At 51.9% G+C, this 129,721-nt stretch overlaps 1 protein-coding gene and 1 long non-coding RNA gene across 2 annotated transcripts; one reads left to right on the top strand and one right to left on the bottom strand.

Annotated features, from left to right (window-relative positions):
* Window positions 1–18,719: 18,719 nt before the first annotated feature.
* Window positions 18,720–108,969, bottom strand: CHST8 (carbohydrate sulfotransferase 8). Its single transcript, XM_055238121.2, has 4 exons — window positions 108,425–108,969; window positions 104,253–104,468; window positions 20,771–20,808; window positions 18,720–20,272 (listed from the first exon to the last, which is right to left on the bottom strand). Exons 2-4 carry the CDS (start codon window positions 104,380–104,382, stop codon window positions 19,166–19,168), a joined length of 1,275 nt encoding a protein of 424 aa, XP_055094096.1. The 5' UTR covers window positions 104,383–104,468; window positions 108,425–108,969; the 3' UTR covers window positions 18,720–19,165.
* LOC129460374 (uncharacterized) lies at window positions 60,502–61,937 on the top strand. The gene is made up of 2 exons (XR_008650213.2): window positions 60,502–60,893; window positions 61,686–61,937. It is a non-coding gene; the product is annotated as an uncharacterized lncRNA (long non-coding RNA).
* Window positions 108,970–129,721: the final 20,752 nt, after the last annotated feature.

Raw genomic sequence — 129,721 nt, 5'->3', positions numbered from 1 at the left:
TCCCATTTGCAATGGGTGCATTTACCCAATGCCTGTACCCTCATCGTATCTAGGAAGTAACTAACTTGCTTTTGATTTTACAGGCTCATAGGTGGAAGGGACTTGCCTTGTCTCAGATGAGACTTTATATTTGGACTTTTGGGTTAATGCTGGAATGAGTTAAGACTTCGGGGGACTGTTGGAAAGGCAAGATTGTGTTTTGAAATGTGAGAACATGAGATTTGGGAGGGGGAAGGGGCAGAATGATATGGTTTGGCTGTATCCCCACCCAAACCTCAACTTGAATTGTAGTTCCCATAATCCCCATGTGTCACGGGAGGGGCCCGATGGGGGATGATTGAATCATGGGGGTGGTTACCCCCATGCTGTTCTCATGATCCTGAGTTCTCATAAGATCTGATGGTTTTATAAGGTGCATTTTCTTCTTTGCTCGGTACTTCTCTCTCATACCACCATGTGAAGAAAGACATGTTTGCCTCCCCTTCCGCCATGATTGTACATGTCCTAAGGCCTCCCCAGCCACGTGGAACTGTGAGTCACTTAAATCTCTTTCCTTTATAAATTACCCAGTCTCAGGTATTTCTTCATAGCAGTGTGAAAACAGGCAATAGACATAGGCAGAAACTCTGTCTATACCAGGGCCTGGAGCATGGCAGGAGCTGCTTTTCTAAAGGTTTATAATTCTCTGCATGGAATGGCTTTGTGCCAGAACATTAAGAGTCTGCATTGTAATTCTTCCTTTGAGGCTTGCCAAAATCTCTATGTGGTGTCTTTCCCCAATACTGACACCTCTACCACCATGAGGTCCTCTGGGTCGTGTGGTTCAGGAGTTAGTACCTCTTGCACTACAGTCCTGCTCTGGGCTGACTCCAATCTGGCAGCTTTTCTTGTAACCTCAGATGTGGTCTGGGGAGTGTTTCTACATGTGGACAATGCTTCCAAAACCCAAAAAGGCCTACAAGCATCACTCTTCCTTCTTTGAGCTGGGAGGTGCAAGATGTCATTATTTGTCTTTTACTTGGGATGTCTTAGCATGCTGCAGGCCACAAGGGCTCCAAATATTTGTACTGATGTGACAGGACCCTGAAACTTCGCTGGGCTTACCTCCCACCCTCTGGAGTACATGGGTCTCACTAAGGTCTACAATGTGCTAGCCACTTCTTGCTTATCCATTCTGATTAGCATGAGGTCATTGATATGGAAGGAAAATACGATGTTCTGCAGGATGTCCAGGTAATCCAGGTGCTTTTGAATTATAATGGGACAGAGGACTGAAGAGTTAACATATTTCTGGGCCAAGACTGTAAATGTGTACTGTTATCCATTCCAAGTGAATGCAAACTGTTCTCTGATAGGGATGGAAAGGAATGCATTTGCTAGATCAATAGCCAAATATCATGTACTGAGGTCCTGATAATTTGCACTAGCAAGGATACCCCGTGTGGCACAGCAGCTATACTTTTGACCACTTCACTGAATTTCCACTGTCTTCTCCAGGTTCTGTCTGGTTTTTGCAGGAGACAAATCAATTATTTCAATGGAGATAAAACAAAGACCCTACCCTTGTATCTTTTAGGTCCTAAAAGGCAGCACCAATATCTGCTATCTCCACCCCCAACCCGGGATGCAATGTTGTTTTTGTTTTTTATTTATTATCTTGGTAGGGGTCAGAAGGCAGTTTCAGAGGTTTCCTCTTTGCCTGTCCTACTACAAAGCTCTTACCCTATGGGTCAGGAAGTGAATATAAGAATAACGACAACCACTAATATGTCTATTTCAGTTATACATTTGGGAATGGGGAAATGGCCAGTGGGCGGAACCATGGATCTGGAAGCCAGACTTGGGCTAGCATATGCCTAACTCTAGTGGAACACCACTATGACACATGAGATCTCACAGTGTCTATATCAACTCAGACCCTCCCCAACAGTCCTAAATTTGCCTGGGTGTTCCCTGTTCCCAGTGTACCTACTGGAGAAGGACTGGAGGGTTGATTACTGTACATACTTGTTTTGGCATTGCAGAGTCATCCTGGTGACCCGACCTCTCCTTTGGTCACTGGGTTCCTGCTCTGAAAACTGGCTCAAGTCTGGAAACTGGGAAAGGGATCCTGACTTTTTTTTTTTTTTTAATCAAGGTAATTGCCGTTCTTGATTTCTTTTGATTGCACAGACCGAGTAGCCCAAGTGCTGGCTCCCCATCCATTTTGCTACCTGGGAATGGCTTGTTCCATTAGCCGTTTCCATAGCTCTCTGCAGCTCAAATTTCCCTGGCTCAAGTCTGGAAACTGAGCAAGAGATCATGACTTTTTTTTTTTTCTTTAAATCAAGGTGATTGCCATTCTTGATTTCTTTGGATTGCACAGACTGAGTACCCCAGGTACTGGCTCCTCATCCACTTTGCCACCTGGGAATGCCTTGTTCCATTAGCCATCTCCAAAGCTCCCTGCAGCTCAAGTCTCCCAGCTCAAAAACCTACCCCTCTGACCTTGCCACTTATTACAATAATTGTATCCCCCTCACTGCTGGTGGTTAAACAACATCCCTGGACCTCTGTTGTTTTGCGGTTCACTTGCCCTCACCTGCTGCCTATGATCCAAGTCCCACGAGAGCCTCTATTGCCAGCACCCTGGCCCACAGAAGCAAACCTTCAGTCGACCCCTCGGTGATGTCACTGCTCCCCTCACCAGCACGTTCCCTGTTGCCCTGGTCAGTGGCGTATCCTGTAGGCCCCTGGAGAACAGGCCCTTTGCTTTCTTCCTGGCCTTATAGCATGCCCACTTCTTTGAACCCTGTATCCCCCATTTCCACCACTAACGCCACAATCCTGACATTCCTACCTCACTCGGTATGGACCATTACATTTTCCGTGCTTCCTTGTGTGTGTGCGTGTGTGTGTGTGTGTGTGTGCGTGTGTGTGTGTGTGTGTGTGTGTGTGATGGAGTCTTGGTCTGTCACCCAGGCTGGAGTGCAGTGGCATGATCTTGGCTCACCACTACTTCCACATCCCAGATTCAAATGATTCTCCTGCCTCAGCCTCCTGAGTAGCTGGGATTACAGGCACACGCCACCAAGCCCTGCTAATTTTGTATTTTTAGGAGAGATGGGGTTTCTCCATGTTGGTCAGGCTGGTCTCAAACTCCCAACCTCAGGTGGTCCGCCCCCCTCGGCCTCCCAAAGTGCTGGGATTACAGGTGTGAGCCACTGTATCTGGCCTTATATTTTCTGTGCTTCTAAGGGCTAGCCTAGCAGTCTTGCACTAGGGTGGCCCATCTTCTATGGTCCTCACCAAATATTGAATCCTGTATACCAGGAAATTGTTCTCACATTGATAAACTCTACAGCCTATTGCAGCCCTATATGCCAATCCTCCTGAATCAAGCACCTTCCAAATGCAGTCCCCGTGTGCTTTCCTGGCTCTTGCTACGCATGTGGGCAAGGTAGGTCCTGGAGCTCCTTTGGGTATAGTTCTTCCTCCTTTATTGAGCCCAGCACCACCCCCCTAATTATTGGCCTAGTGGCCAGAAAGGGAAGTGGGGGCAGATCCTGAAGGGGGTGCACATTGTCTTGCAGGACAGAGACCTCTGCATTTCTTCAAGGAAAAAGGGAACATTAACCATCAAGAAACAAGAAGGGAGCTGGATGCAGTGGCTCACACCTGTAATCCTAGCACTTTGGGAGGCCGAAGTGGGTGGATCACAAGGTCAGGAGTTCGAGACCAGTCTGGCCAACATGGTGAAACACCATCTCTACTAAAAACAGAAAAATTAGCCAGGCATGGTGGCGGGCACCTGTAATCCCAGCTACTCAGGAGGCTGAGGCAGGAGAATCATTTGAAACCAGAAGGTGGAGTTTGCAGTGAGCCGAGATCATGCCACTGTGCTCCAGCCTGGGCGAAAGGGCAAAACTCCATCAAAAAAAAAGAAAGAAAGAAAGAGAGAGAGAGAAAGAAAGAGAAGAAAGAAAGAGAGAGAAGAAAGAGAAGAGAGAGAAGAAAGAGAAGAGAGAGAAGAAAGAGAAGAGAGAGAAGAAAGAGAATAAAGAAAGAGAGAGAGAGAGAGAGACAGGGAGGGAGGGAGAGAGGGAGGGAAAGGAAGAAGTCACTTCTCCAGGCTCAGAGAGCTCAAGGCAATTGAGACATTTAGGATTAGGGGACATATTGACTCTGATGTCCCATCTCAAATGTCAGGGTGCCATTCTTTCCCAACCAGCACCTGACCTTGGCATAGCAGGCCTGCTTAGGTTGAGAGTTTAATCTTTGGAACTTGTTCGTTGTGAGGTCCTCAGTTTTCTCTGCCCTTCAACTGCAGCAGATGAGAGCCTCCTTAGATGCTACCAAGGAGGCCTTCTGGCTTCACATTTAGCTTTTTTTTTTTTTTTTTTTTTTTTTTTAGAGACTGAGTCTGACTCTGTCACCCAGGCTGGACTGCAATGGCACAATCATGGCTCAATGCTGCTTTGAACTCCTGAGCTCAGGTGATCCTCCTGCTTCAGCCTCCTGAGTAGCTGAGACTACAGGCACGAGCCACTATGCCCAGCTAATTTTTAAAAATTTTTTTGTAGAGACAGGGTCTTGCTATGTTGCCCAGACTGGTCTTGAACTCCTGGGCTCAAGCAATCCTGCTGCCTCGGCCTCCCTAAGTGCTGAGATTACAGGCGTGAGCGACATTCCTGGCCCACACTCAGCTGTTAATTGCTCTCAGCCCTTTGCTATCTTTCTTCAAAGTGTCAGTCTAACTTAGCAGTAGCCACCTCATTCCACTGACTTTGCATTTCCTGGAAGGTTTTCAAACACCTGATACATTGCCCCCACATTGCACTGCCTTCCAGGGGTAAACCACCTCAACTCACCAGTGGTGAAAGTTTCATCGATTATACTTTCATCTAATGATGGGGCTGCCAGGGCTCCACCTACGGCTGTTGCCAGGCAGACAAGATAGTGACCAAGCTCCAGAATCTCAACGTAGCCTCTGCCTTCTCAGGCTGGTGCAGGTCAGGTTCCCTGGGAGTGCACCTTGATAGATATCGGCATGTGGGACATTATAAGGGAGGGCTCCCAGGATCAGCATCCGTGGGACGGAGCGGGTCTGGGCAGCAGGATTAGGCAGAGGGAGGGGCTGGGCTCTGAGGCTGGATTAGTTTCCTCTTGCTGCTGTGACAAATTAGCACAAATGTACTGGCTTAGAACAACACAGATGTATTATCACACAGTTCTAGAATCCAGGGGCCTAAAATAGGTCAGCAGGGCTGTGCTCCTTCTGGAGGCTCCAGGTGAGGCTCTGTTTCCTTGCCTTTTTCTTTCCTTCTTAAAGACAGGGTCTCACTCTGTTGCCCAGGCTGGAGTGCAGATGGCGAGATCTTGGCTCACTGCAACCTCTGCCTCCTCTGCCTCCTGGGCTCAAGCAATTCTCCTGCCTCAGCCTCCTGAGTAGTGCCCACCACCATGCTCAGCTAATTTTTCTATTTTTTGTAGAGACAGGGTTTCATATTGCCCAGGCTGGTTTTGGTTTGTTTTTTTTTTTGAGATGGAGTTTCGCTCTTGTTACCCAGGCTGGAGTGCAATGGCACGATCTCGGCTCACAGCAACCTCCGCTTCCTGAGTTCAAGCAATTCTCCTGCCTCAGCCTCCCGAGTAGCTGGAATTACAGGCATGCACCACCATGCCCGGCTAATTTTTTGTATTTTTAGTAGAGAAGGGGTTTCTCCATGTTGATCAGGCTGATCTCGAACTCCCGATCTCAGGTGATCTGCCTGCCTCGGCCTCTCAAAGTGCTGGGATTACAGGCATGAGCCACCGCGCCTGGCCACCAGGCTGGTCTTGAACTCCTGGCCTCAAGCAATCCACCCGCCTCAGTCTCCCAAATTGCTGGGATGACAGGCATGAGCCACCACACCCGGCCTCCTTGCCTTTTTCAACTAAGCTTCCCTCATTCCTTGGTTCCTGGCCCCTTCCTTCCAAAACTCTCTATCACTCAGAGCCCTGCTTCTGTTGCTCCACCTCATTCCCCAACTCTATCCCTCCTCCTACCCGGTAACAAGGACCCCCGTGATCCCATGGTGTCTGCCTGGATATGCCATGGCAGTGCCCTCATCCCAACGTCCTTAATCACCTCTGAAAAGTCCCTTTAGGCCAGGCTCAGGCCTGTAATCCCAGCACTTTGGGAGGCCGAGGGAGGCGGATCACTTGAGCTCAGGATTTCAAGACCAGCCTGGGCAACATGATGAAACCCCACCTCTACTAAAAATACAAAAATTAGCCAGGTGTGGGACTTGTAGTCCCAGCTACTCAGGAGGCTGAGGTGGGAAGATTGCTTGAGCCTGGGAGGTCAAGACTTCAGTGAGCCGGGCCACTGCATTCCAGCCTGGGTGACAAAGTGAGTCCCTGTCTCAAAAAATAAAAAATGAAAAAATGAAAAGTCCCTTTGCCCACATAAGGTAGCACATTCCCAGATTCTGGGGATTGGGATGTGAACATCTTTAGGGGGCCACAGGTCTGTCCACATAGATGCAGTCTCAGCAAAGGCTTCAGCTGATTGCACATGGAGCCTTGGAGCTGGGGCCCCCCTGTAGGGGTGAGAATACCTCCATGGCGATTAGTCAATGGGTGTGGGCGTCACCACAGGCGAGCAGTGGTCTTTAGTTCGGCAATCCACTAAAAGGGCTGACAGCGGCACTCCCGGGCCTCCTGGGGGAAGTGCTTCATTCCCGTAGAGGGTCTGGGAGGCACATCAGTGGCACCTACACAGCCCCTCTGCTCCAGCCCCACCACCTTCTCCGGTTCCTCGCCTGGCCCCACAGGCTTTCAACCCAGGGCATTTGCACATGCCCCTCCCTTTCCCACTTGTCCTTCTGATTTCTGCTCCATCACCACTTCCTCCAAGAAGCCTTCCCTGACTTCTCTGACAAGGTCGTCTCCATCACAGCCCTTGTGATGGCCGTGCTGCTACAGTTGCAGGTCTTACTATCCTTATTAATTAGAGTCAGGCTCCCCTGGTAGACTGAGTTCTGCAAGGCACAGATGGGGTTTGTTTTTGTTCAGTGGTTTTTTGTTTTGTGGTTTTTTTTTTTTTTTTTTGAGATGGAGTCTCCCTCTGTCACCCAGGCTGGAATGCAGTGACACAATCTTGGCTCATTGCAACATCCACCTCCAGGGTTCAGCTATTCTGGTGCCTCAGCCTCCTGAGTAGCTGGGATTACAGGCACCTGCCACCGTGCCCAGCCAATTTTTGTATTTTTAGTAGAGACGGAGTTTTGCCATTCTGACCAGGCTGGTGTTGAACTCCTGACCTCAAGTGGTCCACCCACCTGGGCATCCCAAAGTGCTGGGATTACCTTTGCTCTGTGTTTTATGCCCTTCACTGGGCACAGAGTCTCTCACACAATAGGTGCTCAGAAAGTCTTTGCTGAACAAAGGAATGAAAGACCCTGCTTTCTCTTTAAGAGGATACATGGTATTTGGTAGCACGGGTAGATCCTAATTTGTTCACCCATTTCCCTCTTGATGAATATTTAGGCTGTTTCCAGTCCTCTGATAGTTCACATACATGATGCTGCACTGAACATTTTCCACCCCTGTTCCTGTCCCCCTGCCTGGAGTTTCTGTAGGACAGATTTCTAGAGATGGAACTCCTGGACCCATGAGCCTCCGTAGGGCTGGGGCTGGGGCTGGGACAAGGGATGGCAGCAGGGCTTACAGCGTGTCCCCATCTATGTGTCTGCCATGGCGCAGAAAGGCCAGAGGAAATGGATCCTCAATGGGACAGAGGGGCATGAAACAGAAGGTGCAGAGGTGAGACCGGTAGAGAGAACCTTGGTGGCATGCGAGGTCCCAGGCCCTGGTTCCTGCCACCCCGCTGTGTATGTCCCCATCTTACTGGACCCCTCAGTAACTGCACTCCTCCTTCACCTGAAGTTGGTGCCAATGGGTTTTTTAAATACTTGCTACCAAAGGGCACCAGCTGTAACAAGTTTCAATTGTTATCATTGTTGATTAAAGACGTGGCTTTCAGATTCCCTTCTTGGGAATTCACTGAGGTGTGTGTGTGCATGTGATCTATATAAACCTGTTTTTTTTTTTTTGAGACAGAGTCTGGCTCACCATCCAGGCTGGAGTGCAGTGGCATGATCTCGGCTCACTGCAACCTCTACCTCCTGGGCTCAAATGATCCTCTTGCCTTGGCCTCCCAAGTAGCTGGGACCACAGATGCATGCCACCACACCTGGCTAATTTTTGTGTTTTTTGTAGAGACGGGGTTTCGCCATGTTGCCCAGGCTGGTCTTGAACTCCTGAGCTCAAGTGATCTGCCTGCCTTGACCTCCCAAAGTGCTGGGATTACAGGTGTGAGCCACCCTGCCCAGCCTATATAAACTTTTATATATATTCCAGAGGCCTCTTATAAATGATTGATATGGTTTGAATGTGTGTTCTCTCCAAATCTCATGTTGAAATATGATCCCCAGTGTTGGAGGTGGGGCCTGGTGGGACCTGTTTGGGTCATGGAGATGGATCCTTCATGAATGGCTTGGTGCCCCCATCGTGGTCATGAGTGAGTTCTCACTCTGTTAGTTCACTCAAGAGCTGGTTGTTTGAGAGTCTGGGACCTCCTCCCTGTCTTTCTTGTTCCTGCTCTTGCCAAGTGATCCACCTGCTCCCCCTTCGCCTTCCACCATGATTGGAAGCTTCCTGGGGCTTCACCAGAAGCAGATGCTGGCACCATGCTTGTACAACCTGCAGAACTTTACAGTCAATTTAACCTCTTTTCTTTATAAATTACCCAGTCTCAGGTATTCCTTTATAGCAATGCAAACAGACAAACACAATGATACATTCTCTACCGGCTGCAAAGCTCTATTTATGTGAAAATACACATATATCAGCTTGAGCCCATTTGTTGGCCTCGGCCCTGGAACAGGCTGGGTCTCTGTGCCTGGCTCTTATTCCGATCATGGTAGAGAGGGAGGAATGGGGAGCAGGGGAGGGGTTCACATGCACGATGGAGGTTGAAGTGGGTGAGTGCATCCAGAAGCTCAGTCCTGGGGCCAGACACTGTGGATGCAGCAGGCAGAGATGTGGCCCAGAGTGAGGGTGGGTGTTGCTGCACAAAGCGACCTGCTGTGAAGTTGAGGGGCGCACGGCTTCAGAGTCTGTGCAGCTTCCAGGGTTTGTGGCTGAGACTGGCAGCAGGCTGGCGTTCCTGCAGGGGCATGGAAACTCTAGTGACTATCTGGGTGGCAGAGGACCTTGTGGGGGACTCCTCCCACTTCTCTGTGGTCCCAGATGCTCGATGCTCAGCTCTGTTCCAAGCTGGGGGCACAAGGGTGCCATCACCCAGGCCTAGCACAAGGCCTGACACGTGTGACTGCTCTCAGTGTTGGATGGAGGTGTGCTGGTAGCCTCTTCTATGCCCTGAATGTCCCCCGACAATGTTGTGTCCTATGTTGAATTCCTCAACCCCAAAGTGATGGTGTGAGGAGGTGGGGCCTTTCGGTGGTGATTAGGTCCTAAGAGTGAAGCCCTCGTGAATGGGATTAGTACCTTGATAAACGAGGCCCTGGGGAGTTCCTCACCCCTTCCACCATGAGTTCACAGCAGGAAGAGGGCCCCCTCTGAACCAGGAAACCAGCCCTCCCCAGACACTGCATCTGCTGGCACCTTGATCTCAGCCTCCAGAACTGTGAGAAATTGTTTGTTGTCTGAGCCACCCAGTCTATGGGATTTTTGATGTAGCAGCCCAGACAGACTAAGATGGATGAAGACAGGCCCCCAGCCTCATTCTGGATCCCTCTGGGCATGGAACTTGACCATAGTACACCCCTCCTTCAATGGTTCCGCTGTTTCCAGCACAAAATTCAATCTCCTTATCCCTTATCCAAAATCCAAGGTTCTCCCTGACCTGGCGTCTCCCAGTTCCCCCGTTCCGTGATCCGCAGATGTCTATGTGGGGCTCACACAGTGTTTGTGCGTGCTCCCCTGGGCTCAAGCCCGCTCCTCCTTCTGGTCCCGATGCATGTCCTGACAGCCAGTGCTAGGAGGTCGCATGCTCCATCAGTCTTTGGGCACTCAGTGGGGGTCCAGGCCAGGGCCCCCCACCCTCAGCCGTGTTCCTTGGTCACTGTCCAGAGCCTTGGGTCACTCTCCGCTGACTGTTAGGCCAGCAACCCTGCCTGCAGTTCTACAGAGAGCAGAACCTTGAAAAATGATGACGAGCCCTTCTCCTCGTGTCATTAATCCTCTCATGACTGAGGCATTTCCCCCAGGGTGGGCACAGGCCCAGGGTGACTGATGGCACCTGCCCAGCCTCTTGAGGACTTTGGCCAGTGGGAGGTGTTGACAGCATTTCCCAAGTGAAATGCCACATGGAGATTAATGACCCCCGAGCTGCGGGCTCTTGGTGGGCAAGGCTGGAGCGTAGCGGAGTCCCCCAGCCTGCTGGGTCTGTGGACCGCCTCCTGCACCCCGATCCTCCCAGCCCCTTCCAGGAGCAGTGCTGTGGGTTCGCTACCTTTGCCCGGGTTCTCAGGATCTCTCAGAAATGGTTGCCTCAGCTTCACGCCTGAAACCTCAAACACAAATAATTTTCAATTTGCCTTGGAGTTTCAATCCCACAATCCGATGTTAAATAATAGATTAGCTGCCTCAGGGAGAGAAACAGGATTTAAGAAGAAATAACTAAAAGGAAAAGTAAAATTCAGCACATCGGTTTGGAGAGCAAGAATGCAGCCTTCCCTCCCGGCCCAGATTTGCCGGCCCCGTCCCATCCTCCCAGACGGGGCTCTCTTCTGGGTCTTTGGGGACTGTCATCCACAGAGCGTGGTCTCCCCAGGGCCAGGCTGGAGGCGTCAGCAGTCCTGGGTTCATCTCCAGCTGGTGCGGCCAGATTGGCAGACTCCATCTCCAACTCCGCTGGTCTCAGGCCCTGCACGCGGAGGAGGGGTCTGACTTGTAGCCCCGAAACCACCACCCACCAAGGCAGATAGAGACAGACGGATACAGGTGGTCACAGGCAAACTCAGGTAGTCACAGGCAGGTGGATACAGGCTGGAACAGGTGACAGCAGGCAGGTGAGCAGGCAGGTAGCAAGTGTGAACTGATGGAGCCAGATGCAGGCACAGGTACAGACGACCGTGTCACCAGACCCCAGAGGAGGCTGAAGAGGGTCCCTCTGTGGGGCGTGACTTGTTCACAAGCCCTGGAACTGAGGTCATCTCAATCCAGGAGATCATCATGGTAGGCAGAGGTGAAAGTCATCATCACGATCCTGGCCAATGCCACCCCTGGCCACAGTTTGCCTGTCACCACAGGAAACCACACCATCTCCAAGATCACAGGTCACCAACTCCCACCTCACTTCCTCCACAGACCCCAGCGCCTTCTCTCTTCCTGTCAGCCCTTCCTGTCTTGATGCCCTTCCTCATCCCACCTTGTCCTGATTGGGTGACTATTCTCTGTGCCCTTCACTCGTCTGTCACACGTGCCTAGGAGGAGCCCCACTGTGACCTTGCTCATGCTGCAGCAGGAAGGCACGTTGGTGCCCTGCACATCCACCATAAACTGCAAATGGGTGCACAGAAATGCCTGAGACACTCCCTCTCTTTCCCCAGAGAGCTTGTCTTTCACTTGCCCTAGTGACCGTTCAATTCCTTCTCTGCTGTCGCAAAACCTCCTACCCCATTGGAACACCAGAGAGCCAGTAAGAACTGTGCACTCATGGGCACACAGAGCCAGGGCCAAACCATCAGGCTCTGAATTCTGGAAGATCCCCATAATAGCTCTGTGGCCTTGGGCAGATTACTTAACCTCTCTGTGTCTCAATGTCTTCATCTGCAAAAAATGGGGAGGATGATAACCGTCTTACAGGGTTGTAGTGAGGATTAAATAAGCTCATATATATGAAATGCTAGCCAGGCGAGGTGGCTCAAGCCTGTAATCCCAGCACTCTGGGAGGCCGAGGCGAGTGGATCACTTGAGGTCGGGAGTTTGAGACCAGCCTGTCCAACATGGTGAAACTCCGTCTCTATTAAAAATACAAAAAGTAGCCCAGTGTGGTGGCAGGCCCCTGTAATCCCAGCTACTGGGGGAGCTGAGGCAGGAAAATTTCTTGAACCCAGGAGGCAGAGTTTGCAGTGAGCCAAGATCGCGAGGGGCAGGGTACAAAAAACATGAAATACTTAGAGCAGTACCTGGTAAACCGGTAAATTCCATAGTTACTTATTACTTTAGGTGCCAAGGCAGGAGGTGCTAGTGTGATAATGGCTTGGGTTAAATGACAGCCCTGGAGAGGGAGAATGGACATGGATTCGGTATGCCCCTGGGAGGCAGGGCGAAGGGGACAATCCAGGGCTTGTAGGGAAGGCTGAGCCAGGAAGCCAGGAGAGGAGGGGCTTGAGGTGTGAAAGGTGTGCGGCTCAGGTGAGAGGTTCAAGTGGAGGCACCCGTTGGACGTGCCAACAGCTGGGAGTGAGGCGGCTGGGCATGGGGGTCTACGGATCAGGGCTGCAGGGGCAAATCCGAGAGTCTAGCATAGGGGTGATGTGGAGCTCGCCCAGGGAGTGTGTAGGCAGAAGAGTGCCTGGAATTGCCCGCGTGCGGCAGTGGAAGGTGCCTTGTCAGCGGACTCTGCGGGTGGCAAGATTGGAAGGCAGGCCAGGGTGGGGTCCAGAGTGGAAAAGGAGGTGAAGCCATGGGGGCTGAGGGGTGGGTTCTGCCAGGAAGGAGAGGAGAGAAATGGGCAGGCGCTGCAGGGGCCACCTGGCTACGGCTTCCCCGTTTTTTAAGATGGGGCGTTGACAGCTTGTTTTCTGCTGATGGGAAAGCCTGCTGTGTGTGCAGAGAGGGCGCAGGTGCACGCGGGAGGTGCTTAAGGAGTAGGCTAAGGGACTGGGATCTGGTGTGTGTGTGTGTGTGTGTGTGTGTGTGTGTGTGTGTCGGGGGTGACCTCTGGCCAGTGCAGGAGGGGAAGTGGAGGGCAGGGCTCAGCGTGGGAAGTGCATGCACTTGGCTGAGACAGTGAGGGGCCTTCCGGTTCTTCCCATTTATTTCAATGCAGCAAGAGGCCCAGTCCTGAGCCGAGCATGTTTCTGTGTGTTTACGTGTGTGTCTGTGTGTCCGCGTGCATCTGGGTCTGTGTGCATGCGTGTGTCTGCATATCTGTCTGGGTGTGTGTTTGTGAGGATGGGTGTCTGTGTGTCTGTGTGTGTCTGTGCGTCTGTGCCTGTGTGTGTGCATGCATTTGTGTTTGCGCGTGTGCGTTCGTGTTGTGATTGAGGTTGGAGAAGGCCTGACATCACCCTGATGGAGTGTGCAGGACAAGCCCTCGGGGAGGTTGTGAATGTCACTACTTTAGGGGAGCTGCGGGTGTTTGGGGGCTTAGTGTTAGCACAGGCGGGTCCCCTGGAGCTGGTGGGTTTGAGAGTAACCTCTGGAGGCCGCCCGCAGACAGTGGAGGGGCGGGTGCCCCGTGACCCCATGGTTGGGAGGGCGAGGGGACAGAGGAGCCGACTGCGCGGTGGGGAGGCTGGGGACGCGGGGTGCCCCCGAGCTGGAGCCGCGCGGCCGGAGCGCTGCTGCCACCTGGCGGCCCCGCCGGGGATCCCCAGGCCGCTGCTCGGGAGCGGGGACTTAGCCCCACCTGGCGGCGGAGAACGGCTCTGCGCCTGTGGGCACAAAGGCGAGGGGGCCCAGCCGGCCGCTTGGGCGCAATCCCAGCTCCAACTCCAGCGCTGCACAGCTCTGGCCACGCCTTTCTGTGCCTCAGTCTTCTCACCTATACAGTAGAGCGAGGCATGAGTGGACGGGGCCGCTGGGAGAGGGTCACTGGGCAACGCACAGGAGGCCACAGCACAGCACCCAGCATGAGTGACCCCCGACACCTGCACCCCCGACACACTCGGGGTCCCAGTCCCGTGGTCTCCTCTTTAAACACCTCACGCACGCACCTGCACTTCTCCACGCTCAGCACTCTCTGTCCACTTGACTCAGGCTGGCATACCCAGGTGGCGCGGCAGGATCGCCCAGGCCCGTGACAGGAAGTGGCTCTCTCTGCCCTCTGCCCCTGCCCCCTGCCCCCCTTCCCTAGCTTCCAGAGCTCTTGGCACCTCCAGCTGCTTCCGTGCCCCTCCTTTCCTGAGGCCGGCCCAGGGTGAAGGAGAGGCAGGAGGATAGTCCCCTAGTAGCCCCGGCCCAGCCCAGACCCCAGGTCCCCCTCTGCTGCCATCTCCCAACAGAGCCTCTTGTGCGAAGCGTGCCCTGGGCAGTGAGAAGGACCAACGAGCAGCCAGGCCAGGGCGGTGGGAAGAACCCAGCTCAGGGCTCCCACGCCCCCTCCCCGAGCCTGGGCAGGGCATGGGGCTAACACACAGTCCTCTCCCCACACCCTGCTCCCCGGGGCACCTGCCTATTCCTCATCCAGGAGTCATGGTACCCATCAGCTGGGGGGCCCTGGATGTAGAGGCAGTTTTACTTGAGCCCAGACTACCCCACCCCCAACTTTCACCTTTGCCCATTTCTGGATCCCATGGTTCAACACAGCCTCTTGTGCCCAGCTCTGGGTCCCCTGGGCTTGTAGAGGGAGTGGAGGAGTGAGGGATGCCAGCAGGACGTTCGCTGGGTTGGCCACGGGTGCTCCCTGAAGAGGAAGGGGCCGAGAGGAGATAGCGGCAGTGAGGTGAGGCCACCTCCAGGCCTCAGAACCATGGATTCCACAGGCTCCTGTCCCCTGCCGAGCGGCTCAGCCCTGAGGATGAAACTGGCAAACCCTGCCTGAGAGTAGGGGGAGGTGATGGGGGACCCTCTGTCCACTGCCTGCCTGACTTGGTCCTGGGCTCCTTGGACAGGCCCTGTACGGGCCACCAAATCCCATGGAGACAGCAGGAAGGAGGGGGAGCTGGGGGAGGCCAGAACTGCCCGAGTTTCCCACCTGACCATCTGTGTGGACCTTGAATCGTATCTCCCCAGGAGACACAAGGCCTTTGGGGCTCCCAGGCCCCAGGACAGACCCTAGGCTTTGGGACGTCTGTTCTCGTCACCACTCAGAGAGTGGGGCTCCCATCCGGGAGGTCTCAGCCACTCAAGGGCAGAGGCCTGGCAGGGACTTCCCTGGGGCTGCCCCGAGGGGCATACAGGGGGACCAAGCTGGGGAGGGCCCTGGGGCTTGGGCTGTTTTTCTCCCAACTCGATGGGCCTCCTTAGCCCCTGGGAGCTGCCAGCGGCCCTCTCTAGGGTCTCCTATCAGAGGGCCCCTTCCAGGTAACATCCACAAAACGGCCAGCGGATGGGCAGGGAGAGACGAGGAACAGGTGCACAAGATGGTCCTGGAGACGGGCAGGACTCAGACTGCACACAGCCCACACCCGGCACGGACATGGGCCCACACACGATGCACACCTCTCACTCCAGAAACACACACACAGACACGCTCCCATCCACCCCATAGCACAGGCTGGAAACACACAGACACACACATGCTCACACCCACCCCACAGCACGGGCCAGACACCTCCCTCCCCTCCCCACACACCCACATACTCACACCAATTTACCCCACAGCACAGGCCAGACACCCACACAGACACACACCCACGCAGACACACAGACTCACATTACGTGTATGCTCACACCCATCCACATAGTACAGGCCAAACATACACACACTCACACAGTACAGGCCAGACACACACAGACACACACATACAGACATACACCCACCCACCCCACAGCACAGGCCAGACATACACACAGAGACACACACAGACACAAACACACATATGCTCACACCCACCCCACAGCACAGGCCAGAGACACACACACAGGTTCATACCCACCCACCCTACAGCACAGGGCAGAAATATACACACACACAGACATAGACACAGACACACACACACACACACACGCTCACCCTCATATCCACCCACCCCACAGCACAGGCCAGAGACACACACACACGTTCACACCCACCCATGCTACAGCACAGGGCAGAAACACACACACACACAGACATAGACACAGACACACACACACACGCTCATACCCACCCACCCCACAGCACAGGCCAGACACACACACCCACATGCTCACACCCGTTTATCCCACAGCACAGGCCAGACATTCACACAAACACACCCACCTACATGATCCATATGCTCACACCCACCCACAGTACAGGCCAAACACACACACTCACAAACACAGAGTATAGACCAGACACACACATAGACCATACGCGCTCACATCCACCCACCCCACAGCACAGGCCAGACACCCACACAGACGCCCAGACACACACACAGACACATGCACACACGCACATACACATACTTCCCTACCACTGCACTGAGTCCGCTCTTCCTGAGCCCTGTGAGGTTTGGAGCTGGGGTTGGGGGTTGGAGCTGGGGTGGTCTCCAGGCTGGGCCTCTGGCCTTCAGTTGGAGGTCACTCTCAGGGCCGTCAAGTGGTGATCATGGTCACTGCCTGCACCTGTCTTCTGTCACCACCACCTGCAACAAAAGCCCCCCACTGACGGATGTGTTGTGTGTCCACGTCTGTCCAGCTTGAGCCGGCGTGTCTCTGAGAGATGATACAAGTGCACACGCCTTTTCCCCCCACACACACATGCAGATGCACACACGCGCTCACCCAGGGGAGGGGCAGTGCCGTCCTCACTGTCTCCAAGCCGCTCCCAGATGCTGTCTCAGCAGAGAGTCCAGGCGTTCCCTGCTGAGCAGATGCCATAGGGGCACTGCCTCTGGCTTCACCAAATGCACCCATGACCAGGGACACTTTCATGCACACGAACGTGGTCTCACGTTTTAGCACTGGGACCCAGGGCACCTCTTTCTAGATCGTCCTCAGCCAGGCACTTCCCTGTCTCCTCTCACATGGACCCTGGTCCTGGCTAAGGTGCATGGCAGCTGCTCTGGCTTTCTGGGCCCCTCAGCATCTGCCGTCTCAGCTTCCATGGGTCCCAAGAGTTCCCCAGGCCCTGACCACAGCCTCTTCCCTGCCCCTCTGGGTCACTTCTGTCAGATGGTCCAAGCCGCTTCCAGCTGGAACCCGAGGGAGGTCTCCCTGCTTCTCAGATCTCCTGGATGGATGTTACCGCGAAGGGGCAGGAGGAAGGCTCAGTGCCTTGTTCCTCTTTGCAAGGTTCCAGGGTCCAAGGTGGAGGCAGAAAAGGAGATGGAGCAGCTCAGGTTGATGTGAGCCTGGGGAGATTCCAGAAGCACCTCCAACTAGTAACACAGGAGCGCCTCCAACTGAGGATCAGCAGCTCCTCCACCTGTGGATCCAGCAGTTCCTCCACCTGGCAATCAGTATTTCCTCCACCTGGGGATCAGCAGTTCCTCCACCTGTGGATCCAGCAGTTCCTCCACCTGGCAATCAGTATTTCCTCCACCTGGGGATCAGCAGTTCCTCCACCTGGCGATCAGTATTTCCTCCACCTGGGGATCAGCAGTTCCTCCACCTGGGGATCCAGTCGTTCCTCCATCTGGGGATCCAGTCGTTCCTCCATCTGGGGATCCAGGAGTTCCTCCATCTGGGGATCCAGTCGTTCCTCCACCTGGGGATCTAGTCGTTCCTCCACCTGGTGATCCAGGAGTTCCTCCACCTGGCAATCAGTATTTCCTCCACCTGGGGATCTAGGAGTTCCTCCACCTGTGGATCCAGCAGTCCCTCTACCTGTGGATCCAGTCATTCCTCCACCTGGGGATCCAGCAGTTCCTCCACCTGGGGATCTGGCAGTTCCTCCACCTGGGAATCAGCAGGGCCTCCACCTGGGGGTCCACCCAGGGATCCAGTGGCACCTCCACGTGGAGAATCAGCAGCATCTCCCCTAGCAAGTGGGGACAGATGGAGGGCAGCCTCCTGAGAGGGCCCACAGAGCAACCCACAGAACGACCCAGGAGGGCATGCAGAGGCTCCTGCAGACAGGCTGACAGAGGGCAGAGACTCGAGAGTCAGGCAGCCCTTCCCATCACAAACAAAACCCAAATGCAGCCGCACTCATGCCCACAGTCAACACTCCAACAAACATCTCCCAGACCTTCCCAGAACTACCATGGCTGCTGACACTTCTGGAGCCCTCTCTGGTGTGAACACGTATGCTTTTGGAGAAATTTCCTCTATGGCTTCTCCTCTCCTCCTCCAGAGCTTGTGCATCCTGATAGCCCTGAGGTGGTTTTGTCAGGTGAGTGGGGCCAGGGATCAGGGTGAGTGTCTGCAGATGACAGCCTCAGGCCAGAGTCCTGCTTGGCTCAGAGGTGCAGAAAGCCAGGGACAGCCTTGCTTCCTACTGGGAGCACCACACCTGCTGAGATGCATGCTCCGTGCCCCCTGGCCTCGGCCTCAGCCCTAATTGGCAGCTTGCCTGGAGAGCTGGCCACTGCTCTGGCAGTCCCCAGAGGCCCCTGCAAGGTGGACTGATAAGACACCGCAGGAGGCCCCCATAGGAACAGGCCTATCTTTTCCTTTCAGGATTAATGTGCCAGGACTGAGACGGAAGCACCCCAGTTGACTGGGACCTAGCCTCAGACACCTGTAGGCCCTAGCTGAGAGCCACTGGGTCCTCTGTGCTCTCCTCCCATGAGGCTGCTCCTGAACTGGACTTCTCTGCAGTGGGGCCTGCAGCACCTGGCTCAAGCTGCCTGGGGAAGGCAGAAGGAGTCCCAGAAAGCCCAGTCCAGGGTCCACGTGCTCCCACGCCACCACAGAGTACACACCGCTGCTCTGGAAACCATGTGCTTTATTTGGAACCTTAATCCAAGGGAACCTCCTCCCTGGCTTGTAGAAAAGCTGCAAACCACGTGGTTTGGTCCAAGGCAATGGCTAAGGGAGTGCGGGACATCCCTTACTGCTGGGGCCCCCGTCCTCTGGGCCTCAGACTTCCCTGCTCATCAAAACTGTTGGCTGAGCTCCCGGGGTGTCTGCCCAGTTCTCAGCCTCTCCCTCAGCCAAGGAATGAGGAAACAGGTACAGGCCAGGGGCTGGGGTCCCCATCCAAGGCTGGGCGCCTCTGCCCCCCACCTAGGGCCTGCTGCCTCCCACAGCGATGGCTCCTCACGTCCTCAGAGCCCTGTTGCTCCCGGGATGAGGAGCCAGGGACAGGAGGATGCCCGGGAGCACAGGTGAGTGACCGGGGCAGGGCGGCCCCAGCCAGCTGCAGCGCCCCTCAGTACAGATCTGCAAAGGGCTTGGAGTAGTTGAACATCAGGTAATCCATGTAGTAGAAGTCGTAGGTGCGCTGCCGTTGCAGGGCCGAGAGTTGGGCGAAGTACTGGTGGGCGATCCTCGCCGTGGTCCGTGCCTCCTGCGAGTGCCGGTCCTTGAACCGGGGGAAGGTCAGGTTCCGCGGCGCGCGGATGAGGCTCAGGAAGAAGTTGGCATCGTCCTCCATGCTCTCGAACTTGCCTACGAAATCGTAGTCAATGAGGCAGGGGCTGCAGAGCCGGCTGACATGGTCCCAGTGAATGTCCATCCCCACGGGCCGGTGCACGTCCAGCAGGTACTGGACGAACTCGGGAAAACGCACCCCAGAGCCCGTCCGCAGGGCCTCCCGAGAGGCATTGGCGCGGTACCGGGCCAGGATGGCCTTGCCGAAGACCGGGTGATAGTAGCTGTTGGGGTGCTCGAACTTGTCGCGGAAGGCGGACACTAGCCTCTCGAAGGGCTCGCGGACAAAGAGCATCTTGGTGTAGGTGCTGAGACGGTGCAAGATACCCTGGCGGTCGAAGGTGTCCAGGCGCTTGAGGGCGCTGCCATAGTGGACGGTGTTGTGCTGGATGTCGGCAGTGGACGAGGCCAGGCCGGCCAGCACCATGAGCACCCGCTTCCAGTTGGAGCAGCCGGCCTTGGGCACCTCGCAGTAGAGCACGCGGTGGCGGTCCTCCACGAAGATACGGGACACGTGGCGGGGCGTGACTGCCCGGCGGCTGCTGCTCGCCCGGTACTTGGCGCAGGCCTCCTGCATCATCCGCTTGCGCTCCTGCTGGCTCCGGTGCAGGCTGACCCAGCGGCCATCCAGCATCCCGGGTCCTGGCCGGATGAAGGGCGCGCCCGAGCTGTTGGCCGGGATGGTCGCAGCAGCTGGCATTTTCTTGATGAGCAGACGGCGACGACGCTGGCGGAGCCGCAGACGGGTCCCCCTCTGCAGCGGGGGTTGAGGCTGGTCAGGGGCTGGCTGGTTGCGGCCCCTCGGGGCCCCACTGGACAAGTCCCGAGTGACCCTCTCTGTGGGTGCCTTCAAGTCACCATCCTGAGAGCGGCCTGGTGGGAGGTCCTGGAGCAAGAAGAGAAGTGGTTATCTGAGTGGAAAGGACAGCTGGGCACTGAAGGCCACACAGGTCAGACTCTCACCACGGCTGGGGTTCCTGTCCCTCTCAGGTGATGGGGACACCTGTAGGTGAGAACTCTCCAGTCTGAGCCCTGGCCCAGCACCCAAAGGCCTCCCTTCCGCTGAGGTGCAAGTGTCATTTCGGCCACAAGATGGCGCGGTCCTCCCAGGAACCTGGGCTGGGCGAGGGTGGCGGGAATAGGTGGCCTGCAGGCGGGCTCAGATTTACGGCCTCTATTAGCACCGTGCAAAGAAGCCTTCTAACAAGAAAGGGAAATTCATGGGTCCAGAGCCCTAGGCTTTGTTCCCAAGGCTCCTGGGAAAGGCTGGACACATTTTTCTTTCCAAGAATGGATTCAACGTGAGCTCCTAATTTTCTTCCCAGCCCTCCCCAGTTTCCCAGGGGCTGTGTGCACTGAGATTTATCTGACTCTCGAAACTTACGTGGTGGGGCTGCCTTGGCCTGATGTTGAACTTTATTCCTGAAAAGCAAACAGAGGAGAGGACAGTATTAGCAGCGGATCTGCCACGTGGCTCCCAGGGAACTGCTTATGGGCTGCTGGCTGTGGACATCCAGGCTGGAGGGATCTTGGGGTAGGCTCTAGGCAAAGGCAGCTTAGGGCATGGCTCAGTGCTGGAGCCCCTCCATCCGCTACCCATGCAGAAAATGGGGACGCAGCAAACATGTGGTCCCACTGGCTCGCAGCTGAGGCTCTCTTCTCTGCATCACGCCTGCCTCCTGATGTGACCTACGAGGTCTGGAAAGGCACCCTGCCGAGGTGTACCCACACACCTGCCCTGTGGAGCAGCCAGGACTCTGGCTGGCCACCTCCTCCTGCACCCCACCGTGTCATTAAGTCACAGGGAAAGGACCCTTCAGAAAGCTCGATCCACCCTCTCTCCACACCCCATCAACCACGCCCCAGTTCTGGCCACTATGGATTCTCCATGCTTGGAATATGACATATTCACACCCACACCTTTGCACACACCAGGCCTAGGAATGGAACGTGCTTCTTCTCCTCTTGCTCCAGGAAGTTCCCTAACCTGGGCATTTGCTTTGTGACCTTGGCCTTCTCGGCTGGCTCTGGAGTTCTGGGGTGAGCTGAGCATATCTTGCTCACCCTGGTCTCCCCCAAAGCCCTAAGCAGTGCCCAGGTAGAGGGTAATTGTCCAGCGTTAACTTACTGATGACCTCAGGAAGACAGAGAGAGACCAGTGCATCACTGGCCATGCTCTGGAACATCCCCTCCGCCCACCAAGGAGCCCCATGCCTGGGCTGGACTCACTCAAGAAACAAGCTCTGGTGAGGTGAACCTTTGGCCAGAGCAGAAGATTCTGTGTCATACCTTGTTTGGTCTGGTTTGGGGGAAAGTCCCAGGAGGACAAGGATATTCCCTTTCGGGGGAATCTATTTAGAGCTGGAGCCTCCTTCCCCAGTCCCTACCTGGCCACCGAGGACTCAGGGGCTCTTTCTGTTCCGGTGCCATGTGGGTGGACATTTTTGTCCTGAGGCTCTGCCAAAAGCCATGGTCACCATCAGAGCCAGCTATCCCTTAAGCAGAGAGCTGGATCTTCTGGCTGGCATGCCGGGGCACCGTGCCCGACCACACCTGAGCAAATCCTGGCTGCTGCCTGCGGGAGGGGGGTTCCAGTGTCCCACCACTTTCCTGGCTGTCTCCACGTCCTGGGCAGAGGTCCAGTGGCAGGAGCCCAGCTGGTGAAGGGATATCCAGGTCTTCCCTGAGCCAGAGATTCTGTGGATTTCTCCATGGGGTCCAGTTTTACAGACTCAGCCACTGCCATGCCCCAGATAGTCTAAGGCTGAGGCTGTGCCTGCACATCTCCTTCAGTCATTAGCAGGCCAGGAAGGGGATGCAAGGTCAGCCCTGGGATGGACAGCCTGAATTCCCTGAGCTTGCCCGAAACTTCCTCAAGTCTCAAGAGAGGCAGAAATGCAGGCAGAACTGGGACACATTTCATCTTTCTTCCTCTTGTCCCTTTGGGCTGGGAACAAGGGTATGCTCTCCCCTGGGCAAAGGGCAGAGCGGCCCCATCTTCCTGGGCACTCCCAAGCTTATGTGCACATGTGTGCATGTGGGGGATCTTTGAAACAGGCCTTCTAGACTCTTCCTTGGAGACTGAGGGGAAGCTCCAAGTAGACCTGGCTGCACCACTCAGGGTATGGGGTATAAGCAGCAGGTGCCTGGCCTGCAAGAGGAGTCTTTAGAATCAAACTGCTCACTAACACCCCCCGCCATCCCCAGAGTCTATTTCCCTCCTTGACAGCCACCCCCTCCTCTTCCCCATCCCATCATTACTGCAGCTGTCCCAGCACGAGCCTCCAGAGCTCTTTTCTCTCCCGCAGCTGATGATGACAGCTCCCTTCACTAGAAGGGACCCACCGCACCACTTGGTTTTCCTCTACTCTGCCAGACTTCCTTAATTATTTTCTTCTGGTTATGGCAGCTGGCTCTGCTAAACCACCTCTCCTCCTCGAAATCTCAGATATGGGAAATCACTCTGCTTGTCACTCCTGTCATCTCGTCAAGGTGTGACGGTGCTTATATATTCCTTTTCTGGAGCAAATGAGTCATGCCAGATTTGGCCAAGAGTGGGGCTGAGAAGCCACTTCCAAAAGGGATCCTGCCAGTCGGGGGGAAGATGGAAAGCCACGTGCTTGTTCAGGTTGCAGCCCCTAAGGCCATGACCTCCCACTGGCACTGTCCCCACAGCCTCGGAGGGCAGTGGGCTGTGGTCCTGTTCCATTTTACCTGTGAGGACTGGACAGGGGGACACTGTCTCCTGGACCTCTGGACTCTGAGCCTAAGCTTCTGGGGCTGTCCCACTCTAATGCTCGCTGAGCTAGAGCCCTTGGCATGAACTAGAGGAAAAGTTCCTTCTAGACAAAGCCTGGAGCTGGGCGAGTCTCCTGATTTCCTGTTTACATGTGTCCATAAAGCCAACCTGCCTGCAACTTCCTCCTTTGAAAGGAAAAATTGCCTTGTGGAGAATGAGAGATCAGTAACATCTTAAGTAGAGCCTGGGTTTGCCATAAGCTATTCCCAACCCTTAGACTTATGGCAGCTTATCGGGCAAAGATTAGCCCTATCCCCACAAGCTCACCTTAACATTTTTTAAAATTTACTGCCGGGCACAGTGGCTCATGCCTGTCATCCCAGCACTTGGGAGGCTGAGATGGGCTGATCACTTGAGTCCAGGAGTTCGAGACTAGCCTGGCCAATATAGTGAAACCCCATCTCTACTAAAAATACAAAAAAAAATAGCTGGGTGTGGTGGTGCATGCCTGTTATCCCAGCTACTCAGTAGGCTGAGACATGAAAATTACTTGAACCCAGGAGGCAGAGATTGCAGTGAGCTGAGATCACACCACTGCACTACAGCCTGAGCAACAGAGTAAGACTTTGTCTCAAAAATAAAATAAAATAAAATAAAGAAAAAGAAAAAAATTACATTTATTTTAGAAATAGAGATGGGGTCTTCCTATGTTGCCCAGGCTGGTCTCAAACGCCTGGCCTCAAGCGATCCTCCTGCCTCGGCCTCCCAAAGGGCTGGAATTATAGGTGCGAGCCACCATACCTGGCCACAAGTTCACTTTTGAATAAAGAAGAAACATAATGAAGGAAATCTAAAGGGACCTCCCGTTTGCTATGAGCCTAGCGTCCCTACTAGGAAGAAAGCTGCTCTTCCACGCACCACTCAGATAAAGGCTGAAGCAAAGACCACTGCTGGCTCTGGGCAAGTGAAAATCAGGAGAAACCTTAGGTATCCTGGGGCAGGGGTCTGCACATCCCCAAGTGGGCTGCACGTCAGGACCCTGGACAGCTCAATGAGCGCTCAGGGAAGGGCAGCTAAGGGCTCACGAGGATGAGGAAGGTTTGCCACCAGGGGTCAGTGGTACCAGTGCCGTGGGGGGGACTTATAGGTGGGAAGGAGTTTTGGCCTCAGTATAACCACCTCCAGACCCTCTCAAGCCCCCAAATAAAACGTACAATCTAGATAACATCAGTGGCCTTGCAGAGCAACTCCAGCCACAACCCACCTCCTCTTCCATCCAACACCACCAATGCTGCCATGCACCTTCCCTGCCTCCCCACCTCCACCCCTGTGACAGAATCCACGACCAACCACGCACACCCCACTTTCGGTGTCTTGAGTTACCTCTCTTCTCCTCTCAATATAACGTTCACAGTCTGTAAGGGAGCTCCATCCCCCCTCACAGTAAGAAATAAACAAGCACTTTCTCTTTCTGGACAGATGACATGCGTGGAGTGGCTGGAACACATGCGCTATGATAAGAGCATCGATGAGAATAAACAAGGCGTGAGTTATGGGCACTGCCAAATGTGCTCCATGGTGTGAACTCTTCATTGGCTGAAGTTCTCAGCGTTCAGCTGAAAAGCCTCCTGATAGAGGAGAGGCAGAGGCTGATGAGTGTGTGAGGCCATTTTCTTAGTCATCAGGCCTGGGTTTGGGGCAGAGTCGGGGAGGGGGCTATACCAGCATGTCCAAGGAGAAGGGTCTCTTGCCTGCTCCTCTCTAGACTCACAGGAGGAAGACGTGCAGGGTGCCACACAAAAGCCCCAATCCCTACTGCCCAGGAGCCATGGAGGGTGGTAACTGGGGAGCAGCCTTTTCGTCAGGCCCTGTAGACAGGCAGCACTGACAGGTGAGGACAGGACCCAGGTGTCTCAAATGAGCCCTTGGCCTCCCCCAGCCCCAGGTGGCTCACTCCTGGGAGAGTGACAGCTGCATTGGCTGCTCATGTCCCAGCCCCGAGCCCTGATGGGTGATGATGGGAGGGTCCGCCACTCCCATCACTGCGACTGTCCTTAAGGAGTCAAATCTGCAGAGGGACGGGCATGGGAGAGAACTGGGGAAGGAGGGCAGGAGCGGCCGTGCCATTCCCAGGTCCCTGTCTGTTGTGGAGTTTGAGTCGTGCTTCTTGGTCTTTTGGGATTTCCTGATGCAGCCGTTTGTGTGGCCACGTTTCCATGTGCCCGGGGCTTCTGATGGCTGAGTCTGCTGGTAGGTTGCCCCACACCCATTGGCGCTGTCCACTCCACGTCCACTTCCATTGTCCAACAGGCCAGGGAGCCTCCAGGACTTTTGGCTCTCTTGGCTCAGGCTGGCCCAACTGGGGGCGGGGAGTTCCCTGAAGGCAAGGTCCCGACTGCATCTTGGTCCCCCGCACGTGCAGTACCCTGATTCTGAGCTTCGGCCCCACCTGGACTCCTTACAGCGGCATCTGGTGGGATGAACACTGTTGTCCCGGACAGCCCAGGCTGCCGGCCTCTGCCCTGCTGCTTCCACGCCCCCATTAGGAAGAAGCGGCTCCCAAACCTAGGGTGCACACGAGAAAGGCCTCCGAGCCCTGGGGCAGCCCCACGGCCGGTCACACACCTGACCTCACAGTGCAGTGCTGAGCTACAGATGGCCTGCCCCGAGTGCAGGGTGCTGGCAGGAGAGAAGAGGGGTGGGTTGGGGGAGAGAGGCCCGAGGGAAATGCCAGGCTCTGCTCCATGGGAAGTATGGAGGGCTCTGAATTGGGGGGGGGCGTGCTAGTTAGGGTTATCAGAGAGACAGAGAGCCCACAGGTGATATATATGGAGGCAGGAAAGAGACAGAGAGAAAGAGAGAGGGAAAGGAGAGGTAGAGGGTGAGGAGGGGAGAAGGAGGGAGGGAAGCGAGATAGGGAGAGGAGAGAAGGAGGAAAGGAGAGGAGAAGGAAGGGGAGAGAGAGAGAGGAGAGAGCGAGGGGGGTTGATTTTAAGAAATTGGCTCATGTGATTCTGGGGGCTGGCAATCTAAAATCTGCCAGCAGGCTGGAGACCCAGGGAAGACCTGGTGCCGCAGCTTGCACAGGAAGGCAGTCCGAGACTCCCTCCTACTTGGGGAACTTCACTCTTTTTTCTTCAGGCCTACAACTAATTGGATGAAGCCCACCCACGTTGTGGAAGGTCATTTCCTCTACTCAAAGGCTACACATTTTACAGCAAATCACATCTAAAAAATGCACTCGCGGCTGGGCACGGTGGCTTACACCTGTAATCCCAGCACTTTGGAGGCTAAGGCGGGTGGATCGCGAGACCACAAGAGATCAAGACCATCCTGGCCAACATTGTGAAACCCCATCTCTACGAAAAACACAAAAAGTAGCTGAGCATGGTGGCGCGTGCCTGTAGTCCCAGTTACTCAAAAGTCTGAGGCAGGAGAATCGCTTAAACCCAGGAGGTGGAGGTTGCAGTGAGCCGAGATCGCGCCACTGCACTCTAGCCTGGCAACAGAGTGAGACTCCGTCTCTCTCTCTCTCTCTCTCTCTCTCTCACACACACACACACACACACACACACAAAGACTGGTGTTTGTCTAAACCCTGCGGCACCACGGCTTAGGCACGGTGACGTATATAATTAACCATCACGGGAGGTGCCTTGGTTTGTTCCTGCAGCTGCTGTAACAAAGTATCCCAAACTGGGGGGCTTAAAATGACAAAAACGTGTTCTCTCACAGTTCTGAAGTGTAGATGTCTGAAATGAAGGTGCCGGCAGGGCCACTTTCCTTCCACTGCCTCTTGGGTGGGGGTTGATGCTTCCTCGACTCTTCCAGCTTTCAACAGCCCAGGTGTTCCTTGGCTTGCAACAACAGGAGATCAATCTCTGCTTCATCTTCACACGGCTGCTGCACACGTGTGTCTCTTCTCCTCTTCTTATAAGGACACCGGTCATATTAAAATAGGGCCCACTCAACCAACCCAAATGCCCATCAGTCAACGAGTGGATAAAGAAACATATATATATATATGATGGAATAGTACTCAGCCATAACAAGGAATGAATTAATGGCATTCGCAGCCACCTGGCTGAGACTGGAGACTATTATTCTAAGTGAAATAACTCAGGAATGGAAAACCAAACACTGTATGTTCTCATTCACAAGTGGAAGCTGAGCTATGAGGATGCGAAGGCATAAGAATGATACAGTAGATTTTGGGAACTTTAGGAAAGGGTGGTAAAGGGGTGAGGGATAAAAACTACAAATTGTGTGCAGTGTACACTGCTCCAGTTATGGGTGCATCAAAATCTCACCAATCACCACTAAAGAACTTACCCATGTAACCAAACACAACCTGTTCCCTAGAAACCTATGGAAATAAAATTTTTTTAAAAAGGGCCCACTCTAGTGGCCTCAACTTGATTACATCTGCAAAGACCCTACAAGGTCACAGTTTACAAGCACAGGGAGCTGGGATTGAGCATTTTTTGAGGGTGGGGCGGGCACCCAATTTGACCCAGTACAGACAGGGACTCATGTGATCTCATGGGGCTTTAAGAGTGTTTTTTTGTTTGTTGTTTGAAGAGACGAGGTCTTGCTCAGTCGCCCAGGCTGGAGTGCAGTGGCATAATCCTGGCTCACTGCAGTCTTGAACTCCTGGGCTCAAATGATCCTCCCGCTTTGGCCTCGCAAAGTGCTGGGATTACAGCCATGAGCCACCACGCCCAGCTGGATGTTCTGAAGACAGAGCAGGATAGCCTGAAGGAGGTGAAGAAACAGCTTGTCTGCTGGTTTAGGTTGCCTGCTGATCAGTAGTGAAGGGTTGTTGGTTCTCGGTGTGTTTGGGGCAGGCCTGCGTCGTGTCCATCTGTGTCATTCTGGCACAATGCCCATCAATGCCTGTGGAAAGGCTGGTGCTTTCTGGACTGACAGCTGGCCTTGGACATGAGGAAGGGTATGGGGCTTCCCAGAAGCTGGGCCCAGGGTTCAGGCTGGAGCCTCCCAGCTGGGAAGGGCCCGCGCATCTGGGCAGCAGGTGCCAGCCCCCTAGCTAGATGCAGATGGGGGCAATCCCACTGGGGGAGTCTGTCCACCCCCAGCCCTGCCTGGGCGGCCATGAAGCCTTGCTCTGCCAGCTCCTTTCGCCATCCACAGTACACCAGGCCGGGGCCATCCACAGTACGCCAGGCCAGGGCCTGCTTTGGGACCGGGCCACACCTTCTCTGGCTCCTCTCCCACCGGCTCAGGCTCTGCCCTTGTGAGGTCTCCGCTGGCCCAGGGCTGAGGGGCACATCGTCCCCATGGGCCTCTGACTGCCTCATTGTGAACTGCATCTTCCATCTGGGGCAGGGTGTTCATATGCAAATTAGATGCAAAACTGAAGTTTCAACACATGCAGCAATGAGCGGGCAGCCTGGACTCCTGGGCACAGAGTTTGCCCGGAAAAAAGCCTCACCCAAGGGCCTTCAATTCTCACCTGTGTTCATGGGAAAATCCAACCTCTTACAGTCTCTGCTGGGTCCCCAGGGCACAGCCTGGAGACCAGCCTTTGTCACAGTCACAGCCACCTGCTGCCCTAAGACATGGGACAGGTATGTGGGGCTCCAGGTTGCCGGGCTGCCCCAGCACAGGTGCCAGCTATCCCTGGGCCCTGATGACAACTCTGTGGTCCGAGTGTGGACCTCGAGGGGAGGCGGCACTCAGGCCAGACACGCCGCAGAGCTAAATCGGACTGGTCATGCATTGGCCTCTGTCCTCCGGCTTTGGCCTCTGGGTGGGGGGCTTCTTCCCCTAGGCTCTGAGATGATCAGACTCAGTCACAGTGACCTTTGGCTCAGACCAGAGCAAAGGCTTGCTCCCTCCCTCGGTGGACCATGTGGAGGACCACCCTGGAGGGTCCATGTGGAGTTGTAGTTTTTAGTGCAGGCTTAGCACATCAAAAATTAGAGGACAGGCCAGGTGCGGTGGCTCACACCTGTAATTCCAGCACTTTGGGAGACTGAGGCAGGCAGATCATCTGAGGTCAGGAACCTGGCCAACATAGTGAAACCCTGTCTCTACTAAAAATACAAAAATTAGCCAGGCATGGTGGTGGGCGCCTGTAATCTCAGCTACTCTGGAGGCTGAGGCAGGAGAATCGCTTGAACCTGGGAGGTGGAGGTTGGAGGTTGCAGTGAGCTGAGACTATGCCACTGCACTCCAGCCTGGGTGACAGAGCAAGGCTCCATCTCAAAAAAAAAAAAAAAGAAAACTAAGAGCGCACACACCCACTGCTGTGTGACCTTGGACAAGTGCCTTGACCTTGCTGAACCTGTTTCATTGGTAAAATGGGCTAAAAATTCATTGGCAAAATGTGCCAAACATATGCATCTTGCAAATCCACAAATGTGCACACGAAATGGGGCACGAAGCCGGGCAGAGCCAGAGCCAGAGCCCACTGATTAAAAGCCAGCTGCTCTTGGCATGCTGATCACCCGGTTCCCTTTGCAGGGGCTAAATCTCCTGCAGCCAGCTCCTGCCCCCAGCGCAGCGACGCTGGGGTGCATCTGCAGAGGAGCGGAGCCAGCATCTTCCTGTCTCGGGCCGATGAGCGCCTGACGGCTCTGACCGCACTTATTTTGTTTAGTGATTCTGTTCCCTTGCCTTCATGATTAGGATCCACGATTCAGCTGGGTGGTTCCTGTCAGCTCAGCCTTGGCCATGAATTCCCTTGGAGCTGTCAGAAAGTTGAGCATCAGAGCTGCCTGTCAGTCAGCCAGTCAGCCGGTTAGCCAGTCTACAAGCCCAACAGCTGTCCCGCCTGCGCCACATCTACCCACCTGCCCATCACTGAGTGGGTTGGGAAGGGGAGTCCTGAGCTGGTGCCCTGTCTGTCTACAGGGAGGGATCCTCAGCTCCTGCTTCTCAGCACTCCTCGGTCAGAGCCTGCAGTGACCTCTACAGCGTTCAGGGTGTGCGTGACCCCAGCACACCCGCGCCACCCACTGCATCACCCCTTACACGTGTGCATGTCTCATGGGATCAGGTGTGCATGTCCTATGGTCTGTCACACTAGGCATGCCGAGGAAAGGCACCACAGCACACGTTTGTGCTGCACAGGTGCCTGCTTCCTGTGTGTGTGATGTAGCGTGCCCTGGGTGGGGAGTGTGTGGTTGTGTGCACATCCCTGTGTGGTTTCTAGGAGTCCACGGCACATGGCTTACAGTAGATCATGCCTCTTCTTTCCTTTATGTATCCTTTCCCTCTCTCCCTCCCCCACTTCCTTCCTTCCTTTCTTTTTTGAGACAGTGTCTCACTCTATTGCCCATGCTGGAGTGCAGTAGCGTGATCATGGCTCATATAGTGAGCTCCTGGGCTCAAGCGATCCTCCCACTTGAGCCTCCCAAGTAGCTGGGACTACAGGTGTGCATCGCCAAGCCCAGCTAATTAAAAAATATATATATATATGTGTGTGTGTGTGTGTGTGTGTGTGTGTGTGTGTGTGTGTATTTTAGCCAGGCGTGCTGGCTCATGCCTGTAATCCCAGCACTTTGGGAGGCTGAGGCGGGTATATCACCTGAGGTCAGCAGTTCAAGACCAGCCTGACCAACATGACGAAATCCTGTCTCCACTAATAAATACAAAAATTAGCCAGTGTGGTGGTGGAGACCTGTAATCCCAGCTACTCAGGAGGCTGAGGCATGAGACTTGCTTGAACCTGGGAGGTGGAGGTTGCAGTGAGCTGAGATTTTGCCACTGCACTCCAGCCTGGACGACAGAGTGAGACGGTCTCAAAAAAAAAAAAAAAAATTCATAGAGGCAAGGTCTCACTATGTTGCCCAGCAACTACTGGCCTCAAGCAATCCTCCTGCATCAGCCTCCCAAAGTGGTGGGATTAAAGGCGTGAGCCACCGTGCCTGGCTGCATGTCTTCCTTCAACACATGTGGGCCTGGAAGAACAAGCCAGAGCTAGTGGATGCTACTGCAAATGAGAAAGAACAAACTGCGTGGCCCTATCCCACAACCCCGTGTCGCTCCCTGGCTTGCCCTGTCTCTGCTTCCCATGTGGGATGTTGACAGCAAGACCAACTGGCTGGCCTCCACTTTGCAGCACACCACGTGGAACAGTCCCGTCATCTGCCACCATGTATCCATTCACTTCACATTGATGGAGCACCTATACGGGCCAGTAGCATCTTAGGTACTGATGAGTGTCTTAACCAGGAATGGGACAGTGTGGCCCCTGCCCTCGTGGAGCTTCCAGTCTAGCAAGGAGGAGAGGCACTGGCCAGCAACTCCATGTGTGATGGCAGCCATGGAGGACATTGCAGGCAATGTGGGACAGTTGACATGTTAGCTAGCTCAGTGTTGCAGGCGACAGCTCCTGAAGATTGTGACAATAAATTGGCACCTGAGGGTAATGAGGACATTTCTGGCAGAGCTTCATGGACTTCCACCATGAAAGCAAGGCTCCTGGGATGAAGGAATGGGTCCAGAGACTGAAGGGTGTCAAGAAAAGGCAGGGCCGGGTAGTGGTTTACACCTTTAATCCCAGTGCTTGGGAGGCCAAGACGGATGGATTACTTGAGGCCAGAAGTTTGAGACCAGCCTGAACAACATAGTGAGACCCCATCTCTAAAAAAAAAATAAAAAAATTAGGCTGGGCACAGTGATGGGCACCTGTAGTCCCAGCTGCTCAGAAGGCTAAGGTGGGAGGATCAGTTGAGTCCAAGTGTTAGAGGCTGCAGTGAGTTATGAGTGCACCACTGCACTCCAGCCTGGGTGACAGAGTGACATCCTGTCTCAAAAGAAAAGAAAAGAGAAAGGAAGGAAGAAGGGAGGAAGGGAGGAAGGAAGGAAGGAAGGGAGGGAGGGAGAGAGGGAGGGAGGGGAGGAAAGGGAAAGAAAGAAAGAAAGAAAGAAAGAAAGAAAGAAAGAAAGAAAGAAAGAAAGAAAGAAAGAAAGAAAGAAAGAAAGAGAGTGGGAGGGAGGAAGGAAGGGCAACCATGATGGCTGGCCGGCAAGAAAGAGGCTTTACAGCCATGCAAAGGCACTAGACCTTACCTCCTAAGGCCCAGGAGAGTCTCAAAGAGCTTTAGGGTGTGGAGTTATTTTGAATTTAAGGACTGTTCCGGGATGGAGTCAAAGACACAGCAGAAAGGTTGGTCAGGGGATTGCTGTCACTATCCAGGCAGGAGACTCTTGAGGCCTGGACCCAGGGGATGATGAAACAGTGGAGGGAGAGTTGAAGGACATTTCGGGAGATGGGGGTGTGTTGGGAAATGTTGAACACCTGGCTCTCTGGGTGGGGTGGGAGTGGGGAGCAGCCTGGTTTGCAGTGTTTGCTGATTTCCGTGGTCTGAAATCCCATCATGGCAGATTTCAAACTACTGATGTCACATGGGGCTGGGCCCTTGGGGGCCAGGACAAGTTGGCCTGAACTCGCCACTACCTCAGCAGGACTTGGGACTGGCTGACTGCAGAGGGAGACGCTGGCTTCTGACTTTAGCAGTAGTGAATGCTCATGCTATTCCCTGCGCAGGAGGACAGATCCCTGTTGACTTTGAGGAGACCTGACTACAGGTCTCCCAAGTGCAGACATCCAGAGGGCAGTTGGAGGAGAGGGAATTAGTGAAACCTCTTTTCTTTATAAATTGCCCAGTCTCAGGTATTTATTTATAGCAGTGCAAGAATGCGCTAACACATGCCGGTTTATAGAAAAAGTGCCCCCTACCCAATGGCCCAGCCCTGAGACAGGCCCTCCAGGGGCAGACGTGGGCAGCACGTCCTTCTTCACCCTGGAATGGAGTCAGGCAGCCAGGAGGGCAGCCTCATTACCACGGTGGCCCAGCTGCAAGATAATGATCAGTCCAGCTCCAGCCGGCCTTGGGATGCATTGTTCTGGCTGCCATGTCAATTACTGAGCTGGCCTGGAGCTGTCAAGCCTGTCACAGCTGTTGCTGTGATACCCTAAAGAGCCACAAAAGTGAATCTGTCTTAAGTGATGCTTCTTGAAGTGCCCCCGCTGCAGGCCGCACTGGCCTGAGGGGGGCACTGCAGACACCCTGGGGAGAGTGGGGCTCCAGACTGAAAAGGGCTGCCTAGGGGCTCAGGGATGGGTGCTCTGATCCTTGGAAGAGCTCCCAGATGGCTGAGCACTGATGGTTACTGACTGTACCCACAGGGGTCCCGGAGTCTGGGTGACGGCCCCAACTCAAGCACAGTGAATGGGCAGCTACAGTTCCAGGCCCACCCCCACCCCTACACCGACGTCTCCAGTGTCTTCTCTCTGGCATCTCAGGGAACACTGAGGGGCAGCTGCAGCTGAGGGGTCATCCTGTGTGCCCCCCACCCCACCCCACCCCACCCCACCAGAACAGAACAGAGACTCTGGCAATTCATAGATTCCAAGGACAAGGCCAGGGACTGCCGGGAGCACTCAGGGGCTCTGGCCATCAGTCCGGCTCTTCCCTGCTGAGGGTCTGGATAGCTGCAGTCTACAGTTCAGAGCCGGGGTGAATCTCCCAGGGCAGGGCCTTGAACCTGGAGTCAGGTCCAGCCAAGGGCTGGGGCAAGAGCAGCTCTGGAAGGCTCTGGCCTGAGGATTATACCAGCTTCTTTGAGGGGTCAAACTTGAGCATAATACGGCGTGGTGGTGCACGCATGGAATCCCAGCTACTTGGGAGGCTGGGGCAGGAGGATTGCTTGAGCCCAGGAGTTTGAGCTCCCTTGTTGAGTCTGGGCCACATAGTGAGATCCTATCTCTTAAAAAAAGACACCAAACCTGAGTATGGATGCCAATCTTGGGCTTGTCAGTGGCTGGCTGTGGGGACATCACCTCCCCTGGATACCTGTCCAAGAGCCCCTTTCTGCTCCCTTCTGAATGGCCAGCTTTTTCTTTCTTTCTTTCTTTCTTTCTTTCTTTCTTTCTTTCTTTCTTTCTTTCTTTCTTTCTTTCTTCTTTCTTTCTTTTTCTTTCTTTCTTTCCTTCCTTCTCTCTTCCTCCCTTCCTTCCTTCCTTCCTCCTTCCTTTCCTTCCTTCCTTCCTCCTTTCCTTCCTTCCTTCCTTCCTTCCTTCCTTCCTTCCTTCCTTCCTTCCTTCCTTCCTTCCTTTCTCTCTCTCTCTTTCTTTCTTTTTTGAAACCGACTCTCACTCTGTTGCCCAGGCTGGAGTACAGTGGCATGGTTTTGGCTCGCTGCAACCTCCATCTCCTGGTTCAAGCGATTCTCATGCCTCAGCCTCCAGAGTAGCAGGCGCGTGCCATCACGCCTAGCTAATTTTTGTGTTTTCAGTAGAGACGGGGTTTCACCATGTTGCCCAGGCTGGTCTTGAACTCCTGGGCTCAAGCAATCCACCTGCCTGGGCCTCTCAAAGTGCTGGGATTACAGGCATGAGCCACTGCACCCATCCTGCATGGCCAGCTATTCTTCCGCCCAGCCCAGCACCCTGTAGCAGCAGGAGCCCCGACAGGGCCATGTGGGCTGACCGGGGGGGGGGCCCCAGGCCATCATGGGAGCACAGATAGCCTGTCTTCCACTGCCCCTTCACAGCCATGCCAGGCGGGGCTGGCTCCACACACCCATACCACACTCACACCTAAACCACGGGCCCTTTGCGTCTCAGTACCTGTACAGCCTCCAGAGCCCTGGGGTGCTGACTGCAGGGTTGGGGAAAGTGGGGAGGGTGGAGAGACCCTTGAGGGCTGCATGTTCAGAAGTCATTCTGGAGATGACAGGGGAACTTGGAGAAGAGTGAGGCCGAAAAGGAAGTGGGAAAATAAATTCAGGTTCTTACCTTATGATGGAGGTGAGGAGTGGGGACATCTGAACTTAGGCAGGTTGGGCGGGGGTAGGAAAAGGAAAGGTTGGATTTTGCAAAACAACAAAGCCAGAGGGCTAGAGGGCTTGGTGAGTCAGGGGTATGAGGGGTGAGGGTGAGGGAAATGTCTGGAGGACTCCCCCCATAGCATGCTGCCAGGACCCCCAGACAGGGAGATCTCAGGGAATGGAGGAGCCCTTCGGGGAGAAGACCCAACCTTGGCTTATGGTGAACCAGAGACAAACTCGAGTAGCACCTGCAGGTAGCAGCTGTCAGCTGGAAACAGGACAGAGCTTGGGTGAAACTGTCCATTAGCCAGATCTGGGCCACATACCTCGGTTTGGGAGGCAGCCCAGACGCACACCACGCAACCTAGCCCCGCGACTTCCAGCATCCTTCAAACAGGCCCACGTCACCGCCTAATGCCAGCCTCGTTAGCTCTGAGCACAAGAATATTAAGTAGATGTAAACACTGGAAATAGCTGGAATTTTCACGATCTTCATGTGTACTTGGAATTTGCCATCATCACAGTATTCACATTATTCAATAACATGAAGTCTTCTAAGGCAATCCGTCAGCCAAGACCCAACCTCCTTCCCGTTCTTCGCTCTCCAGCATTTTGCTCCAAGAGAGGCACGATTGCTCCATGAGAGGCACCATTTTCAGGGAACTGGAAGCCGGTGTTTGCCTGGGTGGGGGTGGAGGAGCTTACTGGGCTCCTGGAAGACAGTGCCCGAGGTCCCTGAATTCCCCTTTCAAGGCCTCAAAGTCTCTGCTTAGCCTCTGCCTGCACATCTCCAAAGGCCCTGCAATTAGACCCGCCGGCTTTGCAAACGGAATGTGCTCCCATGTAATGGCTGTTGGTAGGGCGGCTGGGGTCACCATGAAAGAAGAGCTAAAGAAGACATCTGAGCTGTTTTCCTGCTTCCTTTGAAGTCCAACCAGCGCAGCTGCTCTCGGGACCAAGAGAGCCCACCACAGACATGGAGGCAGCCCCTCCAGGTTGCGTGCATTTCCAGAGGAATTCAGGCTCCAGTCTGGAGCACCAGGCATGTGTTTTGGGCACCTCTTTGCGGTTGTGAAATGTGCTATTCCGGGAAACAAAGAAGCCTGGCTCGTGCCTTCCGTCTTTCATGACTGTGCGTGGCAGGGATGAGGAGTGGGCCAGGTAGGTGTGTGGAGGGCCATTCTTTCTAGAATGAATGATTCACTAGCAGGGTGAGAGGTGATTCACAGTGAGAGGTGATTCACTGCTGCTCAGCCCACCACAGCATCTTCTGCAGGATTAAACGTCATTCCTTCTAATGACTTGATTTATGTCCGGAGGATTACAGCTCCCAACAAAATATTGTGATGATGGCAATAAATCACATGGGGGATGCTTACAACGGCTGCTAGCATGTTTTCTGTTCGTCTGGGAGTTGATTACAGAACGAAGGGCTGCTGTGTAACAGGGAGTATGGGGCGGGGTGAGCACAGCACAGGTGTGTCAGGTGGTGGGAGCTTTGACAGGGGCATCAGAAAGTTTCCAGTGCCAGAGGCTTCTGTGAAAATCTGTGGTTGCAGACAGCAGGGATTTTGGAAATCCAGAAGTCGACAGGAAGGCACCATCCTGAGCCCCTGGGGGGTGCATGGGTGGTGGGCATCCTGAGAATGTCATTTTCAGCCTTTAGCCCTGCTGCATCAGCAAGTGAGATACCCAAAGATGGGCCAGGCTAGGATGGCTCTGCAGGGCTGAGCTGCTCGGAAGAAGGAGGATCAGGCTGCAGACAGGTGCCCCTGAGCCAGCATCTCTCACTCAGGTGCTCAGCAGAAAGGAATCCTTTTCCATCAAGACCTGGCCCTGCAGAGCAGGATCTCAGAGGTTCACATCCTCTGCAACCAACCTCAAGGTTCACATCCACAACAGATTTGCGTAGAACCCAGCCTGGGCTCAGGAGGAAACTGGTAGCCTTGCTCTCCCAGCTCTGTTCTTAGCTGGTCTATCTGAGAGGCTGTCACCCCTGCCTCTGACATCTGGGACAGTTGTCCCTGTGAGACGTGGCAGAGGCTGGAGCTGGCATGCAGGTGGGCAAACACCTGAGGGGCTGCCACACAGCACCCTGGACTGTTCCCACCAGTCCAGCTAAAGCTCCGTCCTGGTCAGAAGTCTGGGAGAGGATGAGCCTCCTCTTTGGTAAAGTCGATCCTGTCCTTGGATCAAACCAAAAACAGAGGGAAGATGAGAGCAGGCATAGGGTTAAGATGCACGGCAAGGTTCCCTGATCCCAGCAGAACAGTCCCTCATCCTGCCTGGTGTGCTTCCTCCAGAGAGAAACGTGTTCTCGGAAGAGCCCCACAGCCTAGAGTGCTGTAGCAAGGACGGTTTGCTCATAAGAGGTCATGGACCAGGGTGACTTGGGGATGCCAGGTGCGGGGATAAAGCAGTCCATTAGCAGGTATGAGGCCCCAGGCCCGGCTCATGGCACACTTGACCGCCAAGTGTGAGTGAGGAGGGGGTTTGTACCACACAAGGGTGTCTTCCATGTCAGATGTGATGCACTGATGATGGGGAGATGCACACGGGGGGCACACTGATGGCAGGTAGGATGGTACACAGAGGGTAGTGGGGTGATGGTGTGGGAATGGTACATGGATGGTGGGGGATGGTGTGGGGATGGTGGGAGGTTGTTGGGGGATGGTGGGGGGATGGAGGGAGGATGGTGAGGAGATGGGGGGATGGTGGGGGGATGATAGGAGGATGGTGGGTGGTTGGTGTGGGGATGGTGGGAGGTTGGTGGGGCATGGTGAGGGGATGGGGGATGGTGGGGGATGGAGGGGGGATGGTAGGAGGATAGTGGGTGGGTGGTGTGGGGATGGTAGGAGGATGGTGTGTGGGTGGTGTGGGGACCGTGTGGGGATGGTGGGAAGTTGGTGGGGGATGGTGGGGGATGGAGGGGGATGGTAAGAGGATGGTGGGTGGTGGGGGGGGTGGTGGGGGATGGTGGGAGGTTGGTGGGGGGATGGAAGAGGGATAGTGTGAGGTTGGTGGGGGATGGTTAGGGGATGGCAGGTAGATGGTGAGGAGATGGGGGATTGTGGGGGATGGAGGGGGGATGGTAGGAGGATGGTGGGCGGTGGGGGGATGGTGGGAGGTTGGTAGGGGGATGGATGGGTGATGGTGGGAGGTTGGTGGGGGATGGTTAGGGGATGGCAGGTGGATGGTGAGGAGATGGGGGATGGTGGAGGATGGAGGGGGGATGGTAGGAGGATGGTGGGTGGGTGGTGGGAGGAAGGTGGGTGGTTGGTAGGGGGAAGGTAGGAGGTTGGTGGGGAGATGGTAGGTAGATGATGGTAAGATGGTGGGAGGATAATAGGTAGATGGTGGACAGTTGGTGGTGTTAGAGGTCCTGAGGAAAAGATTGGAGATGGGTCCTAGAAAAGGCTGGGGCTGGAAAGGGGTGCTGGAGGGGAGACAGGAGTGGAGATGGAGAAGCTACATGCAGGCTACATAGGCAGGCTCCTGGCCACTCCCCCGGTGAAGGTGCAGCCTCTGGCTGTGCTGTCCCCACAGGCAAGAGTGACCTCCCTGACCTGTGTGGCCTCTGATGCCCAGGCAGTGGCACAGGTGACAGTGGTGGCTCCAATTCAAATGCGAGCGAGCCTTCCCCCAGCCCCCAGTGCGCCCCCCTGGCTGCAGGGAGGGCTGTGGCTTCTTTCTCCACTGAACGCTGAAAGCAGTCTCCAATGTCAGAAGACAAAGCCTTTGCCCACCTTTGTTGAACACAAGGGCAAAAAAAATGTTGTTTGTTTTATAAAGTCTGGCAAATTTTGATAATGAAACCATTGGAACACTAATTCTGAAACCTTTCTAATTCCAGGAAGATAAGGAATAATGGTAACGTATTTCAACTTCAGAAGAAAAAATAACCTTTTATCACCTAATTTAACAATGTTACTGGGGAAATATGTTAGGAGAATGTAAAATGCTATTTAAATGATAAAATATGCTGTCTTGGATGGCAAGGATTTTAATTGCCACAATCAGAGTCCAAACACACTTGCATACCAGCCCTGACAGACACCGCTAATGACAGGGTGTCCATAACATGGGGCGGCGGGAAGGGTCAGATGCGACTTCCGCGACTCCCCTGGGAACTGCCTAAAACCGACAGCTGTCTGGGCTCTGCCGCGCTCCTCAGTATCGTTGCCTGTGAAATACGAATCGGTTCAGATATGAATATTAATCGGCCAACACATTAATATTAATCAGTTAATATATACTTCCCATGACAATAAGAGATAAAGGAATCTTATTATGTGGCGGATCAGGGAACACAGAATATCTAAGTGGATTTCCTCAGGATTCACAGCATAAAGAAGACTAAGCTTCTTAGACGTGTCATCTCGGCAGAGAGCAAAGCCCAACTCACGCGCGTGGGTCGAGTAATGAGCAGGAGAATCCCTGTGGAGTGAATTCCTTTCCCCGGGCAGGGGGCAGTGCTTCCCCCTAGGCGGCGGGCAGGTTGGGGGGAATGCGGTCGGCATGGGCAGCCCCCACTTCATCCCAGGGCTCCTGGGCTCAGGCAGCTGGGGTGTCCGACACCCACTAGACGAAGCCTGCCCTTCGTCCTGGGGCTCAGGCAGCGGCGGCAGCAAATCTCACTCCAATCCTGGACGCAGGGTTGGTGGGCTCAGAATGGCTGGCCAAGCAGGGCCCCTCTGCTGCCCAGAAGGGGGAAATGCCACGATGCTACCCCGATCCCTGACCCCTCCTGGCACCGTTGGAGGGAAAACACTCATTCTGTCATCGTTCATTTGGGAGCTGGTGCTGCAGGCCCCATGCTGAGGGGTGGAAAAGGGTGGACAGAGAAATGATCCCGCTCCCGTGGGGGCTTCAGCAGGATAGGTTTTACTATCCCTATTTGGCATGAAGGTACTCACTGAGTCTCAGAGAGGTTAAGTGGGTCACCCTCGTTCACACTGCTGCCCAGGTAGGCTGGCAGAGCGGGGGGGTCCAGGCCTGAGCTGTCTGATTCCATGTCCTTGCTGTAACCACTCTCTGATGCTGCCTGCCAGTGCCCGGGGACGGTGGGCCAGTCAGGCAGGAGGCTGGGGGGTTCACAGAACATCTCACTATCATTAAGCCAGTGTCCACCATCAGAAAAGCTGCCAGGGTCTTGGCCTTGGGCTGCCCACACTGGGGTCCCTGGGGAGACCAGCCTGCCTGGTGGGGGCCGCTTGAGGGCAGAAGGTGACCTACCTATGCCTGCTCACTGGCAAGCTGCCGCCACAGCACAGGAATATCTGAGCACAATTAACATTTTAAGCACTAATTATTTCCCTTGGATGTCTATGTCTGAGGATCCTTCAATTTCAGTTTAATTGGAGAAAAATGGTCATCAGTTATCGAACAGCGGGAGGGCGGCTCTGTGCTTCCCAACACCAAGCCAAACCGTGAATCCTGCGAACATATGGGTCCCCTCCGCGGCAGCTGGGCAGCCGGGCCAGGCGAGGGTGCGGTGGGCAGGCTGTGGGCACCCTGCCCCGCCATCCCCGACATCTGCTGGGAAGGCTTTTTGGCCAAGTTAATGACTCGCCTTTTTATCTTTTCCATTTTGCTCCATTTTCTGCAACAGCATCTGTTGCAAGAAAACCAACTGCAAGAGGAAATGGGATTCATTATTAAAAGGAGAGCTTGTAACTTCACCATCACTCCCCCTTGTCCTTGATGATAATCTGAGCTCATAATGAAATCCTCAGGCCCTCCCTGGCTTGGCTGGGAGGGTTGCAGGGCTGGGTGGGGGTGGGGGTGCATCTGCCTACTGCTGAGGGGTACCAGTGGTGAGCCTGGACCGAACCTGGAGAGGCTGGGTCTGAAGGGGTATCAGATGCCCCAGCTAAGAGGCTTGGCCCAGGGCCCACCACTGCCTCTTCCCTCCTTTGGGGGTGGGCGGCTGGTGCCTGGGGCCTTGTAGGAGAACCATGAGGCTTTGCCGATCACACTTCTGGAAAACGAAAAAGAATGCTTTATTTTGCTTTGCCTGCTTTTATTCTTTGGTTCCCTATGGGCAACCAATTAAGAGAATCAATACTTCTGGACCCTGATGGGAAAGTGAGCCGCTGGTGGACGCTGGGGAGTGGCTGTCGCCTCTGGCAGCCTTCAGGGATTGCTTAGCCCGAGGCTTAGGGGTGGGGGATGCAGGGGCAGAGTGGCCCAGGACACAGGGATATGCTAACTCTGGTGGCTTCTCCTCCCGGATGGATGGCTCTCAGATCCAGGCCCTGGGGTCCTGGGGGTAGCCCCAGAGGGGACTGAGCAGGAAACCCTGAGGTCTGTCCCAGCATGTGCCTATGCTGGTGACCACAGCCCCTATAGCAGACAGCTAGTTAGGAGAGGCTGGAGCAGTTGAACTCAGCCAGGACCCTACTCAAGTAACAGGACCCTGCCCAAAAGTGCATCCTCCCAACCCTGCTGACCCTGCTTAACTAGCACTTGATGACCCCTGTGACCTCACACTGTCATCACCCCCCTTAGGTCACCCTCCTCTCTTGGGTTCCAGACCCCCTTGTTGCACCCCCTTGGTGAGGGGCCCTGCCTTCTCAGGGTCCTTCCAGGCCTGAGCCTCTGGCCTGTCTCTGGGCATTTTGATCTCCCAGCCATGCCAGCTTCCTGGACCACACCTAGCTGGGGCGCCAGGCCTCAGAGAGGACTCAGACAGTGCAGCCTGTGGACAGGAGAAAGGCAGGAAGCAAGGCACAACGCACCTGCCAATGGCTGCTGCACGATGAGGGCCACGACCCTTTCATGAGCTGGGTGCTCGGTGTGCCAGCTGGACAGCGCCCAGCACGTGGCATACAACCCACCCATAGCTGACGGCACATGTCCTTCCTCCCTTTGGAGCCTGACCCTGGGTCTCCTGGCTCAGGAGCCTGGGGCCTTGGGGAGGTGCACCCACTCACCTCTAGCACCCACAGTGCCTGGGAGGGAGGTGGGTGAGTAGCAGGAAGACAGAGGACTGTAGGACCTGCCCAAGTTACCGGCCCTAGTGACCACTCAGGGACTGAGAGGCACAGCCTGACCCTGCCCTGTGCCCCATTACCACTGTCTTCATCAGTGATGGGGTTCATTGAGCACCCACTGATTCCAGCCACCTACGCGTTGTGAAGAGCTCATAGCATCGGCCCCTACAGAAGGCCATGAGGTTGGTGGTTGGTTAGTGGGGGGATGGTGGGGAGATGGGGGGATGATGGGGAGGATGGAGGGGGGATGATAGGAGGTTGGTGGGTGGGTGGTAGGAGAAAGGTTATTATTTTGCCTCAGCTTGACACTGATGAAGCTGTGATATACACATGTTTAGCCACTAAGGTCATACAGCTGGCAAGTGGCTGAGCCAGGGATTGAACTCAGGGATCAGACTTAGTTGTCCCTGGCTACGAGTGTGCTGTCCTAGCCACCTGCTGCCTTCCCTCGGAGCTTTGTTCATGGCTGCAAGGCGGGACCTGTGGTGAGCTGGGGGAGCCCCGGACACAGCTGCTCTTGCTGCTGTCCCTGGGGCATGCACACTCCTTCTGCCCGCCAGGGCCTCTTCTGCTAGGGGCCCCCCTTGCTGCTGTCCCTCCGGCACCACCCAGGCCTCATCGCACATGGCGTCCTGAATTCCTCTAATGCCCTCAGGGGTGTGCGCCTGTGGGGTGGGAGCTTCCCAGCCTCACTCCTTGAAGCTCTCCTCCGAGTGAGCCTTCGGTCCTGATGCCTGCACCTCCCTTCTCCTCCAAGGACTGTCACATCCTTATCCATGGTGTGGCCTCTCCTTCCTCACTGCACTGGCTTCTGGATGAAGCAAAGTAGCCTAGACACTGAGGATCTGAGCTGTGAGAGCCTCCAAGGGGCCCAGGACCGGCAGCAATTTACCTGCCTGCAGCCTCAGTTTCACTATCTGTATAATGGGAAATCAGGGCTTACTGTCCAAGGCTGTGTGCGTCTCCTGCAATAGAGGACAAGGTGAACAGCCGGGCCTGTGGGCTTACTGAAGGAACCTGCAGGAGCCACCCCCAACACCATGTTGAGACAGTAAGAGACCCTGGGTCCCAGGTCTGGGCCAGACCTTTCTTCTCGCCCTCCCCAGCTGGGATCTTGGCAGAAGCTGTGAGCAGAAGTGGAACCTCAGGCCAGGAAGGCTCAGGGGAAAGGAACCTGGGGCGACACGGCCATGAGCCTGCCCAGCGGCACTGGCACCAACGAGCGGGTAGCCCTGTGTGATGGCCAGGGCATGGGCTGCAGGCCCCATCTGTCCTGGCAGAAGCTGTGTCTCCACTTCTCACCAGGTGTGGGGCCTTGGTCAGGTTCAGACCCATTAGGTCCTGCACTTCTGCCCTTGGAAAGTGGAGATGATAATGGGGGATGTGGAGGGTCCCTGAGCTCACCACCATCCAGTGGAAGCAGAGTGCCTGGGCCTGGCAAGTGCCTGGGGCATAGCTACATGACTACTGATTAAGGCCCCAGATGCCGTGGATCAGACAGTGGGAACGGCCTGGCTTTGGGCGAGTGGCGGGCGGCATTCTCCTGGGTCCTTAGCAGGAGGCAGCGCTGGACGGGACAGCTCTGTGGACAGCCCCTCATCCACTTCCTCTTCCTGCCTGTCCTGAAGGAAAGGAAAATCTCCTTCCCCAGGCCATGTTCCTCCTCCACCAGAACTCATTAGAAGTGTGGACTTTGTTGTCATACCCAGCGGGCAAGTGCAGGGGAGCCAGGAGACCTGCTGAGCCGCCTCCTTGGCCTCCACAAAGAGCTATGAACCCCCCTTGTGGGTCAGTTAAAAAAAAATCTCAAAGCTTAAAAGGCTTCCTTAGACTTGTTTTTTGTCATGAAACGTTTCATTCATGCAAAAGAAAATATATAACACTGTAAAGACGAAGAAAACAAACAGCCAGGTATTCACCACCCAGTTTCAGAAACAGAATTCTATCAATATCATTGACGCTCCCTCTTTGCCCCTCTTGGACAGCCCTCTCCTGCTCCTGCAGAGGTAACCACTTCACAGAATTCTGTGTTTATCATTCCTTTCTCTTCTTAGTAGTGTGTGTGTGTGTGTGTGTGTGTGTGTGGCATATGTCTATATCCCCTAAGCAATGTATTGTTTATTTTTACATGGTAGCTTAGAGCTGGATGCAGTGGGAGTATTTACACCATAGATATTGGCAAGTGCTACAAATCACGGCTCTATTCTCTTCCTTCCTAGAGAAGGGGTTTACCGCATGTGAATGGGTTGCAGGCCAACTCCAGGGGGAAGGTGTCGCCTTCCAGAGGAGGAGTCTCCTATCAGCTGAGGTCAGATCTCTAAGGACAGGTGCAGCTGTGAGCCATTAGCTGTCCCCACTCACCGCAGCAGGGGAAGGGCACACCTGCCTGCTGAAGTGTGTCTGAGTGGGGCACCTGTGGCTTCTACTACAACAAGTTATAGCAAGGTCCAGATCAGAAGTGACCCCACAAATCTGCCCCCTCGTTTTTTATTCCCTTGCACATCGTATTTACAGGCCATTCCCTGGAGTCAAACATATGCTTACCAGAGCTCTCCCCAACCTGAAATTATTTATGACTTGGCATTCAGGGAGGAAAAGCAATTTTCTCAAAATGTCTGATGTCATGATATATAGTCCGTTTGACATGCATGTGCCGAAACCGATTGCTCTGCAGGTCTGCCCCTCAATTACCATTGCCCTGATTTAAAAAGGAGAATTCATATTGCTCGGCAGGATGCTAACTCAAGTAGCATCCAAAGAAAATGACCAGAGCATCTTAGGGAAAAATAAACGCCTTGAAAAAAAAAAAAAGAAAAAAATGTACCAGTTATGTGGCCAGATCCTTGTTTTCTAGGGTCTTTTGTTAGGTGATGCTGGAATGGAGTGAAGTCAGGCCCCCTGCTTCGCAGGACTCACCTCCCACTAACTCCTGGCTGCGTGGCTGTGACTAGGTCACTCCTCCTGCCTGCATGTCACTAAAGACAACATGGCCTGTGTCCAGGTATGCTGTGTCAGGAAACTCAAAGAACATGCCCATCAACAGGCACACTGATAAATGAATATGGTACATCAATTCTACAGAATACTGCTTGTCTGTAAGAAAAAACCAACTACTCATATACATGACGATCATGGATGAATTTCACAAACATTACGCTGTGCAAAATCAGCCAGGCATAAAGGAACACACACCGTAGGATCTCACTTATATAAAATTCTAGAACAGGTAAAATGAATCTCTAGAGATGGAATAAGATCAGTGGCTGCCGGGGGCGGTGCGGGGAATGAGTGAGCAGGAACACGAGGGAATGTTCTGGGGTGGGGGAAATGTTTCACGTCTCCAATTGGGGTGATGGAATACATTTGATAAACAATGCATGTGTTTTCTTGTTTATAAATTACACCTCAATTAAATTGATAAAAAAACGAAGTGAACATATTTTAGAACTCTAAAGTGCCATGTTTTTAAAAAAATGCTATTTTAGTTTTGCAGAGATCTTGCTTGTATCTCAGTAACACCAAATGGCAACACTTGGAAGGAAAAAGCTTTTATAAAACTGAAAACTGCTGTGAGTTCAATAACACCAACTACAATTAATTTTCAATGATCCTCAAATAAGCAAAGGAATTTGGAAAAACTGTCTCCGCCCCAGTCAAGTAAACCTCAGTCACTCCTTGTCCCATATGGAATGGAGGAGCCAGGAAAGCAGGGGCTGGGAGCCAGAGGTGAAGGGTGCAGGGAGGCTAGGGTCAGGTGAGATTGTGAAATCAGAGCCCTGCAGCTCGGCTGGGTCTCTCTCTAGAGAGTGGTCTCAGCTGGACAAAGTCCCCTCATCCAAGGTTGCACCTTCTCCCCTGGGGCTGTCTGCATCCAGACACTAGATGATGTGTGGTATAAAGGCACAGCCCCCTTGCATCAATTCAGGTCAATTCTGTGGGAATATCCCAGCTCCAGAGCTCCCTGTGGGACTGGCAGACTAAATCCCCACCCGATGCACTCACTCCTGCTTCCTTCGTTCCCTTACAGGTGTTGATCAGAGGGCACCTCCCTCCCAGCCCTGTGCAATTCACCTCCTGCACTTCTTCAGAGTCTCTTTCCCAGGAACCCGATAGTCAGTGCCAGTGGGGCAGAGAGAGCAGATGCTAAGATGAAATGTTAGGGTTGAATCACCTGCCAACCAGCCAGCAAGGAGGTCCCCAGCATTGGTGGTAGGTTCAGCACAGGCAGCTGTGGCACAAGGCCAGAGGCAGTAATGCCTCTGCTAGAATGTTTATTGATGATAAACTAGGATGGCGCACCTGCGGAAGAAAATGCCCTGGCATGTAAAAAAATGTATCTGGAGGCTAAGAAATCTGGGGCAAATAGTAATTTGGGAACAATGGCATTGACTGGCAATTAACTCTGTGGCAGCCTATACAGAGACTCTTACCTCTAGCAAGAGGATGGGTCTCAAGACTTAAGAGTAGCATAGGCCAGGCACGGTGGCTCACACCTGTAATCCCAACACTTTAGGAGTCCAGGGCAGGAAGGTCTTTAAGGCTGGAGCTCAAGATCAGCCTGGGCAACATAGCCACAGCCCATCTCTACACAAAATAAAAATAAATTAGGCTGGGCATGGTGGCTTATGCCTGTAATCCCAGCACTTTGGGAGGCTGAGGCGGGTGGATCACGAGGTCAGGAGTTCGAGACCACCCTGGCCAACATGGTGAAACCCCATATCTACTAAAAATACAAAAATTAGCTGAGTGTGGTGGCGGGCGCCTGTAATCCCAGCTACTCGGGAGGCTGAGGCAGGAGAATTGCTTGAACCCGGAAGGTGCAGGTTGCAGTGGGCTGAGATCACGCCACTGTACTCTAGCCTGGGTGACAGAGCAAGACTCCGTTTCAAAATAAATAAATAATAAATCAATTAATTAATTAGGTGGGCGTGGTGGTGCACACCTGTGGTTGCAGCTACCCAGGAGGCTGAGGTGGAAGGATTGCTTGAGCCCAAGAGTTCATTCGAGGCTGCAGTGAGCTATGATTGCAGCACTGCACTACAACCTGGCTGACAGAACGAAACTGTCTCTTAAAAAAAAGAAAAAAAATGAAGGGGAGAAAGAAAGAATATCCAGCTTCTGCGGGGTGACTCTTAGCAATGGCAGGCACCTGGCTGAGAAGGAACAGGACCCTCGGAAATGGGATGGGGACTGTAGGTCGATGCCTGTGAAAGTCTTGAATTCCCAGATTTCCTCTAAGATTCTGGGCTGCAGAAGCATGCCACCCTCTGCAATACAGGCTGGTGGTCTTCCATTAATTGAAGACACTGCAGAGGTCTCTGTCCTGCGACATAACACATGCCTTCCTCAGAATCTGCCCCCACCTTTTCTCCACTAGACCAATAACTACGGTTAAATCACAGCATATCCCCACTGGGGAAGTGCTAGATTTGCTAAGGGAAGAAAGGAACTATACCCCAAAAGAAAAGAAGGATCCAGAAATCAGGTATTGGCAGGAACCAGCAGAGTACACATAGAGCTTGATGCTCGGGCAGGGTGTGTGGGGCAGACAAGAGAGCAGAGAGGCTGGGGGCGGGGGCTCATGCCTGTAATCCCAGCACTTTGGGAGGCCAAGGTGAGTGGATCACCGGAGGTCAGGAGTTCGAGACCAGCCTGGTCAACATGGTGAAACCCTGTCTCTACTAAAATACAAAAATCAGCCAGGCATGATGGCAGGTGCCTGTAATCCCAGCTACTTGGGAGGCTGAGGCAGGAGAATCACTTGAGCCTGGGAGGCAGAGGTTGAAGTGAGCCGAGACTGCACCACTGCACTCCAGCCTGGTTGACAGAGTGAGACTCCCTCTCAAAAAAAAAAAAAAAAAGCAGAACGCAAAGTTGGATAGAGGAGTAATTGATAGGGGAGGATTCTCTTGGGATAGAGGATCTGACAGTGCAGCAACGACCCCAGGAGATGATGCAGACATGCTGCTAGATGGCTCTCAGAAACGTGCAGAAAGCAATGCCCACACTCAATGAAGCAGGGATGATGGAATTTCTGTGGTAGGCCGGACGCGGTGGCTCGCGCCTGTAATCCCAGCACTTTGGGAGGCTGAGGCGGGCGGATCACGAGGTCAGGAGATCGAGACCATCCTGGCTAACACGGTGAAACCCCGTCTCTACTAAAAATACAAAAATTTAGCTGGGCGAGGTGGTGGGAGCCTGTAGTCCCAGCTACTCGGGAGGCTGAGGCAGGAGAATGGCGTGAACCCCGGGGGGCGGAGCCTGCAGTGAGCCGAGATCGTGCCACTGCACTCCAACCTGGGTGACAGCGAGACTCTGTCTCAAAAAGAAACAAACAAACAAACAAACAAAATTGCTGTGGTAGACAGTGCAGGAAGAGATCAAAAGACTCCCAAAGGTGGTTATGCTACAGTGGACATGCTAGGGAAAGCTGGAAAACCCACCACTGCCTAGAAGATACCCCCACCCCTTTCTAAAGCAATATAGAACACACTGGTGAGAGGGACAGGAGGATCAGTGGGCATATGTTGTGTTGTAGGACAGAGATCTCTGTAGTGTCTTCAATGAACAAAGGGCCACCAGCCTATATTGCAGAAGGCAGAATGCCTCTGCAGCCCAGAGAGTTCAGGAAGCACCAGCATGAGTGAGAAGCCCAGCAGTGCCTCTCCTCTGTAGGACAGGGCTGAATGTAGGCAGTGCCACTACAGACCTGGACACCCTGAGACTGATGAGGGACAACAGGATTGTAAAATAACAGAAACCACACGGTGGTACTTAGCCATCATAACCAAAGTGTGCACACTTGTCCTAGTGAGTAGCAATGTTGGTGTGGCAGCCAAGAGAGGCTGATCTGCAGAGAGCTATGGAGATGGTCACCAAAACATGGCATCCCAAAAAACAAGAAAGACAGGCAGTCGACAAGCTGATATATACAACAAAAACAAATCAAGGAGGGGTGATCAGCTGTCCCAAGAAAATGGCACAGTTCTTTGCCCACTGTTATGGTTTGGATGTTTTGTCTCCTCCAAATCTCATGTTGCAATAAAATCCCCAATGTAGAGGTCTGGTGGGGTGTTTCGGTCATGGGGGTGAAGCCATCATGAATGGCTTGTTGCCCTCCCCATGGTAATGAGTGAGTTCTTGCTCTGTTAACTCACATGAAAGCTGGTTGTTTAAGAAAGTCTGGCATGTCTCTTGTTCCCTCTCTCACTATGTGACACGCCTGCTGCCCCTTTGCCTTCTGCCATGAGTAAAAGCTTCCTGAGGCTGAGCAGATTTGGTGTCATGCTTGTACAGCCTGCAGCATGATGAGCCAAATAAGCCTCTTTTCTTTTAAATTACCCAGTCTCAGGTATTCCTTTATAGCAACACAACGCAAACTAATACACCCAGTTTTCAGATCCAGAACTCAGTGACCAAAGAGAGACCACATCCCCAAGAAGAACCCCTTGGCATCATGGCAAATGCACATGGGAATGTTTTCTCAGTCCTTCCTCAACAGGACCCACAGCCATTTATTTAAACCAGTGTACACTTGGGGAAGGAGAATACTCAGACATTTCTAGATTTTTTTTTTTTGACATTTACATCTGGGGTCTTAGCCCCTGAGAACTGGAAGTGTTACCATAGCACCCCAGTACAGTGAGGGCACATAGGGTACCAGGTAATAAATGACCCAAGCCTGGCTCATGTTGGGTTCACAGACTCCCATCTGGTGAGCATTTCTCCCCAGTTCCCAGATGTATAATCCAAATAGATAGATGTGACAGCTGGCAAAACCCCCATGTCCTTGATCTGTGGGATAAGGACCATCACCATAGGGAATGCCAGCCTTTGACAGTGACCCTCTCCCATGAATCTAGACATTAAATCAAAGGCAATATTACTTCCTGGGGGCATCATAGAGATTAGCACAATTAAAAAAAAAAATCCACAGGACTCTGCTTGATAAAAGACCTCAAGGATGCAGGAGTAGTCATCACCATCAAATCACCATGGAATTTCACCAGTCCAGTCCTACAAAAGACACGTAAGTCCCACCAGAATCCCATAAATTCTATCAAGATATAGCCCCAGTTGCAACCACCATGTTGGTGGGATGATGGTATGTTTGCTAGGGAAGATTTACGTGGCCTCAGGTACGTGGTGTGTGACCACTGGTTTGAAAAATAGGTTCTTTTCCATCCCTGTCAAAAAGGACTATCAGAAACAGTTCATGCTGACTTGCAGTAGACAGTAGACACTTACATTTTTCTCCAAAGTTATTTTAGCTCTTCTTTGTCATAATATAAACCCAAAAAGCTTCCTGAGTGCAAATCGCTGCCTCAGTCTGCTTTCCAGGGAACCTGACATACAACAGGCTGGAATAAAATACAGCCTTGCAGTCAGAGGCCTTTCCTTAGTCAGGGCCTGGCAGGACTGACGTTACAGGCAGAGTCAGTACAAGCAGGACCAAGTGGGTACCTCAGAGCATGATTGACAGCAGCAGCAGGCCAGATTCTGGCTGGGGTCTAAGCTGGACCAAGAAGCAGAAAATTGGCAATTAGCTGATCAAAATGAGGCTGACACCACAGACAGTTCTGACCCTGCTGCAGCAGCTCAAGCAACTGGAAGGAGAGGGAGTGCTGTTTTCAGAACCACGGACAGCTCCCAATGATCTCCCCTCTAAGGGTTTAGCTCTAGGTCCTGTTCTCTGGGATAGGAGGACCCGGGGAATGTAAGGTGTGAAATCTGTCAACACCATGGATAATCCGTGAGGTTCTGGCCATTTATATGATTAACTGAAATGACTACAATGGGGTCTCAACACCATAGACAGCCCCCGAAGATCCTGATAAGTTCAGAAACCAAGACTTGTGTGTGCACTGTCCCATATGATGCCAGTTCTGGGGGCTGATGCAAAAATAAATAACTTATGTCTAGAGAGATTTACTCTCTAGTGGGGAAGATAGGTAGGTGGCCAGGTAATGGCCTTTAGGGCTTGCTGAACCTCCTGAAATGGAGAGCTGAAACAGAGAGAGAAGAGGCAGAGAAACTTCGTGCTGCAGTTTCAACACAGTGGTATGACAGTCCGACTTACATTGCCAGTCTGGGTCTGTTTCGGGGTGATTCTCCTTTCCCTGGGAAAGCTATTTCCACGAATTCCCTGAAGTGACCCAGTCCAGCAAGCTGTCTTTGTCCCAGATCCCACCTCCCACGGCAGATGCCACACAGGCTGCACGGCCACAGGGAAACCTGAAGATCTTCTCAGCCCAGCAGTTGCTCAGACTTCAAACTTAGTATGGCATGTGGTTTCCATGACACAGTTCTGCAAACCGATGCCCAGGAGCCTTGAGAAAGGTCCCTGGGGGTCACTGAAGAGCCCTCTCACCCTAAGAGATTGGGGACTTCCACAAAGAAACACCACAACCCACGAGTGACGTACCCTTGGAGGGAGCTGCATGAAGTTTGCTCCTGTGAACCACTTTGAGTTTCTCCACTTGGGGCTCCTACAGCTTGCTGAATGGCTTTAGCATAGCCTCATATTTGCATCAAATTCCAGGACAACTTGCAGGCATACCGGACAAATTGACTTAGAAAATATTTTAAAGTACCAACTTTCTTTTAAAAAGTAGTACGGAAAGACTCACCAGGAAAATGAAAGGGCCTCCATCCTCACCTCTGTCTCTGAGAGCTGCTCTCCTCTGACCACACCAACCTGAACCATTAGCTTTTTGAGTGAGGAGGCATCACTCGCCAGGATGGGGGCTGGTATGGTTCTCTATGGCACCCTTCCTTTTCAGCAGAGACCTCATCAGATTCTTTGACCATCTCTTTTTGAGAGATGCCTGAGCCTGGATGTCAGAGAAGAGAGCTCTCATTCTCCACTCTTACCTAAGCATTCAGGGACTATTAGAAGAGACAAAGGTGTTTTTGTAAAAAAACAGACAGGTACATGTGAGCTCTTAGGAATGATGTTTTGGGACTGACGGAAGGAACCTTGAATTCCATTCAACACACAAGCAGATCCAGTCACTCATCCACGCATTCACAAATATCAGTGAGATATCATCCACTCGAGTCTCACACTGTGATCTGAAGAAAAAGTAAATGAGTGACTTAATTTGTTTATTAATCAGCTCTGAGCACACAACAGGCTAAAACAAGTGTAATTTGGGATGAACAACTGCAAACACTCTCTGGGATATCTGAGGATGATGAAATCCTCAGGGGAGGGAGACAACTGGCCACTCCGCCCTGATGAAAGGGGAGGAAGGCAGGGAGGGATGGCTTCTGGCTTCCACGACTTCTGCAGGGCAGGGGACGTTGTGCTGGGGGAGTGGAGCTAATTTTCCTCTGCTTGTTAACACTTCATCTTGTGGAGGCGGGGGGAGAGGGGTCAACGGAGGATGCTAATAGTCATGGCTGGGACAAGGATAGGAAAGCGATTCCATCCTGGCTGAAATTAATAGTTACAATGAGATTCTAAATCTCCCGGAACTTTCATTTTCCTCTTTCTCTGCAGGTGGAAATGGATCGAGAGTCAAGTTAAAACCGTGTAACTTTACATGGTAAACGGGTTTCAGAAGGAGAGCGGGGGAGTTTTGCCTGATCCCTGTGGATGCAGCCCATACCAGGGAACCCTACTGGAAGGCAAAGGATGCAGGATCCTTCCAGCTTTAATCCTGGCAATATCCTCCCCACCCACCGTCTCCCTCTCTAGCCACAGAACAGTCTGTGCACTTGCTAAAAATCTTGGACTCCAGCCAGGCACGGTGGCTCACGCCTGTAATCCCAGCGCTTTGGGAGGCCGAGAGGGGTGGATCACCCACAGTCAGGAGTTCAAGACCAGCCTGGCCAACATGGCGAAACCCTGTCTCTACTAAAAGTACAAAAATTAGCCGGGCATGCTGGTGTGCGCCTGTAATCCCAGCTATTCAGGAGGCTGAGGCAGGAGAATTGCTTGAACCCTGGAGGCGGAGGTTGCAGTGAGCCGAGATCACACCACTGCACTCCAGCCTCGGCGAGAGAGCAAGACTCCATCTCAAAAGAAAAAAAAAACAAAAAAACAAAACTTGCACTCTCTCTCTCCAGATGTCAAAAGAGAACTAATATTTACAGCAGAATAATGCTGTAAGGGCTCCTTTCTGGCTTTCTGCTTCATTTAGAGTCAATGACTCTTTGCTTCTGAGAGGATGGACATTTTGAAGTAATATGGGAATGTGCTTAATTAATCCCTCTCTGCCCAGGGCCTACTGGTTTGTGGTGTTTTGCTGAAAGCCCAGGAATGGGGGGCTCTGAATGTGTACAGATTTGATACAAAGGACAAAATTCCGCCTGTTTCTGCAATTGTTCCATTCTCCCAATTAATGACTCAGTGAAAGGCAGAGGTCAAATGCTGCAAAATTTTTCCAGGCAAACATTTTCAGGGCCTTTTAGCTCAGCCAGTTCATGACCCTGTTCTCTCACAGAGGCTGATAGTGAACGGGGGTCACAGAACCCCCAAATCCACCCCTGGGAGGTTTTGAGCAGTCAGAGAATATGATATATTTATCTAGCAGAATGTTCTAGCTGCATGTCATATCCTCATCAAGAATGGGAAAAGGGTAATTGGATTTAAATGTCAAGATGTTCTCAGTGTAGGGTGGAAAGCACATATCTATTTTCTCAGCTACAGTTTTTTTTTTTTTTTTTGGTCTTATGATAATGAAAACTGCAATGAAAACTGCAACCACTTGTTGCTGAAGATGACAGGAGAAAATTCTCTAGGGCTTGGAGATAACAGTGAGTCTCAGCCTGGGGGCCAGGTACGTGGCTATCAAATGCAGAGGCAATGGGGTTGGAGGAGAGTGAGAAGTCCAGGGTTAGGCGAGGGGCATTAGCTAGGCAGAAAACACATTGGAGAAGGCTGGGGGGAGCTCAATGGAAGGGGTGGCCAGGATGCCCATCCTAGGAGGACCTCGGAGGACAGCCATGCTTTAGAGGAGAGCCTGGCTCAGACTTCAAACTTAGTATGGCATGTGGCTTCCATGACACAGTTCCGCAAACAGATGCCCACAGCCTTGAGAAGGGTCCCCAGTAGTCTGTGGGGACAATTCCCTTCTGGGAATTCTGTCCCGTGGCTTTTTTCCAGATTTGGAAAAGCTAACAATTAGGACCTAAAAGCCATTTGTCCCAGCTCTAATTATGATCACAGTGAACCCTTAGCCCTGGTCACCAAGGCAGCCAATATCCAGTGCTAGGGACAGTTCTGAATGCATGCCTCAGTGGCCCTGAACCTGGGGATGGAACTGTCGCAGGGCAAACCCCAAAACGGGCTCAGCCCAGAAGGCCAAGTGGGTTCTTGGCTTTGTGCAGGAAAGAATTCAAGAGTGAGCTGACAGAGCAAAGTGAAAACAAGTTTATTAAGACAGTAAAGGAATAAAAAGTGGCTATTCCATAGGCAGAGAAGCCCTTAGGGCTGCTGGTTGACTATTTTTATGGTTATTTTTGACCATATGCTAAATAAGGGGTGGATTATTAATGAGTTTTTCTGGAAAGGAGCTGGGAGTTCCTGGAACTGAGGGTCCCTCCCATTTTTAAACCATATAGGATAACTTCCGGGAGTTGCCATGGCATCTGTAAACTGTCATGGCGTTGGTGGGCATGTCTTTTAGCATGCTAATGTATTATAATTAGCATCTTAGGAGCAGTAAGGGTAACTGGAGGTTGCTTCCATCACCACCTTTGGTTTTCCGGGTTTTGGCCAGCTTCTCTACTGCATCCTGTTTTTTCATCAGGGTCTTGGGAAACTAGTCCTGCTGAACTCCTATCTCAGAATGGCAATGACACCCCACGGATTCCTTCATGCATGTTGGGGACAAAGCTGTGGGCTGCATCCTACACCGCCGCAGACTCCCAACACCATTGCAGTTTTCATTATCATAAGACCAAAAAAAAAAAAAAAAACTGTAGTATGGGGTAGGGAGAGAGGGGTGGTGGCCACGGTGTCTGCTGGTGCTAGAAAATCTCAGGAACAGAAAGGGCATCTAAACAGAACATTTCCTGGCTGCCCCTGACACATGAGCCCTCCCCTTATTGCCCCATGTCCCCAGAGCTGCTCACACACACTTATCTGCTGGATAAGTGGTCACCCCAGTTGGCCTGGCAGGCACCAGGCTTTGCATCTTGTCTGAGCTTGAGCAGACACCGCAGAGTGCCTTGGAAGGGCCCTCTGAGGGATCCCTTCTCTGCAAAAGTGAGTTCACTATTGCCCGGGGAAGGCAGTGCTAGGCTGACAAAACAGCCTGGTGCAAATCATCCGCAGGGAGGCAGGCCTGGGAGCGGTTAGCTGGGGAGCCTTCTAAATGCCTGCAGCAAGCACCCCTACCCTCCATCCTGATTAGTAGCATCCGGGAGAGCCCAGGTGGGCTCCAGGCTGGTATAGAATCTGGTGTGATCAGTTCCTGGCTAGTCCTCCACTGTTGACCTTCAGGACAACACCTCAACTCGGAAGCACCCTCCAGTCTATCCCCTGGCCTCCTTTCTCAGTCCAAGTCTCAGTTCAACAGCCTCCTGAGACTGTCCCCAGGCTGAGGGTCTATGACATCACAGTGAGGCAAGAGGTGCTTCCAAGGGCAGGCTGGGCCTGGGATCCCCGCCCCATGTCTGTCTCTGTCACCATGGATTCTTAGCATTGTTGTGCTGAAGCTGTCCCTGGCCCTGCAGCAGGGAGCAGTCTCTTTTGTAAGGACATTGCCAGGAGGTGGGTGGTGCCTTAGAAAATACACATCCTTAATTAGAAACAGGTGGAGAGGAGGCACACACTCCATTTACAGGTGTGAGCTAGCCTTCTGGTAAAAGGTGGGGAATGTGATTTTGGTTTGTTTTTGTTTCTGTTTTTCTTTGAGACGGAGTCTCACTCTGTTCCCCAGGCAGTGGTGCGATCTCAGCTCACTGCAACCTCTACCCTCCGGGTTCAAATGATTCTCCTGCCTCAGCCTCTCAAGTAGCTGGGATTACAGGTGTGCATTAGCACACCTGGCTAATTTTTGTATTTTCGGTGGACACAGGGTTTCACCATGTTGGTCAGGCTGGTCTTGAACTTCTGACCTCAAGTGATCTGCCCACCTTGGGCTCCCAAAGTGCTGGGATTATAGGTGTGAGCCACCATGCCCGGCCAAGAATGAGATTTTGTATGGCTGCAGTGGAGAGTGAAGAGTGTGTGTGTGTCTGTGTGTGTCTGTGTGTCAGAACCTAAGACCCTCTGACTGCCCGTGCAGTGGGCAGTCGGGAGAAAGGGGCAGCCTGGCTGGAGGCAGACACTGTTCCCGGTCCCATTCACACTCTCCTGCTGCCAGGGGTGCATTTGACGGCTTCCCCATCAATCTGTGAGTTTCCTCCTGAAACCTGATTGCTAACTCTGCCTGTGAGGCATTTTAAGCCTTTTCTCCAAGTGCCCCCTCCCTCCCCATGGAGGAGCAAGGTCGGGCCCTGAGGGTGGGAGGCTATGAGCCAGCTGGGGAGGGGCCAGAGCTGACCCCCGCTACCCGACCCTGCCCTCTCTTCCATCTCTCCCCAGCCAGGCTGTTTCCAGGGATTGCCTTTGTCTCTGCCAACAGCTAGGATGTTTTGATCAAAAGCCAGGCCTGGCACTGCTGCTTGCCAACAAACACAAGCCTTTTTTAAAGCCTCCTTCTTCCCTCGGCCAGGACTTCCCTATCTGACATTTGATGCAGCTTCTGGCCTTGCCCAGGCCATGGCACAGAGGACCCTAACACAGAGATCCCATTTACCCTCTGTTCAGCTTGATGCTGGGGTCAGGGGATGTTTCAGGGACCAAGCTGTGCAGGAGACTTGGTTGTCAACAGAACCTCACCCCCAACTCACCCTGTAGTGTCTTTCCCTGTCCCCACGTCAGGAAGGTCCCTGGGGGAAGTCAGTGCTCCCAGTGTGGTATGCTGGGCCCGGTGGGAGTGGGCAGCTCTGGGATCAGGAAGGTGGGTCCTCACTCCCAACAGACCCCACTCGTGATGCCCCTCCTGGCCTGGGCACTGAGGAAGTGCTCTTCCTCCTTCCTCTCCTCTCCCTGAGCTCCTTCGGTTGGGACAACGATGGCAGGGCATTCTCCTGGGGGCTGGGGGCTGGCCCAGTGAGCTGCCACCCCATCCCTTCATATTCACCCCACCTGGGGGACAGCACCACTGTGTCACACAGTGTGGGTCCCCACTGCTGTTATAGGGAAGGGCTCCCAATCCAGACCCCCAGAGAGGGTTCTTGGATCTTGCACAAGAAATAATTCAGGGAGAGTTCACAGAGTAAAGTGAAAGCAAGTTTATTAAGAAGTAAAGGAATGAAGAATGGCTACTCCATTCTTCATTGCCCATTTTTATGGTTGTTTCTTGATGATATGCTAAACAAGAGGTGGATTATTCATGCCTCCCCTTTTTAGACCATATAGGGTAACTTCTTGACGTTGCCATGGCATTTGTAAACTGTCATGGCGCTGGTGGGGCTGTAGCAGTGAGGACGACCAGAGGTCACTCTCATGGCCATTGGTTTTGGTGGGTTTTAGCCGGCTTCCTTACTGCAACCTGTTTTATCATCAAGGTCTTTATTACCTGTATCTTGTGCCAACGTCCTATCTTATCCTGTGACTTAGAATGCCTTAACCGTCTGGGAATGCAGCCCAGTAGGTCTCAGCCTCTTTTTTCCCAGGCTCTAGTCAAGATGGAATTGTTCTGGTTTACACACCTCTGACACTGCTGTCTGCTCACAGAGAGAGGAGGCTTGCCTCATAGATCACAGATCAACGACGGAAGTTTGTAGAGCTCTCTGCAGCAGGCTGCAGTTATGGTGGTGTGTGGGCCTTTGAGAAAGTGCTCCTAGAGGCTGGCTGTGGCTCCTAGAGGCTAGCAGTGGCTCCTATGTAGGAAGTTCCAGCTCTTATGTTGCATGTTCTTTCGGAGCTGAAGGAAGAGCCTGCAATAATCTGTTACACCCCAAGTTATGCAGAGAGGGGGTTTAGGATGCCATACAAGAAATGAGGGCATAAATCAGAATGGAACTGACAGATGCAAGGACAACTAGTAAAGAGATAATAAAATGGATCCCAAAGTAAGTTTGAAAGTTGCACTTCACAAGGCTGTATTCACTTGGTAATGGGCTGTGGTATCAAGAATATATCTGGGCCAGGCACTGTGGCTCACACCTGTAATCCCAGCACTTTGGGAGGCCAAGGCGGGTAGATTACCTGAGTTCAGGAGTTCAAGACCAGCCTGGCCAACATGATGAAACCCCATCTCTACTTAAAGTACAAAAAATAAGCCGGGCATGGTTGTGGGGGCCTGTAATCTTAGCTACTCGGGAGGCTGAGGCAGGAGAATTGCTTGAGCCCGGGAGGTGGAGGTTTCAGTGAGCCAAGATCATGTCATTGCACTCCAGCCTGGGCAACACAGCGAGACTCCATCTCAAAAAAAAAAAAAAAAAAAAAAAGAACATATCTGGTCTTTGTCTCTTGGTTCCAGACACAGTGCTTCAAAAACCCTTGGAATTTCCACAGTGATAGGCATGTCTTGTTATGCCAATGAGATGGGTCCTGGTGTGCTCCTAGAGAGCTTTAGTATAGGGGCTGGTCACCAGAAAGATCAACCACTTGAAGAGAGGAGGGGAGGGTGATTGGAGATTGAGTCCTGTCATGCAGCCAATCAATCATCAATCATTGATTACTCATAATCAAACCCCAATTCATAATGCAATCCTAATAAAAACTCTAGACACTGAGGCTCAGAGGAGCTCCCAGTTGAACACACTGATCTGCTGGGAGGGTGATATGCCCTGACTCCATGAAGGAGGTACCATGGAACCTACCTTAGGGGACCTTGTGAGAATTAAATGAGATAATACGGGAATCAAGCTAAGCTCATGCTTTGTCTCTTCCTCTAAGACGCACATGCCCCACTGCCTTTCCGAGGGTCTGGCGTTGCCCTGCTGCCCACTTTGGTTCACTGGATGTGCTTCATGTGAACAAATAATGATTGAGACAAGGGTTGGGCTCTTCACGAGGAGCCCAGAACCTGAGAAAATTGTGTTTGGGACCCTCCCAGACCATGTTCTATCTATTGGTATCCTTTCTAATAAAAATGCAATTTTAAGTATAGTGCTTGCCTGTGTTCTGCATCTTTAAAACCAATTTTCAAACTGGAGGGGCCCCAGCACCTACACTGCTGGCCAACTGGCTACAGATTCATAGGAACACCTGACTCTGTAGCCAGTTGGCCAGCAGTGCAGGTGGCCTGGGGACCCCACTTGTGGCCAGTGTCTGAAGTAAAGTCAGTCTTGTGGAGGGCTCTGTCCTTTACTGTGGCATCTGGTGCTAACTCCAGGTGGTCAGTGTCAGGACAGTATGTAGTACAGCCCAGCTGGGGGCAAAACAGAACATGGGCTTATTTATTAGGCATGAGCCTTGCAACAGCCGGTGCAGAACAACGATTCTTGGTACGAGGACCAGAAAAGAGGATCTCCTGAGTGACGGCCAAATGTGCTTGACCTCATCTTTAAAGTAAGGGCAATCATGAGCCTCAGGGGGGCGGCTTTTCAGAGCCCAAAAGAAAGAGGCAGCATTGCAACAGAGCACAGTCGGTATGCAGCTGAACTCACATGGCCAAGCTCATGCAGGGCAGAGCTGGCTGGGTTGAAGTGGAGGCGCAGCTGTCCCAGTGTGAGCAGCATGTGGATTAAGGGACTCCCTCCCCTTGCACCTCAATCTCTGTCCGTGTGGACTGAGCCATTGAGACAGGCTCTCTTGTTTCCCTGAGTCCATGAGCTTCTTGGAGTGGAAAAGAGGTCACTGGCAGCCAGCAAGGAGAACAGTGCATCCTTACACCTTTTCTCTGCCTGAGATCTTCTCTGGGCAAACCAGAGGATCTGGCCACAGCCTTGGGCACAGGCTCTGGGCTCCTCATGAAGAACACAAACCTCGTCTCAATCATTGTTTGCATACACGAAAACACATCTGTCAAAGGCGTTTGAACCAGAGTGACTCCATCTTGTATAGACACTGGGTAAAATAAGGCTGAGACCTTCTGGGCTGCATTCCCAGGAGGTTAGGCATTCTAAGTCATAGAATGACATAGGACGTTGGCACAAGATACAGGTCACAAAGACCTTGCTGACAAAGCAGGCTGTGGTAAAGAAGCTGGCCAAACCCCACCAAATCCAAGATGGTATGAAAGTGACCCCCGGTTGTCCTCACTGCTCACTAATTATAATGCATTAGCATGCTAAGAAACACTCCCACCAGCGCCGTGACAGTTTACAGATGCCATGGCAACACCTAGAATTTACCCTCTATGGTCTAAAAAGGCGAGAAACCCTAAGTTCCGGGAATTGCCCACCCATTTCTCAGAAAACTCATGATTAATCCACCTCTTGTTTAGCATATAATCACAAAGTAACAATAAGTATCCTTAGTCCAGCAGCCCAAGCTGCTGCTCCGCCTATGGAGTAGTCATTCTCTATTCCTTTACTTTCTTAATAAACTTGCTGTGATGATTACTATTGAGTGTCAACTTGATTGGATTGAAGGATGCAAAGCATTGTTCCTGGGTGTGTCTGTGAGGGTGTTGCCAAAGGACTTTCACATTTGAGTCAGTGGACTGGGAGAGGCAGACACACCCTTAATCTGGGTGGGCACCATCTAATCAGTTGCAAGTACGGCTGGAATAAAGCAGGCAGAAGAAGGTGAAAGAACTTGACTGGCTGAGTCTTCCGGCCTCCATCTTTCTCCGTGCTGGATGCTTCCTGCCCTCGAACATCAGACTCCAAGTTCTTCAGGTTTTGGACTCCTAGACTCACACCAGTGGTTTGCCAGGGGCTCTACACCAGTGGTTTGCCAGTCTATGGCTGAAGGCTGCGCTGTTGGATTCCCTACTTTTGAAGTTTTGGGACTTAGACTGGCTTCCTTGCTCCTCAGCTTGCAGACAGCCTACTGTGGAATTTCACTTTGTGATTGTGTGAGTCAATACTTCTTAATAAACTCCCCTTCATATATACATCTAACTGATTAGTTCTGTCCCTTTAGAAAACCTTGACTAATACACTTGCTTTCACTTGATGAATTCGCCTTGAATTCTTTCTTGCGTGAGATCCAATAACCCTCTCTTGGGGTCTGGATTGGGACCCCTTTCCAGTAACACATCCAATGAACTCGAGTAGGTGGCAGCATACGCCAGACTCTCGAAAAGGCAGTGGGGCATGTGCCACTTCTTTCCTTAGGGGAAAAGACCAAAGAATGAGCTTAGCATGGTCCCTGTATTATCTCATTTAATTCTTACAATGTCGCCTGAGACAGCTTCTATGATTAACCTTACATCCACCGTACAGAGAGAGAAACTAGTTTTAGTGAAGTGTTTCTCCCAAGAGGTCTCCCTGCTTCAACCTTGCCTCCTCTGACTGTTTCTTCACAGCATCCAGTGACCCTTTTACAGTGTAAGGCAGAACATGTCATTTTGAAACTGTCCCCACGGAATTGGCAAGAATTGCATGCCGGGTTCTCGACAGGAATATGGTTATAATTAAGCATCAATCAGGCTGCACTTTGGCCCACTTCCTTGTAGCATAAAGTCACATGGCACTAGGTGTTGACGATGCACACCCCCGGTGCTCCTATAGGTAGGATTTCTGACATGAGGGTCCTAAGACTGTTTGAGAATTGATTGGCATCCCCATTGCTCCTATAGACAGTATCTCCAACCTTAAAATCATAGGCTTTTGTTTAAGGATCATATACGATGTTTTTCTTTCAGACTGTGAATTCCAGCAAAACTAGTTTGAAGACCCCACAGAAGATGGGGATCAGCCTGAGAACACAGGTTCTTCCTCTCCCTGACCCTGGCACTTCACCCTGCATTCTTCCACCAATCAACAATCTCTATACTTCAGCCCACTCCAAAACCCTTAAAAACCCCAGCCCCGAACTCCTTGGGGAGCTGGATTTGAGGTTTTTTCCCATTTCCTTGTTCAGTGACCCTACAATTAAATCTCTTTCTCTGTTGCAACCAGGTTTGGGTGTATTGACTTGCTGTATGCATTGGCCAGTGGACCTATGATGGTTACAATTTCCCTGTGAAAGCACCTCAACCATACCTCACCTGTGGCAGGCAGCCTCCAAGATGGTGCCAGCAATCCCCACCACCTGGCAACATGCTCGTGCAATCCCTTCCCAGGTGGGCTGGACTTGGAGGCTAGCGTCTAACACATAGACTACAGCTACAATGATGGGCTGTCACTTCTGAGGTTAAGTTACACACATGCTGCGACTTCTGTCTCATTTCCCTCTCTGGCTTGCTCACGCTGAAAGAAGCCAGCTCCTATGCCATGAACTGTGCTATGGAGAGGCCACATGGCAAGGAACTGAGGGGGTTCTCTGGCCAACAGCCTGAGATGGACTCAATCCTGCCAGCAGCCACTTGGCTGAGCTTGGAAACAGATCCTCCCTCAGTTGTTGAGCCTTCAGATGAGACGGCAGCCCCAGCTGCACTTTAATGACAGTCTGTTTCCCTATGAGCTTTCTCTGGATTTCCCTCTGAGTTCTACTGGAAACTGAGGCCTGGGGGTCTTGGGATTACTAAATTGCAGGGTATCCTGTTGCACAGTGGGGGAGTGCCCATCTCCTCTCTGCCCACGCCTGCTAGAAGCCAGGAGAGCAGCTCCCTGTGCCAGGGTCTTTCTCAACATGCCCTAGATGCTCTTCTTGCTTATTCCAAGCCCATCCCACAGGACTCAGATGTGGTCCACAGAGGGCGGGGCCAGAAGTTAGACTAATGCAGCAGCACCCTATGGAGCTCACCTCTGTCCTCATGACTGAGTCTCCGTCACCGGGCAAGCTTGCCTTATGTTGCATCTTCTCCCCAGATGACCCCAGCTCCTCCTGCCCTGTGCTCACAGGCCTCCCAGGGAGCTCGAAGCAGTGGGGTCTGCCTCCCTCTCTCCCTTCCCTGGCCTGGGCTCCCCTGCACCTCCCCCTCCTAAGCACCTGTACTCTGAGCATGTGTGGCTCTCTTCCCAGTGGGCTGGTGGTCTGTTGAGGGCAGGTGCATGTCTGGGTGCCCATGGCTGTCTCAGGGACGCTCGCTGAACCACACCCAAATATCAGAGGCCATGCGGGGTTCTCTCTCAGGACTGTGTGAGGCCTGCAGGGCATGGTTACTTGAGGCTCGGCTGAATGTGCCCCTTTTCCTTTGCCTGGCATTGCTGGCACTCTGTTCCCCCACCTCTTCCTTTGATCTGGCAGCAACCCTAAAAGACCACTGTTGAGGGGTGTGACACGTAGTCCTAGGTCAAGCCTAGCAGAGACACAGCTGCTACCCAGGAAGCAGAGGGCACCGCCCTGGCCACAGGAGCTGCCCCAAAAGCAGCATCTGCATATAACCACATCAAGGACATAGACGCCACCACTCGCCCAGGCCAGAGCCTGGAGAGAACTGTGAACTCAATGGGGATGTGTGAATGATGCTAAATTTGTGCAAGAAAACATGATTGGATGAAATTTACATGAAAGAGTAACTGAGTAGTCTGAAATGGGGCTGGCTGGGGTGGGGGATTTAAAAACTAACATGTGCTCTGGAAATACAGTTCTGTCTGCTCTGATGGCATGTGTGTGGACAGCCACAGGTGTGGCCGTGAACCTGCCGTGGGAGCAAAGGCGCTTGCTGGAGCCCCCAGGCTCTGCTTACCAAAGTCCCACATTGGCGCCTCAGCTGCCCGCAGCCTGCTCTTTGGGAGTGTGGGCCGGGGCTGGGCTAGAGGAGAGCACCCACCCACAGAGGGCACAGCCCAGCCGAGTGAAGGGCCCAGCAACCAGTGGAGTCCGAAAAAGAGAGGCGCCAGAAAGCAAGGCACACAGGTTTGTGCAAACGCCACACAGAGGCTGGCCTGGAATGCAGCCACCAGCCTGCTACGGCAGGAGCCTTCTCCAGGGAGCAGATCCACTTGGCACCTGGTCACGGTAATTACTGCTGAACTTTAAAATCTAACGCAGCAAAACCGCAAATATTTAACATGTGTTCCTCCTCCCGGGAGGCCTGGAGGAAATGGAAGCAAATGGCCAGATTCCTAACATGAACTCCCAAGTCTATTCACAAAACGGATTAATAAAGAAGCCAGGCGCGACAAGATGCACAGCCCCATCCAGTGCTGAGGCCTCAGCCCCAAGCACGGCCTGACCACGGCAGACTCTCAGCTCCACTACAGCCCACTCTGGGACTCTGGGGCACACACATGTGCATGGACACTCAAGTGCATGAATGCAAGTGGCCACAGGCTTTCAGGGGCTGGGAGCACACACTCTACACACACAGACACGGGTTCACACATACGGGGACTCCTTGGGCAGTGCTGCAGCCACCACGGGAGTATGGTCCAGCCTCCTGGGTCAGCACAAATTGTAGTCCTCTGTTGCCTGTCCGTCCTAAGCCTGACAGATGGAAGATTTCCAGAAGGGGATGCCCAAGGTACCAAGTTTTTCCCCTGGTAGGAACACAGGATCAGCCACGGAGCCTCATCTGAAGAAACGGAGGTGGCGGGAGAGGATCTCCACCATAGGACGCACGTGGGGAGCAGGACGCGTGGCCAGAAGTGGCTCCCAGGCGACTCTGGATGAAGTGCATCTTTGGCACAGAAAGGGCCTGGGAAGGGGAGGAGAGGGCTCAGGATCAGGCATCAGGGAAAGTGGCACTGGGCTTGGGAAAGTGGGTGGGACTGAGATACAAGCAGAGGAGGGGAAGGTGCAGGAGCTGGGAGGGGAGAACTGCCGGCAGAGGTGCGGGTTGGGGTGGGGGAGTGGGAGCAGCTGCACTGAGGCTGAGCACTCGGGATGGCCCTGAGGGCTGGGTTGCCAGCATGCATTGTCCCCTCAGCCTCTTTACTTGTAGCCCCTGGTCCACATCTCCTAGCCCCTTGTCAGGGAGCCCCCTTCTTTATGGCAGTCAGGATAAAGAATCAAATCTAAACCTGTCCTCGCCATGTCTGGAGTTCAGCATTACTGTCGAGAGGTGGGATATTTGGGTGGCTTTCCCTGCTCCTGGGACACCGATCCAGCCCCATCCTGTGAGCCACCCAGAGCGAGTTCTAGTGCCCACAGCCTTCACTCCCCACCTCCCAGCTGATGCTCACACTTTTATTATTATTATTATTATTATTGAGACAGGGTCTTGCTCTGTCACCCAGGCTGGAGGGCAGTGGTGTAACCAGGACTTCCAGCAGCCTCCATCTCCTGAGCTCAAGCCATCTTCCAACCTCAGCCCCTCAGTAGCTGGGACTACAGGCATGCGCCACCATGCTAATTTTTGTATTTTTGGTAGAAACGGGGTCTCGCTATATTGCCCAGGCTGGTCTCGAACTCCTGAGCTAAAGTGATTCTCCCACCCCAGCCTCCCACAGTGCTGGGATTACAGGCATGAGCCAATGTGCCCAGCTGATACTCACCTTTAAAGACATCAATACCAGGTCCCAGCATGGCAAGGCCTTTAGGACCTGGTATGTGACTGGCTGGCCCTGTACCCTGCCTCATCTACCACCACACCTTCCACTCCTGGCCACAAAGCACAGTCATCTCAAGAGGTCAGTGGCCTGAGGGCCCTCTGCCTGGTTCATGAAGGCCTCAGGATAGAACTGGGTCAACTCAGACCCCAGCTCTTCCAGGAGGAAGAGGGAGGGTGCAAGAAGCCCCTGCTGCAGTGGGCAATGACCTTCATGCCCCATCCTGAAAGCTTCTCTCTGGGCCGAGAGGAACCGGACCACTTCCAGGCGAGAGCCCTGAGCGTCCCCATTCCTAGTGTCTCCAGTGGGCAAGTCCAGCTCAGCCCAAAATACCAGCCACCTAGACCCTGTCGCCAGGCTTCAGCCTAGGTCACTCTGCCCTGATCCTTCCCAAAGCACCCAACATGACCAGATGAGAGAACATCGAAGATGGGGCTGGAGATAAGGGGCTGCCCAAGGCCGAAGCCTCCAGCTCTGTTCTCTGGGCTCACCCTGGCAGCTCCTAACCCTTCTTTCATCACACCTCTGTGCCGAGACCCCCAGAGTCCCAGTGGTGAGGACCAGGGAGGCCAGAGTGGGTGGGAGAGCCAAGGGAGAGTGTCTTCTGCTTGCGTCGCATTTGGGGCAAAGGAAGGTGAAGGCAGGAGAAGCACCCTTCTTGCTAATGAGAGAGTGAAGGCTCACTGAGCTCAGGGCAGGGCAGTGGGGAAAGGGCTGGTACTGCCGCCTCGAGGCCCCACGCAGGGCTCAGCAGGGACCCTGGGCCACTGCAGGGACCAGGAGATTGTGGCCATGGGTTTTTAATTTTCACCTTTCACAGATTTCATTACCAGGAATTTCAGATTTGGATTAGGACTTGAAGCTCAGCTCTCAGAATGAGTGGAGGAGGGGCCCACAACAGCAGGTACAGGATGCCCCTTGGGGGTGAGTGTGTGGGGAGGGGCATCAGTCTGGAGCCAAGGAGAAATGCCCTTCCCCACTGGGACTTCTTAGCCTGATCAAGGGTTTGTGACGCGCAGACATAGAGCCACAGACGTAGAGACTTGGTTGTGTCCCCACAATCACACGCAGCCACGTAGCTCTGGAGACACCCTCACACTCTGTGCACACACACTCATGTCCCTCATAACAGCGCCCCCCAATCCATATGCTTGCACTTGCACACACAGCAGTGCTGGTCTCCTGATGACAGCTGTGCGCTGCCGATGGCTCCCGGGAGCTTTGTGCCCTCACTCCCTCCCCAACCCCCAGCATCTGCTGGGTCACTCCTCCAGGGATCTGCTGGTGAGCAGCTGCGGCCTGGTCCCTGGCTGGGGTATGATGAAGTGTGCCCCCCCCTCCCCCCACTCTGGGCCACAGTCCACCCTTGGAGCAGGCTCTGTCAGTGCCCAAGGAGAGGTAGAGCAGCTGGGGACCTCCCCAGGCCCAACAGTGACCCATCCAGAGCGGGCCTCTCTGTGCCACCTGGGTGGGGAGCTCCAGGGATGGGTCTCCATGCCTGCCACATGCTAGGATGGGGAGAAAAGGGAAGGCAGGGAAGGAGAGGGGGCAGGGCCCAGGAGTGGCAGGTCTGGACCTGGTCTTTGTGCCCCTCCAGGGCCTTCTGAGGCAGATGCGGCCCCGGGCAGTACTGTTCAGGCTTGTGCCCGCATGCAGTGAGGGACAGCGTGTCCTCCAGGCTGCAGACGCACATTTTAATGGAGCTTCAATTATTCATGGAGCCGGGGAAGAGCAACCCGCCTGCCGCCGGCAGCCCCACAGCCACACTTTACAGAACTGCTTACGGCTCCTTGGCTGAGCCCGGACGGGGGCCGGGGGTATCCTCATCTAAAAGTGGAGGGAATACTGGGGAAGGTGAGGCCCCTAATGCGGCACCTGACCCCCGGGTGGGGGCTTGCCCAGCACCTTCCCCTTCTGCACAGTGAGAGGATGGTGGAGGTCCCAGGTCCCACACCCAGGGCATGGATGCTGCCTGTGGGGCAGGGTGTGTCAGGAGGGGGCTGGGCCTGGTTGTGGGGTAACTGGTGGAGCCTGGTCAGGAGGCTAGGCTCATCTAAAGCTTGAGGCCAGAGCAGCTGCCTGTGGCTGCACGCAAGTGACTGCACAGCACCCATGTGGGGCCAGGGACACCGAGGAACCACGCCCAGTGCCTGCAAGCTGAGCCCCTTAGTGCCTGAGACACAAGACCTCACCCCAGAAAGAAAGTACCCACACTTAGCTTCTGTCCACCTAACCTCCCCCTTCACAACCACACCAGCACCCCTTTGCCACAGGAAGCCACTCCTCCCCACTCTCAGCCCCTGTGGTTTGGATGAGGTGGCACCACCCACACCAGGAGGGGCATGGGATCCTCCTGCCAAAGGAATTGGCTCAAGGATGATCAGGTAACACAACGGGGTGACAATGGAGGCCCAGAGATGCCAGGGCCACCCGTTGGCAAAAGGCTATCTGGGACTGAAGCCCACAAGGAGAGAAGCAGAGGCAAGGAATGGAGAAGCTAAGGTCTGACCACACCGAGGCAGAGCCTAGATACAGCCCTACCTGATGCTGTCCCTTGCAATTGAAATGTTCCTGTCCAATCCAGGATCCTTCACCCTCAGACTTCTACAGGCAGCTGCTTTCTCCAGCAGGAAGGGGGATGGTAGGTGAGCACAGGGTTCCAGCCACCACTCCTCTCTTCTAGGCACCAGCTGAGCAGGGAGTGGCTCAGGGAAGGACAGCCTGCAGGGAATCCCACCTCCTAGAGAGAGGACTCAAGGATAACCAAGGGAGATGCAGATGTTGGCATACACAGCAACACCTTGATGATGAACACAGGCCCCACACACACCTTTGTGTAGACACACACATGCACACAAATGGTCAAACACATGCTGCTAGGTGCCTGTGCATGCACACACTCACATGGATACTGAGATCTGCATGGATGTGCACACAGACATCTACACATATACAGTCATGCACATTCTCAAACAAATACTCAGATGTGCACACACTCACAGGTATTCAGCCTCCAGGCAAGCACGCACACACACAGATCCAATCCTACCCACAGACACATGTGCTCATGAACCCAGGGCGTGCACACATTCCCACTGAGCCCCACACTTAACACAGAATCATGCATAGGGAGTGGAAATGTGAGCCAGGCTGGTGCCCTGGGCCCTGCAGGAAGTGGAGCAGGGGAGCCTCTGACGTTGCCTTCTTGTTCCCAGCAGAGCCGTGCTTATCTTCGGAAGGGTGAATGCCAGGTGAAAAATGATTAGCTGTCACTCAGCACTTGATAGATGCAGACCCCCTCTTCCCCTTGCTCCTGGCAAAGGACTGACATGTTATTGATCCACTTAGTGTATTCATATCAGCAGCTGCAGAGGCTGAGCCAGGACTAACTCAAGAACATCAAAGCAGGGAGAAAAGAGAGGTGGGGGTGGGGGATCTGGGGGTGGCTGTCAGGCTGTTCCAGCTTCCCAAGGCCCGTGATGGGCCAGGAGTTATGCTTGGGGTGGGAAACAGCTGTTTCTCCCCAGAAACCTCATCTCCATTCACATCCCCTCCAGGTTCGTGTTACCAATTGAGAATGCCCAGCCCCAGGGAAGAGGGAGAAGGGGTGCAACCAAGGAACAAAGAGGTAAGAAAGACAGGGCCAGAGGCAGCCTGATGACAAGACCACAGGAATGCTGGGTGTGAGAACTGCAATAGCTTCTGGAGATGATGTTAAGCTTTCAACCTGTTTCCTGAGAGAATTTAGTCCACAGCAGGGGCTACGGTTCAGTCTACCAACAAATCTTTGCCTCCCCTCATGTATTTCCTTCTTTTACTACATGTACCTACCCATCCATCTGTCCATCCGTCCGTCCGTCCGTCCGTCCGTCTGTCCATCCATCCATCCATCTCATCCATCAGTCTGTCCACCCATCCATCCATCCATCTGCCCATGCACCCACCCATCTGTCCATCTTTCCATCCACCTGTCCATCCATCCATTCATCTATCACTCCCTCCCTCCCACCTTCCATCCACCCATTCATTCAGCTCATCCAGTCTGTCCCACCCATCCATCCATCTGCCCACCCACCCACCTGTCCATCTTCCCATCTATCTGTCCATCCATCCATTCATCTATCCATCCATCCCTTCCTCCATCTATCCATCCATCCATCCATCCATCCCATCCATCAGTCTGTCCACCCATCCATCCATCTGCCCACTCACTACCTATCTGTCCATCTTTCCATCTATCCATCCATCCATCCATCCAAACAGCCATCCATCCATCCATCTGCTCACTCATCCATCAGTCCATCCATCAATCCATCCCTCTATACAAACATCTATCCCTCCATCACCTATCTGCCCACACATACATCCATTTGCCCACTCACCTACCCATCTGTCCAACTTTCCATCCATCTGTCCGTCCTTCCATTCATCTATCCATCCACCCTTCCCTCCATCCATTCATCCACCCAGCCATCCCTCTAACCATTCATACATCCCTCCATCCATCTACCCACCTACCCACATATCCATCTATCTGCCTACTCATCCATCCATCCATCCATCCATCCATCCATCCATCCATCCATCCATCCATATGCCCACTCACCTACCCACCCATCCATCTTTCCATGAATCTGCCCATCCACCTATCTATCCATCCATCCCTCCATCCATCCACCCATCCATCCATCCATCCATCCATCCATCCATCCAACTTCCCACTCACCATCCATGCATCCATCTGTCCATCCATCCAACCACACAACAGACATGTGTTAAGAACCTAGCATAGCAGTGTTAGGCCCTGCACACACTGTGGTGATGCAGTGCGGGAAGGTGACTATGGGTGTTCAGAGACAGGAAGATACCTGGGCTCTGTCCTGGAGGATGCCCGATCTCAGAGGACAGAAGATGGAGAAGGACTGGGGACTGGAGAGTTGTGAGTTGGCTCAGGGCTCCATCTGCTGGCGTCAAGGCAAACGCATGCTGCTGGAGCCAATGCTGACTCCAAGGACCCTGCAATAGGGCTTCCAGGCATGGCCGCGGGACCCCAGAGAGGGTCCCCAAGAGCGCTAGCTTTCTGGTTGGGTCCAGTTGCCTCCCATGAACGATTCCCTTGTGATTACATGGATTTTGATTTCCTATTTCCACAGACCAGACAGAGCTGAGATGAGTGGCCCTGAACCCGGGATGGCCAGAGGTGCAAGCAGAAGAGAGACAGGGCATCTCTGATCAGACCAAACTGCAGCCACTCTGGCTTGGGGCGGGTCTGAGCATCACTCCTCCCTGCGTCCACATCGGGCCAGTGCTGGTGGCCACTCTGCTTTCAGCAATGACAGACATGGCTCTCACTGATATGGAAGCCCCTGAACCAGCCCCAGCTCCCAGGCTAGGCTGACCCCTGCAAGGGGAAGGAACTGCATAGTAGAAGGAGGATAGGGGAGTGGGGGCCTGCCCTGGAGGCTCCCGACACTGCATACCACTGCCTGCCCAGCTCCCTGCCTCCTGTGTCCCATGGCCTTGAGGGGAGAAGTTCCAGCTCTCAGCAGTGTGCTCTGCTCAGCTTACTGTGGGAGCCCCAGGAAGAAAAGGGCTGCCCCTCTACTGTAAGCAGATGCCAGGGCTGGCAGAGGAGCTTTGGCTGGTGGATAGAGGCCAATGGGCAGAGTGTGTGTGCTGCATGCATTCCGTGTGTGTGTGTGGTAAGCATATGTGGCGTGTGTGTGGTTGCAGTGTGCATGTATGGCACATGTGTGTGCAGTGTGGGTATGTGTAGTGTATCTGTATGGTGCATGTGTGTGGCACATGTGTGCAGGGTGTGTGGTGCATGTGTGGTATATGCGGGATATGTGTGTATGTATGTGTGATGCACATGTGGTGTGTATGTATGTGTGGTGCGTGTGTGCAGTGTGTGTATATGTGATGTGTGTGTGGGAGTGTGTGTCTGTGGCCTGTGTATGTGTGGTGTATGTGTGGCACGTGTATGGGGAATGGGGTGTGTATGTGTGGTACATGTATGGGCATATGTCATGTGTGCATGTCACCACCAGGCCCACACAGTCCCTCCTGTCCCTCTCCATGGTATGAGGAGCTGCCCATGCCCTTCTTCCGTGGGAGTTTCTGGGCATAGAGGGTGACTCCAGCCTGGCGGAGGAGCTGTGTGTACAGACAGCGGGGCTGCCGACACCACAGTGCTGCCTAGGAGAGACACATGGTGCTGAAGCTCCCCCAGAGGGGAAGCTGGAGCCCCACGGCCTCGTGTGTGGTCTGAAGCCTTTCCATTTCTACTAGCGCCTGACACACTGAGTGTGTGGCTGCAGCAGTAGCTCTGTCACAGAGGTCATGGACGGGCTGGCTTCCTTGGCCTTCGAGAGGGCTGCTGGAGGAGACAGTGGGTATCATGCGGCATGCTCAAGTGTAAAGCCAGGCTCACTGTGCCTGGTTCGGGTCCGACTGCATGTGACTTTTTTTTTTTTTTTTTGTAACACAGTAAATTGCTCCAGGTCCCCATCCCCCTCTCTAGGACCCTGTGAAGCTCCCTGGACCCAGACAGCCTGGGGTGTCTGGGGGATCTCTGCCTTCCATCCCCTCTGGTCAGGCGGCTGGGAAGTCAGCCCTGGGGCTGCAGTCCAGTCTCCCTAGGTGTCCCCCCAGAGTCCTGTTTCTCAGCGCCTGCCACCTCCAGGGATGGTTGCCACTCTCCAGGGAACACTCATTCTGGGCAATTCCCCATCCCTTCGGCTTTGGGCTTCGTGTCTGCCTCACCTCCTTCAAAGACACTTCCCCTAGAACAATTCCTCAGTGAGCTTAGGCTTCCTAAAACAGAAGTGTCTGAGGACCCAGTCCCCATCTCCCCAGCAAGGACAGAGACCTTGAGGGGAGAAATTCCACCAGGAGTGAACACACATGGCTATCACCAATGACACCAGAGCCACTCGATCCTGCCTCCCCGCCCAGGGCTCCCCCACCCGGCCCACCCCCAGCTGACAGAAGGTATTTGCCTTATATCAAGGGAAGTGTAAACGTTTTACAAAACATTTTAGCAGCTTCAGCAACAGTTTGGAAAACACGTTTTGTTTTGGAGGTGGTAGACACCTGCCTGGGTTCGCCTGGTCTTTGGCTGCAGAGTGTCACACCTATGACATCACTGGCAGGAGGGTGGGGGAGATGAGTCTGGGCACGTCCAGTCCTGGGAGCCCAGGTCTCGGGTGGATGCCCTGGAGTGAACGGACACCTCTCCAACAAGTCCAGAGCCCCCGTAGTGCAGAGCAAGACCTGCAGGCCTCCTTCCCTCTCAGTAGCAACAGAGATTCAAGACCTCAGGACTCCAAGGACAGATGCACAGGCCCTGCCCACAGCTCTGTCTCTCTTCCTTCTCAGCCCTAGGGGACCGTGACCTCTCCCCACTGGATCCAGCAGGGCCAGCCTCATGCTGGCTGAGCTGCCTCAACACCCTCCTCTGCCGGCTGTGGCTCTGACCTCTTCTTGGGGAGAAGCCAGGAGGATTCTGGGTAAACACAGGGCCTGAACGTGTATGTTGAGCTCATCTTCCTCCTGAGATCCCAGCATAATGACAGCGAAGGAATGAAACAGAGGGGCCCATGGTAATGAAGAGAGCTAGAGAGGAACAGCAGCAGATGCCAGATTGCAACACGATTTTGGAAGATGGGAAGGGGACGGAGGATGGGAGCAGATTCTACAGGGTGAAGGGGACACGCTAGCTGAGCCTGCAGAGGAGTGTGGGGAAGACTGCCTTGCCCCACAGAATGCAGCAAGGTGCAGGACTTGGAAGCAGCAGGACAGGCAGATGGCAGTGGTGAAATGTGGGCCTAACAATCTAGTGGCAGTTGGGCACAGCGGCTCACGCCTGTAATCCCAGCACTTTGGGAGGCCAAGATGGGAGGATCACTTGAGTCCAGGAGTTCAAAGCAGCAGTGAGCTATGATTGGGCCACCGTAGTCCAGCCTGGGCAACAGAGCAAGAGTCTGTTTAAAAAAAAAAAAAGGAAAGAAAAAAAGAAAATCCAGTGACCAGACAACTATCCCCTACTGCACCCCTGGCGGGAGATGGCGGATGTACCTGCTGAGGAAACTGCAAATAACCTATGGACTCCAAGCTGGGAGGAGGAGCAGGGAGCAGTGCAATCAGAGGACTAACTGTGAGGCTTCAGACAGAATGATCAAAGCCCCGGCTGCCTTCCGGTCCTGCACACACTGGGGGTCTTCTGCCAGGATGGAGACTGCAAGTCCATTTGGTATAGAATGAACTGCATTCCCCTCCAAATCCACCTTGAAGTCCTAGCCCCCAGTACCTCTGAATGTGACTACAGACAGAGTCTTTGCAGAGGTAATTAAGTTAAAATGAGACAGGAATAATACAAGGTGGCCACAGGAGAATAAAAATTCCAGGCAGTAGTTTCACATGACACCCGGAAAAACAGGGTGTGGACCAAGCTGGCTAAGACCAACTGGGCCCAACATGGCACTAGATATGACCTCGGTTTATCCTAGGACCTCGCTGTATGCTCACTAATATCCTAACTCACTCATCCACCAGTGCTGTGACAGTTCCAAGACCACCCATGTTTGGTGTAAAAATGTGTGGCACTACAGTTCTAAGAAATCTCCACTTTTTTCCCAGGAATTTTCATGAATATTCCAACCCTGGATTAAATAAACCCATAAAGGTAGCAGCCCCACACCCCACCACACGACTCTTGAGTCTGCCGGCACTCTTTTCTTGATCTTGTCCTTTTTTTTTTTTTTCTTTTTTGAGACGGAGTCTCGCTCTGTTGCCCAGGCTGGAGTGCAGTGGTGTGATCTCGGCTCATGGCAACCTCTGCCTCCTGGGTTCAAGCAATTCTCCTGTCTCAGCCTCCCGAGAAGCTGGGACTAAAGGCACGCATCACCATGCCCGGCTGATTTTTGTATTTTTAGTAGAGACAGGGTCTCACCATATTGGTCAGGCTGGTCTCGAACTCCCAACCTCAGGTGATCTGCCTGCCTCAGCCTCCCAAAGTGCTGGGATTATAAGCATGAGCCACCTCACCCAGCCAGAACATGTACTTTTCACTTCGTAATAAATCCCCATACTTGCACTATTTTCTGAATTCCTTCCTGCAAGGGTGTCAAGAGCCTGGACACTGGCTGGGGTTGAGGCCCCACTGGCATTCGAGGACCTCCCCCAGCCCACTGGTATCAAAAATGGAGTCATTAGAATGGACCCTAATGATCCCTAGAACGGGTATCCTTATAAAGAGGAAATTCTGATGCAGACAGGGGCAGAGGGAAAACCATGGGAAGACACAGGGAGAAGATGGTCATCTATAAACTCAGGAGAAAGGTCCCAGAAGAAACCAACTCTGCCCAATGCCTTGATCTCATACTCCTGGCCTCCAGGACTGTGAGAAAACACATTTCTGTTGTTTAAGCCACTTAGTCCATGATACTTTGTTATGGCAACCCTAGCCAACTAATGATTCTCCCTTGGAACCAAGAGGGCTGAGTCCTCACCCAAGTACCCTGAAGAAAAGCTCTTCCCCCTCCTTCCGATTACAAAATCAGGTGGCTGGGTGTGGTGGCTCACATCTGTAATTCCAGCACCTTGAGAGGCCAATGCGGGAGGATCGCTTCAGCCCAGGAGTTCGAGATCAGCCTGGGCAACAGAGTAAGACCCTGTCTCTACAAAAAGGAAAGAAAATTAGCCAGGCATGGTGGCACACACCTGTAGTCCCAGCTACTGAAAAGGCTGGGGTAGGAGGATTGCTTGAGCCTAGGAAGTGGAGGCTGCGATGAGTCATGATCATGCCACTGTACTCCAGTCTGGGTGACCAAGCGAGACCCTGTCTCAAAAACAAAACAAAACCAATCAGATGTTTAGTGCTCCACTCTCAACTATGAATGGGTAACTAGGGCTCACCGAGCATCTGAGGACAGCCTCCACCACAAGAGACATCAAATGAAGCAAACAGAAAAAGATGACATCAGAGGAAACAAAAATAATTCAGGAATAGCCGTAAAACTAGAAACAGTTTAAATATGAACCAGAAAGGAGCTTGTTAAATAAACTAATGGTGCATCTTTACAATGAACACCGTAAAGCCACTGAAATGGGTGAAAAATATCCGTCTCGACATGGAAAGAGGTTAAGAGGTCCACTCTGCAGTGTTAAGTGAAAGAAAACAGACTGTTTTTGTTTTTGCAAATGACGCATCTATAAGTATCGTCTGGTAGACGTTGGGTGACAGGCTTGCAACATTGCATGTGTTGAGAGTATCTTTCTAAATGGGCCCACACATGTGCCAGGTGCAAAACCTCTATGGACTTTCTGACCTCCCAGCTTATTCCTGTTTGACCTGGAGAGAGGGCCAGGAACTCATGTACCTGCCTGGAGAAGCTAGCATGAGGCCAGGCACACAGCAGGTGCTCAATGACTGCTTACTGGATAAACAGATGGATGAATAGGAGGGATAGGAGGCAGGAGCAGCTGGTTGGACATGATCGTAAGCTCATGCAGGCAGCCAGGGACAACCCAAGGCCAGCTAGCCCAGCAAGGTGAAGGTCAGCCTAAGCTCTGAGTCATCTGCCTGCTGAAGATCTACACACCTCCAGGGATCCTGTCACCTCCTGCTTGAGCAGACACTGATGCCCAGAAAAGAAGTTGAACCTGTTGAGTTGTCAAGGCAACCAGAAGCATGCTGGGATGCAGAGCTGACAGGCCCAAGGAAATTCTGCCTTCCATTTCCTAAATTACTGTCCTATCAAGTTGTCTCTCAAGGTCTGATCCTATCTATCTGTTCAGAAACAGGCCCTCTGTGTCACTGCTTTCTCTCCCTGACCCCAGTTTCCAGGAGAAACTGCTACCACCCAGCCAAGAGCCCCATGTTACCCACATGGGTCTGAGCTCCAGCAGGGGCTGAGATCATGCTGGAGACAGCAGGACAAGGCAGGTGATGCCACAGCCAGAGAGGGGATTGGGAGCTTTGGGCATTCACACACGTCCACGGCCTTGACCAAACAGTAGCCCTAGGCAAGTGGGGAAGGGGAGGACCAGGGCACAGGGTGAGAAAGTGACTTGGTCAGGGGCAAGGCCAAAGTTCTTTCCTGTCTGGAGAAGCTCGGAGGGCAACAGGGCAAATATGAACAGAGCAATTGTGTGGAGGAGTGATCTTGAAGAACAGGAATGGTGGGAGAAGTGACAGTCACCATGGTGCTGGGATAAAGCCTGTGGAGGGAGGGGCTGGCTGGATCTCTCAGGGTGGGCTGCAGAGGTGTATTTGTCCATTTTCACGCTGCTGATAAAGACATACTAGAGACTGGGTGATTTACAAAGAAAGAGGTTTATTGGACTCACAGTTCCATGTGGCTGGGGAGGCCTCACAATTATGGCGGAAGATGACAGGCATGGCTCACATGGCGGCAAACAAGAGAAAGCCTGTGCGGGAAATTCCCCTTTTCAAAACCATCAGATCTCATGAGACTCATTCACTATCACAAGAACAGTGCAGGAAAGACCCACCCCCATGATTCAATCACCTCCCACCGGGTCCCTCCCAGGACATGTGGGAATTATGGGAGTTACGACTCAAGATGAGATTTGGGTGGGGACACAGCAAAACCATATCCAGTGGGGATGCTGTGTTTGGAGAGACTACTATGTAGTCAGTAGGCTGCACTGTCATCTAGGTGGGCAGGGCCACTTGGTGCCTGAGCTCAAGGTCAGAGGACTTGGGGTGGTGCTGGGGCCCTGGACTTCAGGAACCCACATCAGGGTGGGATGGGGACGGAGAAGATTGGGGGAGGGGCAAAGGGAGGACCACACCCAGCTAGGCTATCTCCCCAGAACAGACAACCCAGCCAGAGGACAGAGGACAGTGAGAGGAGAAAGGAGCTGTCAGAAGCTGGAAGGACCTAAGCCCAGGCTTTGTCATCTGTTGACCAAGAGATGTTCATCTGGGACCCTAGATGGGTCCCAGAAAGCATTCTCCATCTCTCAGGCTTGCTGGGGCACTCAAGTCTTCTGAAACCAGCATTTCTCAAACTTCAACATGCATTCAAAGCACCAGAAAATCTTGATCAATTGCAGATTCTAATTGAGTCGATCTAGGGGCAGGCCTGACAGCCTGCCTTTTTAGGAAGCTTCTGGGTATTGCCGATCCTATTGGTCGACAGACCACACTTTAAGTCGTAGGATTCTGAATGGAAACCCTTCCTGATTAGAAATGCGGATTCCTGGGTCCCACCCAGATCTACCGATCAGAATCTGCATTTCAACAGGCAAGTGATGTGTAGTCATGTAAAAGACTGAGAAACTGAATTCAGAACCAATGGCTTTCAAACCTTCTTGCATCATGGGGTCACCTGGGGAGTTTCAAAAACTTCTGATGCTTGGGGCCCTCTCCCAGAGACTGGTCTGGGGTGGAGCCTAGACACCGGGCTTTAATTTTTTTTTTTTTGAGTCAGGATCTTGCTCTGTTGCCCAGGCTGAAGTACAGTGGTATGATCATAGCTCACTGCAACCTCGACCTCCTGGGTTCAAGCGATCCTCCTGCCTCGGCCTCTGGAGTAGCCGGGACTACAGGCACGTGCCACCACATCCAGCTAACTTTTACATTTTTTAATTTTTAGAGATGAAGTTTCACTTTGTTACCAGGCTTGTCTCAAACTCCTGGGCTCAAGTGATCCTCCTGCCTTGGCCTCCTAAAGTGCTGGGATCACAGGCGTGAGCCACTGTGCCTGGCCTTAATTTTTTTGATACATATTTAGGGGGTACAAGAGCACTTTTGTTACATGGCTATATTGCATAGTAGTTGTATTAGTCTGTTCTCACGCTGCTGATAAAGACATACCCAAGACTGGGTAATTTAAAAAGGAAAAGAGGTTTAAGGGACTCACAGTTCTATGTGGCTAGGGAGGCCTCGCAATCATGGCAGAAGGTGAAAGGCACATCTTACATGGCAGCAGACAAGAGAGAATGAGAACCAAGAGAAAGGGGAAACCCCTTATCAAACCATCAGATCTCATGAGATTTCCCATAGGAACAGTATGGAGGAAACCTCCCCCACGATTCAATTATCTCCCACTGGGTCCCTCCCACAACACGTGGGAATTTTAGGAGCTACAACTCAAGATGAGATTTGGATGGGGACACAGCCAAACCATATTAGTGGTGAAGTCCAGGCTTTTAGTGTACCCATCACCCAAATAGTGTGCTTTGTACCCAATAGGTTTTTTCTTCCCTCATGTCCCTCCTATCCTCTCACCTTTGAGTCTCCAGTGTCCATCATACCATACTGTATGTCCATGGCCACCCACTGTTTAGCTCCCACTTAGTGAGAACACGTGGTATTTGACTGTTTCTGAGTTATTTCACTTAGGATAATGGCCTCCAGTTCCATCCATGTTGCAGCAAAAGACATGATTTCATTCTTTTTTATGGCTGCATAGTATTCCATGGTATATATGTACCACATTTTCTTTATCGAATTCTCTCTTGGTGGACATTTAGGTTGATTCCAAGACTTAGCTACTGTGAATAGTACTGCTGCAAGAAATACATGAGGCAGGTGTCTTTTTTATAGAGTGACTTCTTTTCCTTTGGGTAGATAGCCTAGTAGTGGAACTGCGGGATCAAATGGTAGTTCTACTTTTAGTTGTTTGAGAAATCTCCATACTGTTTTCCGTAGAGAACACTGGGGTTTTTAACACCTCCACAGGTGATTCTAACAAGCAGTCAAGGTTGAGAACTGTTGTTCTAAGCAACACCTGCCTCTCCTGGTGCAGGTAGATTGAAGGAAGCCACAGTGTTCTGGGTGTTCTTGCCCCCAGCCCCGCACTCCTCAGCCAGGCTCTGTCAGGGATTCTGCAGCTCAAAAGAGTGGCAGGTTCAAAACCCTCAGTGGCCAGGTGTGGTAGCTCACGCCTGTAATTCCAACACTGGGAGGCCAAGGCAGGTGCCCATTTGAAGTCAGGAGTTTGAGACCAGCCTGGCCAACATGGTGAAACCCCGTCTCTACTAAAAACACAAAAATTAGCCGGGCATGGTGGCAGGTACCTGTAATCCCAGCTATTTAGGAGGTAGACAGAGGCACTTGAACCTGGGAGGTGGAGGTTGCAGTGAGCCCAGATGGTGTCACTGCACTCCAGCCAGGGCGACAGAGCAAGGCTCTATCTCAAAAAACAAAAACAAAAACAAAAAAAGCCCCACTGCCAGCCTCCCCAGTGGCCATAAGTCAGAATACTCAGGTTTTGCCTGAGAGCTATATGCTCCCAGGAGAAACGCAGACCCTGGAGGAAAAGAGGGAAGTGGGCAGCTGCTTGGCCAATTGCCTAGGCTGCAGTGGCATTCATGAGAATGTCACTCACCGAGCACGCCATTGCATGATAATTGGCTCCCCTGGGAGGGCACCATTGCATCTCCCATTGCATCTCCCAGGCAATGGTGCCCTACAAGGGGAGCCAATCCCCATTCCTCCATTAGGAGATCGCAGATCTTGAAAGGAAGATGTGGCATCTCCACAGACTGCTGTGGGTGGGGAGAAGCAGCAGGTGAACTTCACCTGCACCCACCCACAGAATCACACTAGGTCTTGGGATGGCAGTGAGCACTGCTAGGCTACGGACCCCCTCATATGTGTCAGGGATGGAGGGGCCTATGTCAGAGGAGGCTGGGGTTGCCTATGGCTGGTGGGGAGTATGAGTGCCAGCCACCCGATGCTGGGCTCAGCACCTCATCAACGATGCCAGGCTGCTCTCCAAGGGGTGAGGGCCCATATGGGTTGGCCAGCCTCCATATACATCATTGAAGGAGGAGCCACAAATGAGCCCCAGGGCTACGGATTTTGACAGCATGTCCCTGAAAGTGAAGATGGACAGATGGTAGAGACCAATATACAGACAGGCAGAGTGGGAAGGCAGAGGGTGATCAGGGCAGACACTGAGTGGGGGATCCCAGCACCAAAGTTGAGGGTGGGGGTCTTGAGACTCAGGCAATGAGTCTCCTTCTCAACTCACTTGGCTTGGGGCAGCCCCTACTCAGGATAGAGAGAGTGCTCCCACCCTTAGGCTCCTGTGAGACAGTCTGCTGCTGTGGTGCAAGGCCTAAAGTTAAGACCCTTAAAATTATGCGATACCTTGACACCTGGAGCAAGTGTGAGTGGCTGCAAATGGACTGTTCCCCTCCCCACTGTTCCCTTGGATAAGTCCCCCAGCCAAATGACCTCCTTATCAAGGGACTAGGCACAGTGCCTGCTGATCCACAAGTAGCAGGTTTCATTCCCTACCCACCCGTGGAATTATTCAAACAAGCCCACGACATCCTCCCACAGCAACCAGGGGTCACCTCACCTTCTTGATACTACAAAGCCTGCCTCCCACAGCCCCCGCTTGTCCACTCTGTTTCCAAGTGCAACCCCTGCAATCCTCCTCCCCCAGGCTTGGGCATAATAACAAATAAACTGCTGTTGATCTCTTCTGTCCAGTGTTGAGTGTTGGCCATCCCCATAACCATGGGTGGGAATCCCCCCTCACCAATAGGGTGAACGGGAAGTGATTAAACAGCCACCCAGCTCTAGGAGTGGGCTCTACTGGGAGGGGTCAATGCAGAGGCCAGAAAATATACATCACAATTCCAGTGACTAGACTTGTTTTAAATAAAGTCCAAAGTTGTTTTTTGTTTTGTTTTGCTTTGTTTTGTTTACTATCCTTATTGTCTTCCCTAACAACATAAAGATCTTATAGACCTTTTCACTCCAATTGCGGTTTCCCATCTAAACTTCCACATTGTCGCTGTCCTTACACACTGACAAAATTAGTGTTTATTATTTTTAAAGTAAATATTGGCCGGGTGTGGTGGCCCACATCTGTAATCCCAGCACTTTGGGAGGCCAAGGCAGGCAGATCATTTGAGGTCATGAGTTCAAGACCAGCCTGGCCAACATGGTAAAACCCCATCTCTACTAAAAAATACAAAAATTAGCTGGGTGCGGTGGCGTGCACCTATAATCCCAGGTACTCGGGAGGCTGAGGCACGATAATTGCTTGAACCTGGGAGACGGAGGTTGCAGTGAGCCAAGATCATGCCACTGCACTCCAGCCTGGGTGACAGAGATTCCGTCTCACAAAAAAAAAGTAAATACTTATTTACACTTAACGATGTTTCTACAATTTATTTCCTTACTACTATTTCTTGTATCCATTCTTTCTGGTTGCATTTTCTTCTTACAGAAGTACACAACAATTTATGCTACACAATGACCATATCATTTATCATCAAATAAACCCACTTCTGAGAGTAAGGGGGCACTGATAATAATTACCTCCTGTCTGTATAGACATAAAGACCCCAGTCCTAGACTTAGGGCTTCTGGAAGAGCTGAGTGAGAAGCCTGGTAGATTCTTTCCTAAAATGAAATGATGGAACAGGAAAAACAACAACCATCACCATTTAAAAAGTTGGGGCCAGGCATGGTGGCTCATACTTGTAATCCCAGCACTTTGAAAGGCCAAGGCAGGAGGATTGCTTGAGATCAGGAGTTCAAGACCAGCCTAGATAATATAGTGAGACTCGTCTCAACAAAAAAATAAAGAAATTAGCTGGACATGGTCATATATGCTTGTAGTCCCAGTTTCTTGGGGGGCTGAGGGAGGATCGCCTGAGCTCAGGAGCTTGAGGCTGCAGTGAGCTATGATCATACCTCTGCACTCCAGCCTGGGTGACAGAGTGAGACCCTATCCAAAAAAAAAAAAAAACTCCAGAAATTGACCAAAAGCATACAACATATCAAGAAGCAGTTATTCAAGAAAATCTACTGAACAGTGTGAGGTTATGGCATTGTAGCCTGGGGCTGGTTTCATCACCTTGCCCAGTTCCCTGGGGGCTTACATTCTACCAAGGGGAATCAGGCATGAACATTGATTGACTGGAAAATTCCATGCCCAAGAGTGTTGCTGAAAATAATTTAAAAATCTTAACTAGGCCAGGCGCGGTGGCTCAAGCCTGTAATCCCAGCACTTTGGGAGGCCAAGGCGGGCAGATCACGAGGTCAGGAGATCAAGACTATCCTGGCTAACACGATGAACCCCGTTTCTACTAAAAATACAAAAAATTAGCTGGGCATGTTGGCGGGCGCCTGTAGTCCCAGCTACTCGGTAGGCTGAGGCAGGAGAATGGCGTCAACCCGGGAGGCGGAGCTTGCAGTGAGCCAAGATCGTGCCACTGCACTCCAGCCTGGGGGACAGAGCAAGACTCCGTCTCAAAAAAAAAAAAAAAAAGAATCTTAACTAGCCCAAGGTTGTGATAAAGTTGGGAGAACCAATAGATCAGCAGATCAGACAGAAATTTAATAAGAAGATCTGGAAATCAGACAATTAAAGTTGACTAAAGCTAACAGTGCTTAGAGGAAAATTTATAACAGTAATGTCTATATCAGAAAAGAAGAATCTCAAATCAATAGCCTAATCTTCCACCTTAAGAAATGAAAAAAAAAGAACAAACTAGACCTGAAGCAAACCAAAGAGAGGAAATAACAAATAAAGCAAACAAAAGAGAGGAAAAAAGAACAAACTAAACCTGAAGCAAACTAAAGAAAGGAAATAATAAAATACAAAGCAGGAAAACAACAGACAAAAGCAATGAAACTAAAAGTTGGTTCTTTGAAAAGATTAACAAAATTGACAAGCCTTTGGCTAGACTTTGAAAGAAAACAGAGAGACAATACAAATTACTAAAATCAGGAATGAAAATGAGGACATCACTAGTGATTATAAGAGAATACTATGAACACTGATATGCTACACAAATGAGACAACTTGAATGAAATGAACAAAGCCCTAGAAAGACATGAACAAAGCCCTAGAAAGACATAAATTACTAAAGCTGACTCAAGAAGAAATAGAAAACCTGAGTAGACCTATGGTGAAGACATTGAACTAGAAATTTAAAATTTTAATATCTGGAGCCAGGTGTAGTGGCATGTACCTGTAGTCTCAGCTACTTAGGAGGCTGATGCAGGAGGTTCTCTTGAGCACAGGAGTTAGAGGCCAGCCTGGGCAACATAGCAAAACTCCATCTTTAAAAAAAGTAAGGTCTCAAAGAAAAGTCTAGTCCCAGGTATCTTCACTGATAAATTCTAACAAACATTTAAAAAGAAATAATGCCAATCCTTCCAAAACTATTCCAGAGAAATAGGGTAGGAGGAGGAAAAAACACTTCCCAACTCATTTTAAAACCTGTATTAATCTGACAGCAAAGCCAGACAAAGACATCACAAGAAAACTACAACTATCCCTCAAAAAAAAAAAAAAATCCACAGCATAATTTGAGCAAACTTAATTCAGCAGCATATAAAAAGGATCATATACCATGACCAAGTGAGATTTATCAAAAGAATGTGAGGCTAATGTATCAATATAATACACCATTTTGACAGAATAAAGGATGAAACATCATAATCATCTCAGTAGATGTAGAACAACTATTTGACAAAATCCAACACCCATTCATGGTTAAAGTTTTTTTAATAAACTAGTAGTAGAAGGGAATTTCCTCAAAGTCATAAAAGTCATCTACAAAAATCCTAGAGCAACCATTATACTTATTGGTGAAAGATGGAATGTTTTTCCTCTAAGATCTGGAATAAAGCATGAATGTCTACTCTCACCACTTCAATTTCCTACTATACTAGAGGTTCTAGTCAGTTCAATCAGGCAGGAAAAAGAAATAAAAGGCATTCAAGTTGGAAATGAAGATGTAAACATCTCATTATTTGCTGACAGCATAATCCTGTATGTAGAAAATCCTACAGAATTTACATAAACTATTAGAATTAACTAACAAATTACAGGTTCTGAGATAAATACACAAAAATCAATTGTATTTCTATATATCAGCACTGAATTATCCCAAAATTAAATTAGAAAAACAATTCCATTCACTATAGCATCAAAAAGAGTAAAATACTTAGGAATAAATTTAACTAATGAAAGATGAGACTTGTATACTGAAAGCAACAATATACTGCTGAGAAGAATTAAAGATGATTTAAATAAGTGGAGAGACATTCCATGTTCATGGATTGGAAGACTCAATATTGTTAAGAAGACAATTCTCTCAAGTCTTTTATTATAGTCAGTGCCATTCCTTTCAAGTTCCGCAGGTGTTGTTCTTTTTGGCAGAAATTGACGAGCTGATCCTAAAATTTACATGGAAATGCAAAAGACTCAGAATACCCAAAATGATTTTGAAAAAGAACAAAGCTGAAAGATTTACATGTCCTGATTTCACAACTTATTATAAATCTATACTAATCAAGACATTGCACTATTGGCAAAAGAATAGACATACAGATCAATGAAATAAATTGAGATTCCAGAAATGAACTCTTAAATTTATGGTCAATTTATTTTTGACCAAGGCGTGAAGGCAATTCGATAGGGAACAGATAGTCTTTAGCAAGTGCTGGGAACTGGGATAATTGGATATTCACGTGCAAAGAGAAGAAGTCAGACCTCACACAATACACAAAACGTGGCTCAAAATGGACTGCAGACAGAGATGTAACAGCCAAAACTAAAAAGCTTAGAAGAAAACATAAGAGAAAAATCTTTATGACTAAGATTAGGCAAAAATTTCTTAGATGCAACACAAAAAGCATAATCCATCAAAGAAAAAAAAGATGAATTGCACTTTTTCAAATTTAGAAACGTTTCCACTCCAAAAGACACCATTAAGAAAATGAAAAGACAAGCCACAGATGGGATAAGTTAGTTGCAAATCGAATAATACTTATATCTAGAAAATAATTACAACACAATAAAAAGATAAATAACCCAATTTTTAAAAAGGGCCAAGCCTTGAATAGATATTTCACTAAAGAATATATCCAAATGGCTAATAAGCACATGAAAATATGCTTAATAGTAGTCATTAGAGAGATGCAAATTAAAACTACAATGAGACATCACTTCACACCCACTAGAATAGCTATAATTAAAAAGACAGATAATAACAAGTCTTGATGAGAATGTGGAGCAATTGGAACCTTCATACCCTGCTGGTGAGAATGTAAAATGGTACAGCAATTTTAGCCAACAGTTTGTCAGTATCCCTTAAATTTAACGTAAATTTACTATTACAACCTAGCCATTCTACTCCTAAATATCTACCCAAGAAAAATAAAAACATAGGTTTGCACGAAAACTTTCACATGAATGTTCATAGCAGCATTAGTCATGATAGCCAAAAGTATCAACAATCCCATATCTATCAGCTGTTGAACAGACCAACCACAATTCCATGTAATAGAATAATATTATTTGACAATAAAAAGAAACAAACTGATATGAGCAAATATCAAAAAATATGACTCTCAAAAACATTATGCAGAATGAAAGAAACCAGATATAATAGACCACACAGTGTATGATTACATTGATATGAAATGTTCAGAAACGGTAGCGCTATAATGATTAAAAGGAGATTTGTGGTTGCTTGGGGCTGAGGGTAGAAATGGTGAGTGATTGAAATGGGCACAAAAGATTTAGTGGAGGGGCAATGGAATTATCCTAAAATTAGGCCAGGCTAGGTGGCTCACGTGTGTAATCCCAGCACTTTGGCAGGCCAAGGCAGGAGAATCACTTGAGGCCAGGAGTTCGAGACTAGTCAGGGCAACACAGCAAGACCCTGTCTCTACAGAAAGATTGAAAAGTTAGCTGGGCACAGTGGGACATGCCTGTGGTCCCAGCTACTGGGGAGGCTGAGGTGGGAGGATCGCTTGAGCCCAGGAGGTTAAAGCTGCAGTGAACTCTGACTTGCACTTTAGTCTGAGAAACAGAGCACCCTACCCCTGCAACACTGCTAAAATACCTGCTTGGGAGGAGTCAGGGTGGACCCCAGAAAGTCCCCATCACCTTACTCACTGTGAGGCCCCATTGGAGCAGGGATCTTTCAGTAAACGTCTCTAAAATAAATGAGTGAAAGTGGAACATTTCCCCGGCAGGAAAAACCCACCTCCTCCCGGCCTGTGGTCCTCCCACAATCACGGCCTGTCCTTTTTACTCCCTAGTGAAGGGACGAGGCCTGCACACATTTTGCAAGCCCTGTGTGTTGTACACGCTTGATGCGCACAGTTGATTTAAGCACAGAAAATCCTTTAATTACTGCCGCTACTTCTGGCTGGGTTCTGAGAAGGAACTAATTCAAGCAGCGATCACTCGACCTGAAATATTATGAATGTAATTTCATTATTTGGTCTGTGTGGGTCGTGGGCAAGGGGTTACAATAATTGGCTTTGCTGAGTGCCTGCTGGAATGGCAATTTGTCACCCAATTCTGTGGCTGACAACCGACAGACAACTCACCCTGTGGGGCCCAAGTCATTTGCCCCTGCCTGGCCCATGACCTGGCAGGTGACATTGTCAGGGTACGCTAATAGCAGCCAGCCCAGACTTCAGGGTGAAGTGCTTTCCACATGAGCCGTAAGGCACCTGTCCACCCATGGGTGTATAGTAATACTGAGGTGAGCACACATATGTGTACACAGCTAGGATTATGGGTGAGGGCCAGATGCACACACACATGCACACACATGGGCACCTGACTCTTTATCAGGACACACACAAGTGTGCACAAGAACCAGAACACGTCTGCTGTGAGCAGGAATGAATCACACCCTGATAGTCTGCAGGGCAGTGCCATGCAGCCCCCCAACCTCTAACCCAGGCTGGCCCTCCAATGCCATGCATCTCATCGCATGGTGCTTGCTCCCAGCCCTGAGTGGTTGTCAGGTTACCAAGAAGACTTCAGACTTTTGAGATCTGAGGAACCAGGTTTTAGTTCAAGCACTGACACTTCCTGGCTGTGTGACCTTGGGCAAGTGACTTTGCCTCTCTGTGCTTCAGTTTTTTTCATCTGTAAAATAGAGATAGGTGCAGCGAGGCTCTGGTGTGAGGATATTGGTAAAGCATGTAAAACACAGTGCCTGGTACACAGTAGGCGCTGAGTGCTCATACCATCATCACTGCCCACACCACACCCCCGGATGCCACCTCCTTGAATGCTCTCAGGACTCTTGGGTCCCTCTCCCAGCCCCGGGGACATCACTGTGACACAGAGGCAGCAGGGAAGGCGAATCTGCAAAGAGTCCCTTGCTGGACCGGGCCAGGCCCCTCTCCAAAGGGACCCTTGCTGGGTGTGGCTGCCATGGTACCCTGGGGGGCAGAAAGGGAGCCAGGGTGGCCATGCCTGCCACACCCCATCACTGTGGGAAGCAGGCTGCCAAGTCAGAAATTCTCCTCCATTTACACCCACGGGCACCCACGCCCCCATCCCCAGGTAGATACTGGAGAGAGTACCCACTCACAGGAAAGCTTTGCTTGAAATGATTCTTCCTTTGCTACAGCAACAGAAGCTTGCCAGTGGGTGCAAATATTTGCAGGTGAGTGTGCATAAATGAAGGAGGTTTTAATTAGGTGCCCTCCCCAGAACCCCACTCTCTGGCCCTTGCCTTCCCTGTATCTCTGCTGACCAGTCACCTCCCGGACCCCCCAGGTCCCCTGCCAGACCTGAACAGTGAACAGGTATCTGGCAGGGCTCCTGGCTGCTGAACCAAATAGTGCCACCGAGGGGCTCTGTGCAGCCACTGTTGGTCAGCAGGGCCCAGGCTCTGCTCATGGACTGCTTCGGGTCTGGCTTCATGGGGGTCCTGTGGGGCTGGAAGTAATTCTTAGAGTCCCCTTCCCACCAGGAGACCCACCGCCTCTGTGTCCTCCCAGGGGGCACAGGGAGAGCAGGCATGGAGCCAAATAGGGCCTAGGGGGCAGGTCTCAGCCCCACGGGGGTTTAGGGTATTGGAAAGATCCAGTCCTCCCAGCCCATCCAACCAACAGGAGGTACCAAGCATCACCTATTATGTAACGTTAAAAAACACATTCCAAATTAGAGCTGGCCCTTAAAATCAGGAGAATCCAAATAAATGTATGTTACCGATTCTTAGCTTTTTTTCTTTTTTTCTTTTTTTAAGACAGGGTCTCACTCTGTCGCCCAGGCTGGAGTGTAGTGTGTGATTTCGGCTCACTGCAACCTCCACCTCCTGGATTCAAGCAATTCTCCTGCCTCAGCCTCATAAGTACCTGGGATTATAGGTGCCTGCCACCAACTCCAGCTAAATTTTGTAATTTTAGTAGAGATGGGGTTTCACCACGTTGGCCAGGCTAGTCTCGAACTCCTGACCTCAAGTGAGCCGCCTGCCTCGGCCTCCCAAAGTGCTGGGATTACAGGTGTGAGTCACTGCACCTGGCCAGATTCTTAGCTTTTTTAAAAAACAAAAAGGATGACCTGGCCACTCTGGACCTACACTCCTGCACAGAGCTCTGGGCTGGAGGGAAGCAGCGGTGGCCCCTGGCCCTGGGGCCTGTCTGTCCACTTTCCCCTCACCCCCTCCCCTTCCCCCCATCCTGTGGTCTCTCGCTCCCTGTGGCTCTGTCAGACCTACTGTTTGATGGATCCCAGTGACCCCACACAGTTCCCATGGACATCCCCTCATTCCCCTCCCTCCAGTGTAGACCCAGACCCTGAGGGCAAAGGTCAAATGCACTCACAAATGGCTGTAGCCTTTGAAGGAGGTGGGATGGAGTCTTGGGACTCCATCCAGGACCTGAGGAACACCGGGAGCAGCCTTCCCATGGTGAAGCACCTTTGGACACAACCAGAATGTAGTGAGGGGCTCATGGATCACCATCCCTGCAGTCCCGCCCTGGTGGAGAACCAAGACCAGGCACAGAGCTTGGGGGGAGCTGGGATGGGGCCAGCCCACCCTCTCAGAAGTCTTCAGGCCTTCTGGGGAGGGCTGAAAAATGCCTCAACCAGGCCTCAGGGCAAGATGACAGGCAGCCCCCAACTTCCCTCTGGGACCCCAGACGCAAACATGAGAAGCCCCCAGGAGCTCGTCCACCCCCCACTAGGAGCCTGTGCTGTGCAGGGACTCCCCAGTGGCAGCTGTCAGAGGGGACAACCGAACCGATTTAAGCTCAGCTATTTTCCCCACATAAAATAAAATTTCAAAATAAGCGAATCTTCCACTGACTTCCACTATGATTCAAGTCAAAACTGCAGAGCCACAAATCCTGGAAAATAAGCTTCATAATGAAAACATCAGCAGGCATATAATGGTAAAGCTTTTTTGGCTTAAATGAGATCTGCCCAGCGGCTCCCAACTTCTGCAAATATTGTGAGAAGGAGCGGGGGACCTGTAGTGACCTTAAAGGCACCACAAATGGTGGCGACCTCAATGCAAGAGCGGGATAACCCCACCGGCAGGCAGTTGGAGCCCAGCAGAAGGTGCGTCTAGCCCCAGGGCGTGTGGGCCCTCGCCACCCCTACGGACCCACCCCTTTAGCTTCCAGAACCAGATCTCCAGGCTCCTGTTGTCATAACTGCTACCATAACCTTTTCAGAGTTTTAAAAAACCAAGACCCACGCAGTGGCCATGGAGAAGGACAGCAATTGTAGCAACAGCCCTGTCCTTGGAGCGTGGGTGGACTCCTCACCACTTCCCTGCTGCCTGTGTTAGGAACAGGAGCTCGAGGACATCAGGAGGGTTGGCACACGGTGGGACCCCACTGGGCCCTTCTTTATGCTGGCAGTGGGTGTGCCCCATTTCAACCCACTGGATGTCCCCAGGCCCTCCCCCTTGGCCCTGAGATTCCAGGCCAAGTGAGGCTGGGGGAAGGGGACAGAGCCAGGCAAAGGGCCCCCTACCTCGGGCCCCTTTGGAGCCTGGTGCCACTTGGGGAGTGGAGTCTCCCTTGCCCTCCACCTCTCCATGGCAGCTGCCCTGGGCTGTGCGGGAGGCTTGGCTCTGATGCCAGGTGACTGTCACTGAAGATGCTCAGGCAGTGAATGGGGACAGAGGTGGGGGAGGCGTAGGCACAGGTGGAGAGAAAAGAAGTCCATCCCTCCCCAGCCCCCAGCCTTCGGTCCTCCTTGGGCTCAATGCCTGGCCCTCGGAGCAGTCCCAGCACTCCAGACCCAAGGTAATCCTAAGGCATCTCATGCACAGATTGTGACCTCGGCGTCCTCTTCCCCTAGTCCCTCCAATTCATTCTGGGCCAGGCAGAGTGGGAACGGGGTCACCCCACACCTGAGACCTGCTCTGGGCCCTCTGGGCTGTGACTCACACTGCAGGTGTACAGAGCCAGATTCACCCCCCTTGGGGGTCCTCTGGGGAACAACTGGCCATTATGGAGACACAACCCAACACTGGGGCTACCTGGGGACTCAGGACAAGCATCAGAACTGCCTGCCCTTCTGGATCCTGCCCAGGCCCCCACATAATGGGAGACCCAGTTTTCCAGGTGGACTGAAATTTCAGAAGGTGTCTTTGTTGTGGGTTTTATTAATCCAAACAATGGAGGAGCCTTGGGGCTTTGGTTTGGGGAGCTGACAGTTGCCACAATCTGCTGGGTGTTGGCAAGAAATGTCCTTTAAGAAAAATGGTAGAATAACATCAGAAAAGAAAAGAAATATCCAGGAGTTTGAGGCTGCAGAGAGCTATGATCGTGCCACTGCACTGCAGCCTGGGTGACAGAGCAAGACCCCTTATCTTAAAACAAAACATAGGCTGGGTATGGTGGCTCACGCCTATAATCCCAGCACTTTGGGAGGCCAAGGCGGGTGGATTACTGAGGTGGATCACTGAGGTCAGGAGTTCGAGACCAGCCTGGCTAACATGGTGAAACTCCGTCTTTACTAAAAATACAAAATAAACCGGGCGTGGTGGTGCATGCCTGTAATCCCAGCTACTCGGGAGGCTGAGACAGGAGAATCGCTTGAACTTGGGAGGTGGAGGTTGCAGTGAGCTGCGATCCAGCCTGGGCGACAGAGCGAGATTCCATTTCAAAAAACAAAAACAAACAAACAAACAAACATATAGACCATGACATTAACTAGTAGCAAAAGGAAAGAAGGACAGAGAAGGGGGAGCACAGGCTTTGGAATCAGGCAGATCTGGGATCAAATCCTCGCTGAGCCACGCAGGCTTCAGGACTTTGGGTAAATGAATGAACCTCCCTAAGTTTCAGTTGAGGATAAAGACGCCTGCCGAGGAGGGCGAGGGAAAATAGAATGAGTACCACGTGCCAGGCACCCAATAAACAATAACCCTGACTACATTTCATGCACATTGAAGCTTGATTACATTGTCTCATTTTATAAATTACCATCATACACGTGCGTGGAGCTCTGCGGTTTTCAAAGCCACTTTTGTCCATGACTTCATTAGACTCCTCTTCTATTTTTAGCATGTTACTGTAGTTCCTTTTAAAACATAAGTCTCACTCTTATTGGACATGATCGTCCCAATTTTCTATTCTGCACTCCTTTTTAATTTCCCCACCCCTAGGAACTTTTAGCATAACAATTCTGGGACCGTTTCTATTAATATCAATTTTCAGATTACAGCGATGTGATGTCTGTTTCCTAATTTAATTAGGTGATTCCTGTTATTAGTTCCTACATGCTCATTATTTTTCATTTAGCATATTTTAATGCACCAAAGGAAAGTGAGGCTCTGGCTAGAGACCCCCAGGGTGTCTTCTGCAGGAAAAGGAAAATATTCACTCCAATTGCAGGCGGTGGAGGAACCCAGGAAATCGTGGCCATGTAGAAGACTGGGAAGACACAGGATGGGACCGCTACGGGGAACGGCCCAGGCTCAGGTGAGAGAGGCTTGAGACTGAGAAACTTTCACTGCAGAGACAGGGCCCACAGTGGGCACCCCCTCCAAATCAGGGCCTCCCAGGGAGTGTGGCAGTGAAGGTCCTTCATGACCCCCACCCTCAAACAGCAGAATCTAATCAATGATGGTCCCAACGCTAGCACCACCCGGACCCATCAAACCCACTAGGCTCTGGGTATCCAGATCTGAAGGTTCCATGTTCCGACCCTGCCTATTTCTGGCACTTGGGCAATCACCATGCAAGGAGTGCTCCATATCCATCTCTCCATCATTACTGGTCTTTGCACAACTCCAAGGGGCACCCTTCACATTGCAATCTATGTGAACCATGCCCCAGAATTAGCATAAAGCACAGTGTGGGTGTGTCCCTGATGGGTGCAAAGTAGCAACTGGGGCTTGGCTTTCTGTGCCCCTGGGCTCTGGCCACCCTCTCTGCCCCTCCCCACCTCCAATTGTGCATAATGATGGCTGGCCTGGCCTAGAAGGAACCCCCACGAAGACATTCTGGAGTTTATGAGAAAAAAGGAGGGCAGGACTTCCACAGCCATGCTTGGAAGGAACACTGTTACAAGCACCCCACCCACAGCCCTGAGGCGGAGAGCCTGGTGCATTAGGTGACGAGGAGGGGGCACTCCAGGAGTACTGAAAACCCAGTGGGTGGCTTTCCCTGGAGTGAAATTGTCTCCGCTGTGGCCCAGGAAAAGCGAGGCACGGGAGGGTGAGGTGGCCCTTGCCAGCCTTGGGCGATGTTCAGGAAGAGAGTTTGAAGCTGCAGTTGCATTGTTTAGAAACACTGGGTTCTGAGAGTCCCAGCCTTGCTGATTTTGAGATAATGTATTGCCAGCTACTTAACAGGATGGATCACTGCAATTACATGTCACTTCTGATATTCACAGTCACAACAAGGATGTGTCAGCCTCGCAAGGTTTGTAGGAAATATATATGATGTTCCGCAATGCCGTTAGAAAATGGTTTCAGGAAACAGACTCAAGAGGGTTCCAATAAAACTCACCTGCCCAGGGAAAGCAGCAGGCTCCATGGAAACTGGAGGGATGGGTACCAGCCCAGGAAGGAGTGTGGGCTTAGACGCCCAGCTGCGTGAGGACCGGCCTCGCTCTGAGAGGGCCAGTAGGCTTATTTCCCCTGCAGCCAACCTGGCCCAGCTGCTCAGAGATGGCAGGCAGGGGTGGCCGCTGCACTTCTGTTGCCTCTTTCACCCTCTTTTGGGTGAGCTGTTGAGAGCCTCTTAGCAGGCGCCCCTGTGGTCTTGGCCCACCCATGGCATTTGTCCTGGCATTTGTCTCAGAGCTCCAGGGGGACACACTCAGAACATGACAGTCACTGTAGGAGCTGGACAGACCTTCTGACATTGCAGTTTAGTCCTCCGCACAGGTACAGGCAGGGCAGTGTGTCCCTGGTAACCCTGGGACCCAGAGTGAGGGCCACACTTTCTCCAATCAACACAGTACTGCCTCCAGGAGATCAAAACAAGAGCCCTTGGCATCAGGCAGACCCGCGGGCATTGGACTTCTGGCTCTGTCCATTTCTAGCTGTGAGATATTGGGCATGATGCATAGCAGCACGTGCTCCGGAGGGAGACCCCTGGCTCCACTGGAATCTCACCCAAGCCCGCTTCACTGCTTCCACTGGAGGTCAGCACCTCCTGTTCACCAGAGAGGACAAACAAGAAGCCCACAGTTCCCCTCTTCCAGGAAGTCCTCCTGACTCCTCCAGCACTCACATTCAAGAAAGGTTTACAACCTGCCTTAAGTGTCCCCCAGGCCCCGCTGAGCCTCTCAGGGCCAGGTCTCTCCTCCACTGCCCCCAGATTGGAACCCTGGAGGGAAGGGCCTGGATAACCTCCTTCCTTGACCCCAAAGATTGTGAGCTCCCAAGAGCAGAGCCCGAGCTTCCTCCTCCCGTGTCTCCATCTCCCTGTGCACCCCTCCCCTGCCTCAGTACAGCTAAGCGGTTGGGCTTGCAGGGCCTTCACACAGATGGGCACGTACAGATCTCTCCCTGTGGCTGGCAAGCCCAGGGACCCAGGTGTGGAGGTCCCATCCCAGGACAATGTGAGGTTTGGGCAGAAAAGCATGAATCTCCATGCTGGCATCCAGCCCAACAGGGAGCGTGGACAGCTTCCAGGATACTGGTTTCCTGGCCTGGAAATGCGGAGTAGATCTGAGTCCAGAGCTGCCAGCCCCTCTCCCAGGGGAAGGCTCTCCCACAGCCCTCTCCACCCTGCATGGCGCCGGCGCCCAGGCCTGGGGTGTATGAGGGTGAAGGAGTGAGTGTGTCGACCTGTGAGTGGAGACGCAGGTGCAGTGGGGCTAGGGTATGGTGGTGGCTTCCTGCCTGTCTTGCCTGGTCCTTCGTTCTGTGGGGCTGAACACCCCTCGGTGGAGGAGCTACACGGAGACTCCACGCACCCTGCCAAGCATCTCAGACGCCATAAGCCCCAAATGGAGCCTGTGATCTCCTGCCCCCTTGCCCCGACCTCTCCCCATCTGCCACATCTGCCCCAGTGAATGGCACCCCCAACCTCCCTCCTCTAGAGCCAGAAACCCGAGTCCCTCTGAACCAAGACCACTGCCCTCCCCGCCCTCCTCACCTCCTTGTCCTCTCACTCGAAAGGTCTCCAACACTGCATGCGATATCCTTGGCTGCCCCGAATCTCCTTGCATTTGTCACATCTCCCTCTCTGCTCTCTGCCCACGGCCACACAACAGGCAGCCACCAGAATGAGCTTGCTTGCTTTATTTCTTTCTTTTTTTTTTTTTTCTTTTTGAGATGGAGTCTCGCTTTGTCGTCCAGGCTGAAGTGCAGTGGCATGATCTCAGCTCACTGGATAAAGGATTGTAGTTGGCGTTATCTCAGCTCACTGGATAAAGGATTGTAGTTCTTTTAAAAGAACTACAACCTCTGCCTTCTGGGTTCAAGCAATTCTCCTGCCTCAGCCTCCCAAGTAGCTGGGACTATACAGGCCCATGCCACCACGCCTGGCTTATTTTTGTATTTTTAGTAGAGGCGGGGTTTTGCCATGTTGCCCAGGCTGGTCTCTAACTCCTGACCTCAGGTGATCCACCTGCCTCAGCCTCCCAAAGTGTTGGAATTACAGGCATGAGCCACTGCGCCTGGCCCAGAATGAGCTTTCTGATGCACCGCTCCCTACTCCAGGGTCCCCAGAGCTCCTTGTTGCCAGGGGCCAAGGCGGGCTCCTCTACCACACTGCAAGGGCCTGCTGGGCCCAGGGCCAGCTGTGTCTTCAGCTAGGAGTCTAGATCCACAGGTCATGCTGCAGCCCCTAAACCACTTAGAGTTCTCCACGTGCCACATTCTCTCAGGACTCCAGTCCTTTATCCACACTGTTCTCTCTGCCCAGCCTCTGCTCCAGGCCCCGAACACAACAATACTGGGTGCCCCAAGTGCTGGGGAGACAGTGTGATGTAGCAAACAACAGGCAGCCGCCCAGGCCACATCCCAGCTCTGAAGCCCAGAAGCTGCGTGGCCTTGGGTGTGGTTCTTAGCCTCTCTTACCTCAATAGTCTCATTTTTCAAAGGGTGTAATAACAATTCACTCATGGGGGTTTTAAAGTATTAAATGAGGCCAGTCACAGTGGCTCACACTGTAATCTCAGCACTTTGGGAGCCCGAGGTGGGTGGATCACTTGAGGCCAGGATTTTGAGACCAGCCTGGGCAACGTGGCGAAACCCCATCTCTACCAAAAATACAAAAGTTAGATGGGCGTGGAGGGGGTGCCTGTGGTCCCAGCTACTCAGGAGGCTGTGGTGGGAGGATCACTGGAGCCCAGGAAGTCAAGGCTGCAGTGACCTGAGATCACACCACTGCACTCTAGCCTGGGTGACAGAGTGAGACTATCTCAAAAAATAAATAAATAAAAATAAAGCATTAAATGAAGATAAAAACAAATAATCCCATCAAAAAGTGGGCACAGGACATGAAGAGACACTTCTTAAAAGGCTCACAGGCTGGGTGCAGTGGTTCCCGCCTGTAATCCCAGCACTTTGGGAGTCCGAGGCAGGTGGATCACAAGGTCAGGAGTTCGAGACCAGCCTGGCCAAGATAATGAAACCCCATCTCTACTAAAAATGCAAACAATTTAGCCAGGCATGGTGGCAGGTGCCTGTAATCCCAGCTACTTGGGAGGCTGAGGCAGGAGAATTGCTTGAACCTGGGAGGCGGAGGTTGTGGTGAGCCAAGATCATGCCATTGGACTCTAGCCTGGGCAACAAGAGCAAAACTCCATCTCAAAAAAAAAAAAAAGTTAAAAAACAATCATGTTGGCATGAATGTGGTGAAAAGGGAACGCTTTTACACTGCTGGTGGGAATGTAAATTAGTACAACCACTATGGGAAACAGTGTGGAGATTCCTTAAAGCAGCAGTCCCCAACTTTTTTGGCACCAGGAACCAGTTTCGTGGAAGACAATTTTTCCACGGTCCGGGGAAGGGAGATGGGGGTGGTGGTTTCAGGATGGTTCAAGCACGTTACATTTATTGTGCACTTTATTTCTGTTATTATTACATTGTAATATATAATGTATATACATGGATATATTATTACATGTAATATATCCAGTGACAGATCATCAGGAATTAGATTCTCATAAGGAGTGCACAACCTAGATCCCTTGCATGTGCAGTTCACAAGAGGGTTCGAGCTCTTCTGAGACTCTAATGTGGCTGCCGATCTGACAGTAGGACGAGCTCAGCTTCGATAGCTCGCGCACAACTCACCTCTTACTGCGCAGCCTGGGTCCTAACCCAGGGGTTGGAGACCCCTGCCTTAAAAAACTAAAAGTAGAACTACCATTCAATGCAGGTATCCCACTCCTGGGTATCTACTCAGAGGAAAAGTCGTCATATGAAAAAGACACATGCTCATGCATATTTATTGCAGCACAATTCACAATTGCAAAGATATGGAACCAACCTAAGTGCCCATCAACCAATGAGCAGATAAAGAAAATGTGGTGACCGGGTGCGGTGGCTCACGCCTGTAATCCCAGCACTTTGGGAGGCTGAGGCGGGTGGATCACCTGAGGTTAGGAATCCGAGACCAGCCTGGCCAACATGGTGAAACACTGTCTCTACCAAAAATACACAAGTTAGCCAGGTGTGGTGGTGGGCACCTGTAATCCCAGCTACTAAGGAAGCTGAAGTAGGAGAATTGCTCCAACCCAGGAGGTGGAGATTGCAGTGAGCTGAGATTACACCACTGCACTCCAGCCTGGGAGGCAAAAGCAAAACTCCATCTCAAAAAAAAAAAAAAAAAAAAAGAAAGAAAGAAAGAAAGAAAGAGAAAGAAAATGTGGTATATATACACCATGGAATACTACTCAGCCATGAAAAGGAACAAAATAATGTTTTTTGCAGCAACTTGGATAGATGGGGAGGGCATTATTCTAAGTGAAGTAACTCAGGAATGGAAAACCAAATACCGCATGTTCTCACTTATAAGTGGGAGCTAAGCTGTGGGGAAGTAAAGGCATAAAGTGATACAATAGACTATGGGACTCAGGGGACAGGGCTGGGAGGGGGGGTGAGGGACAAAAGACTACATATTGGGTACGGTGTACACTGCCTGGGTGACGAACGGGTGCCCTAAAATCTCCTAATTTACCACTAAAGAACTTATCCATGTAACCAAAGCCACCTATACCCCCAAAACTATTGAAATTTTAAAAGTAGTAAATGAGTATTAAATATATGTAAAGTGCTTGTGATTGTGCCTGGCTCATCTCGAGGGCCTGAGAGCGTTAGCTAGTATTAGTATTGTTGCTGCTTCTGTGTCTGCCCCAGTGAGTGCTGGCACATTGTCTCAAACTAGACATCGTTTATTTGTAAGAATTATACCTAGCCAGGGCCGGGTGCGGTGGCTCACGCTTGTAATCCCAGCACTTTGGGAGGCCGAGGCGGGAGGATCACGAGGTCAGGAGATCGAGACCACAGTGAAACCCCGTCTCTACTAAAAATACAAAAAAAATTAGCCGGGCGTGGTGGCGGGCGCCTGTAGTCCCAGCTACTCGGAGAGGCTGAGGCAGGAGAATGGCGTGAACCCGGGAGGCGGAGCTTGCAGTGAGCCGAGATCGTGCCACTGCACTCTAGCCTGGGCGACAGAGCGAGACTCCGTCTCAAAAAAAAAAAAGAATTATACCTAGCCAGTTGTGGTGGCTCACACCTGTAATCTCAGCACTTTGGGAGGCTGAGGCAGGAGATCGCTTGAGCCCAGGAGTTTGAGACCAGTCTGGGCAACATAGTGAGATCCTGTCTGTATAAAAAATAAAATAAATAGCTGGGTGTAGTGGCGTCTGCCTGTGGTCTCAGCTACTCAGGAGGCTCAAGTAGGAGGATCACTGGAGCCCGGGAGGTCAAAGGTGCAGTGAGCTATCATGGCAAGACTACACACCAGCCCGGGCCACAGAGCATGACCCTGCCTTGGGAAGGGGAGGGGAGGGGAGGGGAGGGGAGGGGAGGGGAAGGGAGGGGAGGGGAGGGGAGGGGAGGGGAGGGGAGGGGAGGGGAGGGGAGGGGAGGGGCGGGGAGGGGAGGGGCAGGGAGGGGAGGGGAGGGGAGGGGAGGGGCAGGGAGGGGAGGGGAGGGGCAGGGAGGGGAGGGGAGGGGAGGGGAGGGGCAGGGAGGGGAGGGGAGGGGAGGGGAGGAAAGGGAAATTATATGCATTAGAACATGTAAAGCTGGGCGTGGTGGCTCACGCCTGTAATCCCAACACTTTGGGAGGCCAAGGCAGGTAGATCACCTGAAACTCAGGAGTTTGAGACCAGCCTGGCCAACATGGTAAAACCCCATCTCTACTAAAAAGATAAAAATTAGCTAGGTGTGGTGGTGGACAGCTGCAATCCCAGCTACTTGGGAGGTTGAGACATGAGAATCGCTTGAACCTGGGAGGCGGAAGTTGCAGTGAGCCGAGATCACACCACTGCACTCCAGCCTGGGCTATAGAGTGAGACTCTGTCTCAAAAAAGTAAAGTTCTCAGTACAAGTCCTGGCCCATGGTAAATGTTCAGTCAATATTCATTATTATCTTCATTGTTAAATTTCCCTGTGCCCTGCAGGAGTGCCCTGAGACAGGCCACAGACCTAGGAGTCATTGGGGGCTGTCCAGTCCCATTGTCTGCCTGGGGTCCCTGAGGGGGATCTTTGCTGTCCACCACAGCTGCCTCCCCACTGGGCACCCCAGAACCACCACCCACAACTCCTTGACTCCAGGAAAAGGCAAAGGGCTCTGAAACATGGGGTGGCCCCACTTAAAGAAAACTCACTCTGCAAAAGCCAAATATTAAAAGAACGAACTATTTACAGTGTGCCAGCAATAGAATCTGTATGTTAACATTACATATATATATATATGAATAAACTACAACAGAATCTATATGGTACAACAGAATCTGTTTGGTAACATTGTAGTTTTATATACATCTATGAATAAACCAATCAATCCACACCACTCACTTTGGCTTCATGGGTCACTGACAATGACTCACCTCGCCCCATTAAAACAAAATCCATTCCACTTAAAAGAATGAAGAAGGAGTGATAAAATCAGAACATTACCACTGTGTAACCCCTAATGAATGGCTGGATCTAGGCATCATCTCTGGCGGCTGATAACACAAGACAGCCAGGCAGACAGGAGCCTCTTGATGGAATAATACAGAACCACCTATGAATTCCTGCCCCCCAAAACTTCCCTAGAACAAAACAAAAACCAATCCAAACCTGTATCTGATCAAGCTTCAAGATTCACCTAATTTATTGGGACAACAAAGAACAGAGAACAATGTGAATCCTTATCAGACAGGCGCAATCAGCCAAATCACAACTTACAGAAAGTTCTACAGGAACCGTGAGCTGGTTTCCTCAAATAAATAGTGGGAGAAAAATACAGATGGAGATGGAAACTTACAGATTAAAGGAGATTTAAAAGACTCATCCACCAACTGCCATGTGAGGGCTTTTTCTGGATATTGGATGGCACAAATAGGAAATAAAGGTAATTATATTTGTGAGACAGCTAGATATTTGCACACTGACTATTTGATGCTATTGAGGAATTGTTAAATTTGATGTTATTAAGGAATGAGTTTAGTGGTGATGTCAATAAAATAGTTCTTATCTTTTAAACTGAGAAATATATTGAAATATTTATGGCTGAGGCTGGGCATGGTGGCTCACACCTGTAATCCCAGCACTTCGGGAGGCTGAGGTGGGCAGATCACCTGAGGTTGGGGGTTTGAGATCAGCCTGACCAACATGGAGAAACCCCGTCTCTACTAAAAACACAAAATTAGCCAGAGGTGGTGGTGCATGCCTGTAATCCCAGCTACTCGAGAGGCTGAGGCCGGAGAATTGCTTGAACCCAGGAGGTGGAGTTTGCGGTGAGCTGAGATCGCGCCATTGCACTCCAGCCTGGGCAACAAGAATGAAACTCCATCTCAAAAAAAACAAAGAAAGAAAGAAAGAAAAAAGAAATAGTTATAGCTGAATTGATAGGATATCTGGTATAGACTTCAAAAATCACATGAAAGGAGGGAAGTGGATGGTGCTATGGATGGGGCCAGCCTGGTGTTGATGGGGGGTGCTGGGTGCCAGGTACGTGGTGTTCATGGCACTATCCTACTCCACTACTGCATGTATTCCAAACTCTCTATGATAAAACATTCACAAAGAAAGCAGCTCGTAAAATTCAGTTTGCTCAACCAAATGTGGAGTCAGCCTTCTGCAGCCCCCAGAGCCAGTACATTGGGAGTTTTTTATGGTTTGAAACAAAGTCCGGCCCTGTCACCCAGGCTGGAGCGCAGTGGCACAATCAGCTCACTGCAGTCTCGACCTCCTGGGCTCAAACGATCCACTCACCTCAGCTTCTTAAGTTGCTGAGATTTCAGGTGTGTACCGCTACACTCAGCTAACTTTTTTTTTTTTTTGTAGAGACAGGGTCTTGCTATGTTGCCCAGGCTGGTCTAGAACTCCTAGGCTCAAGTGATTCTCCCACCCAGGCCTCCCAAAGTGCTGAGATTACAGGAATACGCCACCACACCTGGCCACTGGTGTTTGTTATTCCTAGTTCTGGCCTGGTCTCCAAGTCTTTCTCTTGGAGAAGAGGTGAGTCTTGTCTACTGGGTCAAAAAGCAAATTTCCTGAAAGCAGAAACTCTGGCCTCAGGGCCTGGCAATCCTGGAGACCAGCAAAGAACTATAACTGGAGAGGTGAATTCTCTGATACACAAAACCTCATCTTCGTATGCGGATAGCTTACCGGGTAGCTCTTCCTGTTTCCAAAGATTTGATTTGGACTGTAGTAAAAAAAAAATGTTTAAAATGTGGTTTGATGTACAAAAGCTTGGCAACCCCCTACAATTCCATCTACTGCCTGAGCCAGGTGAGCTTGGCTGGCTGATCCATGTAAAGTTCAGGTGCTGTTAACACCTGGAGGCTGCATGGGAGAGACACGAATGAGGCCAGGCCCCAGGGGATCTCAAGCAACTCAGAATTCCCGCCACTCCCCATCCCCTGTCCACATTTGTTGTGCCACAAACTGCAGCTCCCAGAGAACTCCGTCCCCAGGACAGTTCATGCCACAGTGTGGAATTTCCTCCGTAGATCCGCTCATCTCCACCCCCAACCCGCCACCCCAACACCTGCCTGTTTGCCTGATCGGGATGGCAGGGCAGCTGCCAGAATCTGTTCCTCCCACCAACAGAAATTCACAGGGAGAAGGCCTGTCAGGGGCCCTTGGGGCCACCCAGCCATGCAACTGGACACATACATTTTGTAAGCACTGGTTTCCAACAGATAAATGTAATCAAGGTTTATATGCTCAGAGAAGCCAACAGGATGGGATTGTTTCACTTGAAAGATCAGAAGAAAATTGTAACTAATGTTGTGGAAAATTACTTTGATATTGCTTTCTTGGTACCGAATCACAATTAGGCTGCCGTGAGAAGTACAGGGAAGGAATAAATGAATAGTAACAAATCAACACAAACAGCCTGTGTCAGAGGCACTTTGCTCAGGGAAAGTAACGTAAGCATTACTTAAAGTTTTATGACTGTGTTTGGTGTGATTTACCCAGACCGTCAAGTCTGCCCATCACCTGGCACGTGGTGAGGGTGGTCTGGCTGCATGGACCATCAGAAGACCCACGTGTGCTCCTTGCCGGGTCTGCCAGCTGCAGAGGGATGATGGCCTCGGCTCCGCGCCATCTGACACCCCCTGCCAGCCTGAGGCTCCGATCTTCCCAGAAATCCCAGCCGTCCCCTGAGTCCCCAGCCCACCTGTAATCCACACGTGTGGCACTCGGGTAGCTGGGCAGGGCAACAGGGACCTGCGCAGCGAATGCTCTGGCTGCGGCAGGGCAGGGCACTAGCTGAAGCCACCAAACCACAGTCCCATCCAGGAGTGTCCCACCGATGGGTCCAGGCCCTGGTCCCAGGTGGGCATCACAGGCACACTCATGCCTCCTCTCCCAGGCTCCTCCTGCAGAATGTGGGCACTGGCCGCCTGGACCCTCTGCCTACATGCACCCCCAACCATGCACACACCAAGGACACACCCAGGCAGCGTTTGCTCGCCCTTCTTCCTGAGTTTGCTTCTATGCAGATAACACACGACATAAGCACCAGCTCGCTGTCTGCCCTGATGGCGCTGTCCCAAGGGGCCCTGTTCTGCCAGTGCAGTGTCATGAGCTGTTCTGGGACTCCTGTGAGGCTGCAAAGCTCCCACAGGAGAACTGGCTCTTCTGCGCACCTGCTGCTCCAGAAGCCTGGGAGCGGCCAGACCCACTTCTGACAGCCACCACCTGTGGGGGTCCAGCACAGGTGTGAGTCAGCACCGATGACTCGCCCACCATCTCCTGGAGGCCACCGCCTTGGCTGCCTCCCTCTGACTCTCAACTCATTCGCCTGCCCATGGGGAGCCTCTGGCAGCTGCCAGACCCAGGGCCCCAGCTCTGGCCTCCTTGTGCTCTTTTCACCTTCCTTCCTGGTGCCCACGGGCCCTCAATCTGCACTAAGGGCCACACATCATGGGTGCTCATCCACAATGGGGGCAGAGGGGTTGCAGAGTAAGGCCCCTTCCCGTGCTCTGGGCTTCTGGCAGGGATTTGTGCAGGAACCCCTCTGCCTACACCTCCGGCCCCCTTCTCTTTCATCCTGTCTCTGGCTCACAGCACTGAGCAAGCAAGAGTGAGCGGGTGTCCCTGAGGACAAGCGATGTCTCTGGGGGTGGACCAGGCTGTCCATGCCCTAGAGCATGTGGACTGTGAGTGTGTGGCTTCATGGAACCGCCCCTAATGGGGGCCACTGCTGAGACACCTCCCCTCCTCTCCCTCCAAAGCAGAGAGCTCCCAGGCCTTGGTACCCTGCCAGCTGACCTCCTGTCCTTCCATATATCTGGGGATGGGGACCGTGTCCCGGCAGCAGAAACCTTGCCTGAACTCCCTCTCCACACTCCATCTGCCCTGAGATGCCAGAATCACCCTTCCTGCTCTGGCCTCCCTGCCATCCCACCTGTTCCCAGCAGCCCTCTGTGACTCCAGTGGGCCACCGGGCAGGGGTGGAATGGAAGTAGCAGTGGGGAATCCTTGGAGGGGGTCTTGGCCTCACAAAACCAGGAGGTACCCTGATCCCCTTTGTCCAGACAAGAGGGGCTAGATTCCCCAGGACTGGGCAGGGAAACTGAGTCTTGCTTGTGGGGCACCGGCTCAGGGAGAAGTTGTCTACTTTCTGATGTCCCTGACAATGTGGAAGAGGCCTGAGAGGTGGCAGAATCCTGTTTAAATCTGAGTTTCATCAAAGGCAACAACTGGTTCAATAGACAGCAGCCTTGCCATGACCCCCAAGAGAGGCCACCCTGCTGCTAGGCACTGGCTGGAGGTCTTGCATCAGACACAGCACTCCCACACTGAGACTGACATCTTCCCTGGGAAGCTAGGACTCTGCCTGCCGGGGGTCTTGGCACAGACTTGCCCTTTCCCCCAAGCCCAGCACACCAGGGCAGCCGTGGAGGCCTGAGCTTCAGGCTGGAAAGCTGGTGGCAGTGATGGCAGGACTCAGCGCAAGGACTCACCTGGCACCTGCTGGGGGGCGAGCTCCGTGGGGTCCTGCAGGCTGATGAAGAGGAGGAGACCTGCAGCTCCGAACAGCAGGATGGATGAGAACATGCAGGCCAGCCGCATCGTTCCAGGTCGCGGGGTCATCCGGGGCTCGCTCAGGGGTCACCTCTTGGGTGTGGGAGGCACGTTCTTCCCTCATCGTCCACACCAGGCATCCATCAGGCCCAGATCTACAGTGCAGAGGGGTGACAGTCATCACCGAGGTGCAAGGCACCCAGGCAGGTGGAGGCCCTGCTCACTGCAGCAATCCAAGTGCAATCCCCAGACACCTCTGCCCTCTACAAGTTACCCAGGGGTGCCCTTTCCACCCTTTCATGCCCGGGAGGCTGAGGGAAGCCTGTTCCCACCTGTGGCTGGAACGCTAGCTTTCCACCGGGGTCTCCCGTATCTGCACCTTCAGAAAAATCATGGAAAGAGACACCCTCTGGCCCTGCCTTGAGGAGCCCAGGTGGGAACCCCCAGGCCCCCAGTCAGTAACCAGCAGCCAACCCCTGCACTGTCCAGGCCTCCAAATAAGCATGCGTGCTCCCAGGGTGGGGGCGTAGGTACCAGTGGGAACCTGGGTCCTTATCCCTGGTACCCGGCCCAGTGGGCAGAGAAGCTCTTGGATGTGCCTCCACCCTGCTTCTCTCTGTAGGGCACTGGGGACAAGGTCTCCATAGAGCAGGTGGCTCTGAGAAGGAGCCTGCTAGGCTCAAAGGATATTCAAGCACAGACGGACTCCCCTATGCCAGCCAGGGCTGTCCTCACTGATGGACTGACAGATGGGTTGGCGGATGGCGGTCCCTCTGGACAGTCACACCAGAGGGAGCTGAGGCTCTGGCCAGACCACTGGAGTCCCTGCACTCGAGGCCCTTGGCCTGGAGCAGAGGTGGGGCAGCTAGACCTGTGTCCAACAGACTCCAAGCTCAGAGGCGCAGAGGCTGGGTGCTAACACCCTCTCATGTTCCTGGGGGCGGGCACTAACTGCTTCGGCCACTGCAGACCCAGAGTACATCCATGTGACTTACCCCTTACCACACTTCCTCCTAGAGGGCAGGGAGAGAAATTCCCCATCCCCCACATACCAGCCAGTCACACCAACAGGGCCAGGCTGTGCATCGAGATGGGGGCACCCCAAGGCCATTTACCCAAAGGAAGAATATAAGTTCCTGAGTGGTGTGTAAAGAGAGCATGGGCAGAGTACAGGGGGAGGGAGGCACAGGCGGCAGGCACCCCAGGGACCCCCCCTTCTTTGAAGGTCAGTCACTCTGTCCCCTTACTTTCCAGCGGGCCTTGCTGGCTAGGCCCGGGGGATCACCCTTTTTCCACCCGAGAAGCCCTGGAGGGAACTTCCCCACCCTGGCACAGGTCAGTGCCTGAGGAAGGTGAGGCCAGGTGGGCAGCTCCCAGTAGCCTCTGAGGCCACAGCTGGGTGGCTGGTCAAGCCCCAGGCCAAATATGCTGCTCGGCCCAAGGATGTTTTCCTATCCAGGGACAATACTTCAGCCGGGTGACTCCTCCCCAACACGGACCTAGGCACTGGGGAAAGAAGTCCCCACACCCAGCCCATGGAGCACAGGGGATGAGAAGAGGCACTCTCCCTGCTCCCCTGCCCATGACTCCCCACGACCAGATTGTTCTGAAAAGCTCAAGGGCTAGGTAGGGTAAATTGCAGGTTTGGGTTTCTCCCCTCTGCAGTCTCTGTAATTATTTTTTCACTCAGTTAACTTTAATTAACCTGCCCCAGGCCTCTCCGCACCGGGAAGGCACCTGACGCTGGGCTCTCTGGACTGTGCCGAGCAGGTGGTTCCTGCGGCCTTCCAGCTTTTTACAGAATCACTGAGCTGGGCCTGTTTTGTCTCTGAAGCTGGCTCCGGGGTGTCAGGCCGGCTCCGACCTCACTGCAATGGCCTCTGCCCCAAAGACAAACTGCTGCTTCCTGTCATCTACCGAGGCCACCCCTGCCTTGCCTGCAGAGGGTAGAAATGGACAGTCATGTGTCCCCAAGGGCTCAGACTCAAAGCCTCTTGTGTGGGGCTGGGGCCTCTCCCTCCATGGCTGCACTGGATGAGGCCGTCCTGAGGACCTGGGGTTCACTGCCTTGCAAAGACACAGATGCAGCAGTGCAAGCCCCACAGGCGCTGCGATGCCCTGCCGTCCCCCAAGCCCTTCCCTCCATGAGGACAGCACTGCACTGCAGAGTCCCAGCCCCACCGGGGCCAGCCCCAAAGCCTCAGGAGAGAGTGAGCAGCTGACGAGGCAGGCAGAGCTGTTCTCTCCAGCCTCACTCGGGGGAGCCCCAGGCAGTCATAGAAAGGAGTTAGAAGAATGGAAAAGATGTCACGCACCGACACAGGGGGGCCGTGGCTCTCAGATGGGGACCAGGAAGAACATGCAAGGTCTTTCAGGAGCAGCTGCTATTGCACGGTCATGGGGACAGTGTTCACATGTGCACCGCACCCATGGACCTAAGCAGATGCGGGTTTGATAACACGCATATGCATACATGCCCAGGTGCGTGCCGGCCAGTGCCTGCACACACACCATCTATGGTCCCCAGCAAGGCCTCAGCTGGAAAGCAACCGTCATGAGCCCCTGAGTAAGCTGGCCACGGTGTGGGCGCGCTTCCTGCAGCCTCCTGAGTCAGACACCAGGAAGCCAGTTTGACCTAGGGTAGCCTCCAACATCAAGCCATTTTGGAAGGAGAGAGAGAGGAAGGAGAACAAGTTCACAGCTAGCGCCCAGAACTGCCCGGTAAAACAGCTAATAAGGGGTCTCTCAATATCAGGCTCTACCTGATGAACAAAGGGGACTCGGGAGCATGTGTGATCATCATCTCATTTGTTCAGTAGCTGGCGCTGCACAATGGTTACAAGAGAGCTGGCCGGTCCTCTCTTCTCCCCAGTCTCTCCATTCGAGCCAGTACCGACATCCACTGTCAAGGACTAAATGGGTCTGCTGCCAAGACCTGTCCTCACTTGTTTCTGAACCTCCCCAAACCAAACCCACCCCATGATGCCTGGTTCCAGCCACCCATGTGCCTGGGAGCCAGGGCAAGGACCAGATCCACGCCCCCAAATCCAGGAAGGGGAAGAAGACACAGACCCAGGACCACACCTCCATGGTGGTGGAGCTTCATCTGTTCATGTTTCCCCTTTCAAAGACCCTGCCTTTGCTGGCCCCCGAGAGAACACGAACACCCTCTCTATATCCAGGGAAGCTGGCATTGGAGCCGTCTGTGGCTTCAGGGTCCAGCCCATAAGCCCCAGATCCCAGCTTTTCCCTCTGGGACCCTCAGCTCTGTGTTTGTTCTCACTGGGGACCATCTGAGCAGCTAACTCCCTGCTCCGTGCAAACAGGAATCAAAAGGTCAGTGTGCCTCCCCGCCTGGGTAACTGGCCAGCAGTATGGCTGGCCAACTGGACTCTATAGAACCCTCCTTTCCCCTAAGGTGTGGGAAGGAAGGGTGGTCACCGACAGACCCCCGGGCATTCCAGGGGGTGTAGAATCCTCTATTGTTCCTCGGAGGACCCCAAGCTTCAAAGTCGCACGTTGTTTTCAAGGCAACAGGAGCTGCTGGTCTAAGAGCTGTCTGTCTCCCTCTCCTGGGAGTCCAGCTGCTGCCTGGGGAGTGGACACCACCATCTGTCACAGGCTGGGGCCTGGGGGGTGGGGCAAAAACACAGTCACAGGCCTCAGCCTCCACCTGGGACTGTCCCATCCTCATCACAGACTACATCACTCTCAGCTCCGATGACAAGGACAAAACCTGCCTTTACCTGCCTACACCCATCCTAAGACCAACAGACAATAAGAAAATCCAGCCTGCCAGGGGCAGAGAAGAGGGAGGGTTCAGGCAAGAAAAATAAACAGCCCCAGCGAGTTTCCAGCAGCTCTTGCCTGGCCTCACAATTCCTAGTCCTCCTGGTGGCTTTTCTCCCCGAGGCCTGAATGGCGTCACCAATTTTTACTTTAAGAAAAAAAAAAAAAAAGATCCAATTAAGCTTATAAACACCTGGGACACAGGGCAGGGCGAAGGATTCCTCCCATTTCCTTATTTATTTGATTTAAAAATGTGTCTCTTTGAAGAAATTCACTTCAGGGCACAAGCAAGGACTTGGGAATTCAGCCAAAACACACGCACCTCCAGTGGCGACCGGCAGCAGGCGGACAGACGCATGGACGGCTCCAAGGACACGCTTGGCTGCAGCTGCTTCTGGGCCTGGACGCTCCCCCCAGCCGCCCAGAGGATCCCCTGTGGCCGTGGGGACCTGTCCCCGTGCCTGGCTCCAGGTAGCATCGGTGCACCCACGTGGTCAGCGGACCCTGGGCTCGGGAAAGTTCTCTGTCCGGTGGGTCTCCTTGCACCACACGGGCAGGAGAGAACAATGACGTCCCTCCCGGCTGAGGGCTCCTGGAGAAGCTGCTTGTTGGGAGAGAGGCTGCTATGGCAACTTGAGGAGAATGGAGCCAGGCACTGCCGTCACCTTGAATCCGGCACCGTGCCTTCTGCCGCGGTGGCAGCAGCGGGGACTCTGCAACGGGCGCTGGTCCCTGAGCCCCGGCTTCCCTCCTCAGCCTCCTGGCCTCGGGAACTCATCTGCTCGTCGCCGATCGATCGGTGGGAGCCCACAGCCCGGTCCCCCGAGAGCACCAACCTCCTTCTGTTTTGTCAGACTAGTTCTTCCCTGCGCGCGGCTCTCGCTTACTTCTGAGATGGGGCTCTTCTTGATTTCAGCTCATTAAAAATCCTGCAGCTAATTAAAACCGCTCTAATGGCAGCGGCGGCGGCGGCAGCAAACTCTGGGACGAGTCCCTCCAGTTTTTATGCGTAGGCATAAAGTTGCAATGCTCTGCAAGGATGACGGATGGGCGCGAGTGCTCAGACTCCAAGGCGGGGCTGCAGACTCTCAGGCTGGCTCCTGCCCTGCTGCTGGGGAGCGCTGGCCTGGGTCCTGAAATCCCCAGAGCCTGGCCTTGGCACACCCAGGCCCCTGCCGGGCTGCACGCTACTCCCGAGGGAGGCAATTTACCTGCTGTCCGCTCCCCTGTTATAAGGCAGGGTTCTCTCCACTCCCCCCAGCCCCATGCTCTGCAGCAGGGAGAAAGGGCGTTCTGAGGTGGAGGTTGCCGCGTGAATCAGGCTCACAAGGTCCTAAAGCTTGCCCCCATAGCCCTACTAAGAGCACCACAGCCCGGCCTCCCACCATCACCGACACATTGCCAGGTGGAGTCTGAGGGGCGCCTGCAAACACAGCCACAGCAAGGGGGGCCTGAGAGCGTGGCCAAAGACTGACAGGGCACGTCAACTGACCGCACCCTGGACACTATCTCTGCCCAGGGCTTCTTACATGTTGAGGACATTTTAAGCCAGTGGGGCAGGGCAGGGGACAGTCATTCTGCAAGTAGAGAAACTGAGTCCCCTTCTCCTCCTCATCCTGGCAGAGTCCGGAATGCTGACTCAGTGCCCCAAATTCCCTGAATGTGTGAACCTTGGTTCCCTGAGAGCACCATCGCGGTGACAGCCCTTCCCCCACTGTGGGAAAAGCATTTGCCACCTGCCTCTGACTCAGCACCTCAGGAATCGGGAATCGCACCGAGGCCTCTCCCCGTCTTTGTATTCCCAGCACCTAGCACAGTCCCCGGCACAGGGAAGGTGATCAATAGCCTCTGCTGCATGTTGAATGAGCACGAGTTAATAGATGGAAGTGTTTGGGGCCATCTGGAGAGAGGCACTCCATGAACCTGGAATTTTAAAAAGGTCATTTATGTTTCAGGGAGCTGAGGGTTTGTTTTCCTCAGAGCTGCATTGGAATCAGGTCCAAAGAGTAGCCCAATCTTATGACAGGAGGCAAGGAAGAAACGGTCCCCAGTGAGCCCGATGGAGCCTTAAAGCTTGAAATACTCGAGGCCCGCTTGCCACCAGGACCTCACTTTTGCCTCCTCATGTCAGTATGACAGATTTCAGATTACAGAGCTTGAAGACAAATGTATTTTTAAAGACAAATGTTGATTCTCTCTCTACATATACATGCATATTAACAGGTGCAATGTTTACACAAAAGACACACTCCATTGAGATGCCACGAAATTGACTGATTGTCCCCTGACATGGTTTGGATATGTGTCCCCTCCAAATCTCACGGTGAAATGTGATTTCCAGTGTTGGAGGTGGGGTCTGGTTGGAGGGGACTGAATCGCAGGGTGGATCCCTCATGAATGGCATGGTGCCATCCCCTTGGTGATGAGTTGGTTCTCATTCAGTTCATGTGAAATCTGCTGTTTAAAAGAGTCTAGGACCTCCCCCCTCATCTCTCTCTTTCCATGTGACCTGCCTCCTCCCACTCAGCCTTCTACCATGATTGTGAGCTTCCTGAAGCCCTCCCCAGAAGCCGAGCAGATGCCAACACCATGCTTCCTGTACAGCCTGCAGAACCACAAGCGAATTAAACCTCTTTTCCTTATAAATTGCTCAACCTCGAGTATTTCTTTACAGCAACACAAAAGTGGACTAATGCATCCCCAAACCTTTAAAATATATTGTGATGCTAGGAACCCCCCCAAAAAAATTACAGCTTGCATGTGTCGATCAAAAAGTCAATGATAGCAACACATGCTATAACATGGGTGACCCTTGAAGACATCATGTTAAGTGAAACAAGCCAGACACAAAAGGACAAATACTGTATAATTCCACTTGTGTGGAGTACCAGGAGTAGTCCAATTCATAGAGACAGAAAGCAGAATGCAGGTTACCAGGGACTGGAAGGAGGAACAGGGAGTTGTTTAATGGGTACAGAGTCTCTGTTTGGGATGATGAAAAGGTTCTGGAGATGGATGGCGGTGATTGTTGCCCAACAATGTGCATGTATTTAATGCCACTGGACTGTACACTTAAAAATGATTATGAAGTGGGTGCATCACTAGAGGTCAGGAGTTTGAGACTAGTCTGGCCAACGTGGTGAAACCCCATTTCTACTAAAATTACAAAAATTAGCTGCATGTGGTAGTGCATGCCTGTTTTACCAACTACTAGGGAGACTGAGGCAGGAGAATCGCTTGAACCTGGGAGGCAGAGGTTGCAATGAGCCGAGATCGCGCCACTGCACTCCAGTCAGGGCAACAGAGTGAGACTCTGTCTCAAAAAAAAAAAACCAAAAAAAACCAAAAAACAACAACAACAAAAAACAAACACCAGGCACGGTGGCTCACATCTGTAATCCCAGCACTTTGGGAGGCCAAGGCGGGTGGATCACCTGAGGTCAGGAGTTCAAGACAAGCCTGGCCAACGTAGTGAAACCCGTCTCTACTAAAAATACAAAAATTAGCCAGGCATGGTGGCAGCCAACTGTAATCCCAGCTACTCGGGAGGCTGAGGCAGGAGAATGGGAGGTGGAGACTGCAGTGAGGCGAGGTCGCGACATCGCACTCCAGCCTGGTTGACAAGAGTGAAACTCTGTAAAAAAAAAAAAAAGAAAGAAAAAAAAAACCCAAAACCCTCAGTGGAAGCAGTTTGAACAAGGCATCTGGATGTCACAGGGTAGCCATCAGGCTCAGAGCGGGGCACGCCAGGTTCCCCGGCCTGACTTCCCCTTCACTTAAGTCTGATCTTCAGGACTTGGGTTTCCCTATCTCAGAATCAGTCCTCATCCAAAATATCTGCTGTAGATGAGTTCCCAAGTTCCCTGCAGCTCTGGTGTGAGACAAATGTCTTGAAACAGGGAGGCACCTTGTGAATTTCACTTGTATAGGGTTACTTTCAAGCATGCCAGGTGGGCTTCAGTCCAGGGCACCCCTCACCCACACCTGCCGCCTGTCCCTCACCAGGGAACTGGGTCGGTCCCATGACATGGCCTCAGGGAGGCTGCCAGGGCTGTGCCCCAGAGTTCTACACTCCAGGAAGGCCTGTTCCAGGGATAATTGGGCCCCTGTGGCCCACATGAGCCCAGCCAAGCTGTTTCCCTTCTTGATAACCCTGTCCTTGTTTGAGGGATCAAAGGCCACACTGCAAGTGTCAAACTGAGAACTGTTCTCAGGTTCTTTCTGATGTGCAAAGCCGTGCTCCCCTGAGGCCTCCCTGGCTGAGGTGAGTTCCACCTGGGCTACTCCTGACCTAGGGGACCATTCCTCTGTGTGAACTCCACTGAGCCCAGCTGGGACAGTGCCTCATTTAGTGATGGCTATCGTTTCAAGGCAGGAATCTAACAGGGTCCTTTTTCCTTCAAAAATCTTTAATTTTTAAAGATCCGAAGAAAGCAACACGAGGATCCTTGTGGGGAAGGAAATGTTCTCTATCTTGACCGTATCAATGTCAACATCCTGGTTTTAATACTGTTCTACGGTTTTGCAAAATGTTACAATCGGGGGAAGGGTGTAAGGGATATATGGGATTTCTCTGCATTATTTCTGACAACTGTATATGAATATATAATTATCTCAAAATTAAAAATTTAATTAAAGAAATCAAAACTTACAAATAAAAGTGACTGGCCTTTCAGCTCATGCAGAATGGAAGCAAATTCTAATGTTGTGCACGTAAATAATAGTCATTTCCATGGATCAGCTCCAGCCCCTGTTGTATAAGAAACATTTTAAAGTTAAGGGACTATGCCTTTAATAGGAAAATTTGATGTGTTAGCAACTACTGGTTGATCTTTGTGCACTTTTCAATTGCAAATTGCACTTTAAAAATGCAAACAATTATTAATATTGATTTGGACTAAAACAATATTGAATTTCAATATATTTCCAGCTCTTTTATGAATTACCCTGTGGATACATGGTGATTATGATAAAAGAGTATTTGCATGCTCAATTTCTTTTCAGTGAGGAACCTTGAAGAGGGCTGACGTGATCCATGGATAATGAACTTCACAGGGACAAGAATGGCTCTGAAGCCATCAGCCAGGATCTCAGATTTAGCCGCAGCACAGATTTTCAGGGCCACTTGCCTCGCTGGGCTTTCTCCAAACCAATATTACAGAGCACAGGTTAGGAACACCTGCTCAAGGCCCAGAATGGGATTTTGAGTCACAGTTTTTAGGGAAAGAAAAGAAAAAGGAACAGGTATTTATCATTATTTGTTAACGTTCCAGGCACCATGCTGGATACTACATAAACATCCCATTTAGCTTTCACACAATAACCTTTTGAAGTAAAAATCATTATCCTTATTTGCCACAGGTTTGGTTCTCTGTAAGGAGATACGGAGATGGAGTTTGGGGTGCAAGATGTTTATTAAGGATAATAACTGCAAAGGAAAAGGGAGGAAGCTGGAGTGGGAAGAAGTGGAATAAGGATGTAGGCCTTGACGGTGGGCTCTGGAGCAGATTCAGCCTGTCGGAGTGTCCTGCAGAAGGAAGATAGGGCTTGACCCTTACACCTCCCCCTTACTCAGTATCTGGATGTGGGTTGCCCAGAGAAGGGCGTGATCTCAGATGAGGCAGTTTGCTGCAGATGAGGCAGCCGCTCGTGGAGCTGAGGACTAGAGACTGGCTGCTGATCACACAATACCCACGTAGTCAGCAAATCCTTCTTGGAAGGAAGATCTGGGCAGCAGATCTCCAAGCCCACCACTCTGTTTTGCAGATGATGAAATGAAGACCCAGAGAGACTAAATATGGCCAAGGTTACACACAGGAAATAAGCGCCACCCCAGATCTGACTCAAATCCTCTCTCTCTACCCCAGCCACGCTTTTCCAAAACAAAAGCTTAGATCAGACTGTCCTGACCTTCAGTTACTGAGACACGAAGGTCTGACAGTCTCCAGAGGAACACGCAGAAAGTTTGGCTGCGTAAGCAAATACACTCACTTCGCCTCCTCTGCTAATGTCCCCGCAACAGACACACATGCGTGTGCACGCTCACACGGATACACACTTACTTCTTGGCAATTATCTCGTTGCTAATGGAAGAAGGTGGGAACATGAATTATTTGGGTTAAAAGTTCCCTCGACAGTACAGCCTGGAGAGCATCTCTCCCCACCTGAGCTGCCAGATCCTGCCAAGAGCACCTGGGGATGTAGGATGCGGCATGGCCAGCTTCCTTTCACTTCTAGAAAGCACTGAGCTATTCGCATTTTCCAGCGGCTCTGACATCTGCAGCCGCAGCAGGAAAAATTACAGGGAGGAAAAAATTGCATATTTAGTTCTCAAAATTGAAAGTTGGGGTATAATATGGACAGAGAGGAGTCTGTGAGTAAACCCAGAATGCCCCGGCCCCTGGCAGGGTGCAGAGACATAAGGCAGTCCGTAGACTTCTGAGGAGGAGACAATGGCAAGAAGGCTTGGCTGCCTTCCAGGGAATCTCTCTCCCTGTGGCTGGCACAAGGAGGCCCCAGAGAACTTGTCTTTGTGTTTCCAGCTGCCAACAGTGCCTGGCACAGATCAGGTGCTTGGGCAATGTGTGGCAAATGAAGAGAAGCTAGTAAAAGGACAACAAAGGTAAAAGGAAGCTCCTGCACTGGAGCCAGCTGGGTCCTTCGGCCTGGGGTCACGTGGAGTCCAGTGGTTGTGTTCTGTGGGTCCGCTCAGCACACAATCATGGCCATACCTTTTGGAAGCAGGCTGGCTTCCAAAGGGTAACCTCCAATATCTTTTTTTATTTTTATTTTCTTAGATACAGCGTGTCACTCTGTCACCCAGACTGGAGTGCAGAGATGCAATCATGGCTCACTGCAGCCTCAAACTTCTGTGCCCAAGCAATCCTCCCACCTCAGCCTCTTGAGTAGCTGGGACTACTCAATTTAACAGTGCCTGCTTAAATGCTTAATTTTTTGTAGAAGTGGGGTCTCACTATGTTGCCCAGGCTGGTCTGAAACTCCTGGTCCCCAGTAATCCTCCTGTGTTGGCCTCCCAAAGCACTCGGTTTACAGGTGAGCCCTCACAGTCTTGACCTCTACCAGTCCAGCATGATTTTCCCTGGAGCTCATCTCAAAACAGGCTGGTCTCTTCCAATGTGAAGGCTCAAGACTAAGAATATGGCAGAACAGAAGTCTCTTGGCCCTATCCTGGATGCTCTGTGGAAAAACAGGTCTCATTTAGGCCACCGGGAACTGACCGGGGCTTCGAATGACCTGGAAGCACCAATGAGTGACTGTGCATGGGACAGGAACTTACCTTCTCCATTAGTCTCTGCCTCAGGTCTCCTTCCAGCTAACATCCTGTGTTCCAAGTATCCTCCACCCCAGTGACCCTTTGGTGCCCTTCTTTTTCCCCACAGGGTGTTGGAAAGCCAGAAATGTGGGTCCAGACTAACATTTCCTCCCTCTCCTGACACCTGAGTGCAGATCTGGCCTTCTGAACATGTGTCCTGTCTTTCTTTCCCAGTCCCTCGGTGAGGCTCTGATTCAGCACCTGTAGCCTGGACAGCTCCCCATCTCAACACCTGTCCTGCAATACATCTGTGGTCACTCCCGAGCCCCCTAGGTGCCCAGTGACCCAAGTTAAAATGTCTCAGCATGGTCCACCAGATCTGTGAATATCTTGCCTCTGCCAACCTCCCGTGCCCAGTCTCATCTCTCACCATTCCTTGATGGCCCCCAGGCCAAGTGAGGCACCCTCCTGTGTGTTCCAGAGACTAATGGCTTTTCCCCGACAGAGGGAACTGTGGGAGGGTAACACAGAGGAGACAGCACTCAGCATTCAATGTTGTCACTGGGAGATTTCGGGCATCCTCATGCTATATATCTGGGCTTCTGTTTTCCCAGCCAGTAAGTAGGTCCCTGGTGGACTGGTACCATGGAGCTATTTGAGAAGATTCCTGCAGTGGTGGGATGCTGCCCTGGGGTGGAGGAACAGGCTTGGGTCAGGTGGAATGGGCTGCCAGGTCCCAGTCCTCTCTGCAGGGTGCCTGCTCCTCCACGGCCGGTCTCACCATCTTTCCATATGGCTCTGCTGAATTATTTGCTTATCTTGAACAACATCCAAGGGAGTCTGGTTTCTCTGGTTTCTTTCCCTAAGCCTGCAGCCTCTTTTCTACCATCCTGGGTTTCACATGCCCTCATCGCTCAGCCTCAAGGACACAGGCAGAAGAGCTGTAAACCATTATGATCCCTGTACATAGGGCTCCGTGGCATCTGTCTGCCAGGCGGGGGCAGGTGGGGCAGGGATGTGGGTAGCACTCGGCTAACCGGGAGCATCTTAAAGCAAAAGAGCACCCACACAGACCCCACACTCATGCCCCGGTGCCCCCCTGCTGGCTGATCACACAAGGGGTTGCTTGAGCCCTGACTTCTTATGTGATTGTTCTAAAGAGGAACGAAGACAGGCATTTTTACAGTGGGACTCAAAATGTCAGTCATTGGTCTTTAGTGAGCAGCTGTTTGAAGCAGCTCATTTCCTATAATAACCACATGACACTTTCAAAATAAAAAGTATGTTTAAAATGACACATCCAATGACCCTTGGTAGCAGATCAAGACCTTCAGATCTTCCTATTTGGAAACCTGGATTTTTTTTTTTTTTTCCTTTTTAAGAGTCTGGGTCTCACTCTGTCACCTGGGCTGGAGTGCAGTGGTATGATCATGGCTCACTGCAGCCTCAAACTCCTGGGCTCAAGTGGTCCTCCTGCTTCAGCCTCCTGAGTAGCTGGGACCACAGGTACATGCTATAACAACCCAGCTAATTTTCAAAAATTTTTATAGAGATAGGGTCTCACTATGTTGCTCAAGCTGGTCTTAAACTCCTGGCCTCATGCAATCCTTCCACCTCAGCCTCCTAAAGTGATGGTGTAAGCCATCACACCGGGGCAAAAATTATTATTATTATTATTATTATTATATTGAGATGGAGTCTGTCTCTGTCGCCCAGGCTGGAGTGCAGTGGCACGACCTTGGCTCACTGCAACCTCTGCTTCCTGGGTTCAAGCGATTTTCCTGCCTCAGCCTCCTGAGTAGCTGGGACTACAGGCGTGTGCCACCACGCCCAGCTAATTTTTGTATTTTTAGTAGAGACGGGGTTTCACTGTGTTGGCCAGGTTGCTCTCAAACTCCTGGCCTCAAGCGATCCGCCTGCCTCAGCTTCACAAAGTGCTGGGATTACAGACATAAGCCACTGCACTGGACCCAAAATTATTTTTTAAATGACACATCTGATGACCCTTGTAGCAATGCAGACCTTTAGACCTTCCAATTTGGAAACCTGGATTTTTAACTTGAAATTTCCTGATTCTGAAATCGGCAAGCAATGCACATTTATAAAAACTTACTTGAGCCTTATGTCCGTGCTGGATTTGGCCTGAGGTCCACCACCCATTGCCCCCTCTATGATGAAAGAGGACTCAAGTGATCCTCCTGCCTCAGCCTCCTACGATGAAAGAGGAGGCAATGGGTGGACCTCAGGCCAAATCCAGCATGGACATGAGGCTTAAGGAGGAGCCTGGATTGGGGAAATGCAGATAGTCCTGCTGGGCTGCCACTCTGGAGCTCCCCTAACCCAGGGGCCTGGATTGGGGAAAGGCATGTGACCCCTGGATAAGAACAATGCTTCCCGGTTCAAGGACTTTTGTGCAAAATCAGCTGAGGGAGAAAAATCCTCTGGGAAGAGAGGCTGCTACAGCCTCACTGGTCAGAAGCTGGTTCCTACAGCTCTGTGACCAGATGGCACTTAAACATGGTTGTTCAAGCCCCCCAGTCTGTGGACTTTGTTACGGTGGCCCTGGCTGATGACTTCAGCCCCTGTGCCAGGAGGGCTCAGCCCTGACCTATAGGGCAGCCTCCTCAGTGGGGCAGGAAGGAGGCTGGGGTGTTGCCAGGAAACCAGCTCTTGCGTGGTTCAGTGGTTGCCATCAACCATGTGCAGTGTGAGACCACGCATTGGACGCAAACTCTGCCTAGACCAGGATGTTTCTGGAAGCGAGAAACAGAAAACCCAGCTCATCAGGAAAATCGAGGCTCCACAGTGTCACTGGGGACCCAGGCTCTGCTAGTGGCTCTGCTGCTCTGTCCTTGGGGCAGGTTTTATCCTCAGAGAGCTCCCTTCACGGTTCAATGGCTACAGACGAAGTCCAAGCTACAGGCATCCTCATTATGTCCAGTAGAAGGGAGGGAGCCCCATCCGCAACCAGGGAACAAGCCCCTGGATCCTGAGCCAATAGAACTTCTTGACCCAGCGTGCCTGGGGCTGAGGGGATGCTCTGTGCTGGGGGTGGTGCAGGCCTGGCTACTGGAAACAGTGGGATGAAACTGCCCTGGGGTCAGCTCCTCCCAGCTCAGTGAGTAGGAGACAAGAGGGATGGGGACACAGGGATGGCCACAGGGCCCACTACACATTCACTCCTTTGCTCCTGAATCTACACACATGTGTGAGCATGCAGGTGTGTCTCTACGGCTCCATCCTGTGTATCTGTGTGCCTGGGTGAGCACATGCTATAGACATGTGTGCACACACGTATACTCATTTCAGAAACTCCCACTCCTCTGCCTGTGGCCACCAGCTGGGAGCAGTCCAGCTACAGCCAGAACACATCCAGCTCCTGGCCAGCGGGAGAATGACCTTGGCAACCTTCACCCCAGCTCAGCAGGTCTTCCTCCTAGTTGCTGCCCAAGGTCAGGTCTGCTTCCTGGCAGAGGAAAGTGAGGCTCCCTTGTCTATGCAGCCTGGAAGGAAGGCAGTGGGAGGGTGGCCTGTGGTTGGGGGGACTCCGGAGTGGCGGCCCAGCAGGACCATCTGCCATCTGTGCCTCCTGCGCCTCTCCCTGCTCCATCCCCTCTCTACCCGCTCTCCGCCTCAGGGTGCATCACTCTGGAGACCCCTGGGAATTGGAAGCTAATTTTCCACGATCATTAGTGACGGAAAGACCTCAGGTTCTGCCTTTAATTAAAGTCAAACGTGGGGCTGAGGAGAAGTGCTGCGCTGCATGCAGTCGTCCTCTTCCCACTTGTAAAAGCCATATGCAAATAATTAAGCCAGGCACGAGAGCCGTAATTAAAAATTTCACAGACCCCCTCATTAGCTGAGCAGTCTGCACAGAGGAGCAGGACCCAGCCCCTCTCCCATGCCGATGGCAGCTCCTGCAGATGGTTAATTGGGGCTGGGGGAAGTAGCAGGCCACACCTAGGTGACAGTGCACCTGGCGATAAGCTGACAGGGCCTCTTCCCAGGCCGGCAGCGATGACTTCCCTCCTCTGTCCAGGAGGCCTCTAGCCAGGGCCAGAGCTCCTGCGGTGAAGTGGCTGAATCCCTCCATCCCTCCATCCTAGTGCAAGGAGACTCTAACCAAAATCTCCTAGCTTCCCATGGCCCCAGCCCTGACTTGTGCACAGCTGGGACCTGCTGACAGAAGTGAGGAGAAAAGGCTGGGTGCGGTGGCTCATGCATGTAATCCCAGCACTTTGGGAGGCCGAGATGGGCAGATCACGTGAGGTCAGGAGTCCAGGACCAGCCTGGCCAACATGGCGAAACCCCGTATCTACTAAAAATACAAAAATTAGCCAGACGTGATGGCATGAGCATGTATTCCCAGCTACCTGGGAGGCTGAGGCAGGAGAATCGCTGGAACCCGGGAGGTGGAGGTGGCAGTGAGCCAAGATCATGCCACTGCACTTCAGCCTGGGGGGCAGAGGAAGACTCTGTCTCAAAATCAAAAAAAAAAAAAAAAAAAGTGGGAGAAGGGTCTCAGCTACAGCCTAGAGACCCCTCCAGCTTGACCTTCTTGCAGCCCCTTCTCCCAGCATGCCCAGGAGGAAGGCAGGTTCAGCAGACCCATGCATTCTTCCAGCAAGTGCACGTCCTGGGGCCCTTCAACCCCTTCCACACACACAGACGTCCTCAGGCCTGGTGGCCACTGTGCAGGGAGGGCCACACTTGAAGATAAAAGCCCCAGACAGACAGGAGAGCCTCAGAACTGGGGGTGGGGAGGCAGGGAAATGTGTCTGACCTCACTGTCCTACACATTCTCTGGCCTCCACCACTCCCCCTGCCCCACCCAGGGTCCCTGGCTCCCAGCTTCAGTCCCCGCCAACGTCTGGTTCACCTCATGTCTGGAATTGATCCTGCAAGGCAAGACACTGCAGGCATCATCTCCAGTTACTCATTGACATTTCCAAATGAATATTCACTCATCCCAATCACAGCTACTAGTTTTCCATCTGGCCTGATCAATGGGACTCCTTAGAAGGAGTCATGCTCACCAGAGGTACTGATCGATGTCAGGGAAGCTGCTTGGCGGGCACAGAGACCAGCTGTGTCCTCCCAGCCATGACACCCGGACACTGGCCAGCTCACCTTGCCCACGGACCACACGGCCCTATGCTGGGTCAGAGCTTCCACATGGCCTGGACTCCTACTCCTTCTGGTTATATACATAAACTGGAGGTGATTGCAAACCCAGGAAGTGTCTCCCCTTCTGAGGATCTGGGGGATCTCATGGGGTCACAGGGAGTGGTGGAGCTGGGCGCGTCCTGCCTGGGTCCATCCTCGACCACAGCGTCACCCCACGTGATGTCTCCAACCAGGTCCCTGAACTCAGCCCTTCCCCATTCAGGCCTCTTCTTTCTTGGCGGCTCAGAAAATGTCATTTCTCTTTCTTCCTCTCCTCTGTCAGAGAGGTGCAGGCTCCCCTGACAAGGATGGTCAGACATCCATGCCAAGCGTCCTGCCCTTGGAAGCTGGCCCAGGGCCGTCTCATCCTGGCTAACTCTCCACCTCATTTCTCAACATTCCCCGATACTCTTGCTTTGACAGTCAGCTCCGCTGGTTGTGTGGGCCCAGACTGTCCGGCCAGTCAGAGTCCCTGCCCAGCTTCTCTTCCCGTTTCTCGGCATTTTCCCCATCGCAAACACATCTGCCTAAGAACTTGCACTTTCCGTCACTGACATGAGATGGTACACAAAGATGAAAAAATACTTTTGATAGGGGCCAGGCACAGGGGCTCACGTCTGTAAACACAGCACTTTGGGAGGCCGAGGCAGTTGGATCACTTTGAGGTCAGGAGTTTGAGATCAGCCTGGCCAACATGGTGAGACCCCATCTCTACAGAAAATACAAAAATCAGCTGGGTGTGGTGGTGTGCGCCTGTAATCCTAGCTCCTGGGGAGGCTGAGGCAGGAGGATTGCTTGAACCCAGAAGGCAGAGCTTGCTGTGAGCTGAGATTGCGCTACTGCACTCCAGCCTGGGCAACAGAGTGAGACTCTATACCCCACCACACATGCACACACAAAAAGAAAAGAAATACTTTCAATGGAGAAGAGGATTCCACCACTTACATAAACCATACACCTCTTTTACTTTTTGACCCTGTTTGATTTTTTAAAATTTAATATGAAACATTTCAGATATCTAGAATATATATATGTATATATATATGCACACACATATATATATACACACACATACATATAGGTAAATAACATAAAGAAGAACCAGAACATTCATCACCCAAGCTTAAAGAATAAAACAATTACCAATACTTGGGGTTCCCTTTGCAACCCTCCTCCCCTCTGGAGGTAAACCACACATGTGGTGAATATTTAATGAGCACCTACTACATGCCTGGCACTATTCTAGGCAACTGGGATCCATTCATGAACAAAAGAAAGATCTTGCCCTCATAGAATTCCACTCCAACCAGGAGAGAGGCAGATTATATATGACCTTAGAGGGTGAGAAACACTAAGGACAGAAGAAAAACAGAGTAGGGGGAGGAGGACTGGGAGAGCTTGAGGCCAAAGGCGAGTATGTGGGAGGAGTTCTGACTGAGAAGGTAACATGTGAACCAAGGGTTATAGAGGGAATCGGCTGTGCAAGGGCCCTGGGGTGACAGCACTCTTGACAACCAGTGTGTCTGGAGAGACATAAAGAAGCACGAAAGAAGATATGGTCAGAGAAGCAATGGGGGGCAGTGATGTGGGCCACTCCAATGATTTTGGCTTTGACTCTGAATGAGACAGGAGCAGAGGGAGGACACTCTCTGACCTGGACTTTGGCAGGACCCCTCTTGGCCTTGGAGGAAGAGGCCAGGCAGAAACAGAGTGGCCTGGGAAGAGACAACAGCAACAGGATTGGTGAGAAATCTCGGGCCAGGATGTGGAAATCTGTCCACCATTCTCATGTGAAAATTGGTGCTTTTCAAAGAAGGCTTTATTTGGATGTTGAAAATTACATAGTTTTTACTTTGATGCTGTGATATCAACAAGTGTTGATATCACACTTGCCGGCCATGAGCTTTCCTGATGTGGATATTCTGGATCTTGAAAAAACTGTAATTCACTCTTCTCGGCAAGCTGGGCCCCTGCTGCTTGTTGTCATACCCAGAAACTCAGGAAACTTAGCTGCTCATTATATGTGAGTGAAATGGAAACGGAACAACGGAACATATAGTGATGACTAGGAGAAGGAGGCTGGAACTGCCAGGATGCCTGGGTCCAGACTCTGGCTCCACCACTTACCAGCTACATAGGCTACTTAACCTCTTCATGCCTCAGTTTCCTCATCTGCAAAATGGGAGTAATAATCTCTGTGGCTACCTTGCAAGGTTATTACGAGGACAAAATGGGCAATAAGGGAGCAGTGCCTGGCATACAGGGAGTGTCGCTCATGTCAGTGACTACTTTGGGGGAGATGAACAGAACCCCCGACGTGCTCTCTCTCCGACAATTCCATCAACCTGCAGTTGGCAAAGGCTGAACGCCTGCAAGTAAGGGGAGCAGTGGAAGCTTCTAATGGAGGTCTCTAGGAAACGTCTCAGGAGCTCGGGCTGCAGGCAGACCCACAGAAAAATGTGACGCTCCTGGAAAGGGCTTCCAGAAACTGGCCGGTAAGCACTTCATCAAGAAGGTAAAATGAGCAGCCGATCCGGGCACCATGCCTCTGCGGCCAGCGCTGGCCCTGGGCTACCACTGCTGGTGTGTGTCAGGACAGGTGATGGGGTTGGTACTTATGTTTACGCTCTGTGTCTGCCAAACTATTTCAATCATGTCTGCTGAGTATGCCAAGCACTATTCAGAATGACCAATTTTGAAAGTTTGGTGCAGTTGGTCTTTTCTCAGATGATTAAAAATATGGTAAACTTCAGCCCATAGACTCACCCAACATCTTTGACAATTTCAGTTCAGATCAGAAGAACCCAGTGTGCAATTTGAATTCAGTGATATTGAACTTCACAGAATCAGGAAAACAGCAAGGCATTCAATGCATTGGGGTTTTGTTTTTGTTTTTGTGGGTTTTGTTCTTTTCTTTTCTTTCTTTCTGCTTAATTACTTTGCTAACAAGGTTGAAGTCTTCTAAAAAACTTGGCGAAATACTAGAAGCTGACGCTTGGCAGGAAATTATGGAGTATATTCTGCAAATATCCTGTAATGTTTCCCCTTGTATTCACACACATAGAAACGCACACAATCCTTGCATTGAATTCAGCATTTCTGGAACACCCCTAATGGAAGTTTAATATTATTTTCCAATTCAGCTCACTTAAAAGAAATTTGACTCCAGTTCAAAGACATAATCAATTCTATAGTTAGTCACCAAAGCTTAAGAAAACAGCATTTCCTCAATGATAGCATCTTTGGCCATGCCTCATGCATATCTACGTTGGTTCCCTTCATCATCCATTCATCACAACTAATAGTCAAATAATAGATTTGGGCTTTTGCAAAACTTGAAGCCTGCCACCCTCACTAAGTTAATAGTTTGGCACTCCAGGCTGCCTTCACAGTTTCTTTGCCAAGTTAAGATCTGGCTGCCCTCACTGCAGGTTTCATGGAAGTTTTCCAGGAAGGTGAGGATTTGTCTCCTCCAGGACTGCCAGGGTTTTGCACAGATGGGTGGCAGGCGTTTTGGATCCTGACGAGGTGTTTCATTGCTAATTTCTCTCATGTGAAGCAGAGAATGGAGCTTTGCAGGAAGAAATAAAAACCACAGGTTTTAGAATAAATTTCACATGATCTCGATCCAACATTATTTAAGGCACGAGAGTGGTTTGGCTTCACTGCCTGGAATTTGCCAGCACCTCCAGGAAGGTGCACGTCGCCATCTTTGCAACAGACATAAATCCATCTTTGATATGAGCTGCAAGTATCATTTTCAGTTACACCCAAAAGGGACAAAGAAAACAAAAACGAGAGTCCTAATGTTCACGTTTGGTTTGCAGATGGCAATGTGAACTCTGTGACAATGTGAACTCTGTGGCCAGTAGCCAAAGGGTGATGGGGCAGGTCAGGCATCCATCCACAACCGGGCTCCAAGAAGCAGGAATGCGTATGTGTGTCTGTGGGTTTGTTTAGCACAAAAGGTCATGAGCACAGTGCACTGGTGCCTGTGGCTGATGGGAATGATCCCTTTGATTTCCCTCTCATAACATTAGAACCAACTTCAACTCTTGGAAAGGATAAAACTAAGGATGCAACACAAATACATTTCCCGAGGCTCACGGACCCATTTTTGTGCTACTTTGTTATAAACACAAAAATCAAACTTTCTTCCTCTAAGCATAACCTCATGTTCAAACAGAAGATGCTTGTTTTTGACCCGTGATGGGAACCACAGTATAAATGGCAACACACACGCACGAGAGTCCATATGTCCTAATACGAGTGTCATGAAGCAAAATCTCAGAATCTCCAAATCTCTTTTATTCAAAATTCTGCAGAGCTCTACCCCCAGGAAAAAGATGAAAAGCCTTTATTTCTATCATTTGATTACAAAAATATAACTTTATATTTTGAAGCCCCCCACAAAAAAAGCCTCTCCAATTATTCAATATTCAAGTCTTATAACTCTTCCCTTCCCTCCTCAGAGATTCTCATACACTTGCCAGAGGGTCACCTGATCTGTTCTTCCTCCCCTCCACCTCCCTGGAGAATTGCTGCTCTTCATGACCACTTCTGGGGTAGGTGGTAAGATGATTCCCCTATTTTTCCAAACCCTAATTGCTCGGAGGCTATCTTCCCCCCCCACAAAGCCCAGACACCTCTTCCCATTTGACACATCTTTGGACAAGCCCAACATCCAATATGGTGGAGGTTGTATGTTCCCCCAGCTCCATGATGAAGGCCAGCGAAGGCTCTCCCAAGGAGGGCAGAGTGTTAGGCAGTGTGCATGGCATGGAAAACCCAGGGTCCCGGAGCTATACAAGCCTCCACCCCCTGGCAACAATCAGAGAGATGCAATTTAGTTAATTCCCTTCCACACCATCTCAACATTCCTGGCAGCCTCTCAAATAAATACAATAGCAGAAGGGGCAGAGTCATGGGGATGAAAGGACCTTGGGACCATTCTTTCTCAAGCAGAGACAATCAAAAACTGAGTGTCAGATGTGCTGTCTGACGCATTCATTCAGGGTTAGGCCCACTCTCATTCTTTTCCTCAGGCCCTGTTGTTTTAGGATATGAAGTGACTCTAAAAACGGCCGATATTTTTCCCCCGACACAAGGGCATAAATCTACGTCTTTGGCGCTTTCTTTGTGGTATCGATTCTTCTGAGAATGAAGGCAGATGGTTCCGATATGGCATCATCTAATATTCCCTCAGCTTGATTTATAGATTTCTTTGTGCATTACCTGAACATAAATGAGTCTTGCATTATTTCTTGTGCACTTGTCAAATTAAGGCAAGATATTCTTGTTGACCTTTAAACCTAAAAAAAAATAAATAAATGTGTCTGAGACGTTTTCCAGCAAGCATTAAAATGAGCTGGGCTCTCAAATGCCCATTAAGAGGATGTAATTACGAGGGGGAGTGTCGTCTGTGCTGCGGGTAATGATTTAATTTTAGTTTTAATGCATTCGCTCAATGGAGGAAAAGAAAACAAGCTGGTTACGAATCATCTCGCAAAACAGACAAGAACAATTTGGCACCGTTTGTTCCTTAATTTACCAGAATGGGAAGGAGCTGGGGGAGCTTGCCACCCCAGCCTTCCAGAAGGAAGGAACACTTCTTGAAAGGTGCAGAGAGAAGTGGCAAAGCAAGAACCAAAATAGAGACAAGGTGGCCGTTTGCTGCGATGTTACCAAACAGAGCTAGCGCCAGCCGTCGGGCTGCGCGAGGGTGTAAATTGGATCTGACTTCAGGCAGGGGAGGAAATTCCGTTTGGGGCTGCAGGAAGGCTTTCTCCTACGTTATTTCTCCCACTTCCCTTCCTACAGCCAAACCTAGACCCAAGGAAAGGGTCTCGGGGCAATATCCACTTGTGGCTGACCACTGTTGGCCAGCACACAGGCAAAGGGGATGAATGTGCCCTTCACCCTCCATCTGCAAACCCCGTTCTTCAAGGTGGGGTGATGCCGGCTGCAGCCTCACTATGTGCAAACCTAGGTGCCTTCTCATGGGCACTCGATGCATATACACGCCTGTGATCACACAGGGGCTGGCCCCCAGGCTGGCTTTGGTATCCCTGGGGTCCCTTTCAGAAAAATACCACCTAACTGTAATCCTAGCACTTTGGGAGGCCGAGGCGGGCAGATCACTTGAGGCCAGGAGTTCAAGACCAGCCTGGGCAATGTAATGAAACCCATCTCTACTAAAAATACAAAAATTAGCCGGGCGTGGTGATGTGCGCCTGTAGTCCCAGCTACGCGGGAGGCTGAGACGGGAGAATTGCTTGAACCCGGGAGGCAGATGTTGCAGTGAGCCGAGATCATACCACTGCACTCCAGCCTGGGTGACAGAGGAAGACTCCATCTCAAAAAAGAAAGAATGAAAAAGAAAAATACCACCTAACAACTACTCTCTAATTAAGTCTGTCTTCAAATCTCACTAACAAGAGGAATTCCACTGGTCATGCCACCAATACCCCTCTCCTCTCACTCTCCCACTTCTCCCGGCACCCCCTTTGCTGATGCCCAGCCTCTGGGCTCCATCGGCCAACTTCCCCAGACCCTCCCACCTTCAGGTTCCTTCTCTTCTCTGCAGTGTAACTCTGCTGGTCTCCGCATTACCCCATCCCCTCTTTCTGGACCCGTGAGCTCTGCCTCCTTTTTGTCATCACTGTGACTCTAGAAACGCGAGGCAGACAGAATTCTCACCGTGAGGCTGGGAGGAGGAGACAGCGAAGTCCTTGTCTGCTAGTGACGGTTTCTCTGCCACATCTATTTGCAGGGTCCACACACATGTACACACACACACGCACATGCTCACACTCAGCCTGGAGGGCTTCCACAGGCATGGAGGGGAGAAGAAAGTGCATCTTCCCTATGGGTACCCCCTGACTTTCAGAGTCCTGTGGGGCATGAAGGGCTCAGTTCCAGATACGACAGCTCCATCTCCAGCCACGTGACTAATTAGCGTGGCCTACATCGACAGGCACTAATGGGCCCTTCCTGTTGTGCAGCCAATGTTGCTTCTTTCTCAGGCCCCAAGGCACCTGCACAGACGTGATCCACGAGAAAGCTGTGTGGGGCACAGCCATTTCCGACACCCCGTCCCGGAGCCAGAGGCCTGCCTTTCAGCCTCCAGCTGTAGGGACGCCACTTGTCCCCTCCCAAACCTAAGGATGTCATTTGATCATCTGTCCACCCCAGTCTGACCTTGTCTGCTGCCTGCCCAGAGCTGGGTGGGCCACTGGGGCCCTGATCACTTTCCCAGATGCCCACTGAGTGTGAACCATGTGCAAGCTTAGGCTTGAGGAAGGCCTGCCCATCCCCTCCACCCTCCACCCGTCAGGAGTCACAGAGGAAGTGTTCCTTGGGGGACCCTGCTCCTGGGTTCTGCAGTCCCAGCCTCACCCTGGTCCAGCAGGAAGAGGCTACAGGATTGTACTTGAGAAAAGCTTTTTTTTTTTTTCTCAGTTTCGAAGATACTCAAACAATCCTTTCAACATGCTAGTTCTCATTAAATGTCCAACACATTTCCATTTGCCATCTTCCTCCATTTCCATACCCGTCTGTGTCTTGCAATCCATTAAACCAGTGTTCAGCAAACTGTGGCCCGTGGACCAAACCTGCCAGCCACCTGTTCCTGGAAATAAAGTTTTATTGGAACACAGCCACGCCTGTTCTGTATCATCTGTGGGTGCCTTCACGTTATGATGGCAATTGAGTGATTTCCACAGTGACCTTTTGGTCCAAGAAGCCTAGAATATTTACTCCGCGGTCATTTACGAAAAAGTCTGCTGACCTCTGGCCTAAACTACAAATATAATTCACTTATAAATAGTCTGTCTGGCATAACAGATGCTAGTAAGGATATGGAGAAAGGGGAACTCTTGTACACTGCTGGTGAGGATGTAAATTAGTACAGCCACTATGAAGAACAGTATGGAGATTCCACAAAAAACTAAAAATAGAACTACCATATGATCCACTCCTGGGTATATATCCAAAAGAAAGGAAACCAGCGTATCACAAAGATATCTACACTCCCACGTTTATTGCGGCACTAGTCACAATAGCCAAGATGTGAAATCAACCTAAGTGCCCATCAGTGGATAAACGGATAAAGAAAATACGGTACATACACACAATGGAATAGTATTTAGCCATTAAAAAGAATGAAATCTTGTTATTTGCAGCAACATGGATGGAACTGGAGACCACTATGTCCAGTGAAATAAGCCAAGCATAGAAAGATAAATATCGTTATGTTCTCACTCATATGTGGGAACCAGAAACTTGGATCTCATGAAGACAGAGACAAGATTGGTGGTAACTGGAGGCTGGGAAGGGGATGGGGCAAGATAAAGGGGGGAAAAAAGCAAATATATTCCCAACCAATTTTGGAAAACAATTTGAGATATTTAAGTACATGCATAAAAATGGCAGTATAATTTTTAAAAAGTCATCTGTAAAATAACCTTTTGAGATGTCCAGTTAACTTTTTTGCGTAAGCCACTTAACATAATCACTCAAAGAAATAAAAATGAAAATCCCAGAAGCTCAGGGTAAACCACATAGATTCCCAATTCTAAATCCATATATCTCTTTAAATTACACAAGTACACAGGAATGCATTCTCACAGGAAAAAACTTCAAACAATGCAGTGGAAGTGAAGATTCCTTTGAAAGTCGCCCCAATCCAGTCCACTCTGAACTGCGATCATTGGCATAATTCCTTTCAGACTTCTAGATATGAACTTACAAATATGTAAATAGAAGACATACAGTGTGGCTTTGTGTGTGTTTTTGCCATAAATGGTGTATATATGTACATATTATGCTACGGTTTGCTTTTTTTCACTTAACAGTACTGTTTAGACATCTTTCCCAGCAGTGCATATGAACCTACCTCATGCTTTTTATTTATTTATTTATTTTTTGAGATGGAGTCTCACTCTCTCACCCAGGCTGGAGTGCGGTAGCGGGACCTCGGCTCACTGCAAACTCCACCTCCGAGTTCAAGCGATTCTCCTACCTCAGCCTCCCAAGTAGCTGGGATTACAGGCGCCTGCCACCATGTCCTGCTAATTTTTGTATTTTTATAGTGACGGAGTTTCACCATGTTGGCCAGGATGGTCTCGAACTCCTGGCCTCAGGTGATCGGCCTGCCTCTGCCTCCCAAAGTGCTGGGAT

This window comes from Symphalangus syndactylus, chromosome 13, assembly GCF_028878055.3.
Source record: "Symphalangus syndactylus isolate Jambi chromosome 13, NHGRI_mSymSyn1-v2.1_pri, whole genome shotgun sequence".
In the NCBI taxonomy this organism is placed as follows: domain Eukaryota; kingdom Metazoa; phylum Chordata; class Mammalia; order Primates; family Hylobatidae; genus Symphalangus; species Symphalangus syndactylus.
This window is presented reverse-complemented; position numbering and strand designations above follow the sequence as displayed.

Bases quoted from the DNA above. Each gene is read 5' to 3' on its own strand.
- CHST8 (XM_055238121.2), bottom strand. From the start codon at position 104,382: ATGACCCCGCGACCTGGAACGATGCGGCTGGCCTGCATGTTCTCATCC. The intron at 20,809-104,252 runs GTGAGTCCTTGC...TTTGCTTTTCAG, and splicing joins CGCCCCCCAGCAGGTGCCAG to GAATAAAGTTCAACATCAGG. The intron at 20,273-20,770 runs GTAAGTTTCGAG...TTCTTGCTCCAG, and splicing joins GGCCAAGGCAGCCCCACCAC to GACCTCCCACCAGGCCGCTC.